The 144179-nt window shown below is 43.0% G+C and overlaps 21 non-coding genes across 21 annotated transcripts; all 21 read left to right on the forward strand.

Annotated features, from left to right (window-relative positions):
• Positions 1–11800: 11800 nt before the first annotated feature.
• TRNAV-AAC (transfer RNA valine (anticodon AAC)) lies at positions 11801–11873 on the forward strand. Its single transcript has one exon. It is a non-coding gene; the product is annotated as a tRNA-Val (tRNA).
• A 1654-nt stretch (positions 11874–13527) lies between these two features.
• On the forward strand, positions 13528–13600 carry TRNAV-AAC (transfer RNA valine (anticodon AAC)). Its single transcript has one exon. It is a non-coding gene; the product is annotated as a tRNA-Val (tRNA).
• Positions 13601–17481: 3881 nt separating this feature from the next.
• On the forward strand, positions 17482–17554 carry TRNAV-CAC (transfer RNA valine (anticodon CAC)). The gene has a single exon. It is a non-coding gene; the product is annotated as a tRNA-Val (tRNA).
• A 21017-nt stretch (positions 17555–38571) lies between these two features.
• On the forward strand, positions 38572–38644 carry TRNAV-CAC (transfer RNA valine (anticodon CAC)). The gene has a single exon. It is a non-coding gene; the product is annotated as a tRNA-Val (tRNA).
• A 416-nt stretch (positions 38645–39060) lies between these two features.
• TRNAV-AAC (transfer RNA valine (anticodon AAC)) lies at positions 39061–39133 on the forward strand. The gene has a single exon. It is a non-coding gene; the product is annotated as a tRNA-Val (tRNA).
• A 916-nt stretch (positions 39134–40049) lies between these two features.
• TRNAV-UAC (transfer RNA valine (anticodon UAC)) lies at positions 40050–40122 on the forward strand. Its single transcript has one exon. It is a non-coding gene; the product is annotated as a tRNA-Val (tRNA).
• A 12771-nt stretch (positions 40123–52893) lies between these two features.
• On the forward strand, positions 52894–52966 carry TRNAV-UAC (transfer RNA valine (anticodon UAC)). Its single transcript has one exon. It is a non-coding gene; the product is annotated as a tRNA-Val (tRNA).
• Positions 52967–53142: 176 nt separating this feature from the next.
• On the forward strand, positions 53143–53215 carry TRNAV-CAC (transfer RNA valine (anticodon CAC)). Its single transcript has one exon. It is a non-coding gene; the product is annotated as a tRNA-Val (tRNA).
• A 2461-nt stretch (positions 53216–55676) lies between these two features.
• On the forward strand, positions 55677–55749 carry TRNAV-UAC (transfer RNA valine (anticodon UAC)). Its single transcript has one exon. It is a non-coding gene; the product is annotated as a tRNA-Val (tRNA).
• Positions 55750–58254: 2505 nt separating this feature from the next.
• TRNAV-UAC (transfer RNA valine (anticodon UAC)) lies at positions 58255–58327 on the forward strand. The gene has a single exon. It is a non-coding gene; the product is annotated as a tRNA-Val (tRNA).
• Positions 58328–59246: 919 nt separating this feature from the next.
• On the forward strand, positions 59247–59319 carry TRNAV-UAC (transfer RNA valine (anticodon UAC)). The gene has a single exon. It is a non-coding gene; the product is annotated as a tRNA-Val (tRNA).
• Positions 59320–61223: 1904 nt separating this feature from the next.
• On the forward strand, positions 61224–61296 carry TRNAV-UAC (transfer RNA valine (anticodon UAC)). The gene has a single exon. It is a non-coding gene; the product is annotated as a tRNA-Val (tRNA).
• A 919-nt stretch (positions 61297–62215) lies between these two features.
• On the forward strand, positions 62216–62288 carry TRNAV-UAC (transfer RNA valine (anticodon UAC)). Its single transcript has one exon. It is a non-coding gene; the product is annotated as a tRNA-Val (tRNA).
• Positions 62289–67010: 4722 nt separating this feature from the next.
• Positions 67011–67083, forward strand: TRNAA-AGC (transfer RNA alanine (anticodon AGC)). Its single transcript has one exon. It is a non-coding gene; the product is annotated as a tRNA-Ala (tRNA).
• Positions 67084–68738: 1655 nt separating this feature from the next.
• TRNAV-AAC (transfer RNA valine (anticodon AAC)) lies at positions 68739–68811 on the forward strand. Its single transcript has one exon. It is a non-coding gene; the product is annotated as a tRNA-Val (tRNA).
• Positions 68812–69727: 916 nt separating this feature from the next.
• Positions 69728–69800, forward strand: TRNAV-UAC (transfer RNA valine (anticodon UAC)). Its single transcript has one exon. It is a non-coding gene; the product is annotated as a tRNA-Val (tRNA).
• Positions 69801–75753: 5953 nt separating this feature from the next.
• On the forward strand, positions 75754–75826 carry TRNAV-AAC (transfer RNA valine (anticodon AAC)). The gene has a single exon. It is a non-coding gene; the product is annotated as a tRNA-Val (tRNA).
• Positions 75827–78768: 2942 nt separating this feature from the next.
• Positions 78769–78841, forward strand: TRNAV-UAC (transfer RNA valine (anticodon UAC)). Its single transcript has one exon. It is a non-coding gene; the product is annotated as a tRNA-Val (tRNA).
• Positions 78842–103997: 25156 nt separating this feature from the next.
• TRNAV-AAC (transfer RNA valine (anticodon AAC)) lies at positions 103998–104070 on the forward strand. Its single transcript has one exon. It is a non-coding gene; the product is annotated as a tRNA-Val (tRNA).
• Positions 104071–132385: 28315 nt separating this feature from the next.
• Positions 132386–132458, forward strand: TRNAV-UAC (transfer RNA valine (anticodon UAC)). Its single transcript has one exon. It is a non-coding gene; the product is annotated as a tRNA-Val (tRNA).
• Positions 132459–137140: 4682 nt separating this feature from the next.
• Positions 137141–137213, forward strand: TRNAV-CAC (transfer RNA valine (anticodon CAC)). Its single transcript has one exon. It is a non-coding gene; the product is annotated as a tRNA-Val (tRNA).
• Positions 137214–144179: the final 6966 nt, after the last annotated feature.

A 144179-nucleotide genomic window follows, 5' to 3' on the forward strand; every position in this document is an offset into this window, starting at 1 on the left:
TGCGATGTTCCGACACGCAGGAATTGGAATCTGCACATGTTGCAGCGTGTGTGGCAGCACCGCAGAGCCCTGCTGAAATACGGTAAGACATATAGCCTGGGATAAGTTGATCCAGAGGTGGTGCAGATCACGCTGCTGGAGTGGTGTCAGATCAAGGACCTATGCACCCTGCTACACAGTTTTGAAATGTCGACGAAGATGTTTAGCACTGGCAATGTCATTCTCAGCGTGACAATTCTGGTCATCTACATGATGGAGCACACTGTAATTATTATTCGGAGTCAGGTGTTGGGACAAGAGGAAGGGGAGGAAGTACAGGAGGAGTCATATGCGGAAGGGATAACAAGATCTACGAGGTCCAGATGGTCAGCGGCACCTATGCGGCAGTCATGGTGAGGGAGAGGGATTAACAAGGGCGCATAGTATCAGCAAAAAGTGTTGATGAAAGTGCAGGAGCCCATGAAGAAATGGAGGACGAACTGGCGATGGGCATGGAAGACTCAGCAGATGAGTGAGAGCTTGCTCACATTTCGGTTGTGCGAGGTTGTGGGTAGAGGGCAGAGGAAGGATGCACGATTCTCACCTCTCTGCCACCAACACACCAAGGACTTGGTCCTCCTGGATGCACAAGACACATGAGCGCCTTCTTGCTGCACTACCTACATGACCCTCGGATTGTATGAATTTGAAGTAATCCTGAATACTGGGTTGCCACACTGTTAGATCCCCGGTACAAGACAAAATTTGGCGAACTAATTCCTGCCATAGAAATAGACGCACGTATACAGGAGTATCTGCAGAATGTGGTACGCAATCTTAGATCTACTTTTCCACTAAACACCAGTGCTGCACAGAGTGAATCTCAACACTTTGTCATGGATAGGAGGAAATGGTCTTTTACTTGTCCACATCGGAGGGACCGAGGGATGGCTGCTGTGCTGAGATGGCGTTGAGTACGGTGTCCCTGCACAGTTGCACTTTTGGTCATATCCCAAAATGAGTTGAAAAAGGACAGATGCTGTTGGAAAGGGGAACAGGTGTGTTGGAAAGGGGAAAAAAATTTGGGTCCGTGGATTTGGTGGTTAAACAACTGTAACATTTGCTGAAGAAACAACATCTGTTACAGTGGGACTGGCAGATTTGGATAAAGTGGTATATAATCTGTGACCGCTATATAACAAAAATTAATAAGAAAAGAAAGAGAAAGGTATATATCACCTTCAGCAGTCAGTGTCCACCGTGCTCCCAGTTGGAAAAGGAGAGGTTGGCAACTTGAAGGTTTGGTGGAGGATACAGAGCTGTGTGGCTATGAAACTAATAGTAGCCTGAACCGAGTTAGACGCCATTCGGATCTGGAGACTGTGAGCCCTGTTAGCGTCACAGGGTCCACATGCCCACCCAGCCCAGGAACTCCCTGTTAACAACACAGGGGCCATTGAGTACGCTGACCGTGTGCGTAGGGGCCACACCTGTGGACAGCAGGCGCATCAGCAGCAGCAGGCCTGTTAATGCCACTGGGCTGCACAAGCAGGACTGTTAGGACAGGAGCTGGTCTTAACCGTTCTGCGTTACCAACTGTGGTGGTGGCCTGCATCCACCACCCTATCCCTGCCTACCTCTGGCCTAAAGCCGCAATGGGTTCAACACATGGAGGTGTGCTCTTTCGGAGCATAATAGAAGACTGCGCACCTCCTTGTTGGCTCCAGCCCCTTTTATAACCTGGGTCCGCCCCAAACCAGGGTGAACCACAATGCACCTCCTGGAGACAAAAGCAGAGTGACACGTCATGAGTGGCATAACTAGCGTCCTATTTGGAAACGCAACTTCAATGATGACCTCATGGCTGCCATGACCCAAACACCTCACCAGTCATCGTCTGACCATCAATAATGCGGTGACAAGTCATAGGTGTGGGCCTCTGCAAGCCATTTGGGAGGACACCTGATGCCCTGTGGTCTATATGGGACCCCCACATCAGGGCCAGGGCCAAAGAGTTCATTACCGGACCTAGTCTCTGATGCAGGAAGTGCCTGAGCATGCTCAGTAGCATGAAATACAGTCTCTGAAAAAAGACTATCAGCTTTAGCATGGTGTCTAGGCACAAAACAGGACTTAGACCCAGCACAGAATGCAAGCACCTGTGCAAAGAGGCTTTTCACACTTAGTGTGGGAGCATGCGCTGTATCCCGAAATGAAGACTTAGCGTCAGGAATGGCACAGTCAGGCTGAGCATACTCACTAGGCGAAACACTGTAATTATGCTGCAGCTGGGGTACATCGGCACACGCATGCGCACTAGCTGCCTCTCCACACTTAGACGTGGAGGGGAAATTTGTCTTGGAGATGCTGTCTATGAACAGAAGGAAAAGCTAAAGGAAGCCTGACTTTCTATCCCTCCGAATTATGAAATGCAGCAATGAATTCCATGAGTTTGCTATAACATTAGCGTAGCTAAATGTGCATGAGGGTGTGATGTAGAGGTGCTAGAAATAGCTTGTCACCAGTGGGGCACTAATGGAATACAACAGCCAGTTCTATGATGCCACAAAATGGCAGTATTTTGTGCTATCATTATAGCTTATTAAAAACAGAGCACGAGGTTGTCATGCAGAGGTGCTGCACATAGATTTGCAGTAGTGTGAATAGACAAAAGTACAATAGCCACGTTTAGGATACAACTAGGTACACTGAGTGTTTGCTACTATAAATGGCTGAGTTTAAAAAAGTTTGAGTGTGCAATGCAGGCAGACGTGCTGCAAATAACGTTCCAATACTGTGAATTGACAAAAGTACAATAGCCACGTTTAGGATACAACTAGGTACACTGAGTGTTTGCTACTATAAATGGCTGAGTTTAAAAAAGTTAGAGTGTGCAATGCAGGCAGACGTGCTGCAAATATCGTTCCAATACTGTGAATAGACAAAAGTACAATAGCCACGTTTAGGATACAACTAGGTACACTGAGTGTTTGCTACTATAAATGGCTGAGTTTAAAAAACTTTGAGTGTGCAATGCAGGCAGACGTGCTGCAAATAACGTTCCAATACTGTGAATTGACAAAAGTACAATAGCCACGTTTAGGATACAACTAGGTACAGTGAGTGTTTGCTAGTATAATGGCTGAGTTTAAAAAAGTTAGAGTGTGCAATGCAGGCAGACGTGCTGCAAATATCGTTCCAATACTGTGAATAGACAAAAGTACAATAGCCACGTTTAGGATACAACTAGGTACACTGAGTGTTTGCTACTATAAATGGCTGAGTTTAAAAAAGTTTGAGTGTGCAATGCAGGCAGACGTGCTGCAAATAACGTTCCAATACTGTGAATTGACAAAAGTACAATAGCCACGTTTAGGATACAACTAGGTACACTGAGTGTTTGCTACTATAAATGGCTGAGTTTAAAAAAGTTAGAGTGTGCAATGCAGGCAGACGTGCTGCAAATATCGTTCCAATACTGTGAATAGACAAAAGTACAATAGCCACGTTTAGGATACAACTAGGTACACTGAGTGTTTGCTACTATAAATGGCTGAGTTTAAAAAAGTTTGAGTGTGCAATGCAGGCAGACGTGCTGCAAATAACGTTCCAATACTGTGAATTGACAAAAGTACAATAGCCACGTTTAGGATACAACTAGGTACACTGAGTGTTTGCTACTATAAATGGCTGAGTTTAAAAAAGTTTGAGTGTGCAATGCAGGCAGACGTGCTGCAAATAACGTTCCAATACTGTGAATTGACAAAAGTACAATAGCCACGTTTAGGATACAACTAGGTACACTGAGTGTTTGCTACTATAAATGGCTGAGTTTAAAAAAGTTTGAGTGTGCAATGCAGGCAGACGTGCTGCAAATAACGTTCCAATACTGTGAATTGACAAAAGTACAATAGCCACGTTTAGGATACAACTAGGTACACTGAGTGTTTGCTACTATAAATGGCTGAGTTTAAAAAAGTTTGAGTGTGCAATGCAGGCAGACGTGCTGCAAATAACGTTCCAATACTGTGAATTGACAAAAGTACAATAGCCACGTTTAGGATACAACTAGGTACACTGAGTGTTTGCTACTATAAATGGCTGAGTTTAAAAAAGTTAGAGTGTGCAATGCAGGCAGACGTGCTGCAAATATCGTTCCAATACTGTGAATAGACAAAAGTACAATAGCCACGTTTAGGATACAACTAGGTACACTGAGTGTTTGCTACTATAAATGGCTGAGTTTAAAAAAGTTTGAGTGTGCAATGCAGGCAGACGTGCTGCAAATAACGTTCCAATACTGTGAATTGACAAAAGTACAATAGCCACGTTTAGGATACAACTAGGTACACTGAGTGTTTGCTACTATAAATGGCTGAGTTTAAAAAAGTTTGAGTGTGCAATGCAGGCAGACGTGCTGCAAATAACGTTCCAATACTGTGAATTGACAAAAGTACAATAGCCACGTTTAGGATACAACTAGGTACACTGAGTGTTTGCTACTATAAATGGCTGAGTTTAAAAAAGTTTGAGTGTGCAATGCAGGCAGACGTGCTGCAAATAACGTTCCAATACTGTGAATTGACAAAAGTACAATAGCCACGTTTAGGATACAACTAGGTACACTGAGTGTTTGCTACTATAAATGGCTGAGTTTAAAAAAGTTTGAGTGTGCAATGCAGGCAGACGTGCTGCAAATAACGTTCCAATACTGTGAATTGACAAAAGTACAATAGCCACGTTTAGGATACAACTAGGTACACTGAGTGTTTGCTACTATAAATGGCTGAGTTTAAAAAAGTTTGAGTGTGCAATGCAGGCAGACGTGCTGCAAATAACGTTCCAATACTGTGAATTGACAAAAGTACAATAGCCACGTTTAGGATACAACTAGGTACACTGAGTGTTTGCTACTATAAATGGCTGAGTTTAAAAAAGTTAGAGTGTGCAATGCAGGCAGACGTGCTGCAAATATCGTTCCAATACTGTGAATAGACAAAAGTACAATAGCCACGTTTAGGATACAACTAGGTACACTGAGTGTTTGCTACTATAAATGGCTGAGTTTAAAAAAGTTTGAGTGTGCAATGCAGGCAGACGTGCTGCAAATAACGTTCCAATACTGTGAATTGACAAAAGTACAATAGCCACGTTTAGGATACAACTAGGTACACTGAGTGTTTGCTACTATAAATGGCTGAGTTTAAAAAAGTTAGAGTGTGCAATGCAGGCAGACGTGCTGCAAATATCGTTCCAATACTGTGAATAGACAAAAGTACAATAGCCACGTTTAGGATACAACTAGGTACACTGAGTGTTTGCTAGTATAATGGCTTAGTAACAATGAGTTGTAGTGTGCAATGCAGGCAGACGTGCTCTGCAAATGTCTTTGCACTAGTGGGACTATAGCAAAGTCCAATAGCCACGTTTAGGATGCCACTAGGTACACTGAGTGTTTGCTAGTAAAATTGCTTAGTTTAAAAAAGTTGGAGTGTGCAATGCAGGCAGATGTGCTCTGCTAATATCTTTGCACTAGTGGGACTATAGCAAAGTCCAATAGCCACGTATAGGATGCCACTAGGTACACTGAGTGTTTGCTAGTATAATGGCTTAGTTAAAATGAGTTTGAGTGTGCAATGCAGGCAGACGCGCTATGCAAATGTCTTTGCACTAGTGGGACTATAGCAAAGTCCAATAGCCACGTATAGGATGCCACTAGGTACACTGAGTGTTTGCTAGTATAATGGCTTGGTTTTAATGAGTTGGAGTGTGCAATGCAGGCAGACGCGCTCTGCAAATGTCTTTGCACTAGTGGGACTATAGCAAAGTCCAATAGCCACGTATAGGATGCCACTAGGTACACTGAGTGTTTGCTAGTATAATGGCTTGGTTAGAATGAGTTGTAGTGTGCAATGCAGGCAGATGTGCTCTGCTAATGTCTTTGCACTAGTGGGACTATAGCAAAGTCCAATAGCCACGTATAGGATGCCACTAGGTACACTGAGTGTTTGCTAGTATAATGGCTTAGTTAAAATGAGTTTGAGTGTGCAATGCAGGCAGACGCGCTATGCAAATGTCTTTGCACTAGTGGGACTATAGCAAAGTCCAATAGCCACGTATAGGATGCCACTAGGTACACTGAGTGTTTGCTAGTATAATGGCTTGGTTAGAATGAGTTGTAGTGTGCAATGCAGGCAGATGTGCTCTGCTAATGTCTTTGCACTAGTGGGACTATAGCAAAGTCCAATAGCCACGTATAGGATGCCACTAGGTACACTGAGTGTTTGCTAGTATAATGGCTTGGTTAGAATGAGTTGTAGTGTGCAATGCAGGCAGACGCGCTCTGCAAATGTCTTTGCACTAGTGGGACTATAGCAAAGTCCAATAGCCACGTATAGGATGCCACTAGGTACACTGAGTGTTTGCTAGTATAATGGCTTGTTTAGAATGAGTTGTAGTGTGCAACGCAGGCAGACGCGCTCTGCAAATGTCTTTGCACTAGTGGGACTATAGCAAAGTCCAATAGCCACGTATAGGATGCCACTAGGTACACTGAGTGTTTGCTAGTATAATGGCTTAGTTATCAGTTGGAGTGTGCAGAGGACAAGAGGGTACAGTGGCAGGATTGTGGTGCTCTGGGTAGAGGAATGGAAGCCTGCCTTTCTATTCCCTCCTAATGGTGAAATGCAGGTAGGAAATCCCTGACCTGGGCTACACAGACGCTGTTGCTGTTTGCAGGACCTGTCACCTATGGCTCTCTGACCCTGCCGGTTGGAGCCCTTAAAAGGACTGCTATAAAGTGCTCTCCCTAAGCTGTCTAACGCTGTGTATGCAGCGCATACAGCTGTATCGGCTATAGGACTCAGGAAGACGGAGCTGCGACAGTGATGTCTGACACCAAAGACGCAGAAGGCAGATAATGGCGTCCGTGAAGAAAATGTCCGGTTTTATAATGCAGGGACATGTGACATGCAGATCCTATCACACATGCCGTTGCTTCTCTGGCTCAAAGTCCACTTAGCTGTGTGTGTGTCTGGGATTGGCTGACATGCTGGCCCGCCCCACAAGACGCGCGCACTTAGGGAAGGAAGACAAGAAAAAAAAAAAAAAAAAATGGCGATCGCCATTATAGAAACAGCAGTGATCTGAAGGCGCTGTTCACGCACACTATACACTGAAATGTGATAATAGTTTGATTCACAGAGTGACTTACACTATTACAGCAGAAACCAAGCTATGATTTAGCTGTTTTTTGGCTGCTAGAACCGTTCTCGAACGTTTCTAGAACTACCGAGCTTTTGCAAAAAGCTCGAGTTCTAGTTCGATCTAGAACATGCCCCAAAATCACTCGAGCCGCGAACTGGAGAACCACGAACCACGAACCGCGCTCAACTCTAGTCATCAGGTCTGCTTAACATGCAGAAAGTCCTGGGTTCAATCCCCAGTGAAACCAATCTGTTCTTAGTGTTGAAATAATACCCTATCCAACTACAATATATGAAGTTCTCGGCATTGTTGCCGAATGACGGTATGTTTTGGCTTCCATCACAAACAGAACTACAAATTATTTTTTTTTTTTCCCCTGGCGGTCAAAACTCGTCTCTAAATGCCATTACTTTGCAGGATTTCACAGGTTTCATAGTGGAGTGGTCATCACGTCTACTTCACACGCAGAGGGTCCTGAATTCAATCCCCAGTAAAAACAAGCCGTTTTCGCTGTTGAAGTAATTTGCTATCAACCTATATTATATGAAATTCTTGGTTTTGTTGCCAACTGATAATATATTTTGGCTTCCCTCACCAAGAGAACTACGATTTTGGGTTTCTTTTTTATTGACCATTTTAGCAGAAAACATAATCCATATTATAAAAATCCTGTTTGTTTCAAAATATATAGTTCCTTTAAATACAAAAGCAAACAACTAAACTATGTGGAAAAAAGAAACACATTCAATGTAAACTTCTTTTTAAGCAAAATCCTTTTGTAGGAATAAAACTGGTAAAATATGTAATAAAAATTGTAAATGTTTCATTAACCAAAAATACTTTCCTTCAGCAATAAAAAGGCCCCGTCAGTCACAATTCTGCTCTGCTAGCCAATACACAGTAACTTTCCATCAGGTTTCATAGAGTAGTGGTCATCACGTCTGCTTAACACGCAGAATGTCCTGCGTTCAATCCCCAGTAAAACCAATCTGTTCTTGGTGTTGAAATAATACTCAATTAAACTACAATATATGAAGTTCTTGGCTTTGTTGCCGAATGATGGGATGTTTTGGCTTCCATCCCCAACAGAGCTACGAATTTGTTTTTTTTTTCCCTGGCGGTCAAAACTCGTCTCTAATTGTCAGTACTTCGCAGGCATTCAAAAGTTTCATAGTGTAGTGGAAAGCACGTCTGCTTTACATGCAGAAGGTCCTGGGTTCAATCCCCAGTGAAACCCATGTGTTCTTGGTGTTGAAATAATCCCCTATCAACCTGCAATATATAAAGTTCTTAGCTTTGTTGCCGAATAACGGGATGTTTTAGCTTCCATCACCAACAGAGCTACGAATTTGTTTTTTTCCCCTGGCGGTCAAAACTCGTCTCTAATTGCCATTACTTTGCAGGATTTCAAAGGTTTCATAGTGGAGTGGTCATCACGTCTGCTTCACACGCAGAAGGTCCTGGGTTCAATCCCCAGTGAAATCAATCTGTTTTTGGTGTTGAAGTAATTTCCTATCGACTTGTAATATGTGAAATTCTTGGTTTCGTTGCCAAATGACAATACATTTTGGCTTCCATCACAAAGAGAACTACGATTTTGGGTTTCTTTTTTATTAACCATTTTAGCAGAAAACATAATCCCATATTATAAAAATCCTATTTGTTTCAAAATATATAGTTCCTTTAAATACAAAAGCAAACAACTAAACTATGTGGAAAAAAGTAACACATTCAATGTAAACTTCCTTTTAAGCAAAATCCCTTTGTAGGAATAAAACTGGTAAAATATGTAATAAAAATTGTAAATGTTTCATTAACCAAAAATACTTTCCTTCAGCAATAAAAAGGCCCCGTCAGTCACAATTCTGCTCTGCTAGCCAATACACAGTAACTTTTCATCAGGTTTCATAGAGTAGTGGTCATCACGTCTGCTTAACTCGCAGAAGGTCCTGCGTTCAATCCCCAGTAAAACCAATCTGTTCTTGGTGTTGAAATAATACTCAATTAAACTACAATATATGAAGTTCTTGGATTTGTTGCTGAATGATGGGATGTTTTGGCTTCCATCATCAACAGAGCTACGAATTTGTTTTTTTTTCCCAGGCGGTCAAAACTCGTCTCTAATTGCCATTACTTTGCTGGCTTTCAAAGGTTTCATAGTGTAGTGGAAATCACGTCTGCTTTACACGCAGAAGGTCCTGGGTTCAATCCCCAGTGATACCCATGTGTCCTTGGTGTTGAAATAATCCTTTATCAACCTGCAGTATATAAAGTTCTTGGCTTTGTTGCCGAATAACGGGATGTTTTAGCTTCCATCACCAACAGAGCTACGAATTTGTTTTTTTTCCCCTGGCGGTCAAAACTCGTCTCTAATTGCCATTACTTTGCAGGATTTCCAAGATTTCATAGTGTAGTGGTTATCACGTCTGCTTCACACGCAGAAGGTCCTAGGTTCAATCCCCAGTGAAACCAATCTGTTTTGGTGTTGAAGTAATTTCCTATCGACTTGTAATATGTGAAATTCTTGGTTTCGTTGCCAAATGACAATACATTTTGGCTTCCATCACAAAGAGAACTACGATTTTGGGTTTTTTTTTTATTGACCATTTTTGCAGAAAACATAATCCCATATTATAAAAATCCTATTTGTTTCAAAATATATAGTTCCCATAAATACAAAAGCAAAAGACCAAACTATGGAGAAAAAAGTAACACATTCAATATAAACTTCAATTTAAGCAAAATCCCTTTGTAGGAATAAAACTGGTAAAATATGTAATAATAATTGTAAATGTTTCATTAACAAAAAATACTTTCCTTTAGCAATAAAAAGGCCCCGTCAGTCACAATTCTTCTCTGCTAGCCAATACACAGTAACTTTTCGTCAGGTTTCATAGTGTAGTGGTCATCAGGTCTGCTTAACATGCAGAAAGTCCTGGGTTCAATCCCCAGTGAAACCAATCTGTTCTTAGTGTTGAAATAATACCCTATCCAACTACAATATATGAAGTTCTCGGCATTGTTGCCGAATGACGGTATGTTTTGGCTTCCATCACAAACAGAACTACAAATTATTTTTTTTTTTTCCCCTGGCGGTCAAAACTCGTCTCTAAATGCCATTACTTTGCAGGATTTCACAGGTTTCATAGTGGAGTGGTCATCACGTCTACTTCACACGCAGAGGGTCCTGAATTCAATCCCCAGTAAAAACAAGCCGTTTTCGCTGTTGAAGTAATTTGCTATCAACCTATATTATATGAAATTCTTGGTTTTGTTGCCAACTGATAATATATTTTGGCTTCCCTCACCAAGAGAACTACGATTTTGGGTTTCTTTTTTATTGACCATTTTAGCAGAAAACATAATCCATATTATAAAAATCCTGTTTGTTTCAAAATATATAGTTCCTTTAAATACAAAAGCAAACAACTAAACTATGTGGAAAAAAGAAACACATTCAATGTAAACTTCTTTTTAAGCAAAATCCTTTTGTAGGAATAAAACTGGTAAAATATGTAATAAAAATTGTAAATGTTTCATTAACCAAAAATACTTTCCTTCAGCAATAAAAAGGCCCCGTCAGTCACAATTCTGCTCTGCTAGCCAATACACAGTAACTTTCCATCAGGTTTCATAGAGTAGTGGTCATCACGTCTGCTTAACACGCAGAATGTCCTGCGTTCAATCCCCAGTAAAACCAATCTGTTCTTGGTGTTGAAATAATACTCAATTAAACTACAATATATGAAGTTCTTGGCTTTGTTGCCGAATGATGGGATGTTTTGGCTTCCATCCCCAACAGAGCTACGAATTTGTTTTTTTTTTCCCTGGCGGTCAAAACTCGTCTCTAATTGTCAGTACTTTGCAGGCATTCAAAAGTTTCATAGTGTAGTGGAAAGCACGTCTGCTTTACATGCAGAAGGTCCTGGGTTCAATCCCCAGTGAAACCCATGTGTTCTTGGTGTTGAAATAATCCCCTATCAACCTGCAATATATAAAGTTCTTAGCTTTGTTGCCGAATAACGGGATGTTTTAGCTTCCATCACCAACAGAGCTACGAATTTGTTTTTTTTCCCCTGGCGGTCAAAACTCGTCTCTAATTGCCATTACTTTGCAGGATTGCAAAGGTTTCATAGTGGAGTGGTCATCACGTCTGCTTCACACGCAGAAGGTCCTGGGTTCAATCCCCAGTGAAATCAATCTGTTTTTGGTGTTGAAGTAATTTCCTATCGACTTGTAATATGTGAAATTCTTGGTTTCGTTGCCAAATGACAATACATTTTGGCTTCCATCACAAAGAGAACTACGATTTTGGGTTTCTTTTTTATTAACCATTTTAGCAGAAAACATAATCCCATATTATAAAAATCCTATTTGTTTCAAAATATATAGTTCCCATAAATACAAAAGCAAAAGACCAAACTATGGAGAAAAAAGTAACACATTCAATATAAACTTCAATTTAAGCAAAATCCCTTTGTAGGAATAAAACTGGTAAAATTTGTAATAATAATTGTAAATGTTTCATTAACCAAAAATACTTTCCTTCAGCAATAAAAAGGCCCCGTCAGTCACAATTCTGCTCTGCTAGCCAATACACAGTAACTTTTCATCAGGTTTCATAGTGTAGTGGTCATCACGTCTGCTTAACACGCAGAAGGTCCTGGGTTCAATCCCCAGTGAAACCAATCTGTTCTTGGTGTTGAAATAATACGCTATCCAACTACAATATATGAAGTTCTCGGCTTTGTTGCCGAATGACGGGATGTTTTGGCTTCCATCACAAACAGAACTACATATTATTTTTTTTTTTCCCCTTGCGGTCAAAACTCGTCTCTAAATGCCATTACTTTGCAGGATTTCACATGTTTCATAGTGGAGTCGTCATCACGTCTACTTCACACGCAGAAGGTCCTGGGTTCAATCCCTAGTAAAAACAAGCAGTTTTCGCTGTTTAAGTTATTTGCTATCAACCTGTAACATATGAAATTCTTTGTTTTGTTGCCAACTGATAATATATTTTGGCTTCCATCACCAAGAGAACTACGATTTTGGGTTTCTTTTTTATTGACCATTTTAGCAGAAAACATAATCCCATATTATAAAATTCCTGTTTGTTTCAAAATATATAGTTCCTTTAAATACAAAAGCAAACAACTAAACTATGTGGAAAAAAGTAACACATTCAATGTAAACTTCCTTTTAAGCAAAATCCCTTTGTAGGAATAAAACTGGTAAAATATGTAATAAAAATTGTAAATGTTTCATTAACCAAAAATACTTTCCTTCAGCAATAAAAAGGCCCCGTCAGTCACAATTCTGCTCTGCTAGCCAATACACAGTAACTTTCCATCAGGTTTCATAGAGTAGTGGTCATCACGTCTGCTTAACGCGCTGAAGGTCCTGCGTTCAATCCCCAGTAAAACCAATCTGTTCTTGGTGTTGAAATAATACTCAAATATACTACAATATATGAAGTTCTTGGCTTTGTTGCCGAATGATGGGATGTTTTGGCTTCCATCCCCAACAGAGCTACGAATTTGTTTTGTTTTTCCTGGCGGTCAAAACTCGTCTCTAATTGCAATTACTTTGCAGGCTTTCAAAGGTTTCATAGTGTAGTGGAAATCACGTCTGCTTTACACACAGAAGGTCCTGGGTTCAATCCCCAGTGAAACCCATGTGTTCATGGTGTTGAAATAATCCCCTATCAACCTGCAGTATATAAAGTTCTTGGCTTTTTTGCCGAATAACGGGATGTTTTAGCTTCCATCACCAACAGAGCTACGAATTTGTTTTTTTTCCACTGGCGGTCAAAACTCGTCTCTAATTCCCATTACTTTGCAGGATTTTAAAGGTTTCATAGTGTAGTGGTCATCACGTCTACTTCACACGCAGAAGGTCCTGGGTTCATTTTCTAGTGAAACCAATCAGTTTTTGGTGTTCAAGTAATTTCCTATCGACTTGTAATATGTGAAATTCTTGGTTTCGTTGCCAAATGACAATACATTTTGGCTTCCATCACAAAGAGAAGTACGATTTTGGGTTTCTTTTTTATTGACCATTTTAGCAGAAAACATAATCCCATATTATAAAAATCCTATTTGTTTTAAAATATATAGTTCCCATAAATACAAAAGCAAACGACTAAACTATGTAGAAAAAAGTAACACATTCAATAAAAACTTCAATTTAAGCAAAATCCCTTTGTAGTAATAAAACTAGTAAAATATATAATAAAAATTGTAAATGTTTCATTAACCAAAAATACTTTCCTTCAGCAATAAAAAGGCCCCGTCAGTAACAATTCTGCTCTACTAGCCAATACGCAGTATCTTTTCGGCAGGTTTCATAGTGTAGTGGTCATCACGTCTGCTTAACACGCAGAAGGTCCTGGGTTCAATCCCCAGTGAAACCAATCTGTTCTTGGTGTTGAAATAATACTCAATTAATCTACAATATATGAAGTTCTTGGCTTTGTTGCCGAATGATGGGATGTTTTGGCTTCCATCACCATTAGAGCTACGAATTTGTTTTGTTTTTCCTGGCGGTCAAAACTCGTCTCTAATTGCCATTACTTTGCAGGCTTTCAAAGGTTTCATAGTGTAGTGGAAATCACGTCTGCTTTACACGCAGAAGGTCCTGGGTTTAATCCCCAGTGAAACCCATGTGTTCTTGGTGTTGAAATAATATCCTATCAGTCTGCAATATATGAAGTTCTTGGCTTTGTTGCCGAATAACGAGATGTTTTTGCTTCCATCACCAACAGAGCTACGAATTTGTTTTTTTTCCCCTGGCGGTCAAAACTCGTCTCTAAATGCCATTACTTTGCAGGATTTCACAGCTTTCATAGTGGAGTGGGCATCACGTCTACTTCACACGCAGAAGGTCCTGGGTTCAATCCCAAGTAAAAACAAGCCGTTTTTGCTGTTGAAGTAATTTGCTATCAACCTGTAATATATGAAATTCTTTGTTTTGTTGCCAACTGATAATATATTTTGGCTTCCATCACCAAGAGAACTACGATTTTGGGTTTCTTTTTTATTGACCATTTTAGCAGAAAACATAATCCCATATTATAAAAATCCTGTTTGTTTCAAAATATATAGTTCCTTTAAATACAAAAGCAAACGACTAAACTATGTAGAAAAAAGTAACAAATTCAATGTAAACTTCCATTTAAGCAAAATCCCTTTGTAGGAATAAAACTGGTAAAATATGTAATAACAATTGTAAATGTTTCATTAACCAAAAATACTTTCCTTCAGCAATAAAAAGGCCCCGTCAGTCACAATTCTGCTCTGCTAGCCAATACACAGTAACTTTCCATCAGGTTTCATAGAGTAGTGGTCATCACGTGTGCTTAACACGCAGAAGGTCCTGTGTTCAATCCCCAGTAAAACCAATCTGTTCTTGGTGCTGAAATAATACCCAATTAAACTACAATATATGAAGTTCTAGGCTTTGTTGCCGAATGATGGGATGTTTTGGCTTCCATCACCAACAGAGCTACGAATTTGTTTTTTTTTTCCCTGGATGTCAAAACTCGTCTCTAATTGCCTTTACTTTGCAGGATTTCAAAGGTTTCATAGTGTAGTGGTCATCACGTCTGCTTCACATGCAGAAGGTCCTGGGTTCAATCCCCAGTGAAACCCATGTGTTCATGGTGTTGTAATAATTCCATATCAACCTGCAATATAATAAGTTCTTGGCTTTGTTGCCGAATAATGGGATGTTTTAGCTTCCATCACCAACAGAGCTACGAATTTGTTTTTTTTCCACCTGGCGGTCAAAACTCGTCTCTAATTGCCATTACTTTGCAGGATTTCAAAGGTTTCATAGTGTAGTAATCATCACATCTGCTTCACACGCAGAAGGTCCTGGGTTCAATCCCCTGTGAAACCAATCTGTTTTTGGTGTTGATGTAATTTCCTATTGACTTGTAATATGTGATATTCTTGGTTTCGTTGCCAAATGACAATACATTTTGGCTTCCATCACAAAGAGAACTTCGATTTTGGGTTTCTTTTTTATTGACCATTTTAGCAGAAAACATAATCCCATATTATAAAAATCCTATTTGTTTTAAAATATATAGTTCCCATAAATACAAAAGCAAACGACTAAACTATGTAGAAAAAAGTAACACATTCAATGTAAACTTCAATTTAAGCAAAATCCCTTTGTAGGAATAAAACTGGTAAAATATATAATAAAAATTGTAAATGTTTCTTTAACCAAAAATACTTTACTTCAGCAATAAAAAGGCCCCATCAGTCACAATTCTGCTCTGCTAGCCAATACACAGTAACTTTCCATCAGGTTTCATAGTGTAGTGCTCATCACGTCTGCTTAACACAGAGAAGGTCCTAGGCTGAATCCCCAGGAAAACCAATCTGTTCATGGTGTTGAACTAAAACCTTAACAACCCGCAATATATGAAGTTCTTGGCTTTGTCGCCGAATAACGGGATGTTTTGGCTTCCATCACCAACAGAGCTACGAATTTGTATTTTTTCCCCTGGCGGTGAAAACTCGTCTCTAATTGCCATTACTTTGCAGGATTTCACAGCTTTCATAGTGGAGTGGTCATCACGTCTACTTCACACGCAGAAGATCCTGGGTTCAATCCCCAGTAAAAACAAGCCGTTTTCGCTGTTTAAGTAATTTGCTATCAACCTGTAATATATGAAATTCTTGGTTTTGTTGCCAACTGATAATATATTTTGGCTTCCATCACCAAGAGAACTACGATTTTGGGTTTCTTTTTTATTGACCATTTTAGCAGAAAACATAATCCCATATTATAAAAATCATGTTTGTTTCAAAATATATAGTTCCTTTAAATACAAAAGCAAACGACTAAACTATGTAGAAAAAAGTAACACATTCATTGTAAACTTACATTTAAGCAAAATCCCTTAGTAGGAATAAAACTGGTAAAATATGTAATAACAATTGTAAATGTTTCATTAACCAAAAATACTTTCCTTCAGCAATAAAAAAGCCCCGTCAGTCACAATTCTGCTCTGCTAGCCAATACACAGTAACTTTCCATCAGGTTTCAAAGAGTAGTGGTCATCATGTCTGCTTTACACGCAGAAGCTCCTGCGTTCAATCCCCAGTGAAACCAATCTGTTCTTGGTGTTGAAATAATACCCTATTAAACTACAATATATGAAGTTCTTGGCTTTGTTGCCGAATGATGGGATGTTTTGGCTTCCATCACCAACAGAGCTACGAATTTGTTTTCTTTTTTCCCTGGTGGTCAAAACTCGTCTCTAATTGCCATTACTTTGCAGGCTTTCAAAGGTTTCATAGTGTAGTGGAAATCCCGTCTGCTTTACACGCAGAAGGCCCTGGGTTCAATCCCCAGTGAAACAAATGTGTTCTTGGTGTTGAAATAATATCACATCAACCTGCAATCTATAAATTTCTTGGCTTTGTTGCCGAATAACGGGATGTTTTAGCTTCCATCACCAACAGAGCTACAAATTTGTGTTTTTTCCCCTGGCGGTCAAAACTCGTCTGTAATTGCCATTACTTTGCAGGATTTCAAAGGTTTCCTAGTGTAGTTTTCATCACGTCTCCTTCACACGCAGAAGCTCACTGGGTTCAATCCCCAGTAAAAACAAGCCGTTTTTGCTGTTGAATTAATATGCTATACACCTGTAATATATGAAATTCTTGGTTTTGTTGCCAACTGATAATATATTTTGGCTTCCATCACCAAAAGAACTACGATTTTGGGTTTCTTTTTTATTGACCATTTTAGCAGAAAACATAATCCCATATTATAAAAATCCTGTTTGTTTCAAAATTTATAGTTCCTTTAAATACAAAAGCAAACGACTAAACTATGTAGAAAAAAGTAACAAATTCAATGTAAACTTCCATTTAAGCAAAATCCCTTTGTAGGAATAAAACTGGTAAAATATGTAATAAAAATTGTAAATGTTTCATTAACCAAAAATACTTTCCTTCAGCAATAAAAAGGCCCGTCAGTCACAATTCTGCTCTGATAGCCAATACCCAGTAACTTTCCATCAGGTTTCATAGAGAAGTGGTCATCACGTCTGCTTAACACGCAGAAGGTCCTGTGTTCAATCCCCAGTAAAACTAATCTGTTCTTGGTGTTGAAATAATACCTAATTAAACTACAATATATGAAGTTCTTGGCTTTGTTGCAGAATAATGGGATGTTTTAGCTTCCATCACCAACAGAGCTACGAATTTGTTTTTTTTTCCACCTGGCGGTCAAAACTCGTCTCTAATTGCCATTACTTTGCAGGATTTCAAAGGTTTCATAGTGTAGTGGTCATCACGTCTGCTTCACACGCAGAAGGTCCTGGGTTCAATCCCCAGTGAAACCAATCTGTTTTTGGTGTTGATGTAATTTCCTATTGACTTGTAATATGTGAAATTCTTGGTTTCGTTGCCAAATGACAATACATTTTGGCTTCCATCACCAAGAGAACTTCGATTTTGGGTTTCTTTTTTATTGACCATTTTAGCAGAAAACATAATCCCATATTATAAAAATCCTATTTGTTTTAAAATATATAGTTCCCATAAATACAAAAGCAAACGACTAAACTATGTAGAAAAAAGTAACACATTCAATATAAACTTCAATTTAAGCAAAATCCCTTTGTAGGAATAAAACTGGTAAAATATATACCGTATTTTTCGGACTATAAGACGCACTGGACTATAAGACGCACCCTGGTTTTAGAGGAGGAAAATGGGAAAATAAAACTTTAAGCAAAAAATGTGGTCATGACACACTGTTATGGGGCGAGGATCTGCTGCTGACACTGTTATGGGGGTAATGTCCCCAAATTCTCTACTGAGGTACCCCATCCTGGTAATGATCCTCCTGCCTTGTATATGATCCTGCTATAAACCCCCATCCAGCCTGTGCACATACCCCCCATCCAGCCTGTGCACATACCCCCCATCCAGCCTGTGCACATATCCCCCATCCAGCCTGTGCACATATCCCCCATCCAGCCTGTGCACATATCCCCCATCCAGCCTGTGCACATATCCCCCATCCAGCCTGTGCACATATCCCCCATCCAGCCTGTGCACATATCCCCCATCCAGCCTGTGCACATATCCCCCATCCAGCCTGTGCACATATCCCCCATCCAGCCTGTGCACATACCCCCCATCCAGCCTGTGCACATACCCCCCATCCAGCCTGTGCACATACCCCCCCATCCAGCCTCTGCACATACCCCCCCATCCAGCCTCTGCACATACCCCCCCATCCAGCCTGTGCACATACCCCCCCATCCAGCCTGTGCACATACCCCCCCATCCAGCCTGTGCACATACCCCCCCATCCAGCCTGTGCACATACCCCCCCATCCAGCCTGTGCACATACCCCCCATGCAGCCTGTGCACATACCCCCCATCCAGCCTGTGCACATACCCCCCATCCATCCTGTGCACATACCCCCCATCCAGCCTGTGCACATACCCCCCATCCAGCCTGTGCACATACCCCCCATCCTGCCTGCTCATATACTCCCATCCTGCTATATGCCCCCATCGTGCTCATATACCATCCTGGTATATGGCCTGTATCCTATAGCACAGAGAAAAAAACAAACGTTTATACTCACCTTTTCCTCACTCCCTCCAGCACCGATCATCTTCCTCTCTGCGCCGCTCATCTGTGTGTGTGGAGCCGTTCCCCTGCTGCATCGCGATGTCTTCCGGTCTGTGCCGATCAGCTGACCGGCTCAGCACAGATCAGCTGACCGGCACAGACAGGAAGACATCGCGTGCAGCAGGGGGGCGGCTCCACACACGGGGACGGGTGAGTGCACTGATTGACTGCACCCCGCGCTGGTAATGACGCGCGGGGGGGCAGTGAATACAGCCGCACATGATCACTCCCGGCTGTAATTGCCAGGGGTGATCATGCGGCCGGCTCTTTGCTATGCGTGCGTCCCCGCTCGTCCTCCTGCCCACCTGTCAGTGCCGTCTTCAGCGCTGAGAGATGGGCGGGAGGATGGGCGTGCATATGTAATGAGCGGGCCCACGTGGTCACGGCAGGCGCTGCTGCTGCCTGCTCGTGCCCCCGATGACCCGCAGCACCCTCATTCCCAGCCGCAGCCCTATAGTCAGACCATAAGACGCACCCCCAACTTTCCCCCAACATTTGGGGGAAAAAAAGTGCGTCTTCTGGTCCGAAAAATACGGAATTGTAAATGTTTCATTAACCAAAAATACTTTCCTTCAGCAATAAAAAGGCCCCATCAGTCACAATTCTGCTCTGCTAGCCAATACACAGTAACTTTCCATCAGGTTTCATAGTGTAGTGCTCATCACGCCTGCTTAACATGCAGAAGGTCCTAGGTTGAATCCCCAGGAAAACCAATCTGTTCATGGTGTTGAAATAAAACCTTATCAACCCGCAATATATGAAGTTCTTGGCTTTGTTGCCGAATGACGGGATGTTTTGGCTTCCATCACCAACAGAGCTACGAATTTGTTTTTTTTCCCCTGGTGGTGAAAACTCGTCTCTAATTGCCATTACTTTGCAGGATTTCACAGCTTTCATAGTGGAGTGGTCATCACGTCTACTTCACACGCAGAAGATTCTGGGTTCAATCCCCAGTAAAAACAAGCCGTTTTCGCTGTTTAAGTAATTTGCTATCAACCTGTAATATTTGAAATTCTTGGTTTTGTTGCCAACTGATAATATATTTTGGCTTCCATCACCAAGAGAACTACGATTTTGGGTTTCTTTTTTATTGACCATTTTAGCAGAAAACATAATCCCATATTATAAAAATCCTGTTTGTTTCAAAATATATACTTCCTTTAAATACAAAAGCAAACGACTAAACTATGTAGAAAAAAGTAACACATTCAATGTAAACTTCCATTTAAGCAAAATCCCTTAGTAGGAATAAAACTGGTAAAATATGTAATAACAATTGTAAATGTTTCATTAACCAAAAATACTTTCCTTCAGCAATAAAAAGGCCCCGTCAGTCACAATTCTGCTCTGCTAGCCAATACACAGTAACTTTTCATTAGGTTTCATAGAGTAGTGGTCATCACGTCTGTTTAAGACGCAGAAAGTCCTGCGTTCAATCCCCAGTAAAACCAATCTGTTCTTGGTGTTGAAATAATACCCAATTAAACTACAATATATGAAGTTCTTGGCTTTGTTGCCGAATGATGGGATGTTTTGGCTTCCATCACCAACAGAGCAACAAATTTGTTTCTTTTTTCCCCTGGCGGTCAAAACTCGTCTCTAATTGCCATTACTTTGCAGGATTTCAAAGGTTTCATAGTGTAGTTTTTATCACGTCTGCTTCACACGCAGAAGGTCCTGGGTTTAATCCTCAGTAAAACGAATCTGTTCTTGGTGTTGAAATAATACCCAATTAAACTACACTATATGAAGTTCTTGGCTTTGTTGCCGAATGATGGAATGTTTTGGCTTCCATCACCAACAAAGCTACGAATTTGGGTTTTTTTTTCCCTGGTGGTCAAAACTCGTCTCTAATTGCCATTACTTTGCAGGCTTTCAAAGGTTTCATAGTGTAGTGGTCATCACGTCTGCTTCACACGCAGAAGGTCCTAGGTTGAATCCCCAGTAAAACCTATCTGTTCATGGTGTTGAAATAAAACCCTATCAACCTGCAGTATATGATGTTCTTGGCTTTGTTGCCGAATGACGGGATGTTTTAGCTTCCATCACCAACAGAGCTACAAATTTGTTTTTTTTCCCCTGGCGGTCAAAACTCGTCTCTAATTGCCATTACTTTGCAGGATTTCAAAGGTTTCATAGTGTAGTGGTCATCACGTCTGCTTCACATGCAGAAGGTCCTGGGTTCAATCCCCAGTAAAAACAAGCCGTTATTGCTGTTGAAGTAATTTGCTATCAACCTGTAATATATGAAATTCTTGGTTTTGTTGCCAACTGATAATATATTTTGGCTTTCATCACCAAGAGAACTACGATTTTGGGTTTCTTTTTTATTGACCATTTTAGCAGAAAACATAATCCCATATTATAAATATCCTGTTTGTTTCAAAATATATAGTTCCCATAAATACAAAAGCAAAAGACCAAACTATGGAGAAAAAATTAACACATACCCCCCCATCCAGCCTGTTCACATACCCCCCCCATCCAGCCTGTTCACATACCCCCCCATCCAGCCTGTTCACATACCCCCCCATCCAGCCTGTTCACATACCCCCCCATCCAGCCTGTTCACATACCCCCCCATCCAGCCTGTTCACATACCCCCCCATCCAGCCTGTTCACATACCCCCCCATCCAGCCTGTTCACATACCCCCCCATCCAGCCTGTTCACATACCCCCCCATCCAGCCTGTTCACATACCCCCCCATCCAGCCTGTTCACATACCCCCCCATCCAGCCTGTTCACATACCCCCCCCCATCCAGCCTGTTCACATACACCCCCCATCCAGCCTGTTCACATACCCCCCCCATCCAGCCTGTTCACATACCCCCCCCATCCAGCCTGTTCACATACCCCCCCCATCCAGCCTGTTCACATACCCCCCCCATCCAGCCTGTTCACATACCCCCCCCATCCAGCCTGTTCACATACCCCCCCCATCCAGCCTGTTCACATACCCCCCCCATCCAGCCTGTTCACATACCCCCCCCATCCAGCCTGTTCACATACCCCCCCCATCCAGCCTGTTCACATACCCCCCCCATCCAGCCTGTTCACATACCCCCCCCATCCAGCCTGTTCACATACCCCCCCCCATCCAGCCTGTTCACATACCCCCCCCCATCCAGCCTGTTCACATACCCCCCCCCATCCAGCCTGTTCACATACCCCCCCATCCAGCCTGTTCACATACCCCCCCATCCAGCCTGTTCACATACCCCCCCCATCCAGCCTGTTCACATACCCCCCCATCCAGCCTGTTCACATACCCCCCCATCCAGCCTGTTCACATACCCCCCCATCCAGCCTGTTCACATACCCCCCCATCCAGCCTGTTCACATACCCCCCCCATCCAGCCTGTTCACATACCCCCCCATCCAGCCTGTTCACATACCCCCCCATCCAGCCTGTTCACATACCCCCCCATCCAGCCTGTTCACATACCCCCCCCATCCAGCCTGTTCACATACCCCCCCATCCAGCCTGTTCACATACTCCCCCCATCCAGCCTGTTCACATACCCCCCCCATCCAGCCTGTTCACATACCCCCCCATCCAGCCTGTTCACATACTCCCCCCATCCAGCCTGTTCACATACCCCCCCCATCCAGCCTGTTCACATACCCCCCCATCCAGCCTGTTCACATACCCCCCCATCCAGCCTGTTCACATACCCCCCCCATCCAGCCTGTTCACATACCCCCCCCATCCAGCCTGTTCACATACCCCCCCATCCAGCCTGTTCACATACCCCCCCCATCCAGCCTGTTCACATACCCCCCCCATCCAGCCTGTTCACATACCCCCCCATCCAGCCTGTTCACATACCCCCCCATCCAGCCTGTTCACATACCCCCCCATCCAGCCTGTTCACATACCCCCCCATCCAGCCTGTTCACATACCCCCCCATCCAGCCTGTTCACATACCCCCCCATCCAGCCTGTTCACATACCCCCCCATCCAGCCTGTTCACATACCCCCCCATCCAGCCTGTTCACATACCCCCCCCCCCATCCAGCCTGTTCACATACCCCCCCCATCCAGCCTGTTCACATACCCCCCCCATCCAGCCTGTTCACATACCCCCCCCATCCAGCCTGTTCACATACCCCCCCCATCCAGCCTGTTCACATACCCCCCCCATCCAGCCTGTTCACATACCCCCCCCATCCAGCCTGTTCACATACCCCCCCCATCCAGCCTGTTCACATACCCCCCCCATCCAGCCTGTTCACATACCCCCCCCATCCAGCCTGTTCACATACCCCCCCCATCCAGCCTGTTCACATACCCCCCCCATCCAGCCTGTTCACATACCCCCCCCATCCAGCCTGTTCACATACCCCCCCCATCCAGCCTGTTCACATACCCCCCCCATCCAGCCTGTTCACATACCCCCCCCATCCAGCCTGTTCACATACCCCCCCCATCCAGCCTGTTCACATACCCCCCCCATCCAGCCTGTTCACATACCCCCCCCATCCAGCCTGTTCACATACCCCCCCCATCCAGCCTGTTCACATACCCCCCCCATCCAGCCTGTTCACATACCCCCCCCATCCAGCCTGTTCACATACCCCCCCCATCCAGCCTGTTCACATACCCCCCCCATCCAGCCTGTTCACATACCCCCCCCATCCAGCCTGTTCACATACCCCCCCCATCCAGCCTGTTCACATACCCCCCCCATCCAGCCTGTTCACATACCCCCCCCATCCAGCCTGTTCACATACCCCCCCCATCCAGCCTGTTCACATACCCCCCCCCATCCAGCCTGTTCACATACCCCCCCCATCCAGCCTGTTCACATACCCCCCCATCCAGCCTGTTCACATACCCCCCCCATCCAGCCTGTTCACATACCCCCCCCATCCAGCCTGTTCACATACCCCCCCCATCCAGCCTGTTCACATACCCCCCCCATCCAGCCTGTTCACATACCCCCCCCATCCAGCCTGTTCACATACCCCCCCCCATCCAGCCTGTTCACATACCCCCCCCCATCCAGCCTGTTCACATACCCCCCCCCATCCAGCCTGTTCACATACCCCCCCCCATCCAGCCTGTTCACATACCCCCCCCCATCCAGCCTGTTCACATACCCCCCCCATCCAGCCTGTTCACATACCCCCCCCATCCAGCCTGTTCACATACCCCCCCCATCCAGCCTGTTCACATACCCCCCCCATCCAGCCTGTTCACATACCCCCCCATCCAGCCTGTTCACATACCCCCCCATCCAGCCTGTTCACATACCCCCCCATCCAGCCTGTTCACATACCCCCCCCCCATCCAGCCTGTTCACATACCCCCCCCATCCAGCCTGTGCACATACCCCCCCCATCCAGCCTGTGCACATACCCCCCCATCCTGCCTGCTCATATACTCCCATCCTGCTATATGCCCCCATCGTGCTCATATACCATCCTGGTATATGGCCTGTATCCTATAGCACAGAGAAAAAAACAAACGTTTATACTCACCTTTTCCTCACTCCCTCCAGCACCGATCATCTTCCTCTCTGCGCCGCTGATCTGTGTGTGTGGAGCCGTTCCCCTGCTGCATCGCGATGTCTTCCGGTCTGTGCCGATCAGCTGACCGGCTCAGCACAGATCAGCTGACCGGCACAGACAGGAAGACATCGCGTGCAGCAGGGGGGCGGCTCCACACACGGGGACGGGTGAGTGCACTGATTCACTGCACCCCGCGCTGGTAATGACGCGCGGGGGGGCAGTGAATACAGCCGCACATGATCACTCCCGGCTGTAATTGCCAGGGGTGATCATGCGGCCGGCTCTTTGCTATGCGCGCGTCCCCGCTCGTCCTCCCACCCACCTTTCAGTGCCGGCTTCAGCGCTGAGAGATGGGCGGGAGGATGGGCGTGCATATGTAATGAGCAGGCCCACGTGGTCACGGCAGGCGCTGCTGCTGCCTGCTCGTGCCCCCGATGACCCGCAGCACCCTCATTCCCAGCCGCAGCCCTATAGTCAGACCATAAGACGCACCCCCAACTTTCCCCCAACATTTGGGGGAAAAAAAGTGCGTCTTCTGGTCCGAAAAATACGGAATTGTAAATGTTTCATTAACCAAAAATACTTTCCTTCAGCAATAAAAAGGCCCCATCAGTCACAATTCTGCTCTGCTAGCCAATACACAGTAACTTTCCATCAGGTTTCATAGTGTAGTGCTCATCACGCCTGCTTAACATGCAGAAGGTCCTAGGTTGAATCCCCAGGAAAACCAATCTGTTCATGGTGTTGAAATAAAACCTTATCAACCCGCAATATATGAAGTTCTTGGCTTTGTTGCCGAATGACGGGATGTTTTGGCTTCCATCACCAACAGAGCTATGAATTTGTTTTTTTTCCCCTGGCGGTGAAAACTCGTCTCTAATTGCCATTACTTTGCAGGATTTCACAGCTTTCATAGTGGAGTGGTCATCACGTCTACTTCACACGCAGAAGATTCTGGGTTCAATCCCCAGTAAAAACAAGCCGTTTTCGCTGTTTAAGTAATTTGCTATCAACCTGTAATATTTGAAATTCTTGGTTTTGTTGCCAACTGATAATATATTTTGGCTTCCATCACCAAGAGAACTACGATTTTGGGTTTCTTTTTTATTGACCATTTTAGCAGAAAACATAATCCCATATTATAAAAATCCTGTTTGTTTCGAAATATATACTTCCTTTAAATACAAAAGCAAACGACTAAACTATGTAGAAAAAAGTAACACATTCAATGTAAACTTCCATTTAAGCAAAATCCCTTAGTAGGAATAAAACTGGTAAAATATGTAATAACAATTGTAAATGTTTTATTAACCAAAAATACTTTCCTTCAGCAATAAAAAGGCCCCGTCAGTCACAATTCTGCTCTGCTAGCCAATACACAGTAACTTTCCATAAGGTTTCATAGAGTAGTGGTCATCACGTCTGTTTAACACGCAGAAAGTCCTGCGTTCAATCCCCAGTAAAACCAATCTGTTCTTGGTGTTGAAATAATACCCAATTAAACTACGATATATGAAGTTCTTGGCTTTGTTGCCGAATGATGGGATGTTTTGGCTTCCATCACCAACAGAGCAACAAATTTGTTTCTTTTTTCCCCTGGCGGTCAAAACTCGTCTCTAATTGCTATTACTTTGCAGGATTTCAAAGGTTTCATAGAGTAGTTTTTATCACGTCTGCTTCACACGCAGAAGGTCCTGGGTTTAATCCTCAGTAAAACCAATCTGTTCTTGGTGTTGAAATAATACCCAATTAAACTACACTATATGAAGTTCTTGGCTTTGTTGCCGAATGATGGGATGTTTTGGCTTCCATCACCAACAAAGCTACGAATTTGGGTTTTTTTTTCCCTGGCGGTCAAAACTCGTCTCTAATTGCCATTACTTTGCAGACTTTCAAAGGTTTCATAGTGTTGTGGAAATCACGTCTGCTTTACACGCAGAAGGCCCTGGGTTCAATCCCCAGTGAAACAAATGTGTTCTTGGTGTTGAAATAATATCCTATCAACCTGCAATCTATAAAGTTCTTGGCTTTGTTGCTGAATAACGGGATGTTTTTGCTTCCATCACCAACAGAGCTACGAATTTGTTTTTTTTCCCCTGGCGGTCAAAAGTCGTCTCTAATTGCCATTACTTTGCAGGATTTCAAAGGTTTCATAGTGTAGTTTTCATCACGTCTGCTTCACACGCAAAAGGTCCTGGGTTCAATCCCCAGTAAAAACAAGCCGTTTTCGCTGTTGAATTAATATGCTATACACCTGTAATATATGAAATTCTTGGTTTTGTTGCCAACTGATAATATATTTTGGCTTCCATCACCAAAAGAACTACGATTTTTGGGTTTCTTTTTTATTGACCATTTTAGCAGAAAACATAATCCCATATTATAAAAATCCTGTTTGTTTCAAAATATATAGTTCCTTTAAATACAAAAGCAAACGACTAAACTATGTAGAAAAAAGTAACACATTCAATGTAAACTTCCATTTAAGCAAAATCCCTTTGTAGGAATAAAACTGGTAAAATATGTAATAAAAATTGTAAATGTGTCATAAACCAAAAATACTTTCCTTCAGCAATAAAAAGGCCCGTCAGTCACAATTCTGCTCTGCTAGCCAATACACAGTAACTTTCCATCAGGTTTCATAGAGTAGTGGTCATCACGTTTGCTTAACAAGCAGAAGGTCCTGCGTTCAATCCCCAGTAAAACCAATCTGTTCTTGGTGTTGAAATAATACCCAATTAAACTACAGTATATGAAGTTCTTGGCTTTGTTGACGAATGGTGGGATGTTTTGGCTTCCATCACCAACAGAGCTACGAATTTGTTTCTTTTTTCCCCTGGCATTCAAAACTCGTCTCTAATTGCCATTACTTTGCAGGCTTTCAAAGGTTTCATAGTGTAGTTTTTATCACGTCTGCTTCACACGCAGAAGGTCCTGGGTTCAATCCCCAGTGAAACCAATCTGTTTTGGTGTTGAAGTAATTTCCTATCGACTTGTAATATGTGAAATTCTTGGTTTCGTTGCCAAATGACAATACATTTTGGCTTCCATCACAAAGAGAACTACGATTTTGGGTTTCTTTTTTATTGACCATTTTAGCAGAAAACATAATCCCATATTATAAAAATCCTATTTGTTTTAAAATATATAGTTCCCATAAATACAAAAGCAAACGACTAAACTATGTAGAAAAAATAACACATTCAATGTAAACTTCAATTTAAGCAAAATCCCTTTGTAGGAATAAAACTGGTAAAATATGTAATAATAATTGTAAATGTTTCATTAACCAAAAATACTTTCCTTCAGCAATAAAAAGGCCCCGTTAGTCACAATTCTGCTCTGCTAGCCAATACACAGTAACTTTCCATCAGGTTTCATAGTGTAGTGCTCATCACGTCTGCTTAACACGCAGAAGGTCCTAGGTTGAATCCCCAGTAAAACCTATCTGTTCATGGTATTGAAATAAAACCCTATCAACCTGCAGTATATGATGTTCTTGGCTTTGTTGCCGAATGACGGGATGTTTTAGCTTCCATCACCAACAGAGCTACAAATTTGTTTTTTTTCCCCTGGCGGTCAAAACTTGTCTCTAATTGCCATTACTTTGCAGGATTTCAAAGGTTTCATAGTGTAGTGGTCATCACGTCTGCTTCACATGCAGAATGTCCTGGGTTCAATCCCCAGTTAAAACAAGCCGTTTTTGCTGTTGAAGTAATTTGCTATCAACCTGTAACATATGAAATTCTTTGTTTTGTTGCCAACTGATAATATATTTTGGCTTTTATCACCAAGAGAACTACGATTTTGGGTTTCTTTTTTATTGACCATTTTAGCAGAAAACATAATCCCATATTATAAAAATCCTGTTTGTTTCAAAATATATAGTTCCTTTAAATACAAAAGCAAACAACTAAACTATGTGGAAAAAAGTAACACATTCAATGTAAACTTCCTTTTAAGCAAAATCCCTTTGTAGGAATAAAACTGGTAAAATATGTAATTAAAATTGTAAATGTTTCATTAACCAAAAATACTTTCCTTCAGCAATAAAAAGGCCCCGTCAGTCACAATTCTGCTCTGGTAGCCAATACACAGTAACTTTCCATCATATTTCATAGAGTAGTGGTCATCACGTCTGCTTAACACGCAGAAGGTCCTGAGTTCAATCCCCAGTAAAACCAATCTGTTCTTGGTGTTGAAATAATCCCCTATCAACCTGCAGTATATAAAGTTCTTGGCTTTGTTGCCGAATAACGGGATGTTTTAGCTTCCATCACCAACAGAGCTACGAATTTGTTTTTTTTCCCCTGGCGGTCAAAACTCGTCTCTAATTGCCATTACTTTGCAGATTTTCAAAGGTATCATAGTGTAGTGGTCATCACGTCTGCTTCACACGCAGAAGGTCCTGGGTTCAATCCCCAGTGAAACCAATCTGTTTTTGGTGTTGAAGTAATTTCCTATCGGCTTGTAATATGTGAAATTCTTGGTTTCGTTGCCAAATGACAATACATTTTGGCTTCCATCACAAAGAGAACTACGATTTTGGGTTTCTTTTTTATTGACCATTTTAGCAGAAAACATAATCCCATATTATAAAAATCCTATTTGTTTCAAAATATATAGTTCTCATAAATACAAAAGCAAAAGACCAAACTATGGAGAAAAAAGTAACACATTCAATATAAACTTCAATTTAAGCAAAATCCCTTTGTAGGAATAAAACTGGTAAAATATGTAATAATAATTGTAAATGTTTCATTAACCAAAAATACTTTCCTTCAGCAATAAAAAGGCCCCGTCAGTCACAATTCTACTCTGCTAGCCAATACACAGTAACTTATCGTCAGGTTTAATAGTGTAGTTTTCATCACGTCTGCTTACACGCAGAAGGTCCTGGGTTCAATCCCCAGTGAAACCAATTTGTTCTTAGTGTTGAAATAATACGCTATCCAACTACAATATATGAAGTTCTCGGCTTTGTTGCCGTATGACGGGATGTTTTGGCTTCCATCACAAACAGAACTACAAATTATTATTTTTTTTCCCCTGGCGGTCAAAACTCGTCTCTAAATGCCATTACTTTGCAGGATTTCACAAGTTTCCTAGTGGAGTCGTCATCACGTCTACTTCACACGCAGAAGGTCCTGAGTTCAATCCCCAGTAAAAACAAGCCGTTTTCGCTGTTGAAGAAATTTGTTATCAACCTGTAACATATGAAATTCTTTGTTTTGTTGCCAACTGATAATATATTTTGGCTTTTATTACCAAGAGAACTACGATTTTGGGTTTCTTTTTTATTGACCATTTTAGCAGAAAACATAATCCCATATTATAAAAATCCTGTTTGTTTCAAAATATATAGTTCCTTTAAATACAAAAGCAAACAACTAAACTATGTGGAAAAAAGTAACACATTCAATGTAAACTTCCTTTTAAGCAAAATCCCTTTGTAGGAATAAAACTGGTAAAATATGTAATAAAAATTGTAAATGTTTCATTAACAAAAAATACTTTCTTCAGCAATAAAAAGGCCCTATCAGTCACAATTCTGCTCTGCTAGCCAATACACAGTAACTTTCCATCAGGTTTCATAGAGTAGTGGTCATCACGTCTGCTTAACACGCAGAAGGTCCTGCGTTCAATCCCCAGTAAAACCAATCTCTTCTTGGTGTTGAAATAATACTCAATTAAACTACAATATATGAAGTTCTTGGCTTTGTTGCCGAATGATGGGAAGTAATTTGCTATCAACCTGTAACATATGAAATTCTTTGTTTTGTTGCCAACTGATAATATATTTTGGCTTCCGTCACCAAGAGAACTACGATTTTGGGTTTCTTTTTTATTGACCATTTTAGCAGAAAATATAATCCCATATTATAAAAATCCTGTTTGCTTCAAAATATATAGTTCCTTTAAATACAAAATCAAACAACTAAACTATGTGGAAAAAAGTAACACATTCAATGTAAACTTCCTTTTAAGCAAAATCCCTTTGTAGGAATAAAATTGGTAAAATATGTAATAAAAATTGTAAATGTTTCATTAACCAAAAATACTTTCCTTCAGCAATAAAAAGGCCCCGTCAGTCACAATTCTGCTCTGCTAGCCAATACACAGTAATTTTCCATCAGGTTTCATAGAGTAGTGGTCATCACGTCTGCTTAACATGCAGAAGGTCCTGCGTTCAATCCCCAGTAAAACCAATCTGTTCTTAGTGTTGAAATGATACTCAATTAAACTACAATATATGAAGTTCTTGGCTTTGTTGCCGAATAACGGGATGTTTTAGCTTCCATCACCAACAGAGCTACGAATTTGTTTTTTTTTCCCCTGGCGGTCAAAACTCGTCTCTAATTGCCATAACTTTGCAGGATTTCAAAGGTTTCATAGTGTAGTGGTCATCACGTCTGCTTCACACACAGAAGGTCCTGGGTTCAATCCCCAGTGAAACCAATCTGTTATTGGTGTTGAAGTAATTTCCTATCGACTTGTAATATGTGAAATTCTTGTTTTCGTTGCCAAATGACAATACATTTTGGCTTCCATCACAAAGAGAACTACGATTTTGGGTTTCTTTTTTATTGACCATTTTAGCAGAAAACATAATCCCATATTATAAAAATCCTATTTGTTTCAAAATATATAGTTCCCATAAATACAAAAGCAAAAGACCAAACTATGGAGAAAAAAGTAACACATTCAATATAAACTTCAATTTAAGCAAAATCCCTTTCTAGGAATAAAACTGGTAAAATATGTAATAATAATTGTAAATGTTTCATTAACCAAAAATACTTTCCTTCAGCAATAAAATGGCCCCGTCAGTCACAATTCTGCTCTGCTAGCCAATACACAGTGCCTTTTCATCAGGTTTCATAGTGTAGTGGTCATCACGTCTGCTTAACATGCAGAAAGTCCTGGGTTCAATCCCCAGTGAAACCAATCTGTTCTTAGTGTTAAAATAATACGCTATCCAACTACAATATATGAAGTTCTCGGCATTGTTGCCGAATGACGGTATGTTTTGGCTTCCATCACAAACAGAACTACAAATTTTTTTTTTTTTTTCCCCTGGCTGTCAAAACTCGTCTCTAAATGCCATTACTTTGCAGGATTTCACAGGTTTCATAGTGAAGTGGTCATCACGTCTACTTCCCATGCAGAAGGTTCTGGGTTCAATCCCCAGTAAAAACAAGCCGTTTTCGCTGTTGAAGTAATTTGCTATCAACCTGAAATATATGAAATTCTTGCTTTTGTTGCCAACTGATGAAGGGAATTTTGTTACTTACCGTAAATTCCTTTTCTTCTAGCTCTTATTGGGAGACCCAGACGATTGGGTGTATAGCACTGCCTCCGGAGGCCACACAAAGCAATTACACTAAAAAGTGTAAGGCCCCTCCCCTTCTGGCTATACACCCCCAGTGGGATCACAGGCTCACCAGTTTTAGTGCAAAAGCAAGAAGGAGGAAAGCCAATAACTGGTTTAAACAAATTCACTCCGAGTAACATCGGAGAACTGAAAACCGTTCAACATGAACAACATGTGTACCCGCAAACAAACCAAAAATCCCGAAGGACAACAGGGCGGGTGCTGGGTCTCCCAATAAGAGCTAGAAGAAAAGGAATTTACGGTAAGTAACAAAATTCCCTTCTTCTTCGGCGCTCTATTGGGAGACCCAGACGATTGGGACGTCCAAAAGCTGTCCCTGGGTGGGTAAAGAAATACCTCATGATAGAGCTGCAAGACAGCCCTCCCCTACGGGGAGGCAACTGCCGCCTGCAGGACTCTTCTACCTAGGCTGGCATCCGCCGAAGCATAGGTATGCACCTGATAATGTTTGGTGAAAGTGTGCAGACTCGACCAGGTAGCTGCCTGGCACACCTGTTGAACCGTAGCCTGGTGTCGCAATGCCCAGGACGCACCCACGGCTCTGGTAGAATGGGCCTTCAGCCCTGATGGAACCGGAAGCCCAGCAGAACGGTAGGCTTCAAGAATTGGTTCTTTGATCCATCGAGCCAGGGTGGCCTTGGAAGCCTGCGACCCTTTGCGCTTACCAGCGACAAGGACAAAGAGTGCATCCGAACGGCGCAGGGGCGCCGTGCGGGAAATGTAGATTCTGAGTGCTCTCACCAGATCTAACAAATGTAAATCCTTCTCATACCGATGAACTGCATGAGGACAAAACGAAGGCAAAGAGATATCCTGATTAAGATGAAAAGAGGATACCACCTTCGGGAGAAACTCCTGAATGGGGCGCAGCACTACCTTGTCCTGGTGGAAGACCAGGAAGGGAGTCTTGGAAGACAGCGCTGCTAGCTCAGACACTCTCCGAAGAGATGTGATCGCTACTAGAAAAGCCACCTTCTGTGATAGTCTAGAGAGTGAAACCTCCCTCAGAGGCTCGAAGGGCGGCTTCTGGAGGGCAACTAGTACCCTGTTCAGATCCCATGGATCTAACGGCCGCTTGTACGGGGGTACGATATGGCAAACCCCCTGTAGGAACGTGCGCACCTTAGGAAGGCGTGCCAAACGCCTCTGAAAAAAGACGGATAGCGCCGAGACCTGACCTTTAAGGGAGCCGAGCGACAAACCCTTTTCTAACCCCGATTGCAGGAAAGAAAGAAAGGTAGGCAATGCAAATGGCCAGGGAGACACTCCCTGAGCAGAGCACCAGGATAAGAATATCCTCCACGTTCTGTGGTAGATCTTAGCGGACGTGGGCTTCCTAGCCTGTCTCATGGTGGCAACGACCCCTTGGGACAATCCTGAAGACGTTAGGATCCAGGACTCAATGGCCACACAGTCAGGTTCAGGGCCGCAGAATTCCAACGGAAAAATGGCCCTTGGGACAGTAAGTCTGGTCGGTCTGGGAGTGCCCATGGTTGGCCGACCGTGAGCTGCCACAGATCCGGATACCACGCCCTCCTCGGCCAGTCTGGGGCGACAAGTATGACGCGGCTGCAATCGGATCTGATCTTGCGTAGCACTCTGGGCAAGAGTGCCAGAGGTGGAAACACATAAGGGAGCCGGAACTGCGACCAATCTTGCACTAGGGCGTCTGCCGCCAGCGCTCTTTGATCGCGAGACCGTGCCATGAAGGTCGGGACCTTGTTGTTGTGCCGTGACGCCATTAGGTCGACGTCCGGCACCCCCCAGCGGCGACAGATTTCCTGAAACACGTCTGGGTGAAGGGACCATTCCCCTGCGTCCATGCCCTGGCGACTGAGGAAGTCTGCTTCCCAATTTTCTACGCCGGGGATGTGAACCGCGGATATGGTGGAGGCTGTGGCTTCCACCCACATCAGAATCCGCCGGACTTCCTGGAAGGCTTGCCGACTGCGTGTCCCCCCTTGGTGGTTGATGTATGCCACCGCTGTGGAGTTGTCCGACTGAATTCGGATCTGCCTTCCTTCCAGCCACTGCTGGAAGGCTAGTAGGGCAAGATACACTGCTCTGATCTCCAGAACATTGATCTGAAGGGTGGACTCCTGCTGAGACCACGTCCCTTGAGCCCTGTGGTGGAGAAACACTGCTCCCCACCCTGACAGACTCGCGTCTGTCGTGACCACCGCCCAAGACGGTGGCAGGAAGGATCTTCCCTGTGATAATGAGGTGGGAAGAAGCCACCACTGCAGAGAGTCCTTGGCCGTCTGGGAAAGGGAGACTTTCCTGTCCAGGGATGTTGACTTCCCGTCCCATTGGCGGAGAATGTCCCATTGAAGTGGACGCAGATGAAACTGCGCAAACGGAACCGCCTCTATTGCCGCCACCATCTTCCCGAGGAAGTGCATGAGGCGTCTTAAGGAGTGCGGCTGACTTTGAAGGAGAGCCTGCACCCCAGTCTGTAGAGACCGCTGCTTGTCCAGCGGAAGCTTCACTATCGCTGAGAGAGTATGAAACTCCATGCCAAGATACGTTAGTGATTGGGTCGGTGACAGATTTGACTTTGGGAAGTTGATGATCCACCCGAACGCCTGGAGCGTCTCCAGTGCAACAGTCAGGCTGAGTTGGCATGCCTCTTGAGAGGGTGCCTTGATCAGTAGATCGTCCAAGTAAGGGATCACAGAGTGTCCCTGAGAATGCAAGACTGCTACCACTGCCGCCATGACCTTGGTGAACACCCGTGGGGCTGTCGCCAGACCAAATGGCAGAGCTACGAACTGAAGATGGTCGTCTCCTATCACGAAGCGTAGAAAGCATTGGTGCTCTGTAGCAATCGGCACGTGGAGATAAGCATCTTTGATGTCTATTGATGCTAGGAAATCCCCTTGAGACATTGACGCAATGACTGAGCGGAGGGATTCCATCCGGAACCGCCTGGCGTTCACATGCTTGTTGAGCAGTTTTAGGTCCAGAACAGGACGGAAGGAGCCGTCCTTTTTTGGAACCACAAAGAGATTGGAGTAAAATCCTCGCCCCAGTTCCTGAGGGGGGACAGGGATCACGACTCCTTCTGCTCTTAGAGAGTCCACCGCCTGCAGCAGGGCATCTGCTCGGTTGGGGTGTGGGGAGGTTCTGAAGAAACGAAGTGGAGGCCGAGAATTGAACTCGATTCTGTACCCGCGAGACAGAATGTCTGTTACCCACCGGTCTTTGACCTGTGACAGCCAAATGTCGCAAAAGCGGGAGAGCCTGCCACCGACCGAGGATGCGGAGGGAGGAGGCCGAAAGTCATGAGGTAGCCGCTTTGGAAGCGGTTCCTCCATTTGCTTTCCTGGGGCGTGAGTGAGCCCGCCAGGAATCTGAGCTCCCTTGTTCTTTCTGAGTCCTTTTGGACGAGGAGAATTGGGCCTTGCCCGAGCCCCGAAAGGACCGAAACCTCGACTGCCACTTTTTCTGTTGAGGTTTACTTGCTCTGGGCTGTGGTAAGGAAGAGTCCTTACCCTTGGACTGTTTTATGATTTCAGCCAATGGCTCACCAAACAGTCTGTCTCTAGATAATGGCAAGCTGGTTAAGCATTTTTTGGAACCAGCATCTGCTTTCCAGTCCTTTAACCATAAGGCTCTGCGCAAAACCACAGAATTGGCGGCCGCCATAGAGGTACGGCTCGTAGATTCTAGGACAGCATTGATAGCATAGGTCGCAAACGCAGACATTTGCGAAGTTAGGGACGCCACCTGCGGTACTGCTGGATGCATGATAGCATCCACCTGTGCCAGACCAGCTGAAATAGCTTGGAGTGCCCACACGGCCGCGAATGCTGGAGCAAACGGCGCGCCGATAGCTTCATAGACAGATTTCAACCAAAGGTCCATCTGTCTGTCGTTGGCATCTTTAAGTGAAGCGCCATCCTCTACTGCGACTATGGATCTAGCCGCAAGCTTGGAAATTGGGGGATCCACCTTTGGACACTGGGTCCAACGTTTGGCCACTTCAGCGGGAAAAGGATAACGGGTATCCTTAGAACGTTTAGAGAAACGCTTGTCTGGATGAGCGTCGTGCTTCTGGATTGATTCTCTGAAGTCAGAGTGGTCCAAAAAAGCACTTAATTTACGCTTGGGATACAGGAAATGGAACTTCTCCTGTTGTGCAGCTGCCTCCTCTGCAGAAGGGGCTGGGGGAGAAATATCCAACAGTCTATTAATCGCCGATATAAGGTCATTAACCATGGCGTCACCATCAGGGGCATCCAGATTGAGAGGGGCCTCAGGATTAGAATCCTGGTCACCGTCCTCAGTCTCATCACAGAGAGACTCTTCTCGCTGAGACCCTGAGCAGTGTGATGACGTCGAGGGTCTTTCCCAGCAAGCTCGCTTAGGCTGCCTGGGACTGTCATCTGAGTCAGAGACCTCAGCTTGTGATGCTTGAGACCCCCTTGAAGTACGGATTAGGTCCAACTGAGGGGGACCGGAGAGCATAGACACAGCAGTGTCCATGGTCTGAGGAACTGGCCTGGCCTGCAAGGTCTCCAGGATTTTTGTCATAGTCACAGACATTTTATCAGCAAACACTGCAAAGTCTGTCCCCGTCACCGGGGCAGGGTTCACAGGCGTCTCTGCCTGGGCTACCACCACATTAGGCTCTGGCTGACGAAGTGCCACTGGGACTGAACATTGCACACAATGTGAGTCATTGGAGCCTGCCGGTAGATCAGCCCCACATGCAGTACAAACAGTGTACACAGCCCGTGCCTTGGCAGCCTTGCGTTTTGCGGATGACATGTTGCTGCCTCCTCAGAGCAGTACAGGGTGTCCAGCCAAGAAGCGACCTTACAGTGCACTAAATAAATATATATATATATATATGGTACCAAGACAAAAGTACACTAATATATCACTGAGGCACTAGAGGGGCCAGCACTACTGTGCTGCTTACCGCCCGCTTAGGAGCGGTGTGTGGTCGCCAGAAATCCCTCTAGTCTGGGTCTCCCAGAGCCTGCTGCCTTTCCCCAGCCAGACCGCATGTGTAATGGCTGCCGGCGTCCTTGTGGAGAGGGGGGGCGGGCCCTGGGCGTACACCGACGAAGAGCGGGAAGTCTGCTTCCCCCTGTGCCTAGTGAGAGGGCTGGAGCATGTAAATAAAGCTCCAGCCCTCGGCGCTGCCAATTGAGCAGCGTTTCTCCCCTACCCTGAATGACAGGGTGGGGGCGGGAACGAAGCGGCGCTAGGCCGCAGAAGCCGGGGGCTAAAGTTAGAAGCGCCGCCGCCGTAAAAGCGCGGTCGGCGCAAAGTCCCCGGCGCACTACAAGTCGCAGCTGCGCCGCCGCTCCAGGAGCGGTCGGCGCAGTAGTTCCCAACATGTAACGTCACTCAGCAAAGCTGCAGTGACCTAACCCCAGCGCACAGCGCTACTGTCCCCGGCGCACTATAACGCTCAGCAAGCCTTGAGAGCGTCCGTGCCTGCCGGGGACACAGAGTACCTGAAAGTTGCAGGGCCTTGTCCCTGAACGGCACTCCCGCTCCCAATCCAGCAGGTTCTCTGGGTCTGTGGATGGAGCCCGGCCCCAGGGCTTGGGGGCCGGCAAGATCCCACTTCCACAGAGCCCTCCAGGGGATGTGGAAGGAAAACAGCATGTGGGCTCCAGCCTCTGTACCAGCAATAGGTACCTCAACCTTACAAGCACCAACCGCGGGTGAGAAGGGAGCATGCTGGGGGCCCCATATGGGCCCTCTTTTCTTCCATCCGATATAGCCAGCAGCTACTGCTGACTAAACAGTGGAGCTATGCGTGGATGTCTGACCTCCTTCGCACAAAGCAGAAAACTGGTGAGCCAGTGATCCCACTGGGGGTGTATAGCCAGAAGGGGAGGGGCCTTACACTTTTTAGTGTAATTGCTTTGTGTGGCCTCCGGAGGCAGTGCTATACACCCAATCGTCTGGGTCTCCCAATAGAGCGCCGAAGAAAATATATTTTGGCTTCCCTCACCAAGAGAACTACGATTTTGGGTTTCTTTTTTATTGACCAATTTAGCAGAAAACATAATCCCATATTATAAAAATTCTGTTTGTTTCAAAATATATAGTTCCTTTAAATACAAAAACAAACAACTAAACTATGTGGAAAAAAGTAACACATTCAATGTAAACTTCCTTTTAAGCAAAATCCCTTTGTAGGAATAAAACTGGTAAAATATGTAATAAAAATTGTAAATGTTTCATTAACCAAAAATACTTTCCTTCAGCAATAAAAAGGCCTCGTCAGCCACAATTCTGCTCTGCTAGCCAATACACAGTAACTTTCCATCAGGTTTCATAGAGTAGTGGTCATCACGTCTGCTTAACACGCAGAAGGTCCTGCGTTCAATCGCCAGTAAAACCGATCTGTTCTTGGTGTTGAAATAATACTCAATTAAACTACTATATATGAAGTTCTTGGCTTTGTTGCCGAATGATGGGATGTTTTGGCTTCCATCCCCAACAGAGCTACGAATTTGTTTTTTTTTCCATGGCGGTCAAAACTCGTCTCTAATTGCCATTACTTTGCAGGCTTTCAAAGGTTTCATAGTGTAGTGGAAATTACATCTGCTTTACACGCAGAAGGTCCTGGGTTCAATCCCCAGTGAAACGAATGTGTTCTTGGTGTTGAAATAATCCCCTATCAACCTGCAGTATATAAATTTCTTGGCTTTGTTGCCGAATAACTGGATGTTTTAGCTTCCATCACCAACAGAGCTACGAATTTGTTTTTTTTCCCCTGGCGGTCAAAACTCGTCTCTAATTGCTATTACTTTGCAGGATTTCAAAGGTTTCATAGTGTAGTGGTCATCACGTCTGCTTCACACGCAGAAGGTCCTGGGTTCAATCCCCAGTGAAACCAATCTGTTTTTGGTGTTGAAGTAATTTCCTATCGACTTGTAATATGTGAAATTCTTGGTTTTGTTGCGAAATGACAATACATTTTGGCTTCCATCACAAAGAGAACTACGATTTTGGGTTTCTTTTTTATTGACCATTTTAGCAGAAAACATAATCCCATATTATAAAAATACTATTTGTTTCAAAATATATAGTTCCCATAAATACAAAAGCAAAAGACCAAACTATGGAGAAAAGAGTAACACATTCAATATAAACTTCAATTTAAGCAAAATCCCTTTGTAAGAATAAAACTGGTAAAATATGTAATAATAATTGTAAATGTTTCATTAACCAAAAATACTTTCCTTCAGCAATAAAAAGGCCCCGTCAGTCACAATTCTGCGCTGCTAGCCAATACACAGTAACTTTTCGTCAGGTTTTATAGTGTAGTGGTCATCACGTCTGCCTAACACGCAGAAGGTCCTGGGTTCAATCCCCAGTGAAACCAATCTGTTCTTAGTGTTGAAATAATACGCTATCCAACTCCAATATATGAAGTTCTCGGCTTTGTTGCCGAATAACGGGATGTTTTGGCTTTCATCACAAACAGAACTACAAATTATTTTTTTTTTTCCCTGGCGGTCAAAACTCGTCTCTAAATGCCATTACTTTGCAGGATTTCACAGGTTTCATAGTAGAGTCGTCATCACGTCTACTTCACACGCAGGAGGTCATGGGTTCTATCCCCATTAAAATCAAGCTGTTTTCACTGATGAAGTAATTTGCTATCAACCTGTAACATATGAAATTCTTTGTTTTGTTGCCAACTGATAATATATTTTGGCTTCCATCACCAAGAGAACTACGATTTTGGGTTTCTTTTTTATTGACCATTTTAGCAGAAAACATAATCCCATATTATTAAAATCCTGTTTGTTTCAAAATATATAGTTCCTTTAAATACAAAAGCAAACAACTAAACTATGTGGAAAAAAGTAACACATTCAATGTAAACTTCCTTTTAAGCAAAATCCCTTTGTAGGAATAAAACTGGTAAAATATGTAATAAAAATTGTAAATGTTTCATTAACCAAAAATACTTTCCTTCAGCAATAAAAAGGCCCCGTCAGTCACAATTCTGCTCTGCTAGCCAATACACAGTAACTTTCCATCAGGTTTCATAGAGTAGTGGTCATCACGGCTGCATAACACGCAGAAGGTCCTGCGTTCAATCCCCAGTAAAACCAATTTGTTCTCGGTGTTGAAATAATACTCAATTAAACTACAATATATGAAGTTCTTGGCTTTGTTGCTGAATGATGGGATGTTTTGGCTTCCATCCCCAACAGAGCTACGAATTTGTTTTTTTTTTCCCTGGCGGTCAAAACTCGTCTCTAATTGCCATTACTTTGCAGGCTTTCAAAGGTTTCATAGTGTAGTGGAAATCACGTCTGCTTTACACGCAGACGGTCCTGGGTTCAATCCCCAGTGAAACCCATGTGTTCTTGGTGTTGAAATAATCCCCTATCAACCTGCAGTATATAAAGTTCTTGGCTTTGTTGCCGAATAACGGGATGTTTTAGCTTCCATCACCAACAGAGCTACGAATTTGTATTTTTTTCCCTGGCGGTCAAAACTCGTCTCTAATTGCCATTACTTTGCATAACTTCAAAGGTTTCATAGTGTAGTGGTCATCACGTCTGCTTCACACGCAGAAGTTCCTGTGTTCAATCCCCAGTGAAACCAATCTGTTTTTGGTGTTGAAGTAATTTCTTATCGACTTGTAATATGTGAAATTCTTGGTTTCGTTGCCAAATGACAATACATTTTGGCTTCCATCACAAAGAGAACTACGATTTTGGGTTTCTTTTTTATTGACCATTTTAGCAGAAAACATAATCCCATATTATAAAAATACTATTTGTTTCAAAATATATAGTTCCCATAAATACAAAAGCAAAAGACCAAACTATGGAGAAAAAAAGTAACACATTCAATATAAACTTCAATTTAAGCAAAATCCCTTTGTAAGAATAAAACTGGTAAAATATGTAATAATAATTGTAAATGTTTCATTAACCAAAAATACTTTCCTTCAGCAATAAAAAGGCCCCGTCAGTCACAATTCTGCTCTGCTAGCCAATACACAGTAACTTATCGTCAGGTTTCACAGTGTAGTGGTCATCACGTCTGCTTAACACACAGAAGGACCTGTGTTTAATCCCCAGTGAAACCAATCTGTTCTTAGTGTTGAAATAACACGCTATCCAATTACAATATATGAAGTTCTCGGCTTTGTTGCCGTATGACGGGATGTTTTGGCTTCCATCACAAACAGAACTACAAATTATTATTTTTTTTCCCCTGGCGGTCAAAACTCGTCTCTAAATGCCATTACATTTCACAGGTTTCATAGTGGAGTCGTCATCACGTCTACTTCACACGCAGAAGTTCCTGGGTTCAATCCCCAGTAAAAACAAACCGTTTTCGCTGTTGAAGTAATTTGCTATCAACCTGTAACATATGAAATTCTTTGTTTTGTTGCCAACTGATAATATATTTTGGCTTCCCTCACCAAGAGAACTACGATTTTGGGTTTCTTTTTTATTGACCATTTTAGCAGAAAACATAATCCCATATTATAAAAATCCTGTTTGTTTCAAAATATATAGTTCCTTTAAATACAAAAGCAAACGACTAAACTATGTAGAAAAAGTAACACATTCAATGTAAACTTCCATTTAAGCAAAATCCCTTTGTAGGAATAAAACTGGTAAAATATGTAATAATAATTGTAAATGTTTCATTAACCAAAAATACTTTCCTTCAGCAATAAAAAGGCCCCGTCAGTCATAATTCTGCTCTGCTAGCCAATACACAGTAACTTTTCGTCAGGTTTCATAGTGTAGTGGTCATCATTTCTGCTTAACATGCAGAAGGTCCTGGGTAGAGTTGAGCGCGGTTCGAGGTTCTCCAGTTATAGGCTCGAGTGATTTTGGGGGCTGTTCGAGATCGAACTAGAACTCGAGCTTTTTGCAAAAGCTCGATAGTTCTAAATGCGTTCGAGAACGGTTCTAGCAGCAAAAAGCAGGGCTTTTTACAGCTATAGTGTGCAGGAGCCATCGCTGGCAGCCTGCCACAAGCTGGTAACCAAGATAAACATCGGGTATCCAACCAAAGCGCTTTGGTTAGTAACCCGATGTTTATCCTAGTTACGTGCAGGAAGCCCACACTTCCCCGCTCAGCTCGCTCCGCCCCCTCCTGCCCGCGGCATGTACACACGTACACACGTATACACACACACACACACACACACACACGGTCCCTCTCGGCTTACCTGCGGTCGGCCCGGGGGCAGCAGTCCTTGGCACTGGAAACTGTGGCTGCCGGCCCTTTAAGGCCCGCAGACCACAGCGTTCACTGTGTTCTCCTGCATTGAGCATCATCTGTGGGCGGAGCTACCGCCCGGCGTCCTGCTCGGTCGCACAGATGAAGGAGTCACAGTGCCAGCCAGCGACTCCCAGCACATCGCTTCCCTCCGGCGCTGTGTGGGCCCCATCTGCACCGTGACCTGATCAGTATGTGGGACATCACTCCCTCCCCGCCCCTCCCTGTCCCCCTGTGCGTGTGTGTGCCCCGCAGAGCCATGTGTGTGGCCTCCGGAGCCGCGTGTGTGGGCCCCGCAGAGCAAGGTGTGTGTTTGTATGTATGCATGCAGCAGAGCAGTATGCGTGTCTATATGTATGTATATATGCAGCAGAGCAGTATGCGTGTCTGTATGTATGTATGTATATATGCAGCAGAGCAGTATGCGTGTCTGTATGTATGTATATATGCAGCAGAGCAGTATGCGTGTCTGTATGTATGCATGTATATATGCAGCAGAGCAGTATACGTGTCTGTATGTATGTATATATATATGCAGCAGAGCAGTATACGTGTCTGTATGTATGTATGTATATATGCAGCAGAGCAGTATGCGTGTCTGTATGTATGTATGTATATATGTAGCAGAGTAGTATGCGTGTCTGTATGTATGTATATATATATGCAGCAGAGCAATATGCGTGTCTGTCTGTATGTATGCATGTATGTATGTATGCAGCAGAGCAGTATACGTGTCTGTATGTATGTATATATGTAGCAGAGTAGTATGCGTGTCTGTATGTATATATATATGCAGCAGAGCAATAAGCGTGTCTGTCTGTATGTATGCATGTATGTATGCAGCAGAGCAGTATGCGTGTCTGTATGTATGTATGTATATATGCAGCAGAGCAGTATGCGTGTCTGTATGTATGTATATATGGAGCAGAGCAGTATGCGTGTCTGTATGTATGCATGTATGTATGCAGCAGAGCAGTATACGTGTCTGTATGTATGTATGTATATATGCAGCAGAGCAGTATGCGTGTCTATATGTATGTATGTATATATGCAGCAGAGCAGTATGCGTGTCTGTATGTATGTATGTATATATGCAGCAGAGCAGTATGCGTGTATGTATGTATATATGCAGCAGAGCAGTATGCGTGTCTGTATGTATGTATGTATGTATGCAGCAGAGCAGTATATGTGTCTGTATGTATGTATGTATGTATGCAGCAGAGCAGTATGCGTGTCTGTATGTATGTATATATTCAGCAGAGCAGTATGCGTGTATGTATGTATGTATGTATATATGCAGCAGAGCAGTATGCGTGTATGTATGTATATATGCAGCAGAGCAGTATGCGTGTCTGTATGTATGTATGTATATATGTAGCAGAGTAGTATGTGTGTCTGTCTGTATGTATGCATGTATGTATGCAGCAGAGCAGTATACGTGTCTGTATGTATGTATATATGTAGCAGAGCAGTATGCATGTCTGTATGTATGTATGTATGTATGTATATATGCAGCAGAGCAGTATGCGTGTATGTATGTATATATGCAGCAGAGCAGTATGCGTGTCTGTATGTATGTATGTATATATGTAGCAGAGTAGTATGCGTGTCTGTATGTATATATATATGCAGCAGAGCAGTATGCGTGTCTGTCTGTATGTATGCATGTATGTATGCAGCAGAGCAGTATACGTGTCTGTATGTATGTATATATGTAGCAGAGCAGTATGCGTGTATGTATATATATATGCAGCAGAGCAGTATGCGTGTCTGTATGTATGTATGTATATATGTAGCAGAGTAGTATGCGTGTATGTATGTATGTATATATATATGCAGCAGAGCAATATGCGTGTCTGTCTGTATGTATGCATGTATGTATGCAGCAGAGCAGTATGCGTGTCTGTATGTATGCATGTATGTATGCAGCAGAGCAGTATGCGTGTCTGTATGTATGCATGTATGTATGCAGCAGAGCAGTATACGTGTCTGTATGTATGTATGTATATATGCAGCAGAGCAGTATGCGTGTCTATATGTATGTATGTATAAATGCAGCAGAGCAGTATGCGTGTCTATGTATGTATGTATATATGTAGCAGAGTAGTATGCGTGTCTGTATGTATGTATGTATATATGCAGCAGAGCAGTATGCGTGTCTATGTATGTATGTATATATGTAGCAGAGTAGTATGCGTGTCTGTATGTATGTATATATGCAGCAGAGCAGTATGCGTGTCTATGTATGTATGTATATATGTAGCAGAGTAGTATGCGTGTCTGTATGTATGTATATATATATGCAGCAGAGCAATATGCGTGTCTGTCTGTATGTATGCATGTATGTATGCAGCAGAGCAGTATGCGTGTCTGTATGTATGCATGCAGAGCAGTATGCGTGTCTGTCTGTATGTATGTATGTATGTATGCAGAAGAGCAGTATGCGTGTCTGTTTGTATGTATGTATGCATGTATGTATGCAGCAGAGCAGTATGCGTGTCTGTCTGTATGTATGTATGCAGCAGAGCAGTGTGTGTGTGTGTGTCTGTATGTATGTATGCAGCAGAGCAGTATGTGTGTGTCTGTCTATATGTATGTATGTAGCAGAGCAGTGTGTGTGTGTCTGTCTATATGTATGTATGCATGCAGAGCAGTATGTGTGTGTCTGTATGTATGTATGTATGCAGCATAGCAGTGTGTGTCTCTGTATGTATGCATGTATGATGTGTATCTATGTATGTCAGTGTATATGACTGTATAGATTTGTCTGTTTATATGTATTTTTGTGAGTTTGCCTTTAAATATGTATATGTACGTGTATGTATCTGTGTATGTGTGTGTGTCTGCGTGTTTATGGGGCCCACTGGGACTCTTCCACCCGGGGCCCACAAAAACCTGGAGCCGGCCCTGCCTGCGGTGATGAAGTCCCGCCATCCCGACCTCAGCGCTGTCACTGTCCTTCATGGCCGCCGCTTGTCACATCACCTTCTCTCGCTTCCGACCCGAGACTGACTAGCGGTGACGTCACGGGCCTCTCGCGATTCTTGGCTGTGAAGGCGGCGGTCATTGAACTCAGTGACAGGGGCTGTCAGTGTGCTGGAGATCAGCGCAGGTAATGTACCTCGCTGACAGCAGCACTTGTCATCCCCTGCAGTGACCTGGGCTGACCCATTGATGTTAGCTCAGGTCACTGCACTGCTCTCCCAGCCAATGGGGAACATCCTGCTCTTCATTGACTGGGACAGTGTGGATCATCATGGCAACCCCTTGGATTACACCAGACCTGGATTTGTTTTTCATTCTAATAAATTGGTTAAAGAGTTAATGATTTGGGGAGTGTTTTTTCAAATAAAAATGTGTTTGTCGTCTATTTTTTTTTATTACTGACTGGGTTGGTGATGTCGGGTATCTGATAGACGCCTGACCTCACCAACCCCAGGGCTTAATGCCAGGTGACATTACACATCTGGTATTAACCCCATATATTACCCCGTTTGCCACCGCACCAGGGCGCGGGATGAGCTTGGGCGAAGCACCAGGATTGGCGCATCTAATGGATGCGCCACTTCTGGGGCGGCTGCGGCCTGCTATTTTTAGGCTGGGGAGAGTCCAATAACCATGGACCTCCCTAGTCTGAGAATATCAGGCCTCAGTTGTCTGCTTTACCTTGGCTGGTGATCCAATTTTGGGGGACCCCTACGTGTTTTTTTTTTAATTATTTATTTAATTTAAAATAACAGCGTGGGGTGCCCTCAGTTTTGGATTACCAGCCAAGGTGAGGTTGCCAGCTGTGGCCTGCAGGCTGCAGCCGTCTGCTTTACCCTAGCTGGCTACAAAACTAGGGGGAACCCTACGTCATTTTGTTTTCATTTTTTTGGCTAAATACAAAGCTAAGCACCCCTTAGTGCCACATGAAAGGCACCAAAGGGTGCTCCACTTTTTCTCCACTTTTTATCCATTTTTTTCTCCACTTTTTCTCCACTTTTTATCCACTTTTTATCCATTTTTTTCTCCACTTTTTCTCCACTTTTTCTCCACTTTTTCTCTACTTTTTCTTCACTTTTTCTCCACTTTTTATCCATTTTTTCTCCACTTTTTCTCCACTTTTTCTCCGTTCTTTTTCTATGGTCGGTCTACCCATTAGCTCTGCCATGCATACTGTAGCTCTACACCTACTGCACATGTTACTTTATGATTGACATCTTTTTCGTACCAGAGCTGTCTAAGCCTACTCTGACCCCATATTTGTCATTACTATATTGTCCTTGTACTGTATTATGACATTTGTATCATGTGTTTCATTTCTTGCTGTGTTGCAATTTTTTTGCTGCATCCCAATTGTACCTCTACATTGTTCGAGTTTATGTTATTGTTCTCTCACTCTTATGTGATACTGATTATTGTCATTTTTCATGATTACATGCAGATAAGTCCAATCTGACGAAGGCTCAGGCCGAAACGTCATTTGTAACTTGTTTTGGACAAAAAAATATATGCTTATGAAAATTTTTTTTTTCTTAATACGGACCAATAAAGAGTGATTTTGCATTACTATCCATTGTGACTTACTGACTTAGTCTGGGAGATTTAGAGTGCCGAGGCTACTCACTAATTTTATCTATTATTACCTCAGAGCACCTATATACCAGTGAGCAGAGCTTCCTCTACAGTAGTTCTCCTGATTAGGCATGCCCTTACCTCATGAGCAGGGCATTGCAGCTTTGGTAGCAACCATTACGACATGGACTCTGCTTCTGTGGACCCGGGGAGAGTGAGTGCAGATTCATTGCACCCACACTCCTCACATGAAGGGTCCGCACTCCTAGAAAATGGGGGATACGTTCCCTGAGTGTCTCCCCCCCCATATTCTAGACGGTCCAGAGTCGTCGTGGGACCCCTTTATTTTTTTTCTTACAATAAATTGGTGAAAGAGGAAATGTTTTGGGGACTGTTTTTTCAAATAAATTTCTTTTGTCGATTTTTTTTTTTTTGATAGTACTGACAGTTTATGATGTTGGGTATCTAATAGACGCCATAACATCACAAACTGCTGGGCTTGATCTCAGGTGACTTTACAGCTAGTATCAACCCGATTTATTACCCCGTTTGCCACTGCACCGGGGCACGGGATGAGCTGGGGTGAAGCGCCAGAATTGGCGCATCTAGTGGATGCGCCACGTCTGGGGTGCCTGCGGCCTGCTATTTTTAGGCTGTGAAGGCCCAATAACTCTGTACCTTCCCACCCTGAGAATACCAGACCACAGCTGTCTGCTTTACCTTGGCTGGTGATCCAATTTGGGGGGGACCCTACTTTTATTGTGTAATTATTAATATTTATAAAATAATTATAAAAAAGAGCCTGAGGGGACCTCCACATTGGATCCCAAACCACGGTAAAGCTGCCAGCTGTGGTTTTCAGGCTACAACCGTCTGCTTTACCTTAGCTGGCTATCAAAAATGGGGGGACCCAACGTCATTTTTTTTTTTAACTATTTATTAAATAGAAAAAATTAATGGGCTTCCCTGTATTTTGATTGCCAACCAAGGTAACGGCAGGCAGACTGGGGTGGCAACCCATAACTGTCTGCTTTATCTGCACTGAGAATCAAAAATACCGCGGAGCGCTACGTCATTTTTTTAAAGATTTATTTTTACAGCACTGTGATGTCCAGCAATCAAAATACAGGGAAGCCCATTTTGTTTTTAGTTATTTAAATAAATAATTAAAAAAAAATATATATGGGCTCCCGCTGCATTTTTTGTATTGCTAGGTAAGGGTAATCCAAGCAGCTACTGGCTGCTAACCCCCACTGCTTGGTGTTACCTTCACTGGCAATGGAAAATCCAGGGAAGCATTTTTTATTTTTTTTGCCAAAAAACTACAAAAAAAGGACGTGAGCTTCGCCATATTTTTGTATGCTAGCCAGGTATAGCAGGCAGGTGCTGGAAGAGTTGGATACAGCGCCAGAAGATGGCGCTTCTTTGAAAATGCCATTTTCTGAGGCAGCTGCAGACTGCAATTCGCAGCAGTGGGGCCCAGAAAGCTCAGGCCAACCTGTGCTGCGGATTCCAATCCCCAGCTGCCTAGTTGTACCTGGCTGGACAAAAAAATGGGGAGAAGCCTACGTCATTTGTTTTCTAATTATTTAATGAAATTCATGAAATAATAAAAAAAGGGCTTCCCTTTATTTTTTGTTACCAGCCGGGTACAAATAGGCAACTGGGGGTTGGGGGCAGCCGTACCTGCCTGCTGTACCTGGCTTACATACAAAAATATGGTGAAGCCCACATCATTTTTTCAGGGGGCAAAAAACTTCTGCATACAGTCCTGGATGGAATAGTAGAAAGAGAAATCACCAGCACTTGAATCCAGGCAAATTTACTTAAAATGAAAAAATTCTTTATTTTCTTGTCATTAAAAATCCATATAATGGTGGTTATGCCCTGTTTCAGAGAGGACGCGTTTCGAACGTCTAGTTCTTATTCAATCTCTACACCAACTAGTCAACGGATTGTTTAAAAAGGGGGCTAAACCCAGCCACATAATCAATGGTAACAAGGAGCATGGTGTCTGCAAAGAAATTAACTCTATAAGGTAAACTCGTTTACATTTCAATGTATGAATTTGAGAAATCTCCATATATATACATAACAAGTTTAATAGGCAAACATTATTTCATTCCTTTTGTTCAAACCCTGGGGAAATCTTGTACCCATTAAAAAAATCCATTTTATTTCCCTTTGAAAAAGTATATCCCTTAGATTTCCGCCTCTCTTGGGTAATTTAATTTTCTCAATGGCATTAACTTTCATGCCATTGAGATTGCCCGCATGTGCGTCCCGAAAATGTTGGGACGCACCTGACAATTTTCTGGTAGTGGCATTGTTCACATCGTAGATGTGCTCCGATATTCTTTTTTTAAGGGATCTACAAGTACTGCCTATATATTGTAGTTGGCAGATCGTACAAGATATCAGGTAAACTACATGATCTGAGCTGCAGTTTATTAGGGACATAATTTCATAGGTTTTTTTATCCGTATAGGAGGTGAAATTTTTTGTATTGGACATGTATCTACAAAGACCACAAGCTTTATGTCCACATTTATAAGAGCCTGTGGTAGACAACCAACTGCCAGTATTTTTTTCTTTTTCATTGGAAAAGCCGCGTCTATTAGTATGGTCGCTAGGTGACAATATAGATCCTAAAGTACTATTTCTTTTTGAAACAAATTTTACCCCCTCCTTCAGGATATCATGAAGAATATCATCAGTGGATAAAATCGGTAAGTATTTTTTGATAATTTTTATTACTTCATGATAATTTTTGCTATACATGGTGGAAAAAACTACTTGTGATTCCTTCTGGGGGGTAGTTTTGTTCATTTCCAAATATTGTGATCTACTTTTGGTATTAGCTTTAAATTTAGCTTTTTCAAGGTTTTTAGAACTATACCCTCTAGCTAAAAATCTTTTTTCTATGATGTTACATTCCGACTCAAAGCTAGTTTCAGTGGTACAACACCTCTTGGCACGGATATATTCTCCAGTAGGGATGTTATTTATGACATGTTTAGGGTGGCAACTCCCCGCATGTAAAAGGGAGTTCCCTGAAATGGGCTTTCTATACAGACTACAATTTATTTCTCCATTAGTACTATTTCCATAGAGTTGTATATCTAAAAAATTAATTTTTGATGAATCTTGGAAAAACGTAAAGGAAAGATTGTGGGCATTGTTATTAATGTAAGATACAAAATCTTCAATCTTTTGGTTGGGATTTTGCCACACAATAAGTATATCGTCTATATACCTTAAATAAAGTGCTATATCCGATGAAAAAGGATTGCATTGGTTAAATATAAACTGTTCCTCCCACCAGAACATAACGTCCTGGATGGAGTATGCTGAGCCTTGTAGTTCTGCAGCTGCTGTGTGTCTGTATGGAGAAGAGCAGACAGCAGCTGCAGAACTACAAGGCTCAGCATACTCCATCCAGGACTGTATGCAGAATTTTTTTGCCCACCAAAAAAATGACGTGGGCTTCGCCATATTTTTGTATGCTAGCCAGGTACAGCAGGCAGCCACGGGCTGCCTCCAACCCCCAGTTGCCTATTTGTACCCGGCTGGGAACCAAAAATATAGGGAAGTCCGTTTTTTTTAATTATTTCCCTTATTTCATGAAATAATTAAAAAACAAATGACGTGGGCTTCGTCCCCTTTTTTGTGTCCAGCCGGGTACAACTAGGCAGCTGGGGATTGGAATCCGCAGCACAGGTTAGCCCGAGGTTTCTGGGCGCCTCTGCTGCGAATTTCAGTCCGCAGCCGTCCCAGAAAATGGCGCTCTCATAGAAGCGCCATCATCTGGCGCTGTATCCAACTCTTCCAACAGCCCTGAAGCCGGGTGGCTTGTTGGGTAATCATGAGTTAATACTGGCTTTGATTTACTAGCCAGTATTAAGCCAGAGATTCTTAATGTCAGGCACGTTTGACCCGGCCATTAAGAATCTCCAATAAAGGGTTAAAAAAAAACACCACACAGAGAAAAAAATACTTTAATAGAAATAAATACACAGACACATTAGAGACTCCATCTTTATTACCCCCTGTCAGCCCTCCACGATCCTGCTCTTCTGTCTTCTTTCTTTCTAGTGTAGTAGTAGTGACGATTGTAGTGAGGATGAGGTTCACCAGCTCATCACTTGGGGCTGAGGAACCTCATCCTCACTACAATCCTCACTAGTGTAGTAGTAGTGATGAGTGTAGTGAGGATGAGTTTACCCAGCTCATCACTTGGGGCTGAGGAACCTCATCCTCACTACAATCCTCACTAGTGTAGTAGTAGTGACGATTGTAGTGAGGATAAGTTTACCCAGCTCATCACTTGGGGCTGAGGAACCTCATCCTCACTACAATCATCACTAGTGTAGTAGTAGTGACGATTGTAGTGAGGAAGAGTTTACCCAGCTCATCACTTGGGGCTGAGGAACCTCATCCTCACTACAATCATCACTAGTGTAGTAGTAGTGACGATTGTAGTGAGGATGAGTTTACCCAGCTCATCACTTGGGGCTGAGGAACCTCATCCTCACTACAATCATCACTAGTGTAGTAGTAGTGACGATTGTAGTGAGGATGAGTTTACCCAGCTCATCACTTGGGGCTGAGGAACCTCATCCTCACTACAATCCTCACTAGTGTAGTAGTAGTGACGATTGTAGTGAGGATGAGATTACCCAGCTCATCACTTGGGGCTGAGGAACCTCATCCTCACTACAATCCTCACTACAATCGGGAAGCAGCGTGCAGCCTTCACTCCGTGAGTGATCAGTGCTGGCTGTCAGCGGTAACAGCGGTAACGCTGACAGACGCGTTACCATAGCAACGGTGCTCTCGGAGCCGCAGTTAGCGGTGACGTCACCGCTAACTGCGTTGCTATGGCAACGGTGATCTCCGTTAATGACCGGAGTCGACCGTGTGCTAGAGCATGTCGCCGGTACACGGCGATACACATATGTGCACCGTGTACCGGAGAGATGCACTCGCAGGTCCTACATGACGCGTCATAGTCATATGACCAGTCTGTAGCCAATGAGATAATAGCCACGTGACTGGTCACATGGCTATTTTGACGTCATGATAGGTCCTGCATCTCAGCTGGCAGTGCTGGTCACGGGGAGGATTCAGCGATCATTGGATGGAATAGCGGCAGGAGACAGAGTACAGGAGGGATCGCGGGGACCGGTAAGTGTTATGGCAATGTTTATTAACTGTTTGTGTACATTTATAATGCATTTTATGTGTTTGTGATTGCCTCCCATTATAGCCTATTGGTTCGAGTTCGGTTCGTCGAACGTTCGACGAACCGAACTCGAACGGGATACCCGTTCGGCGAACCGACTCGAGCCGAACCGCGACCGGTTCGCTCATCTCTAGTCCTGGGTTCAATCCCCAGTGAAACCAATCTGTTCTTAGTTTTGAAATAATACGCTATCCAACTCCAATATATGATGTTCTCGGCTTTGTTGCCGAATGACGGGATGTTTTGGCTTCCATCACAAACAGAACTACAAATTATTTTTTTTTTTCCCCCTGGCGGTCAAAACTCGTCTCTAAATGCCATTACTTTGCAGGTTTTCACAGGTTTCATAGTGGAGTCGTCATCACGTCTACTTCACACGCAGAAGGTCCTGGGTTCACTCCCCTGTAAAAACAAGCCGTTTCCGCCGTAGAAGTAATTTGCTATCAACCTGTAACATATGAAATTCTTTGTTTTGCTGCCAACTGATAATATATTTTGGCTTCCATCACCAAGAGAACTACGATTTTGGGTTTCTTTTTTATTGACCATTTTAGCAGAAAACATAATCCCATATTATAAAAATCCTGTTTGTTTCAAAATATATAGTTCCTTTAAATACAAAAGCAAACAACTAAACTATGTGGAAAAAAGTAACACATTCAATGTAAACTTCCTTTTAAGCAAAATCCCTTTGTAGGAATAAAACTGGTAAAATATGTAATAAAAATTGTAAATGTTTCATTACCCAAAAATACTTTCCTTCAGCAATAAAAAGGCCCCGTCAGTCACAATTCTGCTCTGCTGGCCAATACACAGTAACTTTCCATCAGGTTTCATAGAGTAGTGGTCATCACGTCTGCTTAACACGCAGAAGGTCCTGCGTTCAATCCCCAGTAAAACCAATCTGTTCTTGGTGTTGAAATAATACTCAATTAAACTACAATAAATGAAGTTCTTGGCTTTGTTGCCGAATGATGGGATGTTTTGGCTTCCATCCCCAACAGAGCTACGAATTTGTTTTTTTTTTCCCTGGCGGTCAAAACTCGTCTCTAATTGCCATTACTTTGAAGGCTTTCGAAGGTTTCATAGTGTAGTGGAAATCATGTCTGCTTTACACGCAGAAGGTCCTGGGTTCAATCCCCAGTGAAACCCATGTGTTCTTGGTGTTGAAATAATCCCCTATCAACCTGCAGTATATAAAGTTCTTGGCTTTGTTGCCGAATAACGGGATGTTTTAGCTTCCATCACCAACAGAGCTACGAATTTGTTTTTTTTCCCCTGGCGGTCAAAACTCGACTCTAATTGCCATTACTTTGCAGGATTTCAAAGGTTTCATAGTGTAGTGGTCATCACGTCTGCTTCACGCGCAGAAGGTCCTGGGTTCAATCCCCAGTGAAACCAATCTGTTTTTGGTGTTGATGTAATTTCCTATCGACTTGTAATATGTGAAATTCTTGGTTTCGTTGCCAAATGACAATACATTTTGGCTTCCATCACAAAGAGAACTACGATTTTGGGTTTCTTTTTTATTGACCATTTTAGCAGAAAACATAATCCCATATTATAAAAATCCTATTTGTTTCAAAATATATAGTTCCCATAAATACAAAAGCAAAAGACCAAACTATGGAGAAAAAAGTAACACATTCAATATAAACTTCAAATTAAGCAAAATCCTTTTGTAGGAATAAAACTGGTAAAATATGTAATAATAATTGTAAATGTTTCATTAACCAAAAATACTTTCCTTCAGCAATAAAAAGGCCCCGTCAGTCACAATTCTGCTCTGCTAGCCAATACACAGTAACTTTCCATCAGGTCCTGGATTCAATCCCCAGTGAAACCAATCTGTTCTTAGTGTTGAAATAATACGCTATCCAACTACAATATATGAAGTTCTCGGCTTTTTTGCCGAATGACGGGATGTTTTGGCTTCCATCACAAACAGAACTACAAATTATTTTTTTTTTCCCCTGGCGGTCAAAACTCGTCTCTAAATGCCATTACTTTGCAGGATTTCACAGGTTTCATAGTGGAGTCGTCATCACGTCTACTTCACACGCAGAAGGTCCTGGGTTCAATCCCCAGTAAAAACAAGCCGTTTTCGCTGATCAAGTAATTTGCTATCAACCTGTAATATATGAAATTCTTGGTTTTGTTGCCAACTGATAATATATTTTGGCTTCCCTCACCAAGAGAACTACGATTTTGGGTTTCTTTTTTATTGACCATTTTAGCAGAAAACATAATCCCATATTATAAAAATCCTGTTTGTTTCAAAATATATAGTTCCTTTAAATACAAAAGCAAACAACTAAACTATGTGGAAAAAAGTAACACATTCAATGTAAACTTCCTTTTAAGCAAAATCCCTTTGTAGGAATAAAACTGGTAAAATATGTAATAAAAATTGTAAATGTTTCATTAACCAAAAATACTCTCCTTCAGCAATAAAAAGGCCCCGTCAGTCACAATTCTGCTCTGCTAGCCAATACACAGTAACTTTCCATCAGGTTTCATAGAGTAGTGGTCATCACGTCTGCTTAACACGCAGAAGGTCCTGCGTTCAATCCCCAGTAAAACCAATCTGTTCTTGTTGGTGAAATAATACTCAATTAAACTACAAGTTTTGAAGCTCTTGGCTTTGTTGCCGAATGATGGGAGGTAATTTGCTATCAACCTGTAACATATGAAATTCTTTCTTTTATTGCCAACTGATAATATATTTTGGCTTCCATCACCAAGAGAACTACGATTTTGGGTTTCTTTTTTATTGACCATTTTAGCAGAAAACATAATCCCATATTATAAAAATCCTGTTTGTTTCAAAATATATAGTTCCTTTAAATACAAAAGCAAACAACTAAACTATGTGGAAAAAAGTAACACATTCAATGTAAACTTCCATTTAAGCAAAATCCCTTTGTAGGAATAAAACTGGTAAAATATGTAATAAAAATTGTAAATGTTTCATTAACCAAAAATACTTTCCTTCAGCAATAAAAAGGCCGCGTCAGTCACAATTCTGCTCTGCTAGCCAATACACAGTAACTTCCCATCAGGTTTCATAGAGTAGTGGTCATCACGTCTGCATAACACGCAGAAGGTCCTGCGTTCAATCCCCAGTAAAACCAATTTGTTCTTGGTGTTGAAATAATACTCAATTAAACTACAATACATGAAGTTCTTGGCTTTGTTGATGAATGATGGGAAGTAATTTGCTATCAACCTGTAACATATGAAATTCTTGGTTTTGTTGCCAACTGATAATATATTTTGGCTTCCCTCACCAAGAGAACTACGATTTTGGGTTTCTTTTTTATTGACCATTTTAGCAGAAAACATAATCCCATATTATAAAAATCCTGTTTGTTTCAAAATATATAGTTCCTTTAAATACAAAAGTAAACAACTAAACTATGTGGAAAAAAGTAACACATTCAATGTAAACTTCCTTTTAAGCAAAATCCCTTTGTAGGAATAAAACTGGTAAAATATGTAATAAGAATTGTAAATGTTTCATTAACCAAAAATACTTTCCGTCAGCAATAAAAAGGCCCCGTCAGTCACAATTTTGCTCTGCTAGCCAATACACAGTAACTTCCCATCAGGTTTCATAGAGTAGTGGTCATCACGTCTGCTTAACACGCAGAAGGTCCTGCGTTCAATCCCCAGTAAAACCAATCTGTTCTTGGTGTTGAAATAATACTCAATTAAACTACAATATATGAAGTTCTTGGCTTTGTTGCTGAATGATGGGATGTTTTGGCTTCCATCCCCAACAGAGCTACGAATTTGTTTTTTTTTTTTCCCTGGCGGTCAAAACTCGTCTCTAATTGCCATTACTTTGCAGGCTTTCAAAGGTTTCATAGTGTAGTGGAAATCACGTCTGCTTTACACGCAGAAGGTCCTGGGTTCAATCCCCAGTGAAACCCATGTGTTCTTGGTGTTGAAATAATCCCCTATCAACCTGCAGTATATAAAGTTCTTGGCTTTGTTGCCGAATAATGGGATGTTTTAGCTTCCATCACCAACAGAGCTACGAATTTGTTTTTTTTCCCCTGGCGGTCAAAACTCATCTCTAATTGCCATTACTTTGCAGAATTTCAAAGGTTTCATAGTGTAGTGGTCATCACGTCTGCTTCTCACACTCAGAAGGTCCTGGATTCAATCCCCAGTGAAACCAATCTGTTTTTGGTGTTGAAGTAATTTCCTATCGACTTGTAATTTGTGAAATTCTTGGTTTTGTTGCCAAATGACAATACATTTTGGCTTCCATCACAAAGAGAACTACGATTTTGGGTTTCTTTTTTATTGACCATTTTAGCAGAAAACATAATCCCATATTATAAAAATCCTATTTGTTTCAAAATATATAGTTCCCATAAATACAAAAGCAAAAGACCAAACTATGGAGAAAAAAGTAACACATTCAATATAAACTTCAATTTAAGCAAAATCCCTTTGTAGAAATAAAACTGGTAAAATATGTAATAATAATTGTAAATGTTTCATTAACCAAAAATACTTTCCTTCAGCAATAAAAAGGCGCGGTCAGTCACAATTCTGCTCTGCTAGCCAAAACACAGAAACTTTCCATCAGGTTTTATAGAGTAGTGGTCATCACGTCTGCTTAACACGCAGAAGGTCCTGCGTTCAATCCCCAGTAAAACCAATCTGTTCTTGTTGGTGAAATAATACTCAATTAAACAACAATATTTGAAGTTCTTGGCTTTGTTGCCGAATGATGGGAGGTAATTTGCTATCAACCTGTAACATATGAAATTCTTTCTTTTTTTGTCAACTGATAATATATTTTGGCTTCCATCACCAAGAGAACTACGATTTTGGGTTTCTTTTTTATTGACCATTTTAGCAGAAAACATAATCCCATATATATAAAAATCCTGTTTGTTTCAAAATATATAGTTCCTTTAAATACAAAAGCAAACAACTAAACTATGTGGAAAAAAGTAACACATTCAATGTAAACTTCCTTTTAAGCAAAATCCCTTTGTAGGAATAAAACTGGTAAAATATGTAATAAAAATTGTAAATGTTTCAATAACCAAAAATACTTTCCTTCAGCAATAAAAAGGCCGCGTCAGTCACAATTCTGCTCTGCTAGCCAAAACACAGTAACTTCCCATCAGGTTTCATAGAGTAGTGGTCATCACGTCTGCTTAACACGCATAAGGTCCTGCGTTCAATCCCCAGTAAAACCAATCTGTTCTTGGTGTTGAAATAATACTCAATTAAACTACAATATATGAAGTTCTTGGCTTTGTTGATGAATGATGGGAAGTAATTTGCTATCAACCTGTAACATATGAAATTCTTGGTTTTGTTGCCAGCTGATAATATATTTTGGCTTCCCTCACCAAGAGAACTACGATTTTGGGTTTCTTTTTTATTGACCATTTTAGCAGAAATCATAATCCCATATTATAAAAATCCTGTTTGTTTCAAAATATATAGTTCCTTTAAATACAAAAGCAAACAACTAAACTATGTGGAAAAAAGTAACACATTCAATGTAAACTTCCTTTTAAGCAAAATCCCTTTGTAGGAATAAAACTGGTAAAATATGTAATAAAAATTGTAAATGTTTCATTAACCAAAAATACTTTCCTTCAGCAATAAAAAGGCCCCGTCAGTCACAATTCTGCTCTGCTAGCCAATACACAGTAACTTCCCATCAGGTTTCATAGAGTAGTGGTCATCACGTCTGCTTAACACGCAGAAGGTCCTGCGTTCAATCCCCAGTAAAACCAATCTGTTCTTGGTGTTGAAATAATACTCAATTAAACTACAATATATGAAGTTCTTGGCTTTGTTGCTGAATGATGAGATGTTTTGGCTTCCATCCCCAACAGAGCTACGAATTTGTTTTTTTTTTCCCTGGCGGTCAAAACTCATCTCTAATTGCCATTACTTTGCAGAATTTAAAAGGTTTCATAGTGTAGTGGTCATCACGTCTGCTTCACACGCAGAAGGTCCTGGATTCAATCCCCAGTGAAACCAATCTGTTTTTGGTGTTGAAGTAATTTCCTATCGACTTGTAATTTGTGAAATTCTTGGTTTCGTTGCCAAATGACAATACATTTTGGCTTCCATCACAAAGAGAACTACGATTTTGGGTTTCTTTTTTATTGACCATTTTAGCAGAAAACATAATCCCATATTATAAAAATCCTATTTGTTTCAAAATATATAGTTCCCATAAATACAAAAGCAAAAGACCAAACTATGGAGAAAAAAGTAACACATTCAATATAAACTTCAATTTAAGCAAAATCCCTTTGTAGGAATAAAACTGGTAAAATATGTAATAATAATTGTAAATGTTTCATTAACCAAAAATACTTTCCTTCAGCAATAAAAAGGCGCCGTCAGTCACAGTTCTGCTCTGCTAGCCAATTCACAGTAACTTTTCGTCAGGTTTCATAGTGTAGTGGTCATCACGTCTGCTTTACACGCAGAAGGTCCTGGGTTCAATATCCAGTGAAACCAATCTTTTCTTAGTGTTGAAATAGTACGCTATCCAACTACAATATATGAAGTTCTCGGCATTGTTGCCGAATGACGGTATGTTTTGGCTTCCATCACAAACAGAACTACAAATTATTTTTTTTTTTTTCCCTTGGCGGTCAAAACTCGTCTCTAAAAGCCATTACTTTGCAGGATTTCACAGGTTTCATAGTGGAGTGGTCTTCACGTCTATTTCACACACAGAAGGTCCTGGGTTCAATCCCCAGTAAAAACAAGCCTTTTTTGCTGTTGAAGTAATTTGCTATCAACCTGTAATATATGAAATTCTTGGTTTTGTTGCCAACTGATAATATATTTCGGCTTCCCTCACCAAGAGAACTACGATTTTGGGTTTCTTTTTTATTGACCATTTTAGCAGAAACCATAATCCCATATTATAAAAATCCTGTTTGTTTCAAAATATATAGTTCCTTTAAATACAAAAGCAAACAACTAAACTATGTGGAAAAAAGTAACACATTCAATGTAAACTTCCTTTTAAGCAAAATCCCTTTGTAGGAATAAAACTGGTAAAATATGTAATAAAAATTGTAAATGTTTCATTAACCAAAAATACTTTCCTTCAGCAATAAAAAGGCCCCGTCAGTCACAATTCTTCTCTGCTAGCCAATACACAGTAACTTTCCATCAGGTTTCATAGAGTAGTGGTCATCACGTCTTCATAACACGCAGAATGTCCTGCGTTCAACCCCCAGTAAAACCATTCTGTTCTTGGTGTCTAAATAATACTCAATTAAACTACAATATATGAAGTTCTTGGCTTTGTTGCCGAATGATGGGATGTTTTGGCTTCCATCCCCAACAGAGCTACGAATTTGTTTTTTTTTTCTCTGGCGGTCAAAACTCGTCTCTAATTGCCATTACTTTGCAGGCTTTCAAAGGTTTCATAGTGTAGTGGAAATCACGTCTGCTTTACACGCAGAAGGTCCTGGGTTCAATCCCCAGTGAAACCCATGTGTTCTTGGTGTTGAAATAATCCCCTATCAACCTGCAGTATATAAAGTTCTTGGCTTTGTTGCCGAATAACGGGATGTTTTAGCTTCCATCACCAACAGAGCTACGAATTTGGTTTTTTTCCCCTGGCGGTCAAAACTTGTCTCTAATTGCCATTACTTTGCAGGATTTCAAATGTTTCAAAGTGTAGTGGTCATCACATCTGCTTCACACGCAGAAGGTCCTGGGTTCAATCCCCAGTGAAACCAATCTGTTCTTAGTGTTGAAATAATACGCTATCCAACTACAATATATGAAGTTCTCGGCTTTGTTGCCGTATGACAGGATTTTTTGGCTTCCATCACAAACAGAACTACAAATTATTATTTTTTTTCCCCTGGCGGTCAAAACTCGTCTCTAAATGCCATTACTTTGCAGGATTTCACAAGTTTCATAGTGGAGTCGTCATCACGTCTACTTCACACGCAGAAGGTCCTGGGTTCAATCCCCAGTAAAAACCAGCCGTTTTTGCTGTTGAAGTAATTTGCTATCAACCTGTAACATATGAAATTCTTTCTTTTGTTGCCAACTGATAATATATTTTGGCTTCCATCACCAAGAGAACTACGATTTTGGGTTTCTTTTTTATTGACCATTTTAGCAGAAAACATAATCCCATATTATAAAAATCCTGTTTGTTTCAAAATATATAGTTCCTTTAAATATAAAAGCAAACAACTAAACTATGTGGAAAAAAGTAACACATTCAATGTAAACTTCCTTTTAAGTAAAATTTCTTTGTAGGAATAAAACTGATAAAATATGTAATAAAAATTGTAAATGTTTCATTAACAAAAAATACTTTCTTCAGCAATAAAAAGGCCCCGTCAGTCACAATTCTGCTCTGCTAGCCAATACACAGTAACTTTCCATCAGGTTTCATAGAGTAGTGGTCATCACGTCTGCTTAACGCGCTGAAGGTCCTGCGTTCAATCCCCAGTAAAACCAATCTGTTCTTGGTGTTGAAATAATACTCAATTAAACTACAATATATGAAGTTCTTGGCTTTGTTGCCGAATGATGGGATGTTTTGGCTTCCATCCTGAACAGAGCTACGAATTTATTTTTTTTTTCCCTGGCGGTCAAAACTCGTCTCTAATTGCCATTACTTTGCAGGCTTTCAAAGGTTTCATAGTGTAGTTGAAATCACGTCTGCTTTACACGCTGAAGGTCCTGGGTTCAATCCCCAGTGAAACCCATGTGTTCTTGGTGTTGAAATAATTCCCTATCAACTTGCAGTATATAAAGTTCTTGGCTTTGTTGCAGAATAACGGGATGTTTTAGCTTCCATCACCAACAGAGCTACGAATTTGTTTTTTTTTCCCCTGGCAGTCAAAACTCGTCTCTAATTGCCATTACTTTGCAGAATTTCAAAGGTTTCATAGTGTAGAGGTCATCACGTCTGCTTCACACGCAGAAGGTCCTGGGTTCAATCCCCAGTGAAACCAATCTGTTTTTGGTGTTGAAGTAATTTCCTATCGACTTGTAATATGTGAAATTCTTGGTTTCGTTGCCAAATGACAATACATTTTGGCTTCCATCACAAAGAGAACTACGATTTTGGGTTTCTTTTTTATTGACCATTTTAGCAGAAAACATAATCCCATATTATAAAAATCCTATTTGTTTCAAAATATATAGTTCCCATAAATACAAAAGCAAAAGACCAAACTATGGAGAAAAAAGTAACACATTCAATATAAACTTCAATTTAAGCAAAATCCCTTTGTAGGAATAAAACTGGTAAAATATGTAATAATAATTGTAAATGTTTCATTAACCAAAAATACTTTCCTTCAGCAATAAAAAGGCCCCGTCAGTCACAATTCTGCTCTGCTAGCCAATACACAGTAACTTTTCGTCAGGTTTCATAGTGTAGTGGTCATCACGTCTGCTTTACACGCAGAAGGTCCTGGGTTCAATCCCCAGTGAAACCAATCTTTTCTTAGTGTTGAAATAGTACGCTATCCAACTACAATATATGAAGTTCTCGGCATTGTTGCCGAATGACGGTATGTTTTGGCTTCCATCACAAACAGAACTACAAATTATTTTTTTTTTTTTCCCTTGGCGGTCAAAACTCGTCTCTAAAAGCCATTACTTTGCAGGATTTCCCACGTTTCATAGTGGAGTGGTCTTCACGTCTATTTCACACGCAGAAGGTCCTGGGTTCAATCCCCAGTAAAAAGAAGCCTTTTTTGCTGTTGAAGTAATTTGCTATCAACCTGTAATATATGAAATTCTTGGTTTTGTTGCCAACTGATAATATATTTCGGCTTCCCTCACCAAGAGAACTACGATTTTGGGTTTCTTTTTTATTGACCATTTTAGCAGAAAACATAATCCCATATTATAAAAATCCTGTTTGTTTCAAAATATATAGTTCCTTTAAATACAAAAGCAAACAACTAAACTATGTGGAAAAAAGTAACACATTCAATGTAAACTTCCTTTTAAGCAAAATCCCTTTGTAGGAATAAAACTGGTAAAATATGTAATAAAAATTGTAAATGTTTCATTAACCAAAAATACTTTCCTTCAGCAATAAAAAGGCCCCGTCAGTCACAATTCTTCTCTGCTAGCCAATACACAGTAACTTTCCATCAGGTTTCATAGAGTAGTGGTCATCACGTCTGCATAACGCGCAGAATGTCCTGCGTTCAACCCCCAGTAAAACCATTCTGTTCTTGGTGTTTAAATAATACTCAATTAAACTACAATATATGAAGTTCTTGGCTTTGTTGCCGAATGATGGGATGTTTTGGCTTCCATCCCCAACAGAGCTACGAATTTGTTTTTTTTTTCTCTGGCGGTCAAAACTCGTCTCTAATTGCCATTACTTTGCAGGCTTTCAAAGGTTTCATAGTGTAGTGGAAATCACGTCTGCTTTACACGCAGAAGGTCCTGGGTTCAATCCCCAGTGAAACCCATGTGTTCTTGGTGTTGAAATAATTCCCTATCAACTTGCAGTATATAAAGTTCTTGGCTTTGTTGCAGAATAACGGGATGTTTTAGCTTCCATCACCAACAGAGCTACGAATTTGTTTTTTTTTCCCCTGGCAGTCAAAACTCGTCTCTAATTGCCATTACTTTGCAGGATTTCAAAGGTTTCATTGTGTAGTGGTCATCACGTCTGCTTCACACTCAGAAGGTCCTGGGTTCAATCCCCTGTGAAACCAATCTGTTTTTGGTGTTGAAGTAATTTCCTATCGACTTGTAATATGTGAAATTCTTGGTTTCGTTGCCAAATGACAATACATTTTGGCTTCCATCACAAAGAGAACTACGATTTTGGGTTTCTTTTTTATTGACCATTTTAGCAGAAAACATAATCCCATATTATAAAAATCCTATTTGTTTCAAAATATATAGTTCCCATAAATACAAAAGCAAAAGACCAAACTATGGAGAAAAAAGTAACACATTCAATATAAACTTCAATTTAAGCAAAATCCCTTTGTAGGAATAAAACTGGTAAAATATGTAATAATAATTGTAAATGTTTCATTAACCAAAAATACTTTCCTTCAGCAATAAAAAGGCCCCGTCAGTCACAATTCTGCTCTGCTAGCCAATACACAGTAACTTATCGTCAGGTTTCATAGTGTAGTGGTCATCACATCTGCTTAACACGCAGAAGGTCCTGGGTTCAATCCCCAGTTAGGGTATGTGTGCACGTTGCTTTTTACCTGCTTTTTTGCTGCTTTTTCTTCTGCGCTGTTTAATGCCAAAATGGATGTGTTCTTCTATTCAAGCAAAGTCTATGGGAATTTGGGTTTCTTGTTCACACTATGTTGTTCAAAATGCTGCCTTTTTGTGGCAGAACTTTGGTCAAAAACTCAGCTTTGCAGTGCAAAACCCAAATGGCAAAAACAATTGACATGTTGCTTCTTTGAAAAGCTGAGTTTTTGACCAAAGTTCTGCCTCAAAAAGGCAGCGTTTTGAACAACATAGTGTGAACAAGAAACCCAAATTCCCATAGACTTTGCTTGAATAGAAGAACACATCCATTTTGGCATTAAACAGCGCAGAAGAAAAAGCAGCAAAAAAGCAGGTAAAAAGCAACGTGCGCACATACCCTGAAACCAATCTGTTCTTAGTGTTGAAATAATACGCTATCCAACTACAATATATGAAGTTCTCGGCTTTGTTGCCGTATGACGGGATGTCTTGGCTTCCATCACAAACAGAACTACAAATTATTATTTTTTTCCCCTGGCGGTCAAAACTCGTCTCTAAATGCCATTACTTTGCAGGATTTCACAAGTTTCATAGTGGAGTCGTCATCACGTCTAGTTCACACGCAGAAGGTCCTGTGTTTAATCCCCAGTAAAAACAAGCCGTTTTCGCTGTTGAAGTAATTTGCTATCAACCTATAACATATGAAATTCTTTGTTTTGTTGCCAACTTATAATATATTTTGGCTTTTATTACCAAGAGAACTACGATTTTGGGTTTCTTTTTTATTGACCATTTTAGCAGAAAACATAATCCCATATTATAAAAATCCTGTTTGGTTCAAAATATATAGTTCCTTTAAATACAAAAGCAAACAACTAAACTATGTGGAAAAAAGTAACACATTCAATGTAAACTTCCTTTTAAGCAAAATCCCTTTGTAGGAATAAAACTGGTAAAATATGTAATAAAAAATGTAAATGTTTCATAACCAAAAAATACTTTCTTCAGCAATAAAATGGCCCCGTCAGTCACAATTCTGCTCTGCTAGCCAATACACAGTAACTTTCCATCAGGTTTCATAGAGTAGTGGTCATCACGTCTGCTTAACGCGCAGAAGGTCCTGCGTTCAATCCCCAGTAAAACCAATCTGTTCTTGGTGTTGAAATAATACTCAATTAAACTACAATATATGAAGTTCTTGGCTTTGTTGCTGAATAACGGGATGTTTTAGCTTCCATCACCAACAGAGCTACGAATTTGTTTTTTTTTCCCCTAGCGGTCAAAACTCGTCTCTAATTGCCATTATTTTGCAGGATTTCAAAGGTTTCATAGTGTAGTGGTCATCACGTCTGCTTCACACGCAGAAAGTCCTGGGTTCAATCCCCAGTGAAACCAATCTGTTTTTGGTGGGCAAGTAATTTCCTATCGACTTGTAATATGTGAAATTCTTGGTTTCGTTGCCAAATGACAATACATTTTGGCTTCCATCACAAAGAGAACTACGATTTTGGGTTTCTTTTTTATTGACCATTTTAGCAGAAAACATAATCCCATATTATAAAAATCCTATTTGTTTCAAAATATATAGTTCCCATAAATGCAAAAGACCAAACTATGGAGAAAAAAGTAACACATTCAATATAAACTTCAATTTAAGCAAAATCCCTTTGTAGGAATAAAACTGGTAAAATATGTAATAATAATTGTAAATGTTTCATTAACCAAAAATACTTTCCTTCAGCAATAAAAAGGCCCCGTCAGTCACAATTCTGCTCTGCTAGCCAATACACAGTAACTTTTTGTCAGGTTTCATAATGTAGTGGTCATCACGTCTGCTTAATACGCAGAAGGTCCTGTGTTCAATCCCCAGTGAAACCAATCTGTTCTTAGTGTTGAAATCATAAGCTATCCAACTACAATATATGAAGTTCTCGGCATTGTTGCCGAATGACGGTATGTTTTGGCTTCCATCACAAACAGAACTACAAATAATTTTTTTTTTTTTCCCCTGGCGGTCAAAACTGGCCTTTAAATGCCATTACTTTGCAGGATTTCACAGGTTTCATAGTGGAGTGGTCATCACGTCTGCTTCACACGCAGAAGGTCCTGGATTCAATCCCCAGTGAAACCAATATGTTTTCGCTGTTGAAGTAATTTGCTATCAACCTGTAACATATGAAATTCTTTGTTTTGTTGCCAACTGATAATATATTTTGGCTTTTATCACCAAGAGAACTACGATTTTGGGTTTCTTTTTTATTGACCATTTTAGCAGAAAACATAATCCCATATTATATAAATCCTGTTTGTTTCAAAATATATAGTTCCTTTAAATACAAAAGCAAACAACTAAACTATGTGGAAAAAAGTAACACATTCAATGTAAACTTCCTTTTAAGCAAATTCCCTTTGTAGGAATAAAACTGGTAAAATATGTAATAAAAATTGTAAATGTTTCATTAACAAAAAATACTTTCCTTCAGCAATAAATAGGCCTCGTCAGTCACAATTCTGCTCTGCTAGCCAATACACAGTAACTTTCCATCAGGTTTCATAGAGTAGTGGTCATCACGTCTGCTTAACACGCAGAAGGTCCTGCGTTCAATCCCCAGTGAAACCAATCTGTTCTTAGTGTTGAAATAATACGCTATCCAACTACAATATATGAAGTTCTCAGCATTGTTGCCGAATGACGGTATGTTTTGGCTTCCATCACAAACAGAACTACAAATTATTTTTTTTTTCCCCTGGCGGTCAAAACTCGTCTCTAAATGCCATTACTTTGCAGGATTTCACAGGTTTCATAGTCGAGTGGTCATCACATCTACTTCACAAGCTGAAGGTCCTGGGTTCAATCCCCAGTAAAAACAAGCCGTTTTCGCTGTTGAAGTAATTTGCGATCAACCTATAATATATGAAATTCTTGGTTTTGTTGCCAACTGATAATATATTTTGGCTTCCCTCACTAAGAGAACTACGATTTTGGGTTTCTTTTTTATTGACCATTTTAGCAGAAAACATAATCCCATATTATAAAAATCCTGTTTGTTTCCAAATATATAGTTACTTTAAATACAAAAGCAAACAACTAACTATGTGGAAAAAAGTAACACATTCAATGTAAACTTCCTTTTAAGCAAAATACCTTTGTAGGAATAAAACTGGTAAAATATGTAATAAAAATTGTAAATGTTTCATTAACCAAAAATACTTTCCTTCAGCAATAAAAAGGCCCCGTCAGTCACAATTCTGCTCTGCTAGCCAATACAGAGTAACTTTCCATCAGGTTTCATAGAGTAGTGGTCATCACGTCTGCTTAACACGCAGAAGGTCCTGCGTTCAATCCCCAGAAAAACCAATCTGTTCTTGGTGTTGAAATAATACTCAATTAAGCTACAATATATGAAGTTCTTGGCTTTGTGGCCGAATGATGGGATGTTTTGGCTTCCATCCCCAACAGAGCTACGAATTTGTTTTTTTTTCCCTGGCGGTCAAAACTCGTCTCTAATTGCCATTACTTTGCAGGCTTTCAAAGGTTTCATTGTGTAGTGGTCATCACGTCTGCTTCACACTCAGAAGGTCCTGGGTTCAATACCCAGTGAAACCAATCTGTTTTTGGTGTTGAAGTAATTTCCTATCGACTTGTAATATGTGAAATTCTTGGTTTCGTTGCCAAATGACAATACATTTTGGCTTCCATCACAAAGAGAACTACGATTTTGGGTTTCTTTTTTATTGACCATTTTAGCAGAAAACATAATCCCATATTAAAAAAATCCTATTTGTTTCAAAATATATAGTTCCCATAAACTTCCTTTTAAGCAAAATCCCTTTGTAGTAATAAAACTGGTAAAATATGTAATAAAAATTGTAAATGTTTCATTAACCTAAAATACTTTCCTTCAGCAATAAAAAGGCCCCGTCAGTCACAATTTTGCTCTGCTAGCTAATACACAGTAACTTTTCGTCAGGTTTCATAGTGTAGTGGTCATCACGTCTGCTTAGCACGCAGAAGGTCCTGGGTTCAATCCCCAGTGAAACCAATATGTTCTTAGTGTTGAAATAATACGCTATCCAACTACAATATATGAAGTTCTCGGCTTTGTTGCCGAATGACGGGATGTTTTGGCTTCCATCACAAACAGAACTACAAATTATTTTTTTTTTTCCCCTGGCGGTCAAAACTCGTCTCTAAATGCCATTACTTTGCAGGATTTCACAGGTTTCATAGTGGAGTTGCATCACGTCTACTTCACACGCAGAAGGTCTTTGGTTCAATCCCCAGGAAAACCAAGCAGTTTTCGCTGTTGAGGTAATTTGCTATCAACCTGTAACATATGAAATTCTTTGTTTTGTTGCCAACTGATAATATATTTTGGCTTCCATCACCAAGAGAACTACGATTTTGGGTTTCTTTTTTATTGACCATTTTAGCAGAAAACATAATCCCATATTATAAAAATCCTTTTTGTTTCAAAATATATAGTTCCTTTAAATACAAAAGCAAACAACTAAGCTATGTGGAAAAAAGTAACACATTTAATGTAAACTTCCTTTTAAGCAAAATCCCTTTGTAGGAATAAAACTGGTTAAATATGTAATAAAAATTGTAAATGTTTCATTAACCAAAAATACTTTCCTTCAGCAATAAAAAGGCCCCGTCAGTCACAATTCTGCTCTGCTAGCCAATACACAGTAACTTTCCATCAGGTTTCATAGAGTAGTGGTCATCACGTCTGCTTAAAACGCAGAGGGTCCTGCGTTCAATCCCCAGTAAAACCAATCTGTTCTTGGTGTTGAAATAATACTCACTTAAACTACAATATATGAAGTTCTTGGCTTTGTTGCCGAATGATGGGATGTTTTGGCTTCCATCCCGAACAGAGCTACGAATTTGGTTTTTTTTTCCCTGGCGGTCAAAACTCGTCTCTAATTGCCATTACTTTGCAGGCTTTCAAAGGTTTCATAGTGTAGTGGAAATCACGTCTGCTTCACACGCAGAAGGTCCTGGGTTCAATCCCCAGTGAAACCCATGTGTTCTTGGTGTTGAAATAATCCCCTATCAACCCGCAGTATATAAAGTTCTTGGCTTTGTTGCCGAATAACGGGATGTTTTAGCTTCCATCACCAACAGAGCTACGAATTTGTTTTTTTTTCCCCTGGCAGTCAAAACTCGTCTCTAATTGCCATTACTTTGCAGAATTTCAAAGGTTTCATAGTGTAGTGGTCATCACGTCTGCTTCACATGCAGAAGGTCCTGGGTTGAATCCCCAGTGAAACCAATCTGTTTTTGGTGTTGAAATAATTTCCTATCGACTTGTAATATGTGAAATTCTTGGTTTCGTTGCCAAATGACAATACATTTTGGCTTCCATCACAAAGAGAACTACGATTTTGGGTTTCTTTTTTATTGACCATTTTAGCAGAAAACATAATCCCATATTATAAAAATCCTATTTGTTTCAAAATATATAGTTCCCATAAATACAAAAGCAAAAGACCAAACTATGGAGAAAAAAGTAACACATTCAATATAAACTTCAATTTAATCAAAATCACTTTGTAGGAATAAAACTGGTAAAATATGTAATAATAATTGTAAATGTTTCATTAACCAAAAATACTTTCCTTCAGAAATAAAAAGGCCCCGTCAGTCACAATTCTGCTCTGCTAGCCAATACACAGTAACTTATCGTCAGGTTTCATAGTGTAGTGGTCATCATATCTGCTTAACACGCAGAAGGTCCTGGGTTCAATCCCCAGTGAAACCAATCTGTTCTTAGTGTTGAAAAAATACGCTATCCAACTACAATATATGAAGTTCTCGGCTTTGTTGCCGTATGACGGGATTTTTTGGCTTCCATCACAAACAGAACTACAAATTATTATTTTTTTTCCCCTGGCGGTCAAAACTCGTCTCTAAATGCCATTACTTTGCAGGATTTCACAAGTTTCATAGTGGAGTCGTCATTTCGTCAACTTCACACGCAGAAGGTCCTGGGTTCAATCCCCAGTAAAAACAAGCCATTTTCGCTGTTGAAGTAATTTGCTATCAACCTGTAACATATGAAAATCTTTGTTTTGTTGCCAACTGATAATATATTTTGGCTTTTATTACCAAGAGAACTACGATTTTGGGTTTCTTTTTTATTGACCATTTTAGCAGAAAACATAATCCCATATTATAAAAATTCTGTTTGTTTCAAAATATATCGTTCCTTTAAATACAAAAGCAAACAACTAAAACATGTGGAAAAAAGTAACACATTCAATGTAAACTTCCTTTTAAGTAAAATTTCTTTGTAGGAATAAAACTGGTAAAATATGTAATAAAAATTGTAAATGTTTCATTAACAAAAAATACTTTCTTCAGCAATAAAAAGGCAACGTCAGTCACAATTCTGCTCTGCTAGCCAATGCACAGTAACTTTCCATCAGGTTTCATAGAGTAGTGGTCATCACGTCTGCTTAACGCGCAGAAGGTCCTGCGTTCAGTCCCCAGTAAAACCAATCTGTTCTTGGTGTTGAAATAATACTCAATTAAACTACAATATATGAAGTTCTTGGCTTTGTTGCCGAATGATGGGATGTTTTGGCTTCCATCCCGAACAGAGCTACGAATTTGGTTTTTTTTTCCCTGGCGGTCAAAACTCGTCTCTAATTGCCATTACTTTGCAGGCTTTCAAAGGTTTCATAGTGTAGTGGAAATCACGTCTGCTTTACACGCAGAAGGTCCTGGGTTCAATCCCCAGTGAAACCCATGTGTTCTTTGTGTTGAAATAATCCCCTATCAACCTGCAGTATATAAAATTCTTTGCTTTGTTGCCGAATAACGGGATGTTTTAGCTTCCATCACCAACAGAGCTACGAATTTGTTTTTTTTCCCCTTGCAGTCAAAACTCGTCTCTAATTGCCATTACTTTGCAGGTTTTCAAAGCTTTTATAGTGTAGTGGTCATCACGTCTGCTAAACACGCAGAAGGTCCTGGGTTCAATCCCCAGTGAAACCAATCTGTTTTTGGTGTTTAAGTAATTTCCTATCGACTTGTAATATGTGAAATTCTTGGTTTCGTTGCCAAATGACAATACATTTTGGCTTCCATCACAAAGAGAACTACGATTTTGGGTTTCTTTTTTATTGACCATTTTAGCAGAAAACATAATCCCATATTATAAAAATCCTATTTGTTTCAAAATATATAGTTCCCATAAATACAAAAGCAAAAGACCAAACTATGGAGAAAAAAGTAACACATTCAATATAAACTTCAATTTAAGCAAAATCCCTTTGTAGGAATAAAACTGGTAAAATATGTAATAATAATTGTAAATGTTTCATTAACCAAAAATACTTTCCTTCAGCAATAAAAAGGCCCCGTCAGTCACAATTCTGCTCTGCTAGCCAATACACAGTAACTTATCGTCAGGTTTCATAGTGTAGTGGGCATCACATCTGCTTAACACGCAGAAGGTCCTGGGTTCAATCCCCAGTGAAACCAATCTGTTCTTAGTGTTGAAATAATACGCTATCCAACTACAATATATGAAGTTCTCGGCTTTGTTGCCGTAAGACGGGATGTCTTGGCTTCCATCACAAACAGAACTACAAATTATTATTTTTTTCCCCTGGCGGTCAAAACTCGTCTCTAAATGCCATTACTTTGCAGGATTTCACAAGTTTCATAGTGGAGTCGTCATCACGTCTGCTTCACACGCAGAAGGTCCTGGGTTCAATCCCCAGTAAAAACAAGCCGTTTTCGCTGTTGAATTAATATGCTATACACCTGTAATATATGAAATTCTTGGTTTTGTTGCCACTGATAATATATTTTGGCTTCCATCACCAAAAGAACTACGATTTTGGGTTTCTTTTTTATTGACCATTTTAGCAGAAAACATAATCCCATATTATAAAAATCCTGTTTGTTTCAAAATATATAGTTCCTTTAAATACAAAAGCAAACGACTAAACTAACACATTCAATGTAAACTTCCATTTAAGCAAAATCCCTTTGTAGGAATAAAACTGGTAAAATATGTAATAAAAATTGTAAATATTTCATTAACCAAAAATACTTTCCTTCAGCAATAAAAAGGCCCCGTCAGTCACAATTCTGCTCTGCTAGCCAATACACAGTAACTTTCCATCAGGTTTCATAGAGTAGTGGTCATCACGTCTGCTTAACACGCAGAAAGTCCTGCGTTCAATCCCCAGTAAAACCAATCTGTTCTTGGTGTTGAAATAATACCCAATTAAACTACAATATATAAAGTTCTTGGCTTTGTTGCCGAATAACGGGATGTTTTAGCTTCCATCACCAACAGAGGTACGAATTTGCTTTTTTTCCCCTGGCGGTCAAAACTCGTCTCTAATTGCCATTACTTTGTAGGATTTCAAAGGTTTCATAGTGTAGTGGTCATCACGTCTGCTTCACACGCAGAAAGTCCTGGTTTCAATCCCCAGTGAAACCAATCTGCTTTTGGTGTTTAAGTAATTTCCTATCGACTTGTAATATGTGAAATTCTTGGTTTCGCTGCCAAATGACAATACATTTTTGCTTCCATCACAAAGAGAACTACGATTTTGGGTTTCTTTTTTATTGACCATTTTAGCAGAAAACATAATCCCATATTATAAAAATCCTATTTGTTTTAAAATATATAGTTCCCATAAATACAAAAGCAAACGACTAAACTATGTAGAAAAAAGTAACACATTCAATGTAAACTTCAATTTAAGCAAAATCCCTTTGTAGGAATAAAACTGGTAAAATATATAATAAAAATTATAAATGTTTCATTAACCAAAAATACTTTCCTTCAGCAATAAAAAGGCCCCGTCAGTCACAATTCTGCTCTGCTAGCCAATACACAGTAACTTTTCATCAGGTTTCATAGTGTAGTGCTATCAACCTGCCATATATGAAGTTCTTGGCTTTGTTGCCGAATGACGGGATGTTTTGGCTTCCATCACCAACAGAGCTACGAATTTGTTTTTTTTCCCCTGGTGGTGAAAACTCTTCTCTAATTGACATTACTTTACAGGATTTCAAAGGTTTCATAGTGTAGAGGTCATCACGTCTGCTTCATACGCAGAAGGTCCTGGGTTCAACCCCAGTGAAACCAATCTATTTTTGGTGTTGAAGTATTTTCCTATCGACTTGTAATATATGAAATTCTTGGTTTCGTTGCCAAATGACAATACATTTTGACTTCCATCACCAAAAGAACTACGATTTTGGGTTTCTTTTTTATTGACCATTTTAGCAGAAAACATAATCCCATATTATAAAAATCCTATTAAACATACATTCCCCTTCTCAGATTTGCTATACCGGATCTTGCAGGGGGCTTTGGATGAAGGAATTATAACAAAGAAGGTTTTTGATGGCCTCTTCGTTGCATCTCCCAAAATCCCCACCTTTTATCTCCTGCCCAAGATCCACAAGAATCCCGAACACCCTCCGGGGCGCCCTATCGTATCCGGCATAGATGGCTTATGCGACCCTGTCTGTCGCTTTATCGACTATTATTTAAAACCTCTTGTGGAAACATTGCCATCTTATGTTAAGGATATGACGGACGTCCTGAATAGGGTCGACGGGATTTTTGTGGATTCTGATACCCTTCTTGTCACGTCGGACATAGAGTCACTTTATACCAATATTAACCATGATGGTCTGGAGGCAGTCCGCTTCTTTCTGAGCAATACCAACCGTGATGGCCATTTATGTGAGCTGATCCTGGAGCTGCTCCACTTTATCCTGACACACAATTTCTTCATTTTCAAAGACCGGTTGTAATTTACTGACCAGAGGCACTGCGATGGGCGCGGCCTGTGCGCCTTCGTACGCTAATATGTTCCTCGGCCATTGGGTGAGGGGCATTTTTGGCGACGAGGGCGTGCCGGCCGCTACCCATGCGCAGTGCTGGTTAAGATATATTGATGATGTTTTTGTTTTGTGGCAGGGTACCGTGGAGCAGCTCTCGGACTTTATGGGTGTTTTAAACCATAATTCATTGAACCTTAAGCTCACTTTTAGATATGATTTACAGTCTATTGATTTTTTGGATATTATGATTGGAGTTGACCGTGGTCGGCAACTACAGACGGATGTCTTTAGGAAGCCTACCTCGGTCAACTCCCTTTTACATGCCTCATCTTCTCATCCTGTTAGTACCATCCAAGCCATCCCGGATGGGCAATTTCTCAGAATGAGGCGGATATGCTCTACATCTGATAATTTTCAGTCCCAGGCCAATGATCTAACATCGAGATTGGTTAATAGGGGATATAGCCGTCGTGTCATAAAGAAGGGGTACAATAGGGCAAAGAATACCAATCGACAGGAGCTTCTGCAGCCATCTAGTCAGGCGAATACGGGAGCAGGAGAGGCTCGATTCATATCTGCGTGCAACCATGAATGGCATAACATGCGTGCCATATTAAACAAACACTGGCGGATACTAAAATCTGATCCTACCCTAAGGGATTTGGTCTCTGATTATCCTCTAATGACGGCACGCCGTTCCAAAAATCTACGACATTTTCTCGTACATAGTCATTACGTTCCTGTGATTTCCCATCCCTTTGGTTCTACTAATCCTATTCGCGGGTGTTTTCCCTGCGGTCGCTGTCTTGCGTGCACCAATGTCTCTCGCAGTAAGACCTTTTCCACTGCAGATGGTAGTCGGACATTTGATATTAGGTGTTACATCTCATGCGCAACTTCCTATGTTATCTATTATGCTAAATGTAGTTGCCCTAAGATATACATAGGTTTAACTTCTAGGGAATTGCGGGTGAGAGTGCGTGAACATGTGAGAGACATTGGTGCTGCCAAGACGGTGACCGATATTTCTACTCTTAAGACCCTTCCTAGGCATTTTCGGAACCATCACGGATGTAATGCGAGATCATTGCGTGTCATAGGGATAGATGTCGTACATGGCGGCAATAGGGGCGGGAACCTTAAAAAGATCCTCGCCCAAAAAGAAACCAAATGGATCACCCTACTGGGTACTATGGCTCCGTCTGGTCTGAATGAGTCCCTTAGCTTTGCCCCCTTCCTTTAGACCCCTGTCCTATTCCCCTCCCCACTTTTTTTGCTAGATGTGGTTTTTTACCACCTATGCAATTTTTTACCTCTGTTTTTATATTCTAATTTTATTGCTGCAAGTGTTTTATGCCATTTTGTGCCCTTTTCTTTGCAGCTTCCATCTTCTGCTCCCTATGGATCACTGCCTCTGTTAATATGACTACCTGAATACATCATGCATCTGGACTATGATTACAAGGTGGCTTCCCCCATGACAGCCGGGATTAGATACTGCTTGGTCGAGGGCTAACTACTGTTATTCTTGTGATTCCTGCCATTTCATTATTTCTTTGCCCTCTTTCCTTGGCGTTCCTATACAGCTGTTTGTGTGGGAGCCCGTATATCTGTATCTTTGTATGTTCCAGTATGTGTGGTGTGCACATGCCTGGTCTTTCTTCTCTCCCTGGCATGCTTAGCGATGTCTCAAGGGCGGAGTTTTGCTCGTGGAGGGCGTTGCCTTCGCCCTCTCCCCTGCACTCCTCGGCTTGACGTCACTCGCATCTGCTAGTGGGATTAGCAATGACCGCGCATGTGCCAGCTTAAACCTGCACTGACTGGCCGGTCCGATCCATGTGATGAACCATATGGTCTATTAAAGCTTCTGGGAACAGATGAGTCACCACCCCTCCTTGGTCTGATGAAGGGTTATACTAACAAGACCTGAAAAGCACGTTATCTTGCTTCTGAGGGGGAACTTTTGGTCTCTGGCTCCTGCACTTAATCTGGCACTTTATATCATTGCTGGTGAGCGGTGTTTACATTCTTTTAGCCACTGGTATATATCATTGTTTGCATATACTGACAAACCCAGTGTGCTGTATAACTTTATCTCATCTTGCACACCAGCTATTGTTCTCTGGTATCACCTGGCATGCTGGTGAGCAGTGTTGCATATATTTAGCTACTGATATGTATCATTGCTTGCATATACTGACAAACCCAGTGTGCTGTATAACTTTATCTTATCTTGCACACCAGCTATTGTTCTCTGGTATCACCTGACATGCTGGTGAGCAGTGTTTGCATATATTTAGCCACTGATATGTATCATTGCTTGCATATACTGACAAACCCAGTGTGCTGTATAATTTTATCTTATCTTGCACACCAGCTATTGTTCTCTGGTATCACCTGGCATGTAACTTTGTATTTTTTGCCATCTGTGCTGTATACTTGTTGTCTTATGTATTCTACTTGCCTTGTTAATTCTGATTAACTCTTTATGTGCCAAGGTGCCCTCTGTTGTTGCACCTATATGTATTTTTCTGTGCTACATCTAAAAACTGTTTTTTATGATGTAATAAAATTTGTCATTCTCTTTTGCATTTCAACCACATCTGCTCTCCTGTTTCTCTTGCATTATAAAAATCCTGTTTGTTTCAAAATATATAGTTCCCATAAATACAAAAGCAAAAGACCAAACTATGGAGAAAAAAGTAACACATTCAATATAAACTTCAATTTAAGCAAAATCCCTTTGTAGGAATAAAACTGGTAAAATATGTAATAATAATTGTAAATGTTTCATTTACCAAAAATACTTTCATTCAGCAATAAAAAGGCCCCGTCAGTCACAATTCTGCTCTGCTAGCCAATACACAGTAACTTATCGTCAGGTTTCATAGTGTAGTGGTCATCACGTCTGCTTAACACGCAGAAGGTCCTGGGTTCAATCCCCAGTGAAACCAATCTGTTCTTAGTGTTGAAATAATAGGCTATCCAACTACAATATTTGAAGTTCTCGGCTTTGTTGCCGTATGACGGGATGTCTTGGCTTCCATCACAATCAGAACTACAAATTATTATTTTTTTCCCCTGGCGGTCAAAACTCGTCTCTAAATGCCATTACTTTGCAGAATTTCACAAGTTTCGTAGTGGAGTCGTCATCACGTCTACTTCACACGCAGAAGGTCCTGGGTTCAATCCTCAGTAAAAACAAGCCGTTTTCGCTGTTGAAGTAATTTGCTATCAACCTGTAACATATGAAATTCTTTGTTTTGTTGCCAACTGATAATATATTTTGGCTTTTATTACCAAGAGAACTACGATTTTGGGTTTCTTTTTTATTGACCATTTTAGCAGAAAACATAATCCTATATTATAAAAATGTTGTTTGTTTCAAAATATATAGTTCCTTTAAATACAAAAGCAAACAATTAAACTATGTGGAAAAAAGTAACACATTCAATGTAAACTTCCTTTTAAGCAAAATCCCTTTGTAGGAATAAAACTGGTAAAATATGTAATAAAAATTGTAAATGTTTCATTAACAAAAAATACTTTCTTCAGCAATAAAAAGGCCCCGTCAGTCACAATTCTGCTCTGCTAGCCAATTCACAGTAACTTTTCATCAGGTTTCATAGAGTAGTGGTCATCACGTCTGCTTAACGCGCAGAAGGTCCTGCGTTCAATCCCCAGTAAAACCAATCTGTTCTTGGTGTTGAAATAATACTCAATTAAACTACAATATATGAAGTTCTTGGCTTTGTTGCCGAATGATGGGAAGTAGTTTGATATCAACCTGTAACATATGAAATTCTTTCTTTTGTTGCCAACTGATAATATATTTTGGCTTCCATCACCAAGAGAACTACGATTTTGGGTTTCTTTTTTATTGACCATTTTAGCAGAAAACATAATCCCATATTATAAAAATCCTGTTTGCTTCAAAATATATAGTTCCTTTAAATACAAAAGCAAACAATTAAACTATGTGGAAAAAAGTAACACAGTCAATGTAAACTTCCTTTTAAGCAAAATCCCTTTGTAGGAATAAAATTGGTAAAATATGTAATTAAAATTGTAAATGTTTCATTAACCAAAAATACTTTCCTTCAGCAATAAAAAGGCCCCGTCAGTCACAATCCTGCTCTGCTAGCCAATTTACAGTAACTTTCCATCAGGTTTCATAAAGTAGTGGTCATCACGTCTGCTTAACACGCAGAAGGTCCTGCATTCAATCCCCAGTAAAACCAATATGTTCTTGGTGTTGAAATAATACTTAATTAAACTACAATATATGAAGTTCTTGGCTTTGTTGCCGAATAACGGGATGTTTTAGCTTCCATCACCAACAGAGCTACGAATTTGTTTTTTTTCCCCTAGCGGTCAAAACTCATCTCTAATTGCCATTATTTTGCTGGATTTCAAAGGTTTCATAGTGTAGTGGTCATCACGTCTGTTTCACATGCAGAAAGTCCTGGGTTCAATCCCCAGTGAAACCAATCTGTTTTTGGTGTTGAAGTAATTTCCTATCGACTTGTAATATGTGAAATTCTTGGTTTCGTTGCCAAATGACAATACATTTTGGCTTCCATCACAAAGAGAACTACGATTTTTGGTTTCTTTTTTATTGACCATTTTAGCAGAAAACATAATCCCATATTATAAAAATCCTATTTGTTTCAAAATATATAGTTCCCATAAATGCAAAAGCAAAAGACCAAACTATGGAGAAAAAAGTAACACATTCAATATAAACTTCAATTTAAGCAAAATCCCTTTGTAGGAATAAAACTGGTAAAATATGTAATAATAATTGTAAATGTTTCATTAACCAAAAATACTTTCCTTCAGCAATAAAAAGGCCCCGTCAGTCACAATTCTGCTCTGCTAGCCAATACACAGTAACTTTTTGTCAGGTTTCATAATGTAGTGGTCATCACGTCTGCTTAACACGCAGAAAGGCCTGGGTTCAATCCCCAGTGAAACCAATCTGTTCTTAGTGTTGAAATCATAAGCTATCCAACTACAATATATGAAGTTCTCGGCATTGTTGCCGAATGACGGTATGTTTTGGCTTCCATCACAAACAGAACTACAAATAATTTTTTTTTTTTCCCCTGGCGGTCAAAACTCGTCTCTAAATGCTATTACTTTGCAGGATTTCACAGGTTTCATAGTGGAGTGGTCATCACGTCTACTTCACATGCAGAAGGTCCTGGGTTCAATCCCCAGTAAAAACAAGCCGTTTTCGCTGTTAAAGTAATTTGCTATCAACCTGTAACATATGAAATTCTTTGTTTTGTTGCCAACTGATAATATATTTTGGCTTCCATCACCAAGAGAACTACGATTTTGGGTTTCTTTTTTATTGACCATTTTAGCAGAAAACATAATCCCATATTATTAAAATCCTGTTTGTTTCAAAATATATAGTTCCTTTAAATACAAAAGCAAACAACTAAACTATGTGGAAAAAAGTAACACATTCAATGTAAACGTCCTTTTAAGCAAAATCCCTTTGTAGGAATAAAACTGGTAAAATATGTAATAAAAATTGTAAATGTTTCATTAACCAAAAATACTTTCCTTCAGCAATAAAAAGGCCCCGTCAGTCACAATTCTGCTCTGCTAGCCAATACACAGTAACTTTCCATCAGGTTTCATAGAGTAGTGGTCATCACGTCTGCTTAACACGCAGAAGGTCCTGCGTTCAATCCCCAGTAAAACCAATCTGTTCTTGGTGTTGAAATAATACTCAATTAAACTACAATATATGAAGTTCTTGGCTTTGTTGCTGAATGATGGTATGTTTTGGCTTCCATCCCCAACAGAGCTACGAATTTGTTTTTTTTCCCCTGGCGGTCAAAACTCGTCTCTAATGGCCATTACTTTGCAGGATTTCAAAGGTTTCATAGTGTAGTGGAAATCACGTCTGCTTTACACGCAGACGGTCCTGGGTTCAATCCCCAGTGAAACCCATGTGTTCTTGGTGTTGAAATAATCCCCTATCAACCTGCAGTATATAAAGTTCTTGGCTTTGTTGCCGAATAACTGGATGTTTTAGCTTCCATCACCAACAGAGCTACGAATTTGTTTTTTTTTCCCTGGCGGTCAAAACTCGTCTCTAATTGCCATTACTTTGCAGAATTTTAAAGGTTTCATAGTGTAGTGGTCATCACGTCTGCTTCACACTCAGAAGGTCCTGGGTTCAATCCCCAGTGAAACCAATTTGTTTTTGGTGTTGAAGTAATTTCCTATCGACTTGTAATATGTTAAATTCTTGGTTTTGTTGCCAAATGACAATACATTTTGGCTTCCATCACAAAGAGAACTACGATTTTGGGTTTCTTTTTTATTGACCGTTTTAGCAGAAAACATAATCCCATATTATAAAAATCCTATTTGTTTCAAAATATATAGTTCCCATAAATACAAAAGCAAAAGACCAAACTATGGAGAAAAAAGTAACACATTCAATATAAACTTCAATTTAAGCAAAATCCCTTTGTAGGAATAAAACTGGTAAAATATGTAATAATAATTGTAAATGTTTCATTAACCAAAAATACTTTCCTTCAGCAATAAAAAGGCCCCGTCAGTCACAATTCTGCTCTGCTAGCCAATACACAGTAACTTTTCGTCAGGTTTCATAGTGTAGTGGTCATCATTTCTGCTTAACATGCAGAAGGTCCTGGGTAGAGTTGAGCGCGGTTCGAGGTTCAAGGTTCTCCAGTTCTAGGCTCGAGTGATTTTGGAGGCTGTTCGAGATCGAACTAGAACTCGATCTTTTTGCAAAAGCTCGATAGTTCTAGATACGTTCGAGAACGGTTCTAGCAGCAAAAAGCAGGGCTTTTTACAGCTATAGTGTGCAGGAGCCATCGCTGGCAGCCTGCCACAAGCTGGTAACCAAGATAAACATCGGGTATCAAACCAAAGCGCTTTGGTTAGTAACCCGATGTTTATCCTAGTTACGTGCAGGAAGCCCACACTTCCCCGCTCAGCTCGCTCCGCCCCCTCCTGCCCGCGGCATGTACACACGTACACACGTATACACACACACACACACACACACACACACACACGGTCCCGCTCGGCTTACCTGCGGTTGGCCCGGGGGCAGCAGTCCTTGGCACTGGAAACTGTGGCTGCCGGCTCTTTAAGGCCCGCAGACCACAGCGTTCACTGTGTTCTCCTGCATTGAGCATCATCTGTGGGCGGAGCTACCGCCCGGCGTCCTGCTCGGTCACACAGATGAAGGAGTCACAGTGCCAGCCAGCGACCCCCAGCACATTGCTTCCCTCCGGCGCTGTGTGGGCCCCATCTGCACCGTAACCTGATCAGTATGTGGGACATCACTCCCTCCCCGCCCCTCCCTGACCCCCCGTGCATGTGTGGGCCCCGCAGAGCCTTGTGTGAGGCCCCCGGAGCCGCGTGTGTGGGCCCCGCAGAGCAAGGTGTGTGTTTGTATGTATGCATGCAGCAGAGCAGTATGCGTGTCTATATGTATGTATATATGCAGCAGAGCAGTATGCGTGTCTGTATGTATGTATGTGTATATGCAGCAGAGCAGTATGCGTGTCTGTATGTATGTATATATGCAGCAGAGCAGTATGCGTGTCTGTATGTATGCATGTATATATGCAGCAGAGCAGTATACGTGTCTGTATGTAAGTATATATATATGCAGCAGAGCAGTATACGTGTCTGTATGTATGTATGTATATATGCAGCAGAGCAGTATGCGTGTCTGTATGTATGTATATATGCAGCAGAGCAGTATGCGTGTCTGTATGTATGTATGTATATATGTAGCAGAGTAGTATGAGTGTCTGTATGTATGTATATATATATGCAGCAGAGCAATATGCGTGTCTGTCTGTATGTGTGCATGTATGTATGTATGCAGCAGAGCAGTATACGTGTCTGCATGTATGTATATATGTAGCAGAGTAGTATGCGTGTCTGTATGTATATATATATGCAGCAGAGCAATATGCGTGTCTGTCTGTATGTATGCATGTATGTATGCGGCAGAGCAGTATGCGTGTCTGTATGTATGTATGTATATATGCAGCAGAGCAGTATGCGTGTCTGTATGTATGTATATATGCAGCAGAGCAGTATGCGTGTCTGTATGTATGTACAGTTAGGTCCAGAAATATTTGGACAGTGACACAATTTTCGCGAGTTGGGCTCTGCATGCCACCACATTGGATTTGAAATGAAACCTCTACAACAGAATTCAAGTGCAGATTGTAACATTTAATTTGAAGGTTTGAACAAAAATATCTGATAGAAATTGTAGGAATTGTACACATTTCTTTACAAACACTCCACATTTTAGGAGGTCAAAAGTAATTGGACAAATAAACCAAACCCAAACAAAATATTTTTATTTTCAGTATTTTGTTGCGAATTCTTTGCAGGCAATCACTACCTTAAGTCTGGAACCCATGGACATCACCAAACGCTGGGTTTCCTCCTTCTTAATGCTTTGCCAGGCCTTTACAGCCGCAGCCTTCAGGTCTTGCTTGTTTGTGGGTCTTTCCGTCTTAAGTCTGGATTTGAGCAAGTGAAATGCATGCTCAATTGGGTTAAGATCTGGTGATTGACTTGGCCATTGCAGAATGTTCCACTTTTTTGCACTCATGAACTCATGGGTAGCATTGGCTGTATGCTTGGGGTCATTATCCATCTGTACTATGAAGCGCCATCCGATCAACTTTGCGGCATATGGCTGAATCTGGGCTGAAAGTATATCCCGGTACACGTCAGAATTCATCCGGCTACTCTTGTCTGCTGTTATGTCATCAATAAACACAAGTGACCCAGTGCCATTGAAAGCCATGCATGCCCATGCCATCACGTTGCCTCCACCATGTTTTACAGAGGATGTGGTGTGCCTTGGATCATGTGCCGTTCCCTTTCTTCTCCAAACTTTTTTCTTCCCATCATTCTGGTACAGGTTGATCTTTGTCTCATCTGTCCATAGAATACTTTTCCAGAACTGAGCTGGCTTCATGAGGTGTTTTTCAGCAAATTTAACTCTGGCCTGTCTATTTTTGGAATTGATGAATGGTTTGCATCTAGATGTGAACCCTTTGTATTTACTTTCATGGAGTCTTCTCTTTACAGTTGACTTAGAGACAGATACACCTACTTCACTGAGAGTGTTCTGGACTTCAGTTGATGTTGTGAACGGGTTCTTCTTCACCAAAGAAAGTATGCGGCGATCATCCACCACTGTTGTCATCCGTGGATGCCCAGGCCTTTTTGAGTTCCCAAGCTCACCAGTCAATTCCTTTTTTCTCAGAATGTACCCGACTGTTGATTTGGCTACTCCAAGCATGTCTGCTATCTCTCTGATGGATTTTTTCTTTTTTTTCAGCCTCAGGATGTTCTGCTTCACCTCAATTGAGAGTTCCTTAGACCGCATGTTGTCTGGTCACAGCAACAGCTTCCAAATGCAAAACCACACACCTGTAATCAACCCAGACCTTTTAACTACTTCATTGATTACAGGTTAACGAGGGAGACGCCTTCAGAGTTAATTGCAGCCCTTAGAGTCCCTTGTCCAATTACTTTTGGTCCCTTGAAAAAGAGGAGGCTATGCATTACAGAGCTATGATTCCTAAACCCTTTCTCCGATTTGGATGTGAAAACTCTCATATTGCAGCTGGGAGTGTGCACTTTCAGCCCATATTATATATATAATTGTATGTCTGAACATGTTTTTGTAAACAGCAAAAATAACAAAACTTGTGTCACTGTCCAAATATTTCTGGACCTAACTGTATGTATATATGTAGCAGAGTAGTATGCGTGTCTGTATGTATGTATATATATATATATATGCAGCAGAGCAATATGCGTGTCTCTCTGTATGTATGCATGTATGTATGCAGCAGAGCAGTATATGTGTCTGTATGCATGTATATATGTAGCAGAGTAGTATGCGTGTCTGTATGTATATATATATGCAGCAGAGAATTATGCGTGTCTGTATGTATGTATGTATATATGCAGCAGAGCAGTATGCGTGTCTGTATGTATGTATGTATATATGCAGCAGAGCAGTATGCGTGTCTGTATGTATGTATATATACAGCAGAGCAGTATGCGTGTATGTATGTATATATGCAGCAGAGCAGTATGCGTGTCTGTATGTATGTATGTATGCAGCAGAGCAGTATATGTGTCTGTATGTATGTATGTATGTATGCAGCAGAGCAGTATGCGTGTCTGTATGTATGTATATATGCAGCAGAGCAGTATGCGTGTATGTATGTATGTATGTATATATGCAGCAGAGCAGTATGCGTGTATGTATGTATATATGCAGCAGAGCAGTATGCGTGTCTGTATGTATGTATGTATATATGTAGCAGAGTAGTATGCGTGTCTGTCTGTATGTATGCATGTATGTATGCAGCAGAGCAGTATACGTGTCTGTATGTATGTATATGTAGCAGAGCAGTATGCATGTCTGTATGTATGTATATATGCAGCAGAGTAGTATGCGTGTCTGTATGTATGTATATATATATGCAGCAGAGCAATATGCGTGTCTGTCTGTATGTATGTATGCAGCAGAGTAGTATGCGTGTCTGTATGTATGCATGCAGAGCAGTATGCGTGTCTGTCTGTATGTATGTATGTATGTATGCAGAAGAGCAGTATGCGTGTCTGTTTGTATGTATGTATGCATGTATGTATGCAGCAGAGCAGTATGCGTGTCTGTCTGTATGTATGTATGCAGCAGAGCAGTGTGTGTGTGTGTGTCTGTATGTATGTATGCAGCTGAGCAGTATGTGTGTGTCTGTCTATATGTATGTATGTAGCAGAGCAGTGTGTGTGTGTCTGTCTATATGTATGTATGCATGCAGAGCAGTATGTGTGTGTCTGTATGTATGTATGTATGGAGCATAGCAGTGTGTGTCTCTGTATGTATGCATGTATGATGTGTATCTATGTATGTCAGTGTATATGACTGTATAGATTTGTCTGTTTATATGTATTTTTGTGAGTTTGTCTTTAAATATGTATATGTACGTGTATGTATCTGTGTATGTGTGTATGTCTGCGTGTTTATGGGGCCCACTGGGACTCTTCCGCCCGGGGCCCACAAAAACCTGGAGCCGGCCCTGCCTGCGGTGATGAAGTCCCGCCATCCCGACCTCAGCGCTGTCACTGTCCTTCATGGCCGCCGCTTGTCACATCACCTTCTCTCGCTTCCGACCCGAGACTGACTAGCGGTGACGACACGGGCCTCTCGCGATTCTTGGCTGTGAAGGCGGCGGTCATTGAACTCAGTGACAGGGGCTGTCAGTGTGCTGGAGATCAGCGCAGGTAATGTACCTCGCTGACAGCAGCACTTGTCATCCCCTGCAGTGACCTGGGCTGACCCATTGATGTTAGCTCAGGTCACTGCACTGCTCTCCCAGCCAATGGGGAACATCCTGCTCTTCATTGACTGGGACAGTGTGGATCGTCATGGCAACCCCTTGGATTACACCAGACCTGGATTTGTTTTTCATTCTAATAAAATGGTTAAAGAGGGAATGTTTTGGGGAGTGTTTTTTCAAATAAAAATGTGTTTGTCGTCTATTTTTTTTTATTACTGACTGGGTTGGTGATGTCGGGTATCTGATAGACGCCTGACCTCACCAACCCCAGGGCTTAATGCCAGGTGACATTACACATCTGGTATTAACCCCATATATTACCCCGTTTGCCACCGCACCAGGGCGCGGGATGAACTGGGGCGAAGCACCAGGATTGGCGCATCTAATGGATGCGCCACTTCTGGGGCGGCTGCGGCCTGCTATTTTTAGGCTGGGGAGAGTCCAATAACCATGGAACTCCCTAGTCTGAGAATATCAGGCCTCAGCTGTCTGCTTTACCTTGGCTGGTGATCCAATTTTGGGGGACCCCTACGTGGTTTTTTTTTTAATTATTTATTTAATTTAAAATAACAGCGTGGGGTGCCCTCAGTTTTGGATTACCAGCCAAGGTGAGGTTGCCAGCTGTGGCCTGCAGGCTGCAGCCGTCTGCTTTACCCTAGCTGGCTACAAAACTAGGGGGAACCCTACGTCATTTTGTTTTCATTTTTTTGGCTAAATACAAAGCGAAGCACCCCTTAGTGCCACATGAAAGGCACCAAAGGGTGCTCCACTTTTTCTCCACTTTTTCTCCACTTCTTCTCCACTTCTCCACTTTTTCTCCACTTTTTCTCCACTTTTTATCCTTTTTTTCTCCACTTTTTCTCCACTTTTTCTCCACTTTTTAGCCATTTTTTTCTCCACTTTTTCTCCACTTTTTCTTCACTTGTTATCCATTTTTTCTCCACTTTTTCTCCACTTTTTCTCCGTTCTTTTTCTATGGTCGGTCTACCCATTAGCTCTGCCATGCATACTGTAGCTCTACACCTACTGAACATGTTACTTTGTGATTGACATCTTTTTCGTACCAGAGCTGTCTAAGCCTACTCTGACCCCATATTTGTCATTACTATATTGTCCTTGTACTGTATTATGACATTTGTATCATGTGTTTCATTTCTTACTGTGTTGCAATTTTTTTGCTGCATCCCAATTGTACCTCTACATTGTTCGAGTTTATGTTATTGTTCTCTCACTCTTATGTGATACTGATTATTGTCATTTTTCATGATTACATGCAGATAAGTCCAATCTGACGAAGGCTCAGGCCGAAACGTCATTTGTAACTTGTTTTGGACAAAAACATATATGCTTATGAAAAAATTTTTTTTCTTAATACGGACCAATAAAGAGTGATTTTGCATTACTATCCATTGTGACTTACTGACTTAGTCTGGGAGATTTAGAGTGCCGAGGTTACTCACTAATTTTATCTATTATTACCTCTGAGCACCTATATACCAGTGAGCAGAGCTTCCTCTACAGTAGTTCTCCTGATTAGGCATGCCCTTACCTCATGAGCAGGGCATTGCAGCTTTGGTAGCAACCATTACGACATGGACTCTGCTGCTGTGGACCGGGGAGAGTGAGTGCAGATTCATTGCACCCACACTCCTCACATGAAGGGTCCGCACTCCTAGAAAATGGGGGATACGTTCCCTGAGTGTCTCCCCCCCCATATTCTAGACGGTCCAGAGTCGTCGTGGGACCCCTTTATTTTTTTTCTTACAATAAATTGGTGAAAGAGGAAATGTTTTGGGGACTGTTTTTTCAAATAAATTTCTTTTGTCAATTTTTTTTTTTTGTTAGTACTGACAGTTTATGATGTTGGGTATCTAATAGACGCCATAACATCACAAACTGCTGGGCTTGATCTCAGGTGACTTTACAGCTAGTATCAACCCGATTTATTGCCCCGTTTGCCACTGCACCAGGGCACGGGATGAGCTGGGGTGAAGCGCCAGGATTGGCGCATCTAGTGGATGCGCCACCTCTGGGGTGCCTGCGGCCTGCTATTTTTAGGCTGTGAAGGCCCAATAACTATGGACCTTCCCACCCTGAGAATACCAGACCACAGCTGTCCGCTTTACCTTGGCTGGTGATCCAATTTGGGGGGGACCCTACTTTTATTGTGTAATTATTAATATTTATAAAATAATTATAAAAAAGAGCCTGAGGGGACCTCCACATTGGATCCCCAACCACGGTAAAGCTGCCAGCTGTGGTTTTCAGGCTACAGCCGTCTGCTTTACCTTAGCTGGCTATCAAAAATGGGGGGACCCAACGTCATTTTTTTTTTAACTATTTTTTAAATAGAAAAAAATTAATGGGCTTCCCTGTATTTTGATTGCCAACCAAGGTAACGGCAGGCAGACTGGGGTGGCAACCCATAGCTGTCTGCTTTATCTGCGCTGAGAATCAAAAATACCGCGGAGCGCTACGTCATTTTTTTAAAGATTTATTTTTACAGCACTGTGATGTCCAGCAATCAAAATACAGGGAAGCCCATTTTGTTTTTAGTTATTTAAATAAATAATTAAAAAAAAATGTATATGGACTCCCGCTGCATTTTTTGTATTGCTAGGTAAGGGTAATCCAAGCAGCTACTGGCTGCTAACCCCCACTGCTTGGTGTTACCTTCACTGGCAATGGAAAATCCAGGGAAGCATTTTTTATTTTTTTTGCCAAAAAACTACAAAAAAAGGACGTGAGCTTCGCCATATTTTTGTATGCTAGCCAGATATAGCAGGCAGGTGCTGGAAGAGTTGGATACAGCGCCAGAAGATGGCGCTTCTATGAAAATGCCATTTTCTGAGGCGGCTGCAGACTGCAATTCGCAGCAGTGGGGCCCAGAAAGCTCAGGCCAACCTGTGCTGCGGATTCCAATCCCCAGCTGCCTAGTTGTACCTGGCTGGACACAAAAATGGGGCGAAGCCTACGTCATTTGTTTTCTAATTATTTAATGAAATTCATAAAATAATAAAAAAAGGGCTTCCCTTTATTTTTGGTTCCCAGCCGGGTACAAATAGGCAACTGGGGGTTGGGGGCAGCCGTACCTCCCTGCTGTACCTGGCTAGCATACAAAAATATGGCGAAGCCCACATAATTTTATCAGGGGGCAAAAAACTTCTGCATACAGTCCTGGATGGAGTATGCTGAGCCTTGTAGTTCTGCAGCTGCTGTGTGTCTGTATGGAGAAGAGCAGACAGCAGCTGCAGAACTACAAGGCTCAGCATACTCCATCCAGGACTGTATGCAGAATTTTTTTGCCCACTAAAAAAATGACGTGGGCTTCGCCATATTTTTGTATGCTAGCCAGGTACAGCAGGCAGCCACGGGCTGCCTCTAACCCCCAGTTGCCTATTTGTACCCGGCTGGGAACCAAAAATATAGGGAAGCCCGTTTTTTTTAATTATTTCACTTATTTCATGAAATAATTAAAAAACAAATGACGTGGGCTTCGCCCCATTTTTTGTGTCCAGCCGGGTACAACTAGGCAGCTGGGGATTGGAATGCGCAGCACAGGTTAGCCCGAGGTTTCTGGGCGCCTCTGCTGCGAATTTCAGTCCGCAGCCGTCCCAGAAAATGGCGCTCTCATAGAAGCGCCATCATCTGGCGCTGTATCCAACTCTTCCAACAGCCCTGAAGCCGGGTGGCTTGTTGGGTAATCATGAAGTAATGCTGGCTTTGTTTTACTAGCCAGTATTAAGCCAGAGATTCTTAATGTCAGGCACATTTGACCCGGCCATTAAGAATCTCCAATAAAGGGTTAAAAAAAACACCACACAGAGAAAAAAATACTTTAATAGAAATAAATACACAGACACATTAGAGACTCCATCTTTATTACCCCCTGTCAGCCCTCCACGATCCTGCTCTTCTGTCTTCTTTCTTTCTAGTGTAGTAGTAGTGACGATTGTAGTGAGGATGAGGTTCACCAGCTCATCATAGGGGCTGAGGAACCTCATCCTCACTACAATCCTCACTAGTGTAGTAGTAGTGATGATTGTAGTGAGGATGAGTTTACCCAGCTCATCACTTGGGGCTGAGGAACCTCATCCTCACTACAATCCTCACTAGTGTAGTAGTAGTGACGATTGTAGTGAGGATGAGTTTACCCAGCTCATCACTTGGGGCTGAGGAACCTCATCCTCACTACCATCATCACTAGTGTAGTAGTAGTGACGATTGTAGTGAGGATGAGTTTACCCAGCTCATCACTTGGGGCTGAGGAACCTCATCCTCACTACAATCATCACTAGTGTAGTAGTAGTGACGATTGTAGTGAGGATGAGTTTACCCAGCTCATCACTTGGGGCTGAGGAACCTCATCCTCACTACAATCATCACTAGTGTAGTAGTAGTGATGATTGTAGTGAGGATGAGTTTACCCAGCTCATCACTTGGGGCTGAGGAACCTCATCCTCACTACAATCCTCACTAGTGTAGTAGTAGTGACGATTGTAGTGAGGATGAGTTTACCCAGCTCATCACTTGGGGCTGAGGAACCTCATCCTCACTACAATCCTCACTACAATCGGGAAGCAGCGTGCAGCCTTCACTCCGTGAGTGATCAGTGCTGGCTGTCAGCGGTAACAGCGGTAACGCTGACAGACGCGTTACCATAGCAACGGTGCTCTCGGAGCCGCGGTTAGCGGTGACATCACCGCTAACTGCGTTGCTATGGCAACGGTGATCTCCGTTAATGACCGGCTGTGTCAGCCGGTCCCTAACGGAATGGGGAGTCGACCGTGTGCTAGAGCATGTCGCCGGTACACGGCGATACACATATGTGCACCGTGTACCGGAGAGATGCACTCGCAGGTCCTACATGACGCGTCATAGTCATGTGACCAGTCTGTAGCCAATGAGATTATAGCCACGTGACTGGTCACATGGCTATTTTGACGTCATGATAGGTCCTGCATCTCAGCTGGCAGTGCTGGTCACGTGGAGGATTCAGCGATCATCGGATGGAATAGCGGCAGGAGACAGAGTACAGGAGGGATCGCGGGGACTGGTAAGTGTTATGGCAATGTTTATTAACTGTTTGTGTACATTTATAATGCATTTTTATGTGTTTGTGATTGCCTCCCATTATAGCCTATTGGTTCGAGTTCGGTTCGTCGAACGTTCGACGAACCGAACTCGAACAGGACCCCCGTTCGGCGAACCGACTCGAGCCGAACCGCGATCGGTTCACTCATCTCTAGTCCTGGGTTCAATCCCCAGTGAAACCAATCTGTTCTTAGTGTTGAAATAATACGCTATCCAACTCCAATATATGAAGTTCTCGGCTTTGTTGCCGAATGACGGGATGTTTTGGCTTCCATCACAAACAGAACTACAAATTATTTTTTTTTTTCCCCTGGCGGTCAAAACTCGTCTCTAAATGCCATTACTTTGCAGGATTTCACAGGTTTCATAGTGGAGTCGTCATCACGTCTACTTCGCACGCGGAAGGTCCTGGGTTCAATCCCCAGTAAAAACAAGCCGTTTTCGCTGTTGAAGTAATTTGCTATCAACCTGTAACATATGAAATTCTTTGTTTTGTTGCCAACTAATAATATATTTTGGCTTCCATCACCAAGAGAACTACGATTTTGGGTTTCTTTTTTATTGACCATTTTAGCAGAAAACATAATCCCATATTATAAAAATCCTATTTGTTTCAAAATATACAGTTCCCATAAATACAAAAGCAAAAGACCAAACTATGGAGAAAAAAGTAACACATTCAATATAAACTTCAATTTAAGCAAAATCCCTTTGTAGGAATAAAACTGGTAAAATATGTAATAATAATTGTAAATGTTTCATTAACCAAAAATACTTTCCTTCAGCAATAAAAAGGCCCCGTCAGTCACAATTCTGCTCTGCTAGCCAATACACAGTAACTTTTCGTAAGGTTTCATAGTGTAGTGGTCATCACGTCTGCTTAACATAGGGTATGCATATTCCTATGTGTCTTTTGGTGTCTTTGTCTTTTGTTTTTTGTGAATTTTGTATTTGAGACATTTCTTGTCTGTATACAATGTATTTTATTGTGCATTCTCCATTGTGATTGTTTTTAATTGTGGTTTGGGTTGCAGCCTGTCTGGGCGCTCCTATTTAAGGTGTGACGTTCCCTTTCCACATGTGGACCTGTGGAAGCCTAATCAAGGCGAAACGGCCGTCGTCCTCTCTTGGGAGCCGCCAGGCAGGTTGCCTCCAGCCCTCCTCTCACCCATGCACCTGACCAAATAAACGTTTTCCAGCACAAGTACAGCGGATGGAGTGCGGTCTTTTTCTTACCTCTCCCACTACCTTCGGATCTTCAGTGCTGACGTGCACCCCCGCTCTGGATTAATCACTTTGCAGCTTGGCAGCTACATCCCTCCGGATACATGCAGTACCGCAGGTAAAAACGCGGAATGGTGCTGGACCATCCCCCCTTTTTTCTTTGAATCTTATTGCGTCCATGCTTGCATTTAAAAACCGCACGTGTGTGCCTGTCGGTGGCAGCGTACAGGTGCACGTTTTGCACAAACTATTATATAACGCACAAGTCTAGTGAATAATACACGTCAGTCAGCAGTGGCTGATAGTGTCAGACTTCTCAGTAATTGTCGCTCCTAAAAACCTGTAAGGTTCTTATTGCGTCCATGCTTGCATTTAAAAACCGCACGTGTGTGCCTGTCGGTGGCAGCGTACAGGTGCACGTTTTGCACAAACTATTATATAACGCACAAGTCTAGTGTATAATACACGTCAGTCAGCAGTGGCTGATAGTGTCAGACTTCTCAGTAATTGTCGCTCCTAAAAACCTGTTAGGTTCTTATTGCGTCCATGCTTGCATTTAAAAACCGCACGTGTGTGCCTGTCGGTGGCAGCGTACAGGTGCACGTTTTGCACAAACTATTATATAACGCACAAGTCTAGTGTATAATACACGTCAGTCAGCAGTGGCTGATAGTGTCAGACTTCTCAGTAATTGTCGCTCCTAAAAACCTGTTAGGTTCTTATTGCGTCCATGCTTGCATTTAAAAACCGCACGTGTGTGCCTGTCAGTGGCAGCGTACAGGTGCACGTTTTGCACAAACTATTATATAACGCACAAGTCTAGTGTATAATACACGTCAGTCAGCAGTGGCTGATAGTGTCAGACTTCTCAGTAATTGTCGCTCCTAAAAACCTGTTAGGTTCTTATTGCGTCCATGCTTGCATTTAAAAACCGCACGTGTGTGCCTGTTGGTGGCAGCGTACAGGTGCACGTTTTGCACAAACTATTATATAATGCACAAGTCTAGTGAATAATACACGTCAGTCAGCAGTGGCTGATAGTGTCAGACTTCTCAGTAATTGTCGCTCCTAAAAACCTGTTAGGTTCCTATTGCGTCCGTGCTTGCATTTAAAAACCGCACGTGTGTGGCAGTCGGTGGCAGCGTCAGGCTCCATATTGTCCCTGGATAGAGACGTGCATGATGGCCTGTAAACCTGAAGTGCCCATTGTAAGGCAGTGGGTCTATTGTAGTATAGCCCTTAGGCAGGGCAGCCAAAAATTTGGAGGCTCCACATTGTCCCTGGATAGAGATGTGCATAAGGGCCTCAAAACATTGTTCCCATTGCAAAGGAGCGGGTCTCCTGTCGTTGTAATGCCCATTCTGAAAGAATGGTCGAAAAAATTTACCACTGGGGGTATACCTGAAACAACGGCCTAACTATTGTAACGGTCAGTCATCATGATGGCGCATGAGGAGAAGGAGGAGCAGTCCAGCGATTAGCCAAAGTCCAGAACTGTGTACCCATGGGTGAGTGTAGGTACATGGCAAACTTTAAATTCCGCTCTCATTTGCTGGTGGTGTGGTGAAGTCTGGCCCAATCCAACCCTTGTTCATCTTGATCAGAGTCAGCCTGTCAGCATTTACAGTTGACAGGCAGGTGCGTTTATCTGTAATGATTCCACCTGCGGCACTAAAAACACGCTCTGACAAAACGCTAGCGGCAGGGCAGGCCAGGACTTCCAAGGCGTAGAGAGCCAATTCATGCCACGTGTTCAGCTTGGATACCCATTAATTGTAAGGCACAGAGGAATGTCGGAGTACAGTTGTTTGATCTGCAAGGTACTCCTTGAGCATCTGGGCAAACTTTTTTGTGGCACTACCCCGCACCTCAGGGGCTGTGGTATGTGAGGGCCTGAGAAAACTGTCCCACATCTTAAAGACTGTTCCCCTACCTCTGGCGGATTGGACTTGTGCCCTCTCGGCTGTACGCCTTGGTTGTCCACTGATTCCTGACCTATGCCGCTAGCGTTTTGTGAGGGGAATGCTTTGCCTACTTCCGTGACTATGGCCTTCTGGAACTGCTGCATTTTGCCTGACCTCTTCGCCTCGGGAATAAGAGACATAAAGTTCTCCTTGTAGCGTGGGTCTAACAGTGTTACCAACCAGTAATGATTGTCGGCCAAGATGTTCTTAACGCGAGGGTCACGAGACAGGCAGCTTACCATAAAGTCAGCCATGTGTGCCAGACTCTTAACAGCCATCACTTCAGTATCCTGACCAACACGATGACTGAACATGCTGTCCTCCTCCTCCTCCTCCTCCTCCTCCTCCTCATCTACCCTGTCCTCTGGCCAGCCACGCTGAACCGAGGATATGACTGCATGTCATATCCTCAATTTGGCCAGAGAGTTGCTCCATGTCTTCATCCTCCTCCTCGTCATAGTCCTCCACTGCACGTTGTGATGAGACGAGGCTGGGATGTGTGTTATCACCCACACCCACTACTGTTTCTTGCTCAAACTCATCGCGCTCCGCCTGCAATGCATCATGGTTGTTTTTTGAGCAGAGACCATTTTAGAAGGCAGAGAAGCGGTATGGTGACGCTAATAATGTCGTCATCGCCGCTCACCATCTTGGTGGAGTCCTCAAACTTTTGGCGGATGGTACATAGGTCGGACATCCATCTCCACTCCTCAGGTGTTATGTGTGGAGTTTGACCCATTTCCCGACGGCTTAGGTGATGCAGGTACTCAACAACTGCCCTCTTCTGCTCACATATCATGACCAACATGTGCAGAGTTGAATTCCAACGCGTGGGGACATCACACACCAGTCTGTGAGCCGGAAGATGCAAATGGCGCTGAAAGCCGGCAAGGCCGGCTGAAGCAGTAGGTGACTTTCGAAAATGTGCAGACAGGCGGCGAACGTTTACCAGCAGATCAGACAGCTCTGGGTATGACTTTAGAAAACGCTGAACCACGAGGTTGAGCACATGGGCCACGCATGGAACATGTGTCAGCTGGCCTCACCTCAAAGCCGCCACCAGGTTCCGGCCATTGTCACACACAACCTTTCCTGGCTTTAGGTTCAGAGGTGTGAGCCAGTGATCTGCCTGCTGTTTCAGAGCTGTCCACACCTCTTCTGCATTGTGGGGTTTGTCACCTATGCAGATTAGCTTCAGCACAGCCTGTTGCCGCTTCGCTGAGGCAGTGCTGAAGTGCTTCTGTGTTGCCCTGGACAAGCCAGGGGCCACAGAGCACAACACTTACACACCCCACACTCCCTGCAGGCATATCATAGTCAAAACACCAAATCCTTGTTGCCTTCCCCAGGGGCTGTTGTCCACACCAGGGGGTGGAGCCAGGCGGTTGGTCTCCACCCACCAAGGAGGAGGGAAAACACAGGCAGTGAGAGTTAAGCTAAGGAAGTGGAAGGAGGAAAGTAGTAGAGAGGAGAAAAGTGACAGCAAAGAGCCTGAAGTTGGTCCGGGTGTGTGGCCCGGACAGGACAGCAAGGTTGGCAGGATGTGGTGACCGTCTGCAGTGGAGGCCGATTGGAGTCTGCCGTAAGGACCGTGGACGCGTGGTGACCCGGCCGTACCGGACCGGTATACAAAGAGAAGACAGCACCATTGGCAGGGGCCTTTCGGATCCCGGCAAGGCTTGGTGTCGCCGTGAATTTGCCAAATCCGTTAGTGAAGGGGACCTAAGGGTTTCTAAACAGCCAAGTCACGATAGAAGGCAACCGTCCAACCGTGAAGGGGAGACACCGCCACCGCCAAGGGCAACCGTCTCCCAGGGCCAGCGCCTGTGGGCAAAAGGTGCTCCTCCGGCCCATATCCAGGTCGGGGAGCGGGTTACCGGTGGGAAACCATCACTACCAACACTGAACTTAGGTGCAGGGAGAGACAGTCATCACTAACCTGCAGGGAGGAACAACCGCAGCCGTCCGAGGGACCCGTCCATCCAGCCACTTGTTTTACCGTGAACTGTGTCATCATCATTGGGCTGAGTGAGTACCTCCGTGCCGTGCGGCACAGCGCTGCCCCTGCGACCCTGCACCTCATCAGGCCCCGCAACCCGCCTGTCATCCATCTCTACCCCATCACCGGGCCCCGGGACAACCAACCCCCCTACCCACGGAGGGGAGAAATAACAACAAAGCTGCTCCCTGTCACAGGCTCCCGGGATCCACGTCCAGAGCAGCGGTGGTGTCCACACAATCACCACAACCGTGGGTGGCGTCACGGACAATATCCCCAAAACCCAAACCACCCCTTTTGTCAGGTTTCCGGGTTTTCCAGTCCTCTTTTGGAAAGAGCTTGCCCTCGGTTAACATGGAGTTTTATGTTCTGTTGCCCTACTTCCTGTCCAGCTGCTTAAAAGGCCGCCTCTAAGCCTAGTCCAGTGCCTGAGTATACTGCTTGCTGTGTGCTCCTGCTTTACTGCTGCTGCTACTTGGATCCTCCTGAAAATCTACCAACCGACTCTGGACCACACCCGGTTTCTTCAAACTGTGCCCGGACTCCGTCTGCCGTCTTTGGTCAGCACGTCTGCCCGGTTTCTTCCGATTCGTAACCATTCTGGACTTTCATCCCGTACAGACACTTCTGGACTTTACCGCTTGCCCCTTGTGTCCCGGCTGCGGCGCATTTAGGCCTTCCGGGGTTGATTGCCGGACAGTCCCTGTATAGGGGTTCGCTCTGGTGGTCTCCCTGGGGGAGTCCGGTGCGTGGCCCCGGGAATTCCCTCCGCTCCGTTTCGGGAAGGTATTTCGTGTGTTTGTTCTGCTGTGTTTGTTCCGTTGTGTATCTACCGTGGTTACATATCATAAACATCTTGTACCACAAACTCGTCTCTGGCTGTCATTGCCCTAACGCTATCGAAATCCTCAAAACATACAATAGTATTACATTATACTCAGGCCACAAGAGGATTTCGCTGGGGCAATGACTGAGACACGAGTAGATCAGCTCTTTTCTATGATTAACTCCCTGCAGCAGGAGATGGAGGTGGTGCAGACTAAACTTAGAGATGTGGAGGCACAGCTGGGCCATGATCACCAGGTACTGGGTCCGGCTATACAGGACTTGCAAGTCAGAGTGGAGGCTCAGGAAGCCGGCCCCACTACGTCCGTATCAGCTGCCGGTATGCCTAGGTTACCCCCATTCCATTTCAATGGTGACCGTAGTCAGTTTCGTGGATTTGTGAACCAATGTATACTGTTTTTTGATGTACATGCCGATTATTACCGTTCTGACCGGTCCAAAGTGTTATGTATAATTATGTTATTAACCTCACGAGCACTGGCTTGGGCTAATCCTATGATAGAGAACCGGGACATCCGTTTAAATCACCTAGATGATTTTCTGACCGCAATGGCGCAGATGTTTGATGATCCGAATCGCCGTGCTACCGCTGAATCGGCTCTCCTTTCCTTACGTCAGGGAAAGCGTTCTGTCGTTGAATACGCCACTGAATTTAAGAGGTTAGTGGTAGACACCGACTGGGGAAACAATGCATTATTGTCTGTTTTCAGAAAGGGGTTGTCCGGTACCATCAAGGACGAGTTAGCTCGTTCTGAATCTCCAGGGGATTTTGAACTGTTTCTCCAGCACTGTGTGCGTATTGATACCCGCTTGACGGAACGTAGACAGGAAAAATGGGCAGCTGTAAACCGTGTAAACAACTTTGCATTTCCTTCCAGAGAACCCGCTCTCAGGACGCCACGGGAGGCCGAGGACGTTCCTATGCAAGTGGACTCTCTGCAAAAGCGAGAGACCAATGAACGTCGCGAACACCGGCTCCGTGAGCGTTTGTGTTTCTATTGCGGTCAATCGGACCATTTCTTGATCGACTGCCCGAAACGTCCGAATCGCCCTAATAAGGTATTGGCAGCCATGGCAGAGTGTGACAACACGGACGCAGAGTCCGATATCTCTGAGGCAAGTGGACACTTGGATGCGGTATTTCCCTTGACTGTAATGTCAACCTCACCGAAGGACTCGGAAGGGAAATATACCCATTGCTCGCTCCCCATTCAGATCCGGTGGGAGGGACAGCTAATACCTACCTCTGCAATGATAGATTCTGGGGCAGGGGGAAATTTCATGGACTCCTCTTTTGCCAGGAAACACGGTATCCGGACTCAGCAAAGAGCCTCACCGGTTACCATGGAGACGGTAGACGGATCTCCGTTAATCTCTGGACCAGTTGATCGGGAAACCGTACCGCTAGAATGCGTCATGAAGCCAGGTCAGCAGGAGACCCTTGTTTTCATGCTAATTTCTTCTCCTCATTTTCCGATTATTTTAGGTATTCCGTGGCTACGGTCTACAAATCCGGTCATCGATTGGGAAACTAAGGAAATATCCTTCCCACCGCAGAGTATTCCGACCATTAGTCCAACTGTTCCGGTTCCAGTAACACCGAATGCGGAGGGCACTGTACAGGTACCTGTTCTACCCCCGGTGTATAACGACTTTGCGGACATATGCGACAAAAGAAAAGCCGATCGGCTTCCCCCGCATAGACCGTATGATTGCCCCATAGACTTACTCCCAGGGGCGGAGATCCCGTTTGGTCATGTCTACCCGTTGGCGGCACCTGAGCTAGAAGCACTAAAAAACTACATTGATGAAAGTCTAGCTAAGGGATTTATTCGTCCGTCTACCTCACCAGCAGGGGCACCCATCTTTTTTGTGAAAAAGAAAGAGGGGACTCTAAGACCCTGTATTGACTACCGGGAACTGAATAAAATAACCATCCGGAACCGGTATCCGTTACCATTGATTCCTGAACTATTGGAGAGGGTCCAACAGGCAAAAATATTCACCAAATTGGACCTCCGTGGGGCATACAATCTACTCCGCATACGTCCCGGAGACGAGTGGAAGACCGCGTTCCGATGTCGGTATGGACATTTTGAGTACCTAGTGATGCCTTTTGGACTTTGTAACGCTCCCGCGGCTTTCCAACATCTAGTTAACGATATTTTTAGGGATATCATGGACCAATTCATGGTGATTTATCTGGACGATATCCTAATCTTTTCTGATTCCCTACAGGAACACCAGGAGCACGTCAAGACCGTACTTACCCGGCTGAGGGAAAACCACCTGTACATCAAACTGGAGAAATGCGAATTCCATTGCTCACAGATACAATTCTTAGGTTATGTCATCTCTCCTCAGGGACTGAACATGGAGTCTGGCAAAATACAAGCGATTCTAGACTGGCCGGAACCGGGAAACCTCAAAGAGGTACAACGCTTTGTCGGTTTTGCCAACTTTTACCGACGTTTTATCCGTAATTTTTCAGAGATCGTTCGTCCCATCACTCTGTTAACCAAGAAAGGACAGAAGTTTGTGTGGTCCGCCCAGGCCCAGGAAGCCTTCCATCGTCTCAAGGTTTGTTTTACCTCAGCGCCTATATTGGTACATCCGAATCCCGCACTTCCCTTTATCGTGGAAGTCGACGCTTCCGACTACGCATTAGGGGCCATCCTTTCTCAAAGGACTGGGGACAAGAGTCTCTTACATCCGTGTGCTTTCTTTTCCCGCCGGTTGTCCCCTGCAGAAAGGAACTATGACATTGCGGACAAAGAATTGTTAGCGATTATTTCCGCTTTCAAGGAATGGAGACACCACTTACAGGGAGCCGCGCAGCAAGTGATAGTACTCACAGATCATCGTAATCTGGAATTTCTTAAGTCTGCCAGGTGCCTGTCTCCACGGCAAGCCCGTTGGAGCCTATTCCTTAACCAGTTCAATTTTGTCGTTACATACCGTCCAGGTTCACGTAATGGGAAAGCCGATGCCTTGTCCCGAATCCACGCCGTGGACTCCGTGCCTGGAACCCCGTCTCAAACCGTGTTATCGGATGCCAATTTCGTTGGAGTAATCCAGGACCAGGACTTGTGGAAGGACATCAAGCTGGCCTATGATGGTGACGTATTTCTCGCTGCCCCCCCGAATGATGTAACTCTTGTTCTTCGGAATGGTGTGTGGTTGAGAGAACGACGCATTTATGTCCCGGAGGCCGTAAGACTTCGGGTTCTCAAGTTGGTCCATGACTCCGTGTTGGCTGGTCATAGGGGGGTACAGAAGACGCAGGAATTTCTGAACCGTTTTTTCTGGTGGCCTACCTGTTTAAAGGACGTAAAGGACTATGTCCACTCATGTGTGGTTTGTGCCCGGTGCAAGGTCCCGCGTGTGGCTCCTACAGGACTCCTCCAACCGTTACCCGTGCCATCTCGCCCTTGGGGGTCTATCTCAATGGATTTTATTGTGGAGTTGCCCGTCTCATCAGACGGTCACAATACCATTTTAGTGGTGGTGGATCGGTTGACTAAAGCTGCTCACTTTATTCCGTGTGCCGGTCTTCCCTCAGCCGCAGAGACAGTGGATTTGGTTATCCAGAACGTATTCCGATTGCATGGGGTACCAGACGAGATCATCTCTGACCGGGGCGTGCAGTTCACGTCTAGGTTCTGGAAGGGGTTTTGTACGGCACTCCAGATTGATGTCTGTTTGTCTTCTGCATACCATCCTCAGACAAATGGGCAAACCGAACGGACCAATCAAACCCTGGAACAATACCTTCGCTGTTATGTCAGCCATCTGCAGGACGATTGGTTGAAGATGCTTCCGTTGGCGGAGTTCTCGTATAACAACACTCAGAGCAGCTCCACTAAGGTAACGCCCTTCTTTGCTAACTTGGGTTACCATCCGACTATTTTGCCTAGGTCACCGGTTGCGGTCTCAGTGCCTGCGGTGGAGGACAGATTGACAGAGCTACGACAAAATCTGGAGGTTCTGAAGGACACTGTGGCTACAGCTCAGGAGCGTTACAAGAGGTCGGCAGACGCTCACCGGAAACCGGCACCCATGTATAAGGTAGGGGACTCTGTATGGTTATCCACCAAGAACCTGAGATTGGGTGTCCCTTCGCAGAAGCTGGGACAAAAATTCATCGGTCCGTTCAAGATCACCGGGATCGTGAGCCCTGTGGCCTGTCGGCTGCGGTTGCCGCACCATCTGAAGGTACACCCGGTCTTTCATGTTTCTCTCCTCAAATCCGTCTCTCCCAATACGTTTCATGGTCGTGTCGTGCCTCCTCCTCCGCCTGTGATGGTCGACGGCGAGGAGCAGTTCGTGGTTGAGGACATTATTGACTCCCGGCTCCATCGTCGTCGGCTTCAGTATCTGGTACGTTGGCAGGGGTACGCCCCCGAGGACGATTCCTGGGAACCGGTGGGTAACATTCGAGCACCCCGGAAGATCGCTCAGTTTCATCGACGGTACCCGGAAAAGCCGGGCCCTGACCCGTCCTGAGGCCGTTTCTGGGGGGGGAGTAATGTCAGGTTTCCGGGTTTTCCAGTCCTCTTTTGGAAAGAGCTTGCCCTCGGTTAACATGGAGTTTTATGTTCTGTTGCCCTACTTCCTGTCCAGCTGCTTAAAAGGCCGCCTCTAAGCCTAGTCCAGTGCCTGAGTATACTGCTTGCTGTGTGCTCCTGCTTTACTGCTGCTGCTACTTGGATCCTCCTGAAAATCTACCGACCGACTCTGGACCACACCCGGTTTCTTCAAACTGTGCCCGGACTCCGTCTGCCGTCTTTGGTCAGCACGTCTGCCTGGTTTCTTCCGATTCGTAACCATTCTGGACTTTCATCCCGTACGGACACTTCTGGACTTTACCGCTTGCCCCTTGTGTCCCGGCTGCGGCGCATTTAGGCCTTCCGGGGTTGATTGCCGGACAGTCCCTGTATAGGGGTTCGCTCTGGTGGTCTCCCTGGGGGAGTCCGGTGCGTGGCCCCGGGAATTCCCTCCGCTCCGTTTCGGGAAGGTATTTCGTGTGTTTGTTCTGCTGTGTTTGTTCTGCTGTGTTTGTTCTGCTGTGTTTGTTCTGCTGTGTTTGTTCTGCTGTGTTTGTTCTGCTGTGTTTGTTCTGCTGTGTTTGTTCTGCTGTGTTTGTTCTGCTGTGTTTGTTCTGCTGTGTTTGTTCTGCTGTGTTTGTTCTGCTGTGTTTGTTCTGCTGTGTTTGTTCTGCTGTGTTTGTTCTGCTGTGTTTGTTCCGCTGTGTATCTACCGTGGTTACATATCATAAACATCTTGTACCACAAACTCGTCTCTGGCTGTCATTGCCCTAACGCTATCGAAATCCTCAAAACATACAATAGTATTACACCTTTTCACTCACGGGCAAGGAGCGCCGCTCGAGCCTCCGGGATCCGGCCATCGCTCGAGCCACCGAGCAGCAGCAGCCGTAGAGCAGCGGCAGCCGGACCCGAGCAGTGGGAGAGCGCAGCGTCCCCTCCTCCGCCCGCGACACTTCCAGCTTGGGACTGGTGTGGAGGGTAAAGTGGATGAGGATGCGCAGGAGGAGGAGGAGGCTGAGGAGCATGACATTCCGGAGCTGTAGAGTGTGGGTGAAACCCTGACTTAGGTAGGGCCTGCAAAACTTGGTGTGTGAAGGAGGTGTTCCGTCCCTCGCTCAGACTGGGTCCCAGCTTCCACAATATTAACCCAGTGTGACGTCAACGAGATGTAGCGGCCTTGCCCACATGCACTTGTCCACGTGCCTGTGGTTAGGTGGACTTTGGCTGAAACAGCGTTGTTCAGGGCACGTGTGATGTTTTGTGACACGTGGTTATGCAATGCGGGGACGGCACACCGGGAGAAATAGTGGCGGCTGGGGACCGAGTAACGTGGGACAGCTGCCACCATCAGGTCGCGGAATGCTTCTGTCTCAACCAGCCTAAAAGGCAACATTTCCAGCGCAAGCAGTCGCGAAATGTTAGCATTTAGAAGTGTGGCATGTGGGGCGTTGGCAGTGTATTTGCGCCTGCGTTCAAAGGTTTGCTGAATGGATAACTGAACGCTGCGCTGGGACAAGGACGTGCTTGATGATGGTGTTATTTCTGCGTGGGCAACTGCAGGTGCAGGGCCGGAGGAGGCTTGTTCGCGGGCAGCATGGACAGGGGATTGGCTCGCATGCACAACAAGCGAAGATGTAGCAGTGACATCAGCAAGCACTGCTCCTCGACTCTGTTGTACATCCCACAAAGTCGGGTGCTTGGCTGACATGTGCCTGATCATTCTGGTGGTGGTCAGGCTGCTAGTTTTGGTACCCCTGCTGATGCTGGCACGGCAGGTGTTGCAAATGGCCTTTTTAGAATTATCTGGAGCCAACTTAAAAAACTGCCAGACTCGGGAAGACCTAACATTTGTACAGGCACCTTGTGTCATGTTGTTCCGGGGAACAGTTGCCTGATGTCTGCCTGGGGCCACCACCCTGCTTCTTACTGCCTGTTGGGATGCTACGCCTCCCTCCCCCTGTGCACTGCTGTCCTCGCTCTGCATATCCTCCTGCCAGGTTGGGTCAGTTACTGGATCATCCACCACGTCGTCTTCCTCTTCCGCACCCTGCTCCTCCTGACTTACTGACAATTGTGTCTCATCATCGTCCACCCCTTGTTGAGACACGTTGCCAACTTCGTGAGAACGTGGCTGCTCAAATATTTGGGCATCTGTACATACAATCTAGTCATGGCCCACTTCAACAGGAGCTGGCGAGAGGCCAGAATGTGTGAATGGAAATGTGAACGAACAGCTCTTCCGAGTGTCCAAGTGTGGGATCAGTAATGTCCGTGGACGTGTACTCGGCCTGGTGGTAGGAAGGAGGATCAGGTTCTAAAATGTGCGGTGCAGTATCACGGCTACTGACACTTGACCGTGTGGAAGACAGAGTGTTTGTGGTGGTGCCAATCTGACTGGAAGCATTATCCGCTATCCAACTAACAACCTGTTGACACTGGTCTTGGTTCAAGAGCGGTGTACTGCTGCAGTCCCCAAGGATTTGGGACAGGACGTGCGAGCGAGTAGATGTGGCCCTTTGTTGTGGCGAAATTAGAGCTTGCACACGACCTCGGTCTCTGCCTTCACCACCATCACGTCCACTTCCTTGTTCGTTGACAACGCCCTTGCGCATTTTGCAATGCTGTGCTGATGTGTATTCACTAGACTTGTGCGTTATATCCAAGTTTTTGCAAAACGCACACAAGTGCAGCGGAAAGCTGCCACCAACAGGCACACACGTGCGGTTTTTAAATGCAAGCACGGAGGCACTAAGAACCTAACAGGTCTCTATCCAGGGACAACGTGGAGCCTCCCAATTTTTGGCTGGCCTGCCAAAGGGCTATACTACAATAGACCCACTTCCTTTCAATGGGCACTTCATGTTTACAGGCCCTCATGCACGTCTCTATCCAGGGCCAACGTGGAGCCTCCCAATTTTTGGCTGCCCTGCCTAAGGGCTATACTACAATAGACCCACTTCCTTACAATGGGCACTTCAGGTTTACAGGCCCTCATGCACGTCTCTATCCAGGGACAACGTGGAGCCTCCCAATTTTTGGCTGCCCTGCCTAAGGGCTATACTACAATAGACCCACTTCCTTACAATGGGCACTTCATGTTTACAGGCCCTCATGCACGTCTCTATCCAGGGACAACGTGGAGCCTCCCAATTTTTGGCTGCCCTGCCTAAGGGCTATACTACAATAGACCCACTTCCTTACAATGGGCACTTCATGTTTACAGGCCCTCATGCACGTCTCTATCCAGGGACAACGTGGAGCCTCCCAATTTTTGGCTGCCCTGCCAAAGGGCTATACTACAATAGACCCACTTCCTTACAATGGGCACTTCAGGTTTACAGGCCCTCATGCACATGTGTATGCAGGGGCATTGGTGAACCTCACAATTTTGGACTGCCCTGGCAAAGGAAAATACTACAAAGACTCACTTCCTCAAAATGGGCACATTAGACTCAAGAGGCCTTCATGTACGTCTCTTCTCAGGGACATCGGAGTGCCACACAATGTTTTACGTAAAATCTTTCATGTATTAATCTCAAAAAGTAACATACACCAGCTCTATCTCACTATTGGGTATGTGCCCTTAACATTTCTGCCATGAAAAATCATTTTGGGGTCATTTTGGAAGGTTTTCTGGTGAGTCCGTAAAAATGGCGTAAAACGCGGACAAAATTGTTCACAGCTGTGACTTTTGAGTGATAAATGCTTCAAGGGGTCTTCCCCATGCTGTTGCCATGTCATTTGAGCACTCTTCTGAGACTTTTGTGCCATTTTTAGGGTTTCTACATGCTGCCGGGGGTCATTTCACAAAAATACTCGGGTCTCCCATAGGATAACATTGGGCTCGGTGCTCGGGCCGAGTACACGAGTATCTTGGGATGCTCGGCCCGAGCCTCGAGCACCCGAGCTTTTTAGTACTCGCTCATCACTAGTAAAATATGTAATATTAATTGTAAATGTTTCATTAACCAACAATACTTTCCTTCAGCAATAAAAAGGCCCCGTCAGTCACAATTCTGCTCTGCTAGCCAATACACAGTAACTTTTTGTCAGGTTTCATAGTGTAGTGGTCATCACGTCTGCTTAACACGCAGAAGGTCCTGGGTTCAATCCCCAGTGAAACCAATCTGTTCTTAGTGTTGAAATAATACGCTATCCAACTACAAAATATGAAGTTCTCGGCTTTGTTGCCGAATGACGGGATGTTTTGGCTTCCATCACAAACAGATCTACAAAAATTTTTTTTTTTTCCCCTGGCGGTCAAAACTCGTCTTTAAATGCCATTACTTTGCCGGATTTCACAGGTTTCATAGTGGAGTCATCATCACGTCTACTTCACACGCAGAAGGTCCTGGGTACAATCCCCAGTAAAAACAAGCCGTTTTCGCTGTTGAAGTAATTTGCTATCAACCTGTAACATATGAAATTCTTTGTTTTGTTGCCAACTGATAATATATTTTGGCTTCCATCACCAAGAGAACTACGATTTTGGGTTTCTTTTTTATTGACCATTTTAGCAGAAAACATAATCCCATATTATAAAAATCCTGTTTGTTTCAAAATATATAGTTTCTTTAAATACAAACGCAAACAACTAAACTATGTGGAAAAAAGTAACACATTCAATGTAAACTTCCTTTTAAGCAAAATCCCTTTGTAGGAATAAAACTGGTAAAATATGTAATAAAAATTGTAAATGTTTCATTAACCAAAAATACTTTCCTTCAGCAATAAAAAGGCCCCGTCAGTCACAATTCTGCTCTGCTAGCCAATACACAGTAACTTTCCATCAGGTTTTATAGAGTAGTGGTCATCACGTCTGCATAACACGCAGAAGGTCCTGCGTTCAATCCCCAGTAAAACCAATCTGTTCTTGGTGTTGAAATAATACTCAATTAAACTACAATATATGAAGTTCTTGGCTTTGTTGCTGAATAACGGGATGTTTTAGCTTCCATCACCAACAGAGCTCCGAATTTGTTTTTTTTCCCCTGGCGGTCAAAACTTGTCTCTAATTGCCATTACTTTGCAGGATTTCAAAGGTTTCATAGTGTAGTGGTCATCACTAGAGTTGAGCGCGGTTCGTGGTTCGTGGTTCTCCAGTTCGCGGCTCGAGTGATTTTGGGGCATGTTCTAGATCGAACTAGAACTCGAGCTTTTTGCAAAAGCTCGGTAGTTCTAGAAACGTTCGAGAACGGTTCTAGCAGCCAAAAAACAGCTAAATCATAGCTTGGTTTCTGCTGTAATAGTGTAAGTCACTCTGTGAATCAAACTATTATCACATTTCAGTGTATAGTGTGCGTGAACAGCGCCTTCAGATCACTGCTGTTTCTATAATGGCGATCGCCATTTTTTTTTTTTTTTTTTCTTGTCTTCCTTCCCTAAGCGCGCGCGTCTTGTGGGGCGGGCCAGCATGTCAGCCAATCCCAGACACACACACAGCTAAGTGGACTTTGAGCCAGAGAAGCAACGGCATGTGTGATAGGATCTGCATGTCACATGTCCCTGCATTATAAAACCGGACATTTTCTTCACGGACGCCATTATCTGCCTTCTGCGTCTTTGGTGTCAGACATCACTGTCGCAGCTCCGTCTTCCTGAGTCCTATAGCCGATACAGCTGTATGCGCTGCATACACAGCGTTAGACAGCTTAGGGAGAGCACTTTATAGCAGTCCTTTTAAGGGCTCCAACCGGCAGGGTCAGAGAGCCATAGGTGACAGGTCCTGCAAACAGCAACAGCGTCTGTGTAGCCCAGGTCAGGGATTTCCTACCTGCATTTCACCATTAGGAGGGAATAGAAAGGCAGGCTTCCATTCCTCTACCCAGAGCACCACAATCCTGCCACTGTACCCTCTTGTCCTCTGCACACTCCAACTGATAACTAAGCCATTATACTAGCAAACACTCAGTGTACCTAGTGGCATCCTATACGTGGCTATTGGACTTTGCTATAGTCCCACTAGTGCAAAGACATTTGCAGAGCGCGTCTGCCTGCATTGCACACTACAACTCATTCTAACCAAGCCATTATACTAGCAAACACTCAGTGTACCTAGTGGCATCCTATACGTGGCTATTGGACTTTGCTATAGTCCCACTAGTGCAAAGACATTTGCAGAGCGCGTCTGCCTGCATTGCACACTACAACTCATTCTAACCAAGCCATTATACTAGCAAACACTCAGTGTACCTAGTGGCATCCTATACGTGGCTATTGGACTTTGCTATAGTCCCACTAGTGCAAAGACATTTGCAGAGCGCGTCTGCCTGCATTGCACACTCCAACTCATTAAAACCAAGCCATTATACTAGCAAACACTCAGTGTACCTAGTGGCATCCTATACGTGGCTATTGGACTTTGCTATAGTCCCACTAGTGCAAAGACATTTGCATAGCGCGTCTGCCGGCATTGCACACTCAAACTCATTTTAACTAAGCCATTATACTAGCAAACACTCAGTGTACCTAGTGGCATCCTATACGTGGCTATTGGACTTTGCTATAGTCCCACTAGTGCAAAGACATTAGCAGAGCACATCTGCCTGCATTGCACACTACAACTCATTCTAACCAAGCCATTATACTAGCAAACACTCAGTGTACCTAGTGGCATCCTATACGTGGCTATTGGACTTTGCTATAGTCCCACTAGTGCAAAGACATTTGCATAGCGCGTCTGCCTGCATTGCACACTCAAACTCATTTTAACTAAGCCATTATACTAGCAAACACTCAGTGTACCTAGTGGCATCCTATACGTGGCTATTGGACTTTGCTATAGTCCCACTAGTGCAAAGACATTAGCAGAGCACATCTGCCTGCATTGCACACTACAACTCATTCTAACCAAGCCATTATACTAGCAAACACTCAGTGTACCTAGTGGCATCCTATACGTGGCTATTGGACTTTGCTATAGTCCCACTAGTGCAAAGACATTTGCAGAGCGCGTCTGCCTGCATTGCACACTCCAACTCATTAAAACCAAGCCATTATACTAGCAAACACTCAGTGTACCTAGTGGCATCCTATACGTGGCTATTGGACTTTGCTATAGTCCCACTAGTGCAAAGACATTTGCATAGCGCGTCTGCCTGCATTGCACACTCAAACTCATTTTAACTAAGCCATTATACTAGCAAACACTCAGTGTACCTAGTGGCATCCTATACGTGGCTATTGGACTTTGCTATAGTCCCACTAGTGCAAAGATATTAGCAGAGCACATCTGCCTGCATTGCACACTCCAACTTTTTTAAACTAAGCAATTTTACTAGCAAACACTCAGTGTACCTAGTGGCATCCTAAACGTGGCTATTGGACTTTGCTATAGTCCCACTAGTGCAAAGACATTTGCAGAGCACGTCTGCCTGCATTGCACACTACAACTCATTGTTACTAAGCCATTATACTAGCAAACACTCAGTGTACCTAGTTGTATCCTAAACGTGGCTATTGTACTTTTGTCTATTCACAGTATTGGAACGATATTTGCAGCACGTCTGCCTGCATTGCACACTCTAACTTTTTTAAACTCAGCCATTTATAGTAGCAAACACTCAGTGTACCTAGTTGTATCCTAAACGTGGCTATTGTACTTTTGTCTATTCACAGTATTGGAACGATATTTGCAGCACGTCTGCCTGCATTGCACACTCTAACTTTTTTAAACTCAGCCATTATACTAGCAAACACTCAGTGTACCTAGTTGTATCCTAAACGTGGCTATTGTACTTTTGTCAATTCACAGTATTGGAACGTTATTTGCAGCACGTCTGCCTGCATTGCACACTCAAACTTTTTTAAACTCAGCCATTTATAGTAGCAAACACTCACTGTACCTAGTTGTATCCTAAACGTGGCTATTGTACTTTTGTCAATTCACAGTATTGGAACGTTATTTGCAGCACGTCTGCCTGCATTGCACACTCAAACTTTTTTAAACTCAGCCATTTATAGTAGCAAACACTCAGTGTACCTAGTTGTATCCTAAACGTGGCTATTGTACTTTTGTCTATTCACAGTATTGGAACGTTATTTGCAGCACGTCTGCCTGCATTGCACACTCTAACTTTTTTAAACTCAGCCATTATACTAGCAAACACTCAGTGTACCTAGTTGTATCCTAAACGTGGCTATTTTACTTTTGTCTATTCACAGTATTGGAACGATATTTGCAGCACGTCTGCCTGCATTGCACACTCTAACTTTTTTAAACTCAGCCATTATACTAGCAAACACTCACTGTACCTAGTTGTATCCTAAACGTGGCTATTGTACTTTTGTCAATTCACAGTATTGGAACGTTATTTGCAGCACGTCTGCCTGCATTGCACACTCAAACTTTTTTAAACTCAGCCATTATACTAGCAAACACTCACTGTACCTAGTTGTATCCTAAACGTGGCTATTGTACTTTTGTCAATTCACAGTATTGGAACGTTATTTGCAGCACGTCTGCCTGCATTGCACACTCAAACTTTTTTAAACTCAGCCATTATACTAGCAAACACTCACTGTACCTAGTTGTATCCTAAACGTGGCTATTGTACTTTTGTCAATTCACAGTATTGGAACGTTATTTGCAGCACGTCTGCCTGCATTGCACACTCAAACTTTTTTAAACTCAGCCATTTATAGTAGCAAACACTCAGTGTACCTAGTTGTATCCTAAACGTGGCTATTGTACTTTTGTCTATTCACAGTATTGGAACGTTATTTGCAGCACGTCTGCCTGCATTGCACACTCTAACTTTTTTAAACTCAGCCATTATACTAGCAAACACTCAGTGTACCTAGTTGTATCCTAAACGTGGCTATTTTACTTTTGTCTATTCACAGTATTGGAACGATATTTGCAGCACGTCTGCCTGCATTGCACACTCTAACTTTTTTAAACTCAGCCATTATACTAGCAAACACTCACTGTACCTAGTTGTATCCTAAACGTGGCTATTGTACTTTTGTCAATTCACAGTATTGGAACGTTATTTGCAGCACGTCTGCCTGCATTGCACACTCAAACTTTTTTAAACTCAGCCATTTATAGTAGCAAACACTCAGTGTACCTAGTTGTATCCTAAACGTGGCTATTGTACTTTTGTCAATTCACAGTATTGGAACGTTATTTGCAGCACGTCTGCCTGCATTGCACACTCAAACTTTTTTAAACTCAGCCATTTATAGTAGCAAACACTCAGTGTACCTAGTTGTATCCTAAACGTGGCTATTGTACTTTTGTCTATTCACAGTATTGGAACGTTATTTGCAGCACGTCTGCCTGCATTGCACACTCTAACTTTTTTAAACTCAGCCATTATACTAGCAAACACTCACTGTACCTAGTTGTATCCTAAACGTGGCTATTGTACTTTTGTCAATTCACAGTATTGGAACGTTATTTGCAGCACGTCTGCCTGCATTGCACACTCAAACTTTTTTAAACTCAGCCATTATACTAGCAAACACTCACTGTACCTAGTTGTATCCTAAACGTGGCTATTGTACTTTTGTCAATTCACAGTATTGGAACGTTATTTGCAGCACGTCTGCCTGCATTGCACACTCAAACTTTTTTAAACTCAGCCATTTATAGTAGCAAACACTCAGTGTACCTAGTTGTATCCTAAACGTGGCTATTGTACTTTTGTCTATTCACAGTATTGGAACGTTATTTGCAGCACGTCTGCCTGCATTGCACACTCTAACTTTTTTAAACTCAGCCATTATACTAGCAAACACTCAGTGTACCTAGTTGTATCCTAAACGTGGCTATTTTACTTTTGTCTATTCACAGTATTGGAACGATATTTGCAGCACGTCTGCCTGCATTGCACACTCTAACTTTTTTAAACTCAGCCATTATACTAGCAAACACTCACTGTACCTAGTTGTATCCTAAACGTGGCTATTGTACTTTTGTCAATTCACAGTATTGGAACGTTATTTGCAGCACGTCTGCCTGCATTGCACACTCAAACTTTTTTAAACTCAGCCATTATACTAGCAAACACTCACTGTACCTAGTTGTATCCTAAACGTGGCTATTGTACTTTTGTCAATTCACAGTATTGGAACGATATTTGCAGGACATCTGCCTGCATTGCACACTCAAACTTTTTTAAACTCAGCCATTATACTAGCAAACACTCACTGTACCTAGTTGTATCCTAAACGTGGCTATTGTACTTTTGTCTATTCACACTACTGCAAATCTATGTGCAGCACCTCTGCATGACAACCTCGTGCTCTGTTTTTAATAAGCTATAATGATAGCACAAAATACTGCCATTTTGTGGCATCATAGAACTGGCTGTTGTATTCCATTAGTGCCCCACTGGTGACAAGCTATTTCTAGCACCTCTACATCACACCCTCATGCACATTTAGCTACGCTAATGTTATAGCAAACTCATGGAATTCATTGCTGCATTTCATAATTCGGAGGGATAGAAAGTCAGGCTTCCTTTAGCTTTTCCTTCTGTTCATAGACAGCATCTCCAAGACAAATTTCCCCTCCACGTCTAAGTGTGGAGAGGCAGCTAGTGCGCATGCGTGTGCCGATGTACCCCAGCTGCAGCATAATTACAGTGTTTCGCCTAGTGAGTATGCTCAGCCTGACTGTGCCATTCCTGACGCTAAGTCTTCATTTCGGGATACAGCGCATGCTCCCACACTAAGTGTGAAAAGCCTCTTTGCACAGGTGCTTGCATTCTGTGCCGGGTCTAAGTCCTGTTTTGTGCCTAGACACCATGCTAAAGCTGATAGTCTTTTTTCAGAGACTGTATTTCATGCTACTGAGCATGCTCAGGCACTTCCTGCATCAGAGACTAGGTCCGGTAATGAACTCTTTGGCCCTGGCCCTGATGTGGGGGTCCCATATAGACCACAGGGCATCAGGTGTCCTCCCAAATGGCTTGCAGAGGCCCACACCTATGACTTGTCACCGCATTATTGATGGTCAGACGATGACTGGTGAGGTGTTTGGGTCATGGCAGCCATGAGGTCATCATTGAAGTTGCGTTTCCAAATAGGACGCTAGTTATGCCACTCATGACGTGTCACTCTGCTTTTGTCTCCAGGAGGTGCATTGTGGTTCACCCTGGTTTGGGGCGGACCCAGGTTATAAAAGGGGCTGGAGCCAACAAGGAGGTGCGCAGTCTTCTATTATGCTCCGAAAGAGCACACCTCCATGTGTTGAACCCATTGCGGCTTTAGGCCAGAGGTAGGCAGGGATAGGGTGGTGGATGCAGGCCACCACCACAGTTGGTAACGCAGAACGGTTAAGACCAGCTCCTGTCCTAACAGTCCTGCTTGTGCAGCCCAGTGGCATTAACAGGCCTGCTGCTGCTGATGCGCCTGCTGTCCACAGGTGTGGCCCCTACGCACACGGTCAGCGTACTCAATGGCCCCTGTGTTGTTAACAGGGAGTTCCTGGGCTGGGTGGGCATGTGGACCCTGTGACGCTAACAGGGCTCACAGTCTCCAGATCCGAATGGCGTCTAACTCGGTTCAGGCTACTATTAGTTTCATAGCCACACAGCTCTGTATCCTCCACCAAACCTTCAAGTTGCCAACCTCTCCTTTTCCAACTGGGAGCACGGTGGACACTGACTGCTGAAGGTGATATATACCTTTCTCTTTCTTTTCTTATTAATTTTTGTTATATAGCGGTCACAGATTATATACCACTTTATCCAAATCTGCCAGTCCCACTGTAACAGATGTTGTTTCTTCAGCAAATGTTACAGTTGTTTAACCACCAAATCCACGGACCAAAATTTTTTTCCCCTTTCCAACACACCTGTTCCCCTTTCCAACAGCATCTGTCCTTTTTCAACTCATTTTGGGATATGACCAAAAGTGCAACTGTGCAGGGACACCGTACTCAACGCCATCTCAGCACAGCAGCCATCCCTCGGTCCCTCCGATGTGGACAAGTAAAAGACCATTTCCTCCTATCCATGACAAAGTGTTGAGATTCACTCTGTGCAGCACTGGTGTTTAGTGGAAAAGTAGATCTAAGATTGCGTACCACATTCTGCAGATACTCCTGTATACGTGCGTCTATTTCTATGGCAGGAATTAGTTCGCCAAATTTTGTCTTGTACCGGGGATCTAACAGTGTGGCAACCCAGTATTCAGGATTACTTCAAATTCATACAATCCGAGGGTCATGTAGGTAGTGCAGCAAGAAGGCGCTCATGTGTCTTGTGCATCCAGGAGGACCAAGTCCTTGGTGTGTTGGTGGCAGAGAGGTGAGAATCGTGCATCCTTCCTCTGCCCTCTACCCACAACCTCGCACAACCGAAATGTGAGCAAGCTCTCACTCATCTGCTGAGTCTTCCATGCCCATCGCCAGTTCGTCCTCCATTTCTTCATGGGCTCCTGCACTTTCATCAACACTTTTTGCTGATACTATGCGCCCTTGTTAATCCCTCCCCCTCACCATGACTGCCGCATAGGTGCCGCTGACCATCTGGACCTCGTAGATCTTGTTATCCCTTCCGCATATGACTCCTCCTGTACTTCCTCCCCTTCCTCTTGTCCCAACACCTGACTCCGAATAATAATTACAGTGTGCTCCATCATGTAGATGACCAGAATTGTCACGCTGAGAATGACATTGCCAGTGCTAAACATCTTCGTCGACATTTCAAAACTGTGTAGCAGGGTGCATAGGTCCTTGATCTGACACCACTCCAGCAGCGTGATCTGCACCACCTCTGGATCAACTTATCCCAGGCTATATGTCTTACCGTATTTCAGCAGGGCTCTGCGGTGCTGCCACACACGCTGCAACATGTGCAGATTCCAATTCCTGCGTGTCGGAACATCGCATTTCCGGCGTTTAACTGCCAGACCCTAAGACTTCCGGAGTGATGAAAGTTGTTGAGCTGCTGTGTGCGCACGATGGAAGTGAGCACATAGCGAGCGTGCCCGCTGCACAAGGCCATGTAGGCCGTGATGGTGTTTTAAAAATTGCTGGAGAATTCGGATCAACACGTGAGCCATAAAAGGCACGTGTGTCACATTGCCCTGAGGATGGCCCGCAGCCAGGTTTGCATCATTGCCGCACACGGCTGTTAAGTCACCAACGGAGTCCGCTCCGTCAATTTGTACTCCGGTCGCCAGGTGACAACGTGTTCCTTTCATGAATAGTGCTGATGATGGGAGAGTAGTCGATGCCAGCGGCGCAGGTGGACGCAGGTTATGCTCACCCACTGGGCTGCATTACCTTGACAGATGCAGAATCTCTGGCTGAATGTAGCTGGTGGGTATCTCACAGATGAAATACCATCATTCAGCTACAACCAATGGGAAGACACCACACCCTTTTTTATGCCCATCCTGTCTGCAGACCACTGCCAGACATAGCTATGAACCTCTGGTTAATTTTACCCCCAGTTCAGTTTTATGATTTTGTGTGCTTGTTACCTGACTACTTTTCCTGCTTGCTGTTTATGTACCTTGTTGGCCGATACGCATTTCACCTCTGCTTGTTTTCTGATTAAGTCCTGGCCGTCCCATTCTGTTCCTGTTCCTCAATTAATGTTTTGACCCTGCCTGACTACTATTCTCTGTAATAGCGGTGTGACTCACATTTCCCATACATTTCAAAGTAAAACTTTGACCGCCTGATGGCATTGAGCTCTGCTGCCAGCATAGTAAGGAGGTGTGTGGTAGTCCTTGTGCGCAGTTGCAAGGAAGGGTGGCCTGACCACACAGGGTTTGCGCAAAGGTAGAGGACCCACACGAGGTTGAAGAGGCAGAAGCAGTGTATTAACTTCTACATACAGAACAAGGATTGAAACAACTCGTGGGGACGGCAAGACTTGTACAGCAGACCCTTCTCCATCTCTCACCATAGTTTGCCAGTGCCCAGTCAGTGACATGTAATGACCCTGTCTATGCTTACTGGTCCAAGTATCTGTGTTGAAATGCACCCTGTCGCACACAGATTTTCTCAAGGAAGTGGTGATGTTGTGTGCGACATGCCGGTGTAGCGCGGGCATGCTTTTCTTGGAGAAGCAGTGGTGATTGGGCATCTGGTACTGGGGCACAGCGACAGACATAAGGTCTGTAAAATCCTGTGTGTCCACTACGCGTAAAGGCAGCATTTCGGTAGCCAACAGCTTACAGAGGGATAGAGTCAACCACTTAGCTTTGTCATGGGTCGCAGTAAGTGGCCTTTTATTTGACCACATCTGAGGGACAGAGATCTGGCTGCTGTCTGTAGACGGTGTTGAGTAGGGTGTCCCTGGAAAAATGCAGGTTTGTGAGAAAAGTGCAGGCGGAGACATGATGTTGGCTTCATCTTGCCTTCAGATCTGTTCATCTTGTATCATTTTTAAAAAACACAGCAAGCAAGGGTTACTCCAAGCGGAGTCTCCCTTTTTTTCCAAAAATTGGGCCCCACACAGACACCTTATCAGTGGCAGCACTTGTGCCCTAGTTGCAAACAGGATGTTTTGATTTGCATCAAGCACATTCCAAATCCACAAGCATTTACTCTCCCCAGGATGACACAGGGGTAGTAAATTCCTTCTGGATCCATGACTTGTTCATTTTGATGAACGTCAGTCTGTCCACATTGTCACTGGACAGACGCGTGCGCTTATCTGTCAGCACACACCCAGCAGCACTGAAGACACGTTCAGAGACAACGCTGGCAGCTGGACACGACAAAATCTTCGAGGCGTAACTGGAGAGCTCTTGACATTTTTCTAGTTTTTTAGCACAAAAGGAGCAAGGCTCCATTTGCAAAGTCATTGCATCGATGTTCATTTGGAGATACTCCTGTATCATCCTCTCCATCCGTTGACTATGTGTCAGACTTGTTGTCTCTGGTGGCCTTGCAAAGGAGGGTCTAAAAAAATTATGAAAAGATTCCATAAAATTGCTGTTACCAGCACCAGATACGGTCCTACTGGTACGGGTAGACTGTTGAAGATGACGAGGCCGTCCCATGTTTGTCAAGTTACAACTGGGAGAATCACTCCCTTCACCTGCACGGTTGTTTGGTGGAAAAGCCGAGCTAAGATCGAGTAACAGCTTCTGCTGATACTCCTGCATACGTGCGTCCCTTTCTATGGGTGGAATTATGTCACAAAATTTGGACTTGTCCCGGGGATCTAATAGTGTGGCAAGCCAGTAGTCATCATCACTTCTAATTTTGACAATACGAGGGTCATGTTGGAGGTAGTGCAACAAGAAGGCACTCATGTGTCTTGCGCAGCCATGCGCACCAAGTCCACGCTGTGTTTGTGGCATAGAGGTGCTAACCGTTCTTTCTTCCTCTGTCATCTCCCCCCAACCTCTTTCAACTGAAATTTGACCAAGGTCCCCCTCATCTGCTGAGTCTTCCATGTCCATGGACAGTTCGTCCTCCATATCTTCATGTCCTCCTGCACCTTCCTCAACATCTCACCTGCTACCATGCGCCCTTGTTGATCCCTGTCCCCCATGGTCCCATGCCTGCCGCGTTGGTGATGATGAACGTCTGGACCTTGGTGATGTTGTTGTGTCTTGCGCATATGAATCCTCCTGTAGTTCCTCCCCTTCCTGTTGTCCCACCCCCTGACTACGAATAGTGTTTAGCGTGTGCTCCAGCATGTAAATGACTGTAATCGTCATGCTGATAATGGCATTGTCAGCGCTAAACATATTCGTCGCCATGTCGAAACTGTGCAGAAGGGTGCATAGGTCCTTGATCTGAGATCACTCCATCAGGGTGATCTGCCCCACTTCTGCATCTCGTTGGCCCAGGCTATACATCATGACGTATTGCACCAGGGCTCGCCGGTGCTGCCACAGTCGCTGTAACATGTGGAGAGTTGAATTCCAGCGTGTCGCCACATCGCATTTCAGGCGATGAACCGGCAGGCCGAAAGACTTCTGGAGCGATGCAAGTCGCTCAGGTGCGGCGGTTGAACGGCGGAAGTGAGCACTGCAGACAGTTTCCGTGCCCTGGTCAGAAGGCCATCTAGGCCGGGATAGTGTGTTAAAAATTGCTGGACAACAAGGTTAAACACGTGAGCCATACAAGGCACGTGTGTCACCTTGCCCAGGCGAAGGGCCGCACCCAGGTTTGCAGCATTGTCGCACACGGCCTTACCAGGCTGCAGGTTGAGTGGAGACAACCATTTATCAAAATCAGTCTCCAGAGCTGCCCACAACTCAGTCGCTGTGTGACTCCTATTTCAAAGACATGTCAAGCTAAAGACCGCCTGATGCCGTTGCGCTCTGCTACCAGCATAGTAATGAGGGGTGCGTGATTCCTTCTGCGCAGTGAGAACGCTGGTGGCCTGACCAGGCAGGCTTGGGGCGGAGGTGGAGGACCCAGATGAGGTGGAGGATGCAGAAGCAGTGGCGGAACTTGGACAGACAGAGGATTGACACACAAGTCGTGGGGACGGCAAGACTTGTGCAGCAGACCCTTCACCATCTATCACCATAGTTACCCAGTGGCCAGTCAGCGACATGTAACGTCCCTGTCCATGCTTACTGGTCCAAGTATCGGTGGTGAAATGCACCCGTTCACACACAGAGTTTCTCAAGGAAGCGGTGATGTTGTGTGCGACATGCTGGTGTAGCGCGGGCACACCTTTCTTAGAGAAGTAGTGGCGACTAGGCATCTGGTACTGGGGCACAGCGACAGACATAAGGTCTCTAAAATCCTGTGTGTCCACTATGCGGAAAGGCAGCATTTCTGTAGTCAACAGCTTACAGAGGGATAGAGTCAACCTCTTCGCTTTGTCATGGGTCGCAGGAAGTGGCCTTTTATTTGACCACATCTGAGGGACAGAGATCTGGCTGCTGTGTGTAGACGGTGTTGAGTCGGGTGTCCCTGGAAAAATGCAGCTTTGTGAGGAAAGTGCAGGCGGAGACATGATGTTGCCTTCATCCAAAGTTGGTGCTATCGATGTCTGAGAGAGCTGTACACACTCACTTGTTTCCCCTTCCAAACCAACTGACGACCTACCAAGCAAACTGCCTGTTGCGGTTACAGTGGTGGAAGTTGTGGGTGGAAAAACAGGTGTGACAGCTGTCCCCACAGTCCTAGAAGATGACGAGCGCGCGGATGCACTGGAAGGGGCAGGCGGTGGATGGTTCGCTCCGCTAGGCCGCATTGCAGCACGGTGAGCTTCCCATCGGGCCATATGATATTTATTCATGTGACGATTCATGGAAGAAGTTGTCAAACTGCTGAGGTTTTGACCTCTACTAAGAGAACCATGACAAATTTTACAGATCACATAATTTGGGCGATCTTTTTCTATGTCAAAAAAGGACCTGGCTAGGCAAGGCTTAGAGGCCATGCGACCTGTTGATCCACCCCGAATAATGCTCAGAGGCAGAGTGGTGGCTGAGGATGCAGTTGTAGACGTGCTACCAGTGCTCCGACTGTGTCCAGGAAGGCGCCAGGTTACTTCGACGTCGGTTGCATCCTCCTCCACCGCCTCTGTTGACCTCCTCGAGTGTCTGACTGTGGGTTGACAGTAGGTGTGATCTAGAACTTAATCATCAATTGTTGTGTTTGCACTCCCCTACCCCTCAGACCGAGTTTCTTCTTGCCCTGACCGAATATTTAAGTTGTCATCCCAATCGGGTATCTGCGTCTCATCTTCATCAGTATGTTCCTCATTGCCTATAACCACAGTTGTTGGAAAGGCAGCATTTTGGTAGCCAACAGTTTGCATATGATGAAAGTCAACCTCCAAGCCATTTCATGCCCTTCTAAAAGCATGTAAAACACAGCGAGGGGACTCCAACCACAGTCTCCCTCGTTGCCACTAACTGGGCCACACACACCCCACTTGACTGGCATCGGTTGAGCCCCCTTTTGAAAAAGAAAAAGATGCTTTGCATGAAGCACTCTCAAAAATACGCGTGCCTTTCCCGTCCCCTGGCTGACCCAGGGGAAGAAAAGTCCTCTGAGAGCCATGACTTGTTCATCTTGGTTCTTTTAGAGACACAGCGAGGGGACTCCAACCACAGTCTCCCTCGTTGCCACTAACTGGGCCACACACACCCCACTTGACTGGCATCGGTTGAGCCCCCTTTTGAAAAAGAAAAAGATGCTTTGCATGAAGCACTCTCAAAAATACGCGTGCCTTTCCCGTCCCCTGGCTGACCCAGGGGAAGAAAAGTCCTCTGAGAGCCATGACTTGTTCATCTTGGTTCTTTTAGAGACACAGCGAGGGGACTCCAACCACAGTCTCCCTCGTTGCCACTAACTGGGCCACACACACCCCACTTGACTGGCATCGGTTGACCCCCCCTTTTGACAAAGAAAAAGATGCTTTGCATGAAGCACTCTCAAAAATACGCGTGCCTTTCCCGTCCCCTGGCTGACCCAGGGGAAGAAAAGTCCTCTGAGAGCCATGACTTGTTCATCTTGGTTCTTTTAGAGACACAGCGAGGGGACTCCAACCACAGTCTCCCTCGTTGCCACTAACTGGGCCACACACACCCCACTTGACTGGCATCGGTTGAGCCCCCTTTTGAAAAAGAAAAAGATGCTTTGCATGAAGCACTCTCAAAAATACGCGTGCCTTTCCCGTCCCCTGGCTGACCCAGGGGAAGAAAAGTCCTCTGAGAGCCATGACTTGTTCATCTTGGTTCTTTTAGAGACACAGCGAGGGGACTCCAACCACAGTCTCCCTCGTTGCCACTAACTGGGCCACACACACCCCACTTGACTGGCATCGGTTGAGCCCCCTTTTGACAAAGAAAAAGATGCTTTGCATGAAGCACTCTCAAAAATACGCGTGCCTTTCCCGTCCCCTGGCTGACCCAGGGGAAGAAAAGTCCTCTGAGAGCCATGACTTGTTCATCTTGGTTCTTTTAGAGACACAGCGAGGGGACTCCAACCACAGTCTCCCTCGTTGCCACTAACTGGGCCACACACACCCCACTTGACTGGCATCGGTTGACCCCCCCTTTTGACAAAGAAAAAGATGCTTTGCATGAAGCACTCTCAAAAATACGCGTGCCTTTCCCGTCCCCTGGCTGACCCAGGGGAAGAAAAGTCCTCTGAGAGCCATGACTTGTTCATCTTGGTTCTTTTAGAGACACAGCGAGGGGACTCCAACCACAGTCTCCCTCGTTGCCACTAACTGGGCCACACACACCCCACTTGACTGGCATCGGTTGACCCCCCCTTTTGACAAAGAAAAAGATGCTTTGCATGAAGCACTCTCAAAAATACGCGTGCCTTTCCCGTCCCCTGGCTGACCCAGGGGAAGAAAAGTCCTCTGAGAGCCATGACTTGTTCATCTTGGTTCTTTTAGAGACACAGCGAGGGGACTCCAACCACAGTCTCCCTCGTTGCCACTAACTGGGCCACACACACCCCACTTGACTGGCATCGGTTGACCCCCCCTTTTGACAAAGAAAAAGATGCTTTGCATGAAGCACTCTCAAAAATACGCGTGCCTTTCCCGTCCCCTGGCTGACCCAGGGGAAGAAAAGTCCTCTGAGAGCCATGACTTGTTCATCTTGGTTCTTTTAGAGACACAGCGAGGGGACTCCAACCACAGTCTCCCTCGTTGCCACTAACTGGGCCACACACACCCCACTTGACTGGCATCGGTTGAGCCCCCTTTTGAAAAAGAAAAAGATGCTTTGCATGAAGCACTCTCAAAAATACGCGTGCCTTTCCCGTCCCCTGGCTGACCCAGGGGAAGAAAAGTCCTCTGAGAGCCATGACTTGTTCATCTTGGTTCTTTTAGAGACACAGCGAGGGGACTCCAACCACAGTCTCCCTCGTTGCCACTAACTGGGCCACACACACCCCACTTGACTGGCATCGGTTGACCCCCCCTTTTGACAAAGAAAAAGATGCTTTGCATGAAGCACTCTCAAAAATACGCGTGCCTTTCCCGTCCCCTGGCTGACCCAGGGGAAGAAAAGTCCTCTGAGAGCCATGACTTGTTCATCTTGGTTCTTTTAGAGACACAGCGAGGGGACTCCAACCACAGTCTCCCTCGTTGCCACTAACTGGGCCACACACACCCCACTTGACTGGCATCGGTTGACCCCCCCTTTTGACAAAGAAAAAGATGCTTTTCATGAAGCACTCTCAAAAATACGCGTGCCTTTCCCGTCCCCTGGCTGACCCAGGGGAAGAAAAGTCCTCTGAGAGCCATGACTTGTTCATCTTGGTTCTTTTAGAGACACAGCGAGGGGACTCCAACCACAGTCTCCCTCGTTGCCACTAACTGGGCCACACACACCCCACTTGACTGGCATCGGTTGAGCCCCCTTTTGAAAAAGAAAAAGATGCTTTGCATGAAGCACTCTCAAAAATACGCGTGCCTTTCCCGTCCCCTGGCTGACCCAGGGGAAGAAAAGTCCTCTGAGAGCCATGACTTGTTCATCTTGGTTCTTTTAGAGACACAGCGAGGGGACTCCAACCACAGTCTCCCTCGTTGCCACTAACTGGGCCACACACACCCCACTTGACTGGCATCGGTTGACCCCCCCTTTTGACAAAGAAAAAGATGCTTTGCATGAAGCACTCTCAAAAATACGCGTGCCTTTCCCGTCCCCTGGCTGACCCAGGGGAAGAAAAGTCCTCTGAGAGCCATGACTTGTTCATCTTGGTTCTTTTAGAGACACAGCGAGGGGACTCCAACCACAGTCTCCCTCGTTGCCACTAACTGGGCCACACACACCCCACTTGACTGGCATCGGTTGAGCCCCCTTTTGAAAAAGAAAAAGATGCTTTGCATGAAGCACTCTCAAAAATACGCGTGCCTTTCCCGTCCCCTGGCTGACCCAGGGGAAGAAAAGTCCTCTGAGAGCCATGACTTGTTCATCTTGGTTCTTTTAGAGACACAGCGAGGGGACTCCAACCACAGTCTCCCTCGTTGCCACTAACTGGGCCACACACACCCCACTTGACTGGCATCGGTTGACCCCCCCTTTTGACAAAGAAAAAGATGCTTTTCATGAAGCACTCTCAAAAATACGCGTGCCTTTCCCGTCCCCTGGCTGACCCAGGGGAAGAAAAGTCCTCTGAGAGCCATGACTTGTTCATCTTGGTTCTTTTAGAGACACAGCGAGGGGACTCCAACCACAGTCTCCCTCGTTGCCACTAACTGGGCCACACACACCCCACTTGACTGGCATCGGTTGACCCCCCCTTTTGACAAAGAAAAAGATGCTTTGCATGAAGCACTCTCAAAAATACGCGTGCCTTTCCCGTCCCCTGGCTGACCCAGGGGAAGAAAAGTCCTCTGAGAGCCATGACTTGTTCATCTTGGTTCTTTTAGAGACACAGCGAGGGGACTCCAACCACAGTCTCCCTCGTTGCCACTAACTGGGCCACACACACCCCACTTGACTGGCATCGGTTGAGCCCCCTTTTGAAAAAGAAAAAGATGCTTTGCATGAAGCACTCTCAAAAATACGCGTGCCTTTCCCGTCCCCTGGCTGACCCAGGGGAAGAAAAGTCCTCTGAGAGCCATGACTTGTTCATCTTGGTTCTTTTAGAGACACAGCGAGGGGACTCCAACCACAGTCTCCCTCGTTGCCACTAACTGGGCCACACACACCCCACTTGACTGGCATCGGTTGAGCCCCCTTTTGAAAAAGAAAAAGATGCTTTGCATGAAGCACTCTCAAAAATACGCGTGCCTTTCCCGTCCCCTGGCTGACCCAGGGGAAGAAAAGTCCTCTGAGAGCCATGACTTGTTCATCTTGGTTCTTTTAGAGACACAGCGAGGGGACTCCAACCACAGTCTCCCTCGTTGCCACTAACTGGGCCACACACACCCCACTTGACTGGCATCGGTTGACCCCCCCTTTTGACAAAGAAAAAGATGCTTTGCATGAAGCACTCTCAAAAATACGCGTGCCTTTCCCGTCCCCTGGCTGACCCAGGGGAAGAAAAGTCCTCTGAGAGCCATGACTTGTTCATCTTGGTTCTTTTAGAGACACAGCGAGGGGACTCCAACCACAGTCTCCCTCGTTGCCACTAACTGGGCCACACACACCCCACTTGACTGGCATCGGTTGACCCCCCCTTTTGACAAAGAAAAAGATGCTTTGCATGAAGCACTCTCAAAAATACGCGTGCCTTTCCCGTCCTTGGCTGACCCAGGGGAAGAAAAGTCCTCTGAGAGCCATGACTTGTTCATCTTGGTTCTTTTAGAGACACAGCGAGGGGACTCCAACCACAGTCTCCCTCGTTGCCACTAACTGGGCCACACACACCCCACTTGACTGGCATCGGTTGAGCCCCCTTTTGAAAAAGAAAAAGATGCTTTGCATGAAGCACTCTCAAAAATACGCGTGCCTTTCCCGTCCCCTGGCTGACCCAGGGGAAGAAAAGTCCTCTGAGAGCCATGACTTGTTCATCTTGGTTCTTTTAGAGACACAGCGAGGGGACTCCAACCACAGTCTCCCTCGTTGCCACTAACTGGGCCACACACACCCCACTTGACTGGCATCGGTTGAGCCCCCCTTTTGACAAAGAAAAAGATGCTTTGCATGAAGCACTCTCAAAAATACGCGTGCCTTTCGCCTCCCCTGGCTGACCCAGGGGAAGAAAAGTCCTCTGAGAGCCAGGTCCACATTGTCAGTGGACAGACACGTGTGCTTATCTGCCAGCAGACCCCCAGCAGCACTGAAGACAGGTTCCGAGAGAACGCTGGCTGCAGGACACGACAAGATCCTCAAGGCGTACGTGGCGAGCTCAGGCAATTTATCCAGATTGGAAGCCTAAAATGAGCAGGGCTCAAGTTGCACAATAATGGAATCGATGTTTCTTTGCATATACTCATATATCTGTGTGTCTCCCTCTTTTTCCTTGTCCAGCTGTTTTGTTTTCACATGAGTATATGTCCTTGTCACTTTCCCATGTGTTTGTGTTATGTTGTGAGTTGTTTGTCACCTTTTGGACACCTTTCAGGGTGTTTTCTAGGTGTTTTACTGTGTTTGTGATTGCCTGCCATTGTTTCCTATGGGCTCGAGTTCGGTTCGTCGAACGTTCGACGAGCTGAACTCGAGCCAGACCCCCCGTTCGGCGAACCGCCTCGAGCCGAACCGGGACCGGTTCGCTCATCTCTAGTCATCACATCTGCTTCACACGCAGAAGGTCCTGGGTTCAATCCCCAGTGAAACCAATCTGTTCTTGGTGTTGAAGTAATTTCCTATCGACTTGTAATATGTGAAATTCTTGGTTTCGTTGCCAAATGACAATACATTTTGGCTTCCATCACAAAGAGAACTACGATTTTGGGTTTCTTTTTTATTGACCATTTTAGCAGAAAACATAATCCCATATTATAAAAATCCTATTTGTTTCAAAATATATAGTTCCCATAAATACAAAAGCAAAAGACCAAACTATGGAGAAAAAAGTAACACATTCAATATAAACTTCAATTTAAGCAAAATCCTTTTGTAGGAATAAAACTGGTAAAATATGTAATAATAATTGTAAATGTTTCATTAACCAAAAATACTTTCCTTCAGCAATAAAAAGGCCCCGTCAGTCACAATTCTGCTCTGCTAGCGAATACACAGTAACTTTTCATAAGGTTTCATAGTGTAGTGGTCATCACGTCTGCTTAACACGCAGAAGGTCCTGGGTTTAATCCCCAGTGAAACCAATCTGTTCTTAAAGTTGAAATAATACGCTATCCAACTACAATATATGAAGTTCTCGGCATTGTTGCCGAATGACGGTATGTTTTGGCTTCCATCACAAACAGAACTACAAATGTATTTATTTTTTTTCCCCTGGCGGTCAAAACTCGTCTCTAAATGCCATTACTTTGCAGGATTTCACAGTTTTCATAGTGGAGTGGTCATCATGTCTACTTCACACGCAGAAGGTCCTGGGTTCAATCCCCAGTAAAAACAAGCCGTTTTCGCTGTTGAAGTAATTTGCTATCAACCTGTAATATATGAAATTCTTGGTTTTGTTGCCAACTGATAATATATTTTGGCTTCCCTCACCGAAAGAACTACGATTTTGGGTTTCTTTTTTATTGACCATTTTAGCAGAAAACATAATCCCATATTATAAAAATCCTATTTGTTTCAAAATATATAGTTCCCATAAATACAAAAGCAAAAGACCAAACTATGGAGAAAAAAGTAACACATTCAATATAAACTTTAATTTAAGCAAAATCCCTTTGTAGGAATAAAACTGGTAAAATATTTAATAATAATTGTAAATGTTTCATTAACCAAAAATACTTTCCTTCAGCAATAAAAAGGCCCCGTCAGTCACAATTCTGCTCTGCTAGCCAATACACAGTAACTTTTCATCAGGTTTCATAGTGTAGTGGTCATCATGTCTGCTTAACACGCAGAAAGTCCTGGGTTCAATCGCCAGTGAAACCAATCTGTTTTTAGTGTTGAAATAATACGCTATCCAACTACAATATATGAAGTTCTTGGCTTTGTTGCCGTATGACGGGATGTTTTGGCTTCCATCACAAACAGAACTACAAATTATTATTTTTTTTCCCCTGGCGGTCAAAACTCGTCTCTAAATGCCATTACTTTGCAGGATTTCACAGGTTTCATAGTGTAGTCGTCATCACGTCTACTTCACACGCAGAAGGTCCTGGGTTCAATCCCCAGTAAAAACAAGCCGTTTTCGCTGTTGAAGTAATTTGCTATCAACCTGTAACATATGAAATTCTTTGTTTTGTTGCCAACTGATAATATATTCTGGCTTTTATCACCAAGAGAACTACGATTTTGGGTTTCTTTTTTATTGACCATTTTAGCAGAAAACATAATCCCATATTATAAAAATCCTGTTTGTTTCAAAATATATAGTTCCTTTAAATACAAAAGCAAACAACTAAACTATGTGGAAAAAAGTAACACATTCAATGTAAACTTCCTTTTAAGCAAAAACCCTTTGTAGGAATAAAACTGGTAAAATATGTAATAAAAATTGTAAATGTTTCGTTAACAAAAAATACTTTCCTTCAGCAATAAAAAGGCCCCGTCAGTCACAATTCTGCTCTGCTAGCCAATACACAGTAACTTTCCATCAGATTTCATAGTGTAGTGGTCATCACGTCTGCTTAACACTAGAGTTGAGCGCGGTTCGTGGTTCGTGGTTCTCCAGTTCTAGGCTCGAGTTATTTTGGGGCAAGTTCTAGATCGAACTAGAACTCGAGCTTTTTGCAAAAGCTCGATAGTTCTAGAAACGTTCGAGAACGGTTCTAGCAGCAAAAAAACAGCTAAATCCTAGCTTGGTTTCTGCTGTAATAGTGTAAGTCACTCTGTGAATCACACTATTATGACATTTCAATGTATAGTGTGCGTGAACAGCGCCTTCAGATCACTGCTGTTTCTATAATGGCGATCGCCATTTTTTTTTTTTTTTCTTGTCTTCCTTCCCTAAGCGCGTGCGTCTTGTGGGGCGGGCCAGCATGTCAGCCAATCCCAGACACACACACAGCTAAGTGGACTTTTAGCCAGAGAAGCAACGGCATGTGTGATAGGATGTCCATGTCATATGTCCCTGCATTATAAAACTGGACATTTTCCTCCAGGACGCCATTATCTCTTCTGCGTCTTTGGTGTCAGACATCACTTTCGCAGCTCCATCCTGAGTCCTATCGCTGATACAGCTGTATGCGCTCCATACACAGTGCTGGACAGCTTAGGGAGAGCACTTTCTAGCAGTCCTTTTAAGGGCTCAAACCGGCAGGGTCAGAGTTAAGGTGACAGGTCCTGAAAACAGCGCCAGCGTCTGTGTAGCCAAGGTCAGGGATTTCCTCGCTGCATTTGCCTATTAGGAGGGATAGAAAGGCAGGCTTCCATTCCTCTATCCAGAGCCCCAAAATCCTGGCACTGTACCCTCCTGTCCTCTGCACACTCCAACTCATAACTAAGCCATTATACTAGCAAACACTCAGTGTACCTAGTGGCATCCTATACGTGGCTATTGGACTTTGCTATAGTCCCACTAGTGCAAAGACATTTGCAGAGCGCGTCTGCCTACATTGCACACTCCAACTCATTATAACTAAGCCATTATACTAGCAAACACTCAGTGTACCTAGTGGCATCCTATACGTGGCTATTGGACTTTGCTATAGTCACACTAGTGCAAAGACATTTGCAGAGCGCGTCTGCCTGCATTGCACACTCCAACTCATTATAACTAAGCCATTATACTAGAAAACACTCAGTGTATCTAGTGGCATTCTATACGTGGCTATTGGACTTTGCTATAGTCACACTAGTGCAAAGACATTTGCAGCACCTCTACCTGCATTGCACACTCCAACTCATGATATTTAAGCCATTATACTAGCAAACACTCAGTGTACCTAGTGGCATCCTATACGTGGCTATTGGACTTTGCTATAGTCACACTAGTGCAAAGACATTTGCAGCACCTCTACCTGCATTGCACACTCCAACTCATGATAACTAAGCCATTATACTAGCAAACACTCAGTGTACCTAGTGGCATTCTATACGTGGCTATTGGACTTTGCTATAGTCACACTAGTGCAAAGACATTTGCAGAGCGCGTCTGCCTGCATTGCACACTCCAACTCATGATAACTAAGCCATTATACTAGCAAACACTCAGTGTACCTAGTGGCATCCTATACATGGCTATTGGACTTTGCTATAGTCACACTAGTGCAAAGACATTTGCAGAGCGCGTCTGCCTGCATTGCACACTCCAACTCATGATAACTAAGCCATTATACTAGCAAACACTCAGTGTACCTAGTGGCATCCTATACGTGGCTATTGGACTTTGCTATAGTCACACTAGTGCAAAGACATTTGCAGCACCTCTACCTGCATTGCACACTCCAACTCATTATAACTAAGCCATTATACTAGTATTTTTGCTGCCAGTTTAAGGGCTGTAGTTGCATTGTCAGGGATATTTATTCTTTATTATTCTGCTGTTAATAAAGCTAGACCACCACTGCAATCTACACCACCTCTCAATTTTTACTACCACATTTTCAGTGCACAATCTTGTCGCAATCAACATGAGTGGCAAAATGTCAGATGCTGGTGGAAAGGGGAAGAGGCGTGGTGGAAAAGGCAAAAAAGGTTTTGTCCGTGGGGAAGGTGGCAAAGCTCCATTATCATCTGCTGAAGATAGACCATCTACCAGCAAAAGTAAGATGTCTACTAATTACCGTGGACAATCCGATGTGCTCCCTTTTTTTACGGACACGAACAAGAGGAACAAAGGTAGATGATGGCCAAAAAAGGAAAATGCTTGAATGGATCTCAAGTGGTCCAACAAGTGCCCTCTCAGCCACTTCAAGTACCACATCCAAAAAACACCAGTCCTCTGAGTTGTCATCCCAATCAAACTTGCTTTCTCCCAGCTCTGAAGTCTCCATCAGCCCTGCACAGTATGGTGGAACTGAGATGGCTGAGTCTGCAGAGCTGTTCAGTCACACTATAGCCTGGGAATCAGAGGTCTGCTCCCAAGCTACAGTGAGTACAGAACAGGAAATGGTCTGCAGTGATGCCCAGAACCTTTGTGACTCTGATTCAGGCCGTGAGGACCAAGTTTCTGAGCATAATGTTGACCCTTTGTCACAAACTGTAACACCTGTGGTTATAGACAATGAGGAACATACTGATGAAGATGAGACTCAGATACCCGATTGGGATGACAACTTAAATATTCGGTCAGGGCAAGAAGAGGCTCGGTCTGAGGGGGAGGGGAGTGCAAACACAACAATTGATGATGAAGTTCTAGATCCCACCTACTGTCAACCCACAGTCAGGCACTCGAGGAGGTCAACAGAGGTGGTGGAGGAGGATGCAACTGATGACGAAGTTACCTTGCGCCTTCCTGGACACAGTCGGAGTACTGGTAGCACGTCTACAACTGCATCCTCAGCCACCACTCTGCCTCTGAGCATTATTCGGGGTGGATCAACAGGTCGCATGGCCTCTAAGCCTTGCCTAGCCTGGTCCTTTTTTGACATAGAAAAAGATCGGCCAAATTATGTGATCTGTAAAATTTGTCAGGGTTCTCTTAGTAGAGGTCAAAACCTCAGCTGTTTGACAACTTCTTGCATGAATCGTCACATGAATAAATATCATTTGGCCCGGTGGGAAGCTCACCGTGCTGCAATGCGGCCTAGCGGAGCGAACCATCCACCGCCTGCCCCTTCCATGGCATCCGCGCGCTCGTCATCTTCTAGGACTGTGGGGACAGCTGTCACACCTGTTTTTCCACCCACAACTTCCACCACTGTAACCGCAACAGGCAGTTTGCTTGGTAGGTCATCAGTTGGTTTGGAAGGGGAAACAAGTGAGTGTGTACAGCTCTCTCAGACATCAATTGCACCAACATTGGATGAAGGCAACATCATGTCTCCGCCTGCACTTTCCTCACAAACCTGCATTTTTCCAGGGACACCCTACTCAACACCGTCTACACACAGCAGCCAGATCTCTGTCCCTCAGATGTGGTCAAATAAAAGGCCACTTCCTGCGACCCATGACAAAGCTAAGAGGTTGACTCTATCCCTCTGTAAGCTGTTGGCTACCGAAATGCTGCCTTTCCGCCTAGTGGACACACAGGATTTTAGAGACCTTATGTCTGTCGCTGTGCCCCAGTACCAGATGCCTAGTCGCCACTACTTCTCTAACAAAGGTGTGCCCGCGCTACACCAGCATGTCGCACACAACATCACCGCTTCCTTGAGAAACTCTGTGTGTCAACGGGTGCATTTCACCACCGATACTTGGACCAGTAAGCATGGACAGGGACGTTGCATGTCGCTGACTGGGCACTGGGTAACTATGGTGATAGATGGTGAAGGGTCTGCTGCACAAGTCTTGCCGTCCCCACGACTTGTGTGTCAATCCTCTGTCTGTCCAAGTTCTGCCACTGCTTCTGCATCCTCCACCTCATCTGGGTCCTCCACCTCCGCCCCATGCCTGCCTGGTCAGGCCACCAGCGTTCTCACAGCGCAAAAGGAATCACGCACCCCTCATTACTATGCTGGCAGCAGAGCGCAACGGCATCAGGCGGTCTTTAGCTTGACATGTCTTGGTAATAAGAGTCACACAGCTGAGGAGTTGTGGTCAGCTCTGCGGTCCGAGTTTAATAAATGGTTGTCTCCACTCAACCTGCAGCCTGGTAAGGCCGTGTGCGACAATGCTGCAAACCTGGGTGCGGCCCTTCGCCTGGGCAAGGTGACACACGTGCCTTGTATGGCTCACGTGTTGAACCTTGTCGTCCAGCAATTTTTAACACACTATCCCGGCCTAGATGGCCTTCTGAACAGGGCACGAAAACTGTCTGCTCACTTCCGCCGTTCAAGCGCCGCAGCTGAGCGACTTGCATCGCTCCAGAAGTCTTTCGGCCTGCCGGTTCATCGGCTGAAATGCGATGTGGCGACACGCTGGAATTCAACTCTCCACATGTTACAGCGACTGTGGCAGCACCGCCGTGCCCTGGTGCAATACGTCATGACGTATAGCCTGGGACAACGAGATGCAGAGGTGGGTCAGATCACCCTGATGGAGTGGTCTCAGATCAAGGACCTATGCACCCTTCTGCACAGTTTCGACATGGCGACGAATATGTTTAGCGCTGACAATGCCATTATCAGTATTACGATTCCAGTCATTTACATGCTGGAGCAGACGCTAAACACTATTCGGAGTCAGGGGGTGGGACAACAGGAAGGGGAGGAACTACAGGAGGATTCACATGCGCAAGACACAACAACATCACCAAGGTCCAGACGTTCATCATCACCAAGACGCCAGGCATGGGACCATGGGGGACAGGGATCAACAAGGGCGCATGGTAGCAGGCGAGATGTTGAGGAAGGTGCAGGAGGACATGAAGAAATGGAGGACGAAGTGTCCATGGACATGGAAGACTCAGCGGATGAGGGAGACCTTGGTCAAATTTCAGTTGAAAGAGGTTGGGGGGAGATGTCAGAGGAAGAAAGAACGGTTAGCACCTCTATGCCACAAACACAGCGTGGACTTGGTCCGCATGGCTGCGCAAGACACATGAGTGCCTTCTTGTTGCACTACCTCCAACATGACCCTCGTATTGTCAAAATTAGAAGTGATGATGACTACTGGCTTGCCACACTATTAGATCCCCGGTACAAGTCCAAATTTTGTGACATAATTCCAGCCATAGAAAGGGACGCACGTATGCAGGAGTATCAGCAGAAGCTGTTACTCGATCTTAGATCGGCTTTTCCACCAAACAACCGTGCAGGTTCAGGGAGTGATTCTCCCAGTTGTAACTTGACAAACATGGGACGGTCTCGTCATCTTCAACAGTCTACCCGTACCAGTAGGACCGTATCTGGTGCTGGTAACAGCAATTTTATGGAATCTTTTCATAATTTTTTTAGACCCTCCTTTGCAAGGCCACCAGAGACAACAAGTCTGACACATAGTCAACGGCTGGAGAGGATGATACAGGAGTATCTCCAAATGAACATCGATGCCATGACTTTGCAAATGGAGCCTTGCTCCTTTTGGGCTTCAAATCTAGAAAAATGGCCAGAGCTCTCCAGTTACGCCTTGGAGATTTTGTCGTGTCCAGCTGCCAGCGTTGTCTCTGAACGTGTCTTCAGTGCTGCTGGGTGTGTGCTGACAGATAAGCGCACGCGTCTGTCCAGTGACAATGTGGACAGACTGACGTTCATCAAAATGAACAAGTCATGGATCCAGAAGGAATTTACTACCCCTGTGTCATCCTGGGGAGAGTAAATGCTTGTGGATTTGGAATGTGCTTGATGCAAATCAAAACATCCTGTTTGCAACTAGGGCACAACTGCTGCCACTGATGGGGTGGGTGTGTGTGGGGCCCAATTTATGGAAAAAAGGGAGACTCCGCTTGGAGTAACCCTTGCTTGATGTGTTTTTAAAAGAAGCCAAGATGAACAGAGCTGGGATCAGGAAAGACTTTGCTACCTACCCTGGTGTCATCCTGGGTACGGTTAATTATGGCGTATTTTTGAATGTGCTTGATGCAAATCTAGCTGTGAAGTGTACAACTGGGGCACAACTGCTGCCTCTGAAGGGGTGGGTGTGTGTGGGGCCCAATTTTTTGAAAAAAGGGAGACTCCGCTTGGAGTAACCCTTGCTTGATGTGTTTTTAAAAGAAGCCAAGATGAACAGAGCTGGGATCAGGAAAGACTTTGCTACCTACCCTGGTGTCATCCTGGGGACGGTTAATTATGGCGTATTTTTGAATGTGCTTGATGCAAATCTAGCTGTGAAGTGTACAACTGGGGCACAACTGCTGCCACTGAAGGGGTGGGTGTGTGTGGGGCCCAATTTTTGGAAAAAAGGGAGACTCCGCTTGGAGTCACCTTGCGGTGTTTTACATGACTTTAGAAGGGCGTGCCATGCCTATATCTGTGTGTCCTCCTCTTTTTCCTTGTCCAGCTGTTTTGTTTTCGCATGAGTACATGTCCTTGTCACTTTCCCATGTGTTTGTGTTGTGTTGTGAGTTGTTTGTCACCTTTTGGACACCTTTGAGGGTGTTTTCTAGGTGTTTTTCTGTGTTTGTGATTGCCTGCCATTGTTTCCTATGCAGTTCGAGTACGGTTCGTCGAACGTTCGACGAACCGAACTCGAACGGGACCTTCGTTCGGCGAACCGAACTCGAGCCGAACCGGGACCGGTTCGCTCATCTCTACATAACACGCAGAAGGTCCTGCGTTCAATCCCCAGTAAAACCAATCTGTTCTTGGTGTTGAAATAATACTCACTTAAACTACAATATATGAAGTTCTTGGCTTTGTTGCCGAATGATGGGAAGTAATTTGCTATCAACCTGTAACATATGAAATTCTTTCTTCTGTTGCCAACTGATAATATATTTTGAATTCCATCACCAAGAGAACTACGATTTTGGGTTTCTTTTTTATTGACCATTTTAGCAGAAAACATAATCCCATATTATAAAAATCCTGTTTGTTTCAAAATATATAGTTCCTTTAAATACAAAAGCAAACAACTAAACGATGTGGAAAAAAGTAACACATTCAATGTAAACTTCCTTTTAAGCAAAATCCCTTTGTAGGAATAAAACTGGTAAAATATGTAATAAAAATTGTAAATGTTTCATTAACCAAAAATACTTTCCTTCAGCAATAAAAAGGCCCCGTCAGTCACAATTCTTCTCTGCTAGCCAATACACAGTAACTTTCCATCATGTTTCATAGAGTAGTGGTCATCACGTCTGCATAACACGCAGAAGGTCCTGTGTTCAACCCCCAGTAAAACCATTCTGTTATTGGTGTTTAAATAATACTCAATTAAACTACAATATATGAAGTTCTTGGCTTTGTTGCCGAATGATGGGATGTTTTGGCTTCCATCCCCAACAGAGCTACGAATTTGTTTTTTTTTCTCTGGCGGTCAAAACTCGTCTCTAATTGCCATTACTTTGCAGGCTTTCAAAGGTTTCATAGTGTAGTGGAAATCACGTCTGCTTTACACGCAGAAGGTCCTGGGTTCAATCCCCAGTGAAACCCATGTGTTCTTGGTGTTGAAATAATCCCCTATCAACCTGCAGTATATAAAGTTCTTGGCTTTGTTGCCGAATAACGGGATGTTTTAGCTTCCATCACCAACAGATCTACGAATTTGTTTTTTTTCCCCTGGCGGTCAAAACTTGTCTCTAATTGCCATTACTTTGCAGGATTTCAAATGTTTCAAAGTGTAGTGGTCATCACATCTGCTTCACACGCAGAAGGTCCTGGGTTCAATCCCCAGTGAAACCAATCTGTTCTTAGTGTTGAAATAATACGCTATCCAACTACAATATATGAAGTTCTCGGCTTTGTTGCCGTATGACGGGATTTTTTGGCTTCCATCACAAACAGAACTACAAATTATTATTTTTTTTCCCCTGGCGGTCAAAACTCGTCTCTAAATGCCATTACTTTGCAGGATTTCACAAGTTTCATAGTGGAGTCGTCATCACGTCTACTTCACACGCAGAAGGTCCTGGGTTCAATCCCCAGTAAAAACAAGCCGTTTTTGCTGTTGAAGTAATTTGCTATCAACCTGTAACATATGAAATTCTTTGTTTTGTTGCCAACTGATAATATATTTTGGCTTTTATCACCAAGAGAACTACGATTTTGGGTTTCTTTTTTATTTACCATTTTAGCAGAAAACATAATCCCATATTATAAAAATCCTGTTTGTTTCAAAATATATAGTTCCTTTAAATACAAAAGCAAACAACTAAACTATGTGGAAAAAAGTAACACATTCAATGTAAACTTCCATTTAAGCAAAATCCCTTTGTAGGAATAAAACTGGTAAAATATGTAATAAAAATTGTAAATGTTTCATTAACAAAAAATACTTTCCTTCAGCAATAAAAAGGCCCCGTCAGTCACATTTCTGCTCTGCTAGCCAATTCACAGCAACTTTCCATCAGATTTCATAGAGTAGTGGTCATCACGTCTGCTTAACACGCAGAAGGTCCTGCGTTCAATCCCTAGTAAAACTAATCTGTTCTTGGTGTTGAAATAATACTCAATTAAACTACAATATATGAAGTTCTTGGCTTTGTTGCCGAATGATGGGAAGTAATTTGCTATCAACCTGTAACATATGAAATTCTTTCTTCTGTTGCCAACTGATAATATATTTTGGCTTCCATCACCAAGAGAACTACGATTTTGGGTTTCTTTTTTATTGACCATTTTAGCAGAAAACATAATCCCATATTATAAAAATCCTGTTTGTTTCAAAATATATAGTTCCTTTAAATACAAAAGCAAACAACTAAACTATGTGGAAAAAAGTAACACATTCAATGTAAACTTCCTTTTAAGCAAAATCCCTTTGTAGGAATAAAACTGGTAAAATATGTAATAAAAATTGTAAATGTTTCATTAACCAAAAATACTTTCCTTCAGCAATAAAAAGGCCCTGTCAGTCACAATTCTGCTCTGCTAGCCAATACACAGTAACTTTCCATCAGGTTTCATAGAGTAGTGGTCATCACGTCTGCTTAACACGCAGAAGGTCCTGCGTTCAATCCCCAGTAAAACCAATCTGTTCTTGGTGTTGAAATAATACTCACTTAAACTACAATATATGAAGTTCTTGGCTTTGTTGCCGAATGATGGGATGTTTTGGCTTCCATCCCGAACAGAGCTACGAATTTGTTTTTTTTTTTCCCTGGCGGTCAAAACTCGTCTCTAATTGCCATTACTTTGCAGGTTTTCAAAGGTTACATAGTGTAGTGGAAATCACGTCTGTTTTACACGCTGAAGGTCCTGGGTTCAATCCCCAGTGAAACCCATGTGTTCTTGGTGTTGAAATAATCCCCTATCAACCCGCAGTATATAAAGTTCTTGGCTTTGTTGCCGAATAACGGGATGTTTTAGCTTCCATCACCAACAGAGCTACGAATTTGTTTTTTTTCCCCTGGCAGTCAAAACTCGTCTCTAATTGCCATTACTTTGCAGAATTTCAAAGGTTTTATAGTGTAGTGGTCATCACGTCTGATTCACTCGCAGAAGGTCCTGGGTTGAATCCCCAGTGAAACCAATCTGTTTTTGGTGTTGAAGTAATTTCCTATCGACTTGTAATATGTGAAATTCTTGGTTTCGTTGCCAAATGACAATACATTTTGGCTTTAATCACAAAGAGAACTACGATTTTGGGTTTCTTTTTTATTGACCATTTTAGCAGAAAACAAAATCCCATATTATAAAAATCCTATTTGTTTCAAAATATATAGTTCCCATAAATACAAAAGCAAAAGACCAAACTATGGAGAAAAAAGTAACACATTCAATATAAACTTCAATTTAATCAAAATCACTTTGTAGGAATAAAACTGGTAAAATATGTAATAATAATTGTAAATGTTTCATTAACCAAAAATACTTTCCTTCAGCAATAAAAAGGCCCCGTCAGTCACAATTCTGCTCTGCTAGCCAATACACAGTAACTTATCGTCAGGTTTCATAGTGCAGTGGTCATCATATCTGCTTAACACGCAGAAGGTCCTGGGTTCAATCCTCAGTGAAACCAATCTGTTCTTAGTGTTGAAATAATACGCTATCCATCTACAATATATGAAGTTCTCGGCTTTGTTGCCGTATGACGGTATTTTTTGGCTTCCATCACAAACAGAACTACAAATTATTATTTTTTTTCCCCTGGCGGTCAAATCTCGTCTCTAAATGCCTTTACTTTGCAGGATTTCACAAGTTTCATAGCGGAGTCGTCATCACGTCTACTTCACAGGCAGAAGGTCCTGGGTTCAATCCCCAGTAAAAACAAGCCGTTTTGGCTGTTGAAGTAATTTGCTATCAACCTGTAACATATGAAATTATTTGTTTTGTTGCCAACTGATAATATATTTTGGCTTTTATTACCAAGAGAACTACGATTTTGTGTTTCTTTTTTATTGACCATTTTAGCAGAAAACATAATCCCATATTATAAAAATCCTGTTTGTTTCAAAATATATAGTTCCTTTAAATACAAAAGCAAACAACTAAACTATGTGGAAAAAAGTAACACATTCAATGTAAACTTCCATTTAAGCAAAATCCCTTTGTAGGAATAAAACTGGTAAAATATGTAATAAAAATTGTAAATGTTTCATTAACAAAAAATACTTTCCTTCAGCAATAAAAAGGCCCCGTCAGTCACAATTCTGCTCTGCTAGCCAATACACAGTAACTTATCATCAGGTTTCATAGAGTAGTGGTCATCACGTCTGCTTAACACGCAGAAGGTCCTGCGTTCAATCCACAGTAAAACCAATCTGTTTTGGTGTTGAAATAATACTCAATTAAACTACAATATATGAAGTTCTTGGCTTTGTTGCCGAATGATGGGATGTTTTGGCTTCCATCCCGAACAGAGCTACGAATTTGTTTTTTTTTTTCCCTGGCGGTCGAAACTCGTCTCTAATTGCCATTACTTTGCAGGCTTTCAAAGGTTTCATAGTGTAGTGGAAATCACGTCTGATTTACACGCAGAAGGTCCTGGGTTCAATCCCCAGTGAAACCCATGTGTTCTTGGTGTTGAAATAATACGCTATCCAACTACAATATATGAAGTTCTCGGCTTTGTTGCCGTATGACGGGATTTTTTGGCTTCCATCACAAACAGAACTACAAAATATTATTTTTTTTCCCCTGGTGGTCAAAACTCATCTCTAAATGCCTTTACTTTGCAGAATTTCACAAGTTTCATAGTGGAGTCGTCATCACGTCTACTTCACACGCAGAAGGTCCTGGGTTCAATCCCCAGTAAAAACAAGCCGTTTTCGCTGTTGAAGTAATTTGCTATCAACCTGTAACAAATGAAATTCTTTGTTTTGTTGCCAACTGATAATATATTTTGGCTTTTATTACCAAGAGAACTACGATTTTGGGTTTCTTTTTTATTGACCATTTTAGCAGAAAACATAATCCCATATTATAAAAATCCTGTTTGTTTCAAAATATATAGTTCCTTTAAATACAAAAGCAAACAACTAAACTATGTGGAAAAAAGTAACACATTCAATGTAAACTTCCTTTTAAGTAAAATTTCTTTGTAGGAATAAAACTGGTAAAATATGTAATAAAAATTGTAAATGTTTCATTAACAAAAAATACTTTCTTCAGCAATAAAAAGGCCCCGTCAGTCACAATTCTGCTCTGCTAGCCAATACACAGTAACTTTCCATCAGGTTTCATAGAGTAGTGGTCATCACGTCTGCTTAACGCGCAGAAGGTCCTGCGTTCAATCCCCAGTGAAACCAATCTGTTCTTGGTGTTGAAATAATACTCAATTAAACTACAATATATGAAGTTCTTGGCTTTGTTGCCGAATGATGGGATGTTTTGGCTTCCATCCCGAACAGAGCTACGAATTTGTTTTTTTTTTCCCTGGCGGTCAAAACTCGTCTCTAATTGCCATAACTTTGCAGGCTTTCAAAGGTTTCAAAGTGTAGTGGAAATCACGTCTGCTTTACATGCAGAAGGTCCTGGGTTCAAACCCCAGTGAAACCCATGTGTTCTTGGTGTTGAAATAATCCCCTATCAACCTGCAGTATATAAAGTTCTTGGCTTTGTTGCTGAATAACGGGATGTTTTAGCTTCCATCACCAACAGAGCTACGAGTTTGTTTTTTTTCCCCTGGCAGTCAAAACTCGTCTCTAATTGCCATTACTTTGCAGAATTTCAAAGGTTTCATAGTGTAGTGGTCATCACGTCTGCTTCACACGCAGAGGGTCCTGGGTTCAATCCCCAGTGAAACCAATCTGTTTTTGGTGTTGAAGTAATTTCCTATCGACTTGTAATATGTGAAATTCATGGTTTCGTTGCCAAATGACAATACATTTTGGCTTCCATCACAAAGAGAACTACGATTTTGGGTTTCTTTTTTATTGACCATTTTAGCAGAAAACATAATCCCATATTATAAAAATCCTATTTGTTTCAAAATATATAGTTCCCATAAATACAAAAGCAAAAGACCAAACTATGGAGAAAAAAGTAACACATTCAATATAAACTTCAATTTATGCAAAATCCCTTTGTAGGAATAAAACTGGTAAAATACGTAATAATAATTGTAAATGTTTCATTAACCAAAAATACTTTCCTTCAGCAATAAAAAGGCCCCGTCAGTCACAATTCTGCTCTGCTAGCCAATACACAGTAACTTATCGTCAGTTTTCATAGTGTAGTGGTCATCACATCTGCTTAACACGCAGAAGGTCCTGGGTTCAATCCCCAGTGAAACCAATCTGTTCTTAGTGTTGAAATAATACGCTATCCAACTACAATATATGAAGTTCTTGGCTTTGTTGCCGTATGACGGGATGTCTTGGCTTCCATCACAAACAGAACTACAAATTATTATTTTTTTCCCCTGGCGGTCAAAACTTGTCTCTAAATGCCATTACTTTGCAGGATTTCACAAGTTTCATAGTGGAGTCGTCATCACGTCTACTTCACACGCAGAAGGTCCTGGGTTCAATCCCCAGTAAAAACAAGCCGTTTTCGCTGTTGAAGTAATTTGCTATCAACTTGTAACATATGAAATTCTTTGTTTTGTTGCCAACTGATAATATATTTTGGCTTTTATTACCAAGAGAACTACGATTTTGGGTTTCTTTTTTATTGACCATTTTAGCAGAAAACATAATCCCATATTATAAAAATCCTGTTTGTTTCAAAATATATAGTTCCTTTAAATACAAAAGCAAACAACTAAACTATGTGGAAAAAAGTAACACATTCAATGTAAACTTCCTTTTAAGCAAAATCCCTTTGTAGGAATAAAACTGGTAAAATATGTAATAAAAATTGTAAATGTTTCATTAACGAAAAATACTTTCTTCAGCAATAAAATGGCCCCGTCAGTCACAATTCTGCTCTGCTAGCCAATACACAGTAACTTTCCATCAGGTTTCATAGAGTAGTGGTCATCACGTCTGCTTAACGCGCAGAAGGTCCTGCGTTCAATCCCCAGTAAAACCAATCTGTTCTTGGTGTTGAAATAATACTCAATTAAACTACAATATATGAAGTTCTTGGCTTTGTTGCCGAATGGTGGGAAGTATTTTGATATCAACCTGTAACATATGAAATTCTTTCCTTTGTTGCCAACTGATAATATATTTTGGATTCCATCACCAAGAGAACTACGATTTTGGGTTTCTTTTTTATTGACCATTTTAGCAGAAAACATAATCCCATATTATAATAATCCTGTTTGTTTCAAAATATATAGTTCCTTTAAATACAAAATCAAACAACTAAACTATGTGGAAAAAAGTAGCACATTCAATGTAAACTTCCTTTTAAGCAAAATCCCTTTGTAGGAATAAAATTGGTAAATTATGTAATAAAAATTGTAAATGTTTCATTAACCAAAAATACTTTCCTTCAGCAATAAAAAGGCCCCGTCAGTCACAATTCTGCTCTGCTAGCCAATACACAGTAACTTTCCATCAGGTTTCATAGAGTAGTGGTCATCACGTCTGCTTAACACGCAGAAGGTCCTGCGTTATATCCCCAGAAAAACCAATCTGTTCTTAGTGTTGAAATAATACTCAATTAAACTACAATATATGAAGTTCTTGGCCTTGTTGCCGAATAACGGGATGTTTTAGCTTCCATCACCAACAGAGCTACGAATTTGTTTTTTTTCCCCTAGCGGTCAAAACTCGTCTCTAATTGCCATTATTTTGCAGGATTTCAAAGGTTTCATAGTGTAGTGGTCATCACGTCTGCTTCACACGCAGAAAGTCCTGGATTCAATCCCCAGTGAAACCAGTCTGTTTTTGGTGTTGAAGTAATTTCCTATCGACTTGTAATATGTGAAATTCTTGGTTTCGTTGCCAAATGACAATACATTTTGGCTTCCATCACAAAGAGAACTACGATTTTGGGTTTCTTTTTTATTGACCATTTTAGCAGAAAACATAATCCCATATTATAAAAATCCTATTTGATTCAAAATATATAGTTCCCATAAATGCAAAAGCAAAAGACCAAACTATGGAGAAAAAAGTAACACATTCAATATAAACTTCAATTTAAGCAAAATCCCTTTGTAGGAATAAAACTGGTAAAATATGTAATAAAAAATGTAAATGTTTCATTAACAAAAAATACTTTCTTCAGCAATAAAAAGGCCCCGTCAGTCACAATTCTGCTCTGCTAGCCAATACATAGTAACTTTCCATCAGGTTTCATAGAGTAGTGGTCATCACGTCTGCTTAACGCGCAGAAGGTCCTGCGTTCAATCCCCAGTAAAACCAATCTGTTCTTGGTGTTGAAAAAATACTCAATTAAACTACAATATATGAAGTTCTTGGCTTTGTTGCCGAATGATGGGATGTTTTGGCTTCCATCCCGAACAGAGCTACGAATTTGTTTTTTTTTTCCCTGGCGGTCAAAACTCGTCTCTAATTGCCATTACTTTGCAGGCTTTCAAAGGTTTCATAGTGTAGTGGAAATCACGTCTGCTTTACACGCAGAAAGGCCTGGGTTCAATCCCCAGTGAAACCCATGTGTTCTTGGTGTTGAATTAATCCCCTATCAACCTGCAGTGTATTAAGTTCTTGGCTTTGTTGCCGAATAACGGGATGTTTTAGCTTCCATCACCAACAGAGCTACGAATTTGTTTTTTTTCCCCTGGCAGTCAAAACTCGTCTCTAATTGCCATTACTTTGCAGAATTACAAAGGTATCATAGTGTAGTGGTCATCACGTCTGCTTCACACGCAGAAGGTCCTGGGTTCAATCTTCAGTGAATCCAATCTGTTTTTGGTGTTGAAGTAATTTCCTATCGACTTGTAATATGTGAAATTCTTGGTTTCGTTGCCAAATGACATTACATTTTGGCTTCCATCACAAACAAAACTACGATTTTGGGTTTCAATTTAAGCAAAATCCCTTTGTAGGAATAAAACTGGTAAAATATGTAATAATAATTGTAAATGTTTCATTAACCAAAAATACTTTCCCTCAGCAATAAAAAGGCCCTGTCAGTCACAATTCTGCTCTACCAGCCAATACACAGTAAATTTTCGTCAGGTTTCATAGTGTAGTGGTCATCACATCTGCTTAACACGCAGAAGGTCCTGGGTTCAATCCCCAGTTGAACAAATCTGTTCTTAGTGTTGAAATAATACGCTATCCAACTACAATATATGAAGTTCTCGGCTTTGTTGCCGTATGACGGGATGTCTTGGCTTCCATCACAAACAGAACTACAAATTATTATTTTTTTCCCCTGGCGGTCAAAACTCGTCTCTAAATGCCATTACTTTGCAGGATTTCACAGGTTTCATAGTGGAGTCGTCATTACGTCTACTTCACACGCAGAAGGTCCTGGGTTCAATCCCCAGTAAAAACAAGCCGTTTTCGCTGTTGAAGTAATTTGCTATCAACCTGTAACATATGGATTTCTTTATTTTGTTTCCAACTGATAATATATTTTGGCTTTTATTACCAAGAGAACTACGATTTTGGGTTTCTTTTTTATTGACCATCAGGTTTCATAGAGTAGTGGTCATCACGTCTGCTTAACGCGCAGAAGGTCCTGTGTTCAATCCCCAGTAAAACCAATCTGTTCTTGGTGTTGAAATAATACTCAATTAAACTACAATATATGAAGTTCTTGGCTTTGTTGCCGAATGATTGGAAGTAATTTGATATCAACCTGTAACATATGAAATTCTTTCCTTTGTTGCCAACTGATAATATATTTTGGCTTCCATCACCAAGAGAACTACGATTTTGGGTTTCTTTTTTATTGACCATTTTAGCAGAAAACATAATCCCATATTATAAATATCCTGTTTGCTTCAAAATATATAGTTCCTTTAAATACAAAATCAAACAATTAAACTTTGTGGAAAAAAGTAACACATTCAATGTAAACTTCCTTTTAAGCAAAATCCCTTTGTAGGAATAAAATTGGTAAAATATGTAATAAAAATTGCAAATGTTTCATTAACCAAAAATACTTTCCTTCAGCAACAAAAAGGCCCCGTCAGTCACAATTCTGCTCTGCTAGCCAATACACAGTAACTTTCCATCAGGTTTCATAGAGTAGTGGTCATCACGTCTGCTTAACACGCAGAAGGTCCTGCGTTCAATCCCCAGTAAAACCAATCTTTTCTTGGTGTTGAAATAATACTCAATTAAACTACAATATATGAAGTTCTTGGCTTTGTTGCCGAATAACGGGATGTTTTAGCTTCCACCACCAACAGAGCTACGAATTTGTTTTTTTTCCCCTAGCGGTCAAAACTCGTCTCTAATTGCCATTATTTTGCAGGATTTCAAAGGTTTCATAGTGTAGTGGTCATCACGTCTGCTTCACACGCAGAAAGTCCTGGGTTCAATCCCCAGTGAAACCAATCTGTTTTTGGTGTTGAAGTAATTTCCTATCGACTTGTAATATGTGAAATTCTTGGTTTCGTTGCCAAATGACAATACATTTTGGCTTTCATCACAAAGAGAACTACGATTTTGGGTTTCTTTTTTATTGACCATTTTAGCAGAAAACATAATCCCATATTATAAAAATCCTATTTGTTTCAAAATATATAGTTCCCATAAATACAAAAGCAAAAGACCAAACTATGGAGAAAAAAGTAACACATTCAATATAAACTTCAATTTAAGCAAAATCCCTTTGTAGGAATAAAACTGGTAAAATATGTAATAATAATTGTAAATGTTTCATTAACCAAAAATACTTTCCTTCAGCAATAAAAAGGCCCCGTCAGTCACAATTCTGCTCTGCTAGCCAATACACAGTAACTTTTTGTCAGGTTTCATAATGTAGTGGTCATCACTAGAGTTGAGCGCGGTTCGCGGTTCGAGGTTCTCCAGTTCTAGGCTCGAGTGATTTTTGGGGGTGTTCTAGATAGAACTAGAACTCGAGCTTTTTGCTAAAATTCAATAGTTCTAGAAACGTTCGAGAACGGTTCTAGCAGCAAAAAGCAGGGCTTTTTACAGCTACAGTGTGCAGGAGCCATCGCTGGCAGCCTGCCACAAGCTGGTAACCAAGATAAACATCGGGTATCCAACCAAAGCGCTTTGGTTAGTAACCCGATGTTTATCCTAGTTACGTGCAGGAAGCCCACACTTCCCCGCTCAGCTCGCTCCGCCCCCTCCTGCCCGCGGCATGTACACACACACACACACACACACACACACACACACACGGTCCCGCTCGGCTTACCTGCGGTGATGAAGTCCCACCATCCCGACCTCAGCGCTGTCACTGTCCTCCATGGCCGCCGCTTGTCACATCACCTCTCGCTTCCGACCCGAGACTGACTAGCGGTGACGTCACGGGCCTCTCGCGAGACTTGGTGTGAAGGATCCGGTCATTGAACTTAGTGACAGGGGCTGTCAGCAGTGCTGGAGATCAGCGCAGGTAATGTACCTCGCTGACAGCAGCACTTTTCGTGCCCTGCAGTGACCTGGGCTGACCCATTGATGTTAGCTCAGGTCACTGCATTGCTCTCCCAGCCAATGGGGAACATCCTGCTCTTCATTGACTGGGACAGTGTGGATCGTCATGGCAACCCCTTGGATTACACCAGACCTGGATTTGTTTTTCATTCTAATAAATTGGTTAAAGAGGGAATGTTTTGGGGAGTGTTTTTTCAAATAAAAATGTGTTTGTCATCTATTTTTTTTTATTACTGACTGGGTTGGTGATGTCGGGTATCTGATAGACGCCTGACCTCACCAACCCCAGGGCTTGATGCCAGGTGACATTACACATCTGGTATTAACCCCATATATTACCCCGTTTGCCACCGCACCAGGGCGCGGGATGAGCTGGGGCAAAGCACCAGGATTGGCGCATCTAATGGATGCGCCACTTCTGGGGCGGCTGCGGCCTGCTATTTTTAGGCTGGGGAGAGTCCAATAACCATGGACCTCCCTAGTCTGAGAATATCAGGCCCCAGCTGTCTGCTTTACCTTGGCTGGTGATCCAATTTTGGGGGGACCCCTACGTGTTTTTTTTTTAAATTATTTATTTAATTTAAAATAACTGCGTGGGGTGCCCTCAGTTTTGGATTACCAGCCAAGGTGAGGTTGCCAGCTGTGGTCTGCAGGCTGCAGCCGTCTGCTTTACCCTAGCTGGCTACAAAACTAGGGGGAATCCTACGTCATTTTTTTTTCATTTTTTTGGCTAAATACAAAGCTAGGCACCAAAGGGTGCTCCACTTTTTCTCCATTTTTTCTCCACTTTTTCTCCACTTTTTCTCCACTTTTTCTTCATTTTTTTCTCCATTTTTTCTCCACTTATTCTCCATTTATTCTCCACTTGTTCTCCACTTTTTCTCCACTTTTCCTTCACTTTTTCTCCACTTTTTATCCATTTGTTCTCCACTTATTCTCCATTTTTTCTCCACTTATTCTCCACTTTTTCTCCACTTTTTCTCCACTCTTTTATCCATTTTTTCTCCACTTATTCTCCACTTTTTCTCCACTTTTCCTTCACTTTTTCTCCACTTTTTCTCCATTTTTTCTCCACTTTTTCTCCACTTTTTCTTCATTTTTTTCTCCATTTTTTCTCCACTTATTCTCCACTTATTCTCCACTTATTCTCCACTTTTTCTCCACTTTTCCTTCACTTTTTCTCCACTTTTTATCCATTTTTTCTCCACTTTTTCTCCACTTTTTCTCCATTTTTTCTCCACTTTTTCTCCACTTTTTCTCCATTTTTTCTCCACTTTTT

Source organism: Anomaloglossus baeobatrachus, chromosome 2 (assembly GCF_048569485.1).
Source record: "Anomaloglossus baeobatrachus isolate aAnoBae1 chromosome 2, aAnoBae1.hap1, whole genome shotgun sequence".
NCBI classification, from domain to species: domain Eukaryota; kingdom Metazoa; phylum Chordata; class Amphibia; order Anura; family Aromobatidae; genus Anomaloglossus; species Anomaloglossus baeobatrachus.